Genomic DNA, 130,662 nt, shown 5'->3' with positions numbered 1-130,662 from the left:
TACAGCTGATGGACAAGCAAAGCTTTATTTCTGTTGCTCTATTTCCTGGTTCCAGAGAGCACCAAGTGCTAAATGTTAGGATAGTATCAATATGAAATGCTCTGGTATTTTGAAGCGGGTATTGTCTAATTTTATTGATTTAACGTATATTGACCCAGTCCTGACGTTTGTTACAAGAAAAAAAAATTAATATTATTTGAAAAATATCAAATGAAAAAAAAAAGCACTTGGTTCGGTCTGGCTCAACGAGATCTTGGAAAAAAAGTGATGTGCCCATTGAAACGAAATTCGGCTCTATAAAAACCACCTGGCTGTTTATTTCTCTAATTCTGATGACAGTCGCATTACAAGCTGTCCGAAGCGGAGAATTCAGTTACTGATTAAAATAAAGCGCAAAGTTAACTTTTAAATCACAAACAATTGCTTTATTTAGATACCATGTCTGTGTTTATGGTTCACTCTGGTCGAACGCAATTTCGTTCTTTTTACAAAGTGCAACAGAGATTTTTTATTATAACACGATTATGAACTGTTCAAATGATTTCATTCTTTAATGGAACATAGATCATCAGTTTGCACATCCACTGGTACTAATAACTAAATTTTTATGAAAATGGCGCTTGGCTCGGTCTGGTCGCACGCCGACCATATATCCCGCCATCCGCGCGGATTGAACAGAGGCATCTCACTGGTATAGCAGAGTTATTTCCCGCTCCTTTTTTGATATTGGGAGATTTAATTTCTCATTGTTCGCTATGGGGGTCGCTGTACGACGACAACCGATCTTCTTCAATCTGTAACTTAATCGACGACTTCAATATGACACTTTTGGAAGCGACACGTGTACCTAATCCTCCAGCACGAGAAAGCGTGCTTGACCTATCCCTTTGCTCGACATCACTAGCGTTAGATTGTCGGTGGAAAGTAATCAACGATCCCCACGGTAGTGATCACCTACCAATCGTTATCTCAATTGCTAATGGGTCAACTCCAACGGATCCAGTCAATATTGCGTATGACCTCACACGTAATATTGATTGGAAGTCTTATAAGACGATTATTGTGGAATCCATCGAGTCCTACGAGAAACTTCCTCCGGAGGAAGAATACGCGCTCCTTTCTGGCTTGATCATCGACGCCGCGACTCAAGCTCAGATGAAACCGATACCCGGGGTAACGATTAGACGGCACCCTCCCTCTAAGTGGTGGGACAAAGAGTGCTCAGACCTGTACGCGCGAAGGTCCTCGATGTATTTGGCTTTCCGAGAATAAGGCACTAAAGGGTGTCCACGATGAAATTGCCACACACAAAATTGATTCGCAAAATTCGAGATTTCATCCGATTGCCATCAAATTTTCAGGGATTGAAAAATAACTATTAAACTTCATTTTACCATTTTACTCGTATTTTATTTACAGTCCATACGCAAATGCCCGCATCTTGGCCTTGACCCCGGCCATAAGATTGTGCACAACCTGTGAATCAACCGTTTTTTGCATGTAAACCCATACTGCTTCATAATCGCCCAGTACTTTTCGATAGGGCGGAGCTCCGGAGTGTTGGGAGGTTTGAACATTTTCAGCACGAAATTGAACTTATTGTCCGCATACCACTTCAGCACGTCCTTGGAGTAGTGGCATGAGGCCAAAGCCGGCCAGAAGATTGTTGGGACGTTGTGGACCTTCAGGAGAGGAAGCAGCCGCTTCTGGAGGCACTCTTTCATGTACACCTGCCCGTTCATCGTGTCCTGGGTCACAAAAGGTGCACTTCGCTTCCCGCACGTGCATATGGCTTGCCAAACCAGGAATTTCTTCGCAAATTTGGACATCTTCTGAGTGCGTACATGCTCCGGAACGCTGAACTTATCCTTGGCCATGAAAAACAGGTCTCAAACACTTCGACTTAGGTGCAGCTTTTTAGCCACATCCCGAACGGAGGCGTTCGGGTTTCGGTTGAAGGCCCCAACTACGCGGTTGTGATTTTTGGTAATGTACGGAATACTTTTTCCTTCACTTCTGGGCTTCCGATCGGTGGTCAATCGTTCCTCGAACCGCTTAATCACTCGCGACACCGTGGAATTCACGATTCCCAACGTTTTAGTGATGGAACGATGCGAGAGATCCTTGTTCTCGTGATATATGCGCAAGATTTTATCACGCACGAGCTGTTCTTTTGACTCCATTTTCGCGAGTTTTGATCACAGGACTTTAAAACTTGCAGGATGTAAATAATGCACTATAAACTAAATCCACCCAAATTTTCATTAAATTCTACCCAACGGTTAAAAAGTTAGAGCAATTTCATGGTGTGGCAATTTCATCGTGGACACCCTTTATCGACTTGCTCCGAAAGTACGATTTACTGGATAGACAGATGAAGAGCTTGATAAAAGCAAAAAAAACGCGGATACTGGCGGCGGTTTGTAAACGCGTTGTCGAGGGAAACAGCGATGAGCACTCTTTGGGATACTGCCAGACGCATGCGGAATCGTAACGTTTCGAATGAGTCCGAGGAGTATTCAGATCGCTGGATACTCGATTTCGAATAAGACCCAAAAAGATGAACTAACGAACTTTGTGAAAAAGCTACGAAAATTACAAAACATTTCTTTCGCGATAACCCAGACGTGCTCGCCATCCAATCGAATAAAGGTAATAAAACAGTCATAATGCCAACAGAAGAATACAAACAGAAGATGCTTAATATGCCCACCGACGACAAAACATATCTCCCAATACCACACGATCCAACATCACGATACCAAAGAACAAACAATGAATTTGCTAAACGATTGCTCAACCTAAACCTTATCGACAAACAGACCGCAACAAGACTAACTACATATAATGCCCTATGCCCCAGAATATACGGACAGCCCAAAGCGCAAAAACCTAATCTACCATTAGGACCAGTAGTGCCAAACATGACCGCTCCCGCTTACAACCTGTCGAAATATATAGGCAAAATTATACAAAACTCCATCGAGAGCCGATACAACATAAAGGATTCATTTATGTTCTGCAAATTCATCAACACAGTTACATTGCCACCTGACTACATCTTAATTTCCCTTGACGTTACATCGCTGTTCACATAAATCCCCAAAACATTAGTCACACACAACATAATAAAACAATGGGAGAAAATCAAAAAGCATACGAACATAAACCTAGATTTGTTTATCGAAATAGTTGAGTTCTGCATAGAATCAAGCTACTGTAAATACAACAGACAACATTTCCAACAGGTCTTTGTAACCGCAATGGGGAATCCCATCTCGCCCACACTAGCAGATTTAGTTATGGAAACACTTCTGGACACAGTGATACCGTTACTAACATTTAAACCCCCATTCCTGAAAAAATATGTAGATGATCTTCTATTAGCAATGCCCGAGAACCAACTAAATCACGTTTTAGACACTTTCAACAGTTACAACGAACATAGCCAATTTACCTACGAAATGGAAAACAATAGACGACTACCGTTCCTAGACATGACACTAATAAGACAAGAAAATCAAAGCATTAAAACAGAATGGTATATGAAACCAATAGCCAGTGGCAGATTTTTGGACTACTACTCGTTTCACCCACTCCATTACAAAACTAACATGGCTAAAAATTTCATCAGACGAGTCGACAAGTTATCCACAAATCTACAGAACGATGATAAAGCTCGTATCATTCACAAACAATTGAGCCTAAACAACTACCCAAAAGCACTAAGGAACAGATTAATAAGGCGAATGCAGGAAAACATCACCGCACCGAGAGAAAAACCTGAGGAAAACCTAGAATATACTTACCGTTCAATACCATATATACCATACCTGTCGAACCGAATCGACATGCACCTGGAAAACGAGTACAAACACATACGACTTGCACACCGCAACATCAAAACAGTTAGACAGTTGTTCACAAATGTTAAGAACCCCATTCCCCATGAACACCAGAACATCGTCATCTACAACATACCGTGCAAAGACTGCAGCGCCTGCTATGTTGGAATGACAACAAACATGCTCAAAACAAGAATTAGTGGACACCGGACACACTATAACACCTGGGACAAACTACTGCAACAAGGTTACAACGAAACAGATACCCAAATTAGTTCACTTAAGGAAAAAACAGCACTAATGCATCACAGTATCACACAGAATCACCGGTTTGATTTTAACCAAACAAAAATTGTAGACAGACACAATAAACCACAAGCACTCCCGTTTTTAGAAATTTGCCATATTGCCAACACAGAAAATAGCATAAACGAACGCACAGACATTTAGGGACTAAACACCATATACGCTGGCATTATACACTCGATAAAGAACATCAATCAAAACTAAACAGACAACCATGACAGCCAATCTACTACCACCACAACTCAAAGCTGTACAAACTCTCAAACACACCCTTATCAAACCGTCAAGAATTAGTAGACTACAGAGGAAAACGCAAAATCAACAGCTCAGAATATTTTATTACCCGATCAAAGTGAAATTGCCATAAAAGTGCTAGAAAAAAGTAAGTGCTAGAAAAAGCTTCAGGAGCTTATACAGTGTAACAAACAAAAATAGGTACACATTAGAGTGGCCATTTTTGCAACATCATGCGATTTCGATGAGCGCCGGGCGGAAAAAGTTTCCTTTTTGCTCCAAAAATAATCCATGAAAATTTGAAGTTGATCCGAGTTCATTTAATGGACCCACAAAACGCTAATATTTAAAAAATTAGATACTCATAAGAATTGCTGTTTTTTATCCCTTTGAGAAGTTTTTTGCCTTAGCTTCTGAAAGTAGTTGTATATTTTGCGTCGAAATACTCTTTATTCATAAAACCATATCATTAGGGACATTCACATGTTACGTAACGCTCGATTTTAGCAATACCTTCCATCCCTGAATAACACAATTTTGCATGGGGGCCTCGCACAATGGAACTCTTCATTGAATATCCCCTTCTTCTGAGTACGTTACGTAATAAATGAATGATCTCTTGTATTCGTTAGAGGATTTGAAGCTACCATTCAGTGATTGTATCTCTAGTGAACCGTTAATATCGGATTGGTGAAGCAAAATTATTTAAGTTATTAAGAGCTCTTTGTATGGATTCAATGTTAGTTTTAGTAGTATTATTATTATTTTTTTCTATGAAACAGTGCTAAATGCTTTTTTTCTATAACTAGTGCTAAAGTTATCTAAATTCACTAGGACGGTGATTTTTTTTTCAAATAAAGTCGGTAGATCTCATGTTGATCGAATTGCAATTCTTATGAGTTACGATGGAACAGAAAAGTTCTTAGGCGAGCTTAAAATTGATTCAAGCTCCGGTAAAAATATCGCCTAAGAGATTACGCTAGTGGAATATTTCGGAGAAGTTTCGAAAACTAACCAATATTGCTTGTCCTTCATATCATATCTATGAACTTTTATGCAAAATATATTACATGACAAAAGCATCGGACTTTAAACACCATTCTTCAACCATTTTACAAGAGCATCAAACGAAATTATTCACAGCTTCAATGATCCAAAAGCTCGCTCGAAATGGTTCGATGAAGATTGCAATCGAATCAAGCAATTTTATGCAATCTAGTTCGCGGCGATTATGAAGTGCTCTTGGAGTTAGCATTTACTTTTCTTGGTTGTAAAGCGACCCTTTTTCACTTATCACACGCAAGACTCATGGTAAGAAAAAATGTATTGCCTGAGGATATATTTGCTCTGATCATTGACGATAAATTGCATTCGAGACATGTCCCTATTGTCCCTATTTATAATCAAACTTTACATTCAGGTGTTTTTCAGGTGTAATAATTATTCAATTTATGAATTTTCAAGTTATGAATTTTCTACGTGTTTCTTTCGCAAATTTCGAAATTGATAGTCGTTTCAGTCGTTGTGACTGAAAAGATGAAAAATCGCTTGTGGTATTTAAGCGCAGAATAAGTTGGATTGGCTTGATATCCCGCTTGAAATTAAAAAAAATGATCAGGCGATTAAAAGCGAATAATCCTTAAGGTGAAACGATATTGAAGCCACAAACAGCCAATTTCGAGCCACCACTTCGAATTTTCAGAAGTACAAGACTCGGGAATAGATAATGCATTCCCTGTGAAAACGCTATTTTATGTTTGCTTCACCGCAGCAAACAAGAAACAGCGTTTTCACAGATGACGCATTACCTGTTACCGAGTCATGTGCCTTTGAAAATTCAAAGTGGTGGCTCGGAGTCGACCATTTTTGGTTTCAATACCGTTTGGCCTCAAATAGCTGATGTCGAATGTCGCAAGCATTAAAATCCTGAACAGTTACTAGTATGTAATTTATCCCATCTTGTTTTATATAAAACCAATGCTTTCTTTTCGAGTTTTGAACTAAATATTGATTTTTTCAACCGTGACCCAGCCGAATAGAAAAAAAATGAGGAATAGCAAACTTCTGTTAAAAGTTATTCGCTATAAAGACGCCACAGAACATGGTGTTAAATTCATGAAAAATTCTAACCGTTTTCCAACACATAATGAAGACGAACTTTGGTTTATATTGCATGTTGTTGATTCATATCGTAAAAATACCCACCTCTTTCAAATTTCGAACTTTTTAACAAACACAAAAGTTTTAGCTTTTTTTAAACTTAAATGAGGATCAAAATATAACGATTTTATAACAATACAAGTGTATTTAAATACGTTTATCGAGAGATATAAGTTAAAAAAAGAAAAACTCCGTACGATTTTCATGTAAATCGATTTCTAAAATACAAGCGCTTTGTGGGTCCATTAAATAAACTCCGATCAACTTAAAATTTTTGTGGTTTATTGTAGAGGTCACAAGGAAACTTTTCCAGCCCGTCGCTCATTAAGATCGATAGTTTCAAAAACGGCCATATAAAATATGGCCACTCTAGTACACATGCAGTAAGTACAGTCTAGCGAGAAAAGTTACAGATCTGTTTCAAGCGAACAATATCTTTTCACACATAGCCAAAGTGGGACGCCATTCGTAATAGACACCAGACAACCGATGTTGGACACCAACACACTCAACAATAGAACGAGAATCCTTTCTGTAAGTAAGCAAACACAGACATAAAACATAAACCAGTAACGAAAGAGGAAAACTACACACAATGTATATTTTCAGACTCCTTGAAAAAGGTGGAATAAAGTCACCGAAGCTGTCGGAATAAGAAAAAACAAATCGTTTTTGCTAATATACACGGACTGATTAAGCCGATAAACCCGTTAAATTAACTGTTTCAGTCGTTATATAAACAAAATAAAATAGTTAAAAACGAAATTGTAACTCCCCTCCTCTCACCTTAAATTTCCACTAGCTCGTAGTCGGCCGCGAGAGATAAAAAATGTGCCTCCTCTTTTCCCTGCTAATTTAGAATTAAAAAAAATGTACTTGGCTCAGTTAAACATAAATTGTATCGTGCCGTGTCAAATAAACTATTTTAAAACAACTATAAGCCCAATTTTTTCATTTTCAGATGCCATAAACTGCGAAAACTTTACGGCACAAGGATGTCCTCTTCAAATCAACTATTTCTACTCTTAAAATCGATGATGATCTAGAATATGATTAGTCCGAAATTTTTCCACACATGGTTCTAAATATTTTAAATATGAATGGGAGTGGGCTCCTATAGACCCATAGACCTGGTGGTCCCATATTTTGGATTTTAATATTTCAAGGATGTTTTCCAATAAATTGTATTGTTGAACGATGGTTTTCAGAATAGTGGTTTAGCTCTTGACAATGGTATGATTATGCAGTCATTTATGTTGAAAAATCGTATTTTTTTTTTCAATAAATTTTACAGTCACTTCCGAAAAGTAGTTGAAAGTACCCCGTTACCCTAGTTACCTAACGTTCTGTTTCATACGCAATCGAGAAATATCTATGTATCTGAGTTATATTCTCCTGGCAGATTGACAGGTTTTGATCTCTCATGGTGATAGAGAAACGACTCGGGTTGCAGCTGTATACCTTGTAGTATTTCTTTTCAAAATTTCTTCATAATTGAGAAATAATTTTGTTTTCTTTAATGTTCTAATGTTCTTTTGATTTCGTTTTGAAATATTTCCCATGGTCGAAGCTCTGATTATATTTCGTTTCATTTTGTTACGATACCAAAATGTTTACTTTTACACAGCTTTAGTATGCGTATGTATTTTACCCTCGAATTCAAACGATCTTTATTGTTTAAGAAATTGCAATCTTGAAGCGGTTCAAACAATTATTATTTGGTTGTTATTGCTTCTTCTACTGAAAACTTATGATAAATTTGCGGTTTATGTGTGTTTGTACTGCAAAGTTCTGCAATGTAAAATAACGTACTCAACTAGCTAATGCTACCTGACTTCACTACACCAACAAAAATTCATTAACAACCCCTTCATCTGTTCACGAAGACTCATCCATTCAAAAAGACTCCCTAGTGCCTCTATGAAAACCGTACTCCATCCTGCTGGAATGCATCCGAGTTTTAACTCTGACTAGAACAAGTAACTATTACAGGTACGCACTTCTTAAAAGACCAACTTATGTACATACAGCGAAGCACAGATTAGTGCACTTACCGGTTTGTGGGTTCTAAACAGCCACCCAAATTCACAACAAACTAGTGCATTACACATGCACATATTCAAAAGCGTGCATTTCAGCTGCTAAACGAATGTTTGAAAGGCTTTCTGATGATTTGAAAAGTGCTGGCAGGTAAAATGTAATGTTGGCCAACGAAACAGACGTACCTGCGTAATTTAGACTATGCGATAATCTCATCTAAAAGGTTCAGACTTTACTGACAAAGCTATTCTGAATCGCAAAACAGGTAGAGTTTATTCCGATTATATTGCGAGTGTTTGCGGATTTAGCCGCATGTTCAAACTATTGTACAAACTACGAACAAACACCGTATTCACAACTTCATTGAACAAATTCAATCATCCACCATTGCAAGTCGGCTTTTTGAATAACGGGTTGAATTCTGTAATTATTTCATTGATGCAACATCCATTCTCGTTTCCCCGGAAGGCCTTTGGCGACCGGTAATATGTTGTGGTTAGCTGATCCCCTTTGTGCGAAATTTTCCTTTGAAAGGTTGAAAACCGACACTGAGCCGGAGATAGGAAAGAGCCTCACCGAATTGCGGGGCGGTTCTTGTTGCATTGATGCATGCTGCTATTCGTGCGTGTATTCAACCCTTTTCCCAAAAGCAGCATCAGCAGCAGAATTCGATTTACCCACGCTCCATTAGTCTAGCACTAATTAAGCTCCGAAATAAACACTGCGGTGTACTTTACAATAATTCAATATGGGCTCTCCTGCCAGCATGCAAATTTGTAATTGCTGTGTGTACTTTGGGAGGGACGCTTTCAGGTTATTTTTTACGTCAAGTTATTTTATTTAATTGGTGTAGCTATATGCATACGAAAATTAATCGACATAAGCGGAAGAATAATCAGATTTGCAGCGTTTATTTGTGCACTTTTAAAAATGTTGAACAGAGCTTAAGTTCTCGTTTTAATCAGCAATAAATAACGGTTAAATGTAGTATATTATAAACATAAAACAAACGGAAGAAAATCATACCACTTAATTGGTTTCCACTTACCACTTACAACCAATCATATTCTTCCACATATTATACAGATTAACTTTTGATGTTATTTCGGAAGCAGCCTCATAAATTTCACAAGAAAATTTCGTTAATTTTAAACACCATAAATTCTAATAATCACGTAAAGCTGTCAACCCTTCCTACAAGGATTGAAATGGATGCAGTCGTCTGTACGCAAACGGCCGCTAGGCCGCCGGATTCGGTCGAGCCATGTAATTTATGCACTGTAACCTCTTCCCTTTCCCTTCCCTTACCCTTCCACCCTGAACGGGTCCCAAAAACGAATACTGATCGCTGCAGACGGACGACGGAATGTCCGGCAAATTCATTGCATTTGTCGCCAATTTGAAATTGGCAGCTTGGCACAGCCCGGCGTTGACGGTTGCCAGCTTTTGGCAGTTTCAATTCTGGGACCCAAAAGCAATCCTCGATGGATTGCAGAAACCGGACACTACTAGGCTAGTGTTTCTATTGTTGTTGTTCTTCATCATGACTAAATGGATTGGCATGGAACCTAATGGAACGGGCCTCGTACTCGATTGCATTACTTCAACCGCTTTGTGTGTGGTGATTTGCTGTATCATGAACTTTGCTTTAGCTGTTCGAAAATTTGTTGGGGTTGAGATTTTAATTAAATTGATATTTATCGCCGTGGCAATGAGAGAGTGACAGAAACATGCTGATGACGAAGAAAATTGGCCAGCTATTGCTGTACACATAGATGGCTAAATTTGACTATTATTTTCAGTAGTTGAAAAATAGCACTGCTATGGTGTGTTTTGTTTCACGAAGAACAACTCATTTAAAAAGTGCCAAAGTTTGTTTCCGACAGTCACATTCTGGCGGCGCCATTTTTTTTTCTGTGTGGGCACATCACTGCGACCAGAGATTAGATCTATTGTGATATTGCCCAAGTGTTTTCTGTACTCCGCACTTCATATTAGTGGCAGTATCACTATTGAAGTAAGTGATACGCTTATCATTCATATCCGTGCTTGTGTGTAAAGCTTTACCTTTCCGTTTCTAGCTTACTGCTCTACTATACCGAGCCTCTGTCCCTCCTAACAATATCGCCTAGTTACAATTCTCTGAAGAGAACTTTCATACGTCACTCACACCAGTTTTATTATAACAGGGACTTATTTTTGCCAAAAGGAGAGTCAACAGAGGTATTTTAGAATTCAGATTGAAGAAAAGGCACTTGGTGGGAAGCCTGAGAATAAACCCATGCTAAAGTCCTTTGGTAACCAAATGGCCTGATTCTACTAAGATTCGAACCCACGACCATCCGCTTACCAAGGCGGAGCTCCCCCTGGCGGCGCCACCTGCGTGTCTTTTTTTATACTCCGTATTATAAATGTACTCCCAAGAACATTATTTTATTTAGATTTTTTATTGTTAAAATGCTTTTAACTGAGCGTTTCCATGCCAAAAGATCCTGAAATACGAATAAAGCAATATTCGAATTCCTGCTGATCACATCCAATCGAATGCTCACCAAATTTTCCCCTGTTTAGGATCGAAGTAAAAATCGTACCTCACTAGAGCAGAATAGAGAAATTCCCAATGAACGAATCACGAATCATGACAACGGAATTTATTTTCGACACCATTTCGTTCCACATCATGTATACTATAGTGTAGAGCAAGATGTTTATTCAAGAACGGAGCTACGGAACCGGTAGGTTCCAGCGGAGGTTGTCTATTGTCTGTCTGATGTGTTGTTGTACGGATACGGATGAATAGTAAATCCTTTAGTTTTCGTCGAATGCGGTTCCGTACAGGACTTATTAATTAACTTTTTCGCTTTCTAGGCTATGCCATGTACGAGTATTGAAGCGATGCAGCCTTCTCTGTAGTACTCGAAAGCGAGATGGAAACTGCACACTGTGATGCATCATCATCACACATAACGTTTCGATATGACTGCAGTGCAAAGAAGAATAGAATGGACCAAAGCGTTTGGATTTCATCTTCACGGAGAAGGGTAGTTATGAAATTTAAATTAAAAATCTCGTTTTGGCTTTCGAATGTTGGGTGAGTGAACAACAAAACGGTGCTTCATAATCCTGTTGCGGGTGGAAGCGGCGTTTCGGTGATATTGAATAACTGTCTGTCGGAATGGCTTTCGCGTTTAGGAAGTTTGTCGGACAGTCGAGTGCTTTGCCATACATATTGAATGCGCCTGAGAGTTATGCTGACCGAGATACATTAAAGCTTTGCTTCTATCTACGCGGCAGGAGTAACAGTTTATTCAAGGAAATCCGAAACGAGTACAGAGGAAGGATGTAGTTTAGTAATTCCACGTCAGACTCTGACTGAGATTAATGAGATTGCAAAATTTAAATAAAATGATAATTATATATAGTGCAGTTGTGCGCGTAGAAGCTTTTATCTTCGCCATGTCTACACACATATTTCAAACAAGCGCGGCAGTTCATCAACACAACATCCCTCTTCGCTGCTCCGAGCGCGGTGTCTTATCGCAAGCTGACTGAGCTGATCAAACGGGACAAAGTCGGCCTCTTGTCGTCACACTTGTTTGATTTGGGTCTTATCTCAGAAATTCCCCAACCGTCCCAGCCTAGAATTCCTCCAGCTCGGTCCGATCTGCCCGATCGGGCGGTCCATGCGTATCATCATCTCCCTCCCACTTGTCTAGGTTTGCGGCGGAGCTGGTGTTGGTGGATGGATAACATTTAATGTCCGCCCGAAAGGCTGCTGGCGCTTTTTCGCACGTAATAGCAGTTCGCGTATGGTTGGAAAAGTGGGTGCTGAAGAATTTTGCATTCCCAAAAATAATTTGTGACTGGTAATTAGCTTAGTGTGCCCAGCAAGACAGTCAGTGTGGTGTAGTTTCCGGAAACAGTGCGAATCTGTCTTCCTCAACCAAATTCGTGAAACATGGATTACGGTGAAGGTAGGTGAACTTATAGTTATCAAAGATATCAAAAAGATTTTGTCTGTATAACCAAGAAAACTATTGCATAAGAAGCTTTGAGAATTGTTGTATTTGAAGACCGTGTTCAGCCACAGTAAAATATGCCTACACATCTACAGAAATGACATCATTAGTACTGATTTGCCTTAAAAATTCTCAAATTAATGTCGAATAGATTTCTTTTATACTTGAATCATACATTCATATATGAACAACGGTGTAAAAGAGTACCAATCTCTTCAATTTATTCTGATAATTAAGTTATTTACTCAAACGTGAAATAAAAGTAAAACTACTATTTGGAATGACGAAAAGTACGCAATTACCCTGTTTTTAGAAAGAATTCGAACCGTACATAACTGATTTCAAGTCCTTAAACTCATATTTAGCTATGCTATAGGTTTAAAGGCATTATCGAATGTAAATTGTTCAGCAACTTTTGGAACCCATTATCTTATCATAATTTTATTACATTTTGTGGTTATTCGTTATCAGTAGAGAATTTTATATTTCAAAACCCCAGTCATACTATGCGTACACTATCGACAACCTGAAAAATGTAACGAAAATGTGTCCTGCTGGAATACTTTTAATCTTGCTATCACAGAACGGATTTTTCATAACCAATGTTTTTTTTTTTTTTGAATAGGTGAAGTTTGTCCCAAACTCGTAATGTAATAATTGGTACAGTGCTTTTTCGATTTTATCAACAGTCGTTTTTATCACTACTCGCCAAATTCACGCTCGATTTTCTCACACTTTTTTGCCTTCCTCCTAGAAAGGTATAGCAATCACTGCAAAAACTAAGGAGCAAGATCGCGCCGAATGACCTATGGTCGAATATCGACCATTTTTGATTTGAATGAAACTTTGCACACGTATTTTGCTTAGCAAACTGAGCATTTTCCACAGATGGAGAGATTTTTTACACCCATGAGTTACATTCTGAAAGGGCGTATGCCTTTTGGCATAGGTTTTATTCAAAGCATTGTAGCCCAGAAACCGTTGGTTGTATAGAAAAACTGTCTGAGAATGAGTTGTAGGGAATTAAAAATGCATCATAAAAAAATATACACTGTACAAAAAAAATTTTTTTTGACAAAAAAAATTAAAAATTAACATTAAATTTCAATTTAAAAAATAAGAGTTGAATTTTTGTTTTATTTTTTTTAAGAAACTTGACGTTAATACGCAACTTTTAAAAGAAAGTCCAGGATGGAGAAATGAAGAATAATTTTTTTATGGTAGATTAATTTTTTATAAAAATTCTAATTTAAACATTTTTCAAAATATTTATATTCTGATGATTTTAAAAGATGCAGAGAGTCATTTTGAATCAAAAAGCTCTTGGTAGTAAACATTCTAAAGGCATCGGTTTTCGAGTTATTTTTAATTTAAGCTCGAAAAATTATTAATATTTCGGAAAATACACGTTTTTCTTAATTTGTCCATAGTTCTTCAGCAAAAACCATACGTTCATTGGAATGCTTGATCAAAAATATTCAATTCATTCTTTGACAACAAAACGATTGGATAAATAACCTACACGTTCCCTCTACCGAATGTTTTATAAAAAAATATGTTTGTCGTGCAACACTACCTACTTGTTTACTAATAATAACTGTTTGTAAAGCACGCAACCAATAACTACTGGGTTACCCATAATATCTGTTTTCGTATATAAAAACAGTTTGCATTTTGTGAAGATGAATAAAGTGAAAATGGAATACACCAAGCCCAAATGCTGTAAATTCTTTCCTGATCATCGGTGCTCATCAAGCCTACGCAAATTAAACGAAAACGTTATTGCAAAATTAAAAATACTGAACAGTCAAGATCATTTTAATACGTCTTTATCAATTTGTGATTCGTGTAGTTATTGGAATGATAGTCAAGCCACCATTCATCCCTTCGTTTTTTACTATTCAGAATCTGGAACACTTAAGAATATCAGCTTCATCATAATATCGGAAGTACTCCATCATGATACTGTTGCGGTTCAGGTGTTCATTGCCAAATTAATGAGTTTTTTAAAAACAACAATAGAGTTGAAAAAAGCGATATTAATGTCTGATGGAGTTGCCTCACAATTTAAAAATAGAAAAAACTTTGCAAGTTCAAAACAAAATATAACGTCGATGCAGAGTGGCATTTTTTTGCGACTTCTCATGTTAAAGGCCCATGCGATGCAATTGGTGGCATATTAAAACGAATGGCAAGAAATGCAAGATTAGCTAAAGAACATGAACATCCCATTACAAGGGCAAAAGAATTGTATGATTGGTCTAATCAGAAAAATAATAAAAATTCATCAAACATGCCATTTAGTTGGGTATCATATGAATAATATGAACAAGGAGTAACCGAATGGAGCAATATTTTCAAAAAATCTATAATAATAGCTGCCACACAAAAGTATTACTCTTTTGTTCCGATTTCAGAAAATAAGATACAAACGAAGCTGTTTTCAAAAGATGACGAATCATTTACTAATGATGTATATAAAATATAAGGTGAAACTAGTTCTGTAAAGTATCTATGTCATAAAAAAATATGTTCCTAAGATAATAAAACTCGAAAATAAATATTTGATTCTTGTATATATTTATATCACTTAGAACATTTAACTCTTTTCTTGAGAACCGTTCGCCCAATCGTTTTGTTGTCAAAGAATGAATTGTATATTTTTAATCAAGCATTCCAATGAACGTATGGGTTTTGCTGAAGAACCATGGACAAATTAAGAAAAACGTGTTTTTTCCTAAATAATTATAATTTTTACGAGCTTAAATTAGAAATAACTCGAAAACCGATGCCTTTAGAATGTTTACTACCAATAGCTTTTTGATTCAAAATGACTCTCTGCATCTTTCAAAATCATCAGAGTACAAATATTTTGAAAAATGTTTAAATTAGAATTTTCATGAAAAAATCAAACTACCATAAAAAAATTATTCTTCATTTCTCCATCCTGGACTTTCTTTTAAAAGTTGCGTATTAACGTCAAATTTCTCGAAAAAAAATTCAACTGTTTGTTTCAAATTGAAATTTAATGTTAATTTTTAATTTATTTTAATCAAAAAAATTTTTTTTTGCACAGTGTATATTTTTTATGGTGCATTTTTAATTCCCTACAACTCATTCTTAGACAGTTTTTCTATACAACCAATGGTTTCTGGGCTATAACGCTTCGAATAAAACCTATGCCAAAAGACATACGCCCTTTTAGAATGTAACTCATGGGTGTAAAAAATCTCTCCACCTGTGAAAAATGCTCGTGTGTGTGTGTGTGTGCGTGAGTGTGTGTAAGTGTGTGTGTAAGTGTGTGTGTGTATGTGTGTGTGTGTATGTGTGTGTGTGTATGTGTGTGTGTAACGCTCTCCCAATCTCACTCGATTTTCTCAGAGATGGCTGAACCGATTTCAATGAAATAAACTGCAAATGAAAGGTCTAGTTGCCCCATAAGACCCTATTGAATTTTATTGTAATCGGATTTCTAGTTTAGAGGTTATGTATCAAAATGTAAAAATCACGAAACATCAATCAAGCAAGGTACTTTTATCGCTGTGGTGAGTGACGGATTTTTACACTTTTACCCTTTCCTCTACGCTTTACTACTCTTTTCTATCGAACCGCGATAGTTACTTCTGCCATTCTGCCATCGGTAATTATAATTGTCTGGAAGATTGTATTTAAATTTATGGAGTTTTGTGTAGATATCTTTCAATTTAGCGTTAGAGGAGGGTCAAAGGGGAGATGGGGGGATGAAGGGAGCCTAAGAAAAATGTGGTATAACTTATAAGTTATATTATAAGTTATAATATAACAGTTGCAAACACCCGGGCAAGATCATAATTGGCACAACTTTGTAGATTTATTGCAATTGCTGTTAAATGTTGCATTTTGAAGAAAAAATCACAAGAAGGTTGTATGCAAAGCCACGACCGCAAGGTTGAAGTAGAATACTTTTACAAGAAAGATAACCCGGCTGCTTGCGTGTCAGTTGGCAGTATTGTAATTTCTTTTTGTCTGATATTTTTAATGAAGTTCATTGAATATTTTTAAATTTTGTGCAAATGAGACGTTGAAGTGCTGCCGAATTGTAATATGCACATTTAATACGACATCATTAAACGGGAACGGAACAAAGGCTACGGTTATGCAGAACGCGAATGCCGGCGCGATGCGATTCGCCTTACCGTGGTGAAATGTACAGCTCTTTTTAAGGCGAAGTAGAGCTATACATTTCAACAGATTTCGTCTTGCCGAATCGCATCGCGCCGTTATTTGCGTTCTGCATGACCGTAGCCAAACACTAAGCGACGCAAACACGCAATAATAATCAGAGTATGCATGTAGATGAAGATAATTAACTTTGGATTATAGCGCAAAACGAGAAAATATTAACTCTTCAAATAATCATTTGTGTTCTTTAAATTTCAGTTGTTCAATTTAATATCCGATAAAATGTTTGTTTATCATCTGATGAAGCTCTTATATAGGCCAAATGATGCATTCCCAATTTACTAGGTCCATAACTCTGCCGACCGTGCTTGGGAAAGCGCGGTATAACGACCAATCAGAGGTCGAATTTTGTGTTTTGACAAGGCTTAAGAGTTTTCAATAATACAATAGTTCGAATGATAAAATTGCAATTTCATGCATTTGGTAGGAATCTTAGAAGATTTTCTAATCGATTGCTGCAAAAACGAAGGAAATCCATCGAAAACTAACCGATTTATTAGCATTTGAAATTTTTCTCACTTTTTTCAGTTTTAGATTTTCATTTCACATCCCTATGTCGCCGAACTTCCTGCGAACTTTCTAAGCATAACCCGAACTGTTTCGCCGTGCTGCTCCCATTAACCTTTTCATCGGCCTCAGGGAAGTACCGGCTGCATCTGCATCTACCGCTGAGGCTGTCACTATACTGCTATTGGTACCAAAACCTATTAACTCTTCAAATAAGTGTTTTATTTGTTCTCAAAAGAACAATTGTTCAATTCAAAATCGGATTTACGCAATCGCATCTCTGTAATATTACCGACAATAATATTCTTCTGAACAAACTGATACAACTTTTCCATTAGGCCTCTGCCATAATAGACACGAACCGATTCGCTCAGCTGTAGGTTAATGTACAGCCATCAGTAGAGCTGTACATCAACCTACGGCCGAGCGAATCGGTTCGCGCCGCTTTTCGCGTCTACTATGGCAGAGGCCTTAGAGAAAGTTGGTGGCTGATGTATTCACTCCATGCAAGCCTGCTGCTGATGCTTCCCGCTTCCACGCTGAAACAGCATTTTAGTGGCTATGCATAGCCATGCCACAGTTGTGGCCGCTATACGCTGGCCCAACTGCTGAGCAACTGCAACGCTATCCGCAGCCATGCCACAGTTGTGGCCGCTATCCGCTATCGATGGTACCCACTGCTCGCTCCCGCTGCTGCTAAGGGAGGACTGCTGTCGTCGCTGTTCAGAACTATTTTAAGCGGCTTCGACTAAAACAGGCTCTTATATAGGGATGAAAATAGGAATGAATTATTTTACGTACGTGGTGGAATGATATAACTTGAAAAATATGTGTGACTTCATTCCGGCTCAGAGCGATCATTTGATAAGCTCCACCTCTTTTTTCAGTTTCTAAAGTTTTTCCTCAGTTTCGTAACACGGATGCACAAAAATGATTTCTTGTCGAGCCGGACCGATAGCACTCTCATGTTTTGTAACATGTTTTGTGTCGTGTTGTGCAGCTTGGTTGAAGAAAATGTTCCCGTCCCCGTGTCGCATGTAAGCAGATTATTGCGTTCAGTAGACAGTAGATAGTGTATCCAGCGAATAAACACCGATGGTGCTCTCACACACGCAACGGTTTTAACCCGTATCTTATTGCGGTTTGTATCATCAAGCGATTTCGTTTGCTCGCTGTTGCGTGTTGCATCATGTTGCAACTTGGCAGCTGGGAGACGACGAAATTCTGTTTATGCTGATTGATTGAATCGACTACATATCAGCTCTGCATAGTCGAACTAACTGCTTTTGTGAATGCGTACTAACAGGGCAGTTAATTATTCAATTTCGGTTATGCTGATCGCAGCCTTTGCGCTGCCCCTACAGTGGGGGGTTTACTAAATAAAGTGAAAGTAAAAATTAGACAACTACAACAGAATTTGATTGCATCCCGCACAGAATGTCTGCTTGTGTTGATGCCAGAAAATTATTAACCTTCAATTATTTTTTATTTGCCTTGAAAAAAGCATGTTGCGGTTAAAAATCGGTTGCTAATTACAACCTTTGAGCTGCCCTAACATTGGGGGAATTAAGATACACGGACAACATGCACTGTGGAAGCTATTTCACATTCAGTAAATTAGACGGGTGCGACAAATTTGAATTGCTAGGATGCAACACAGAATGCTTGCTTGCGTTGACAAGAATTATTAACTTTCAATGACTTGTTTATTTGCCTTAAAAAAGGCATTTTGATTTCCGAAATTGGATTTCCTGATGGCAATCATCATGCTGCCCCAACACGCGGGGAATAATGGCTGTCTGGCGACACACGCTGAGAAAAACCGCGCTGCTCCTGAGACGTGGTGACCAACCACAGGGCTAGTGCTAGTCGCTGTCTAGAACTATTATGAGCGGCTCCGGCTGAAGCAGGCTTTTATATAGGCCAAATAGCATGTTTTCAATTGCAAGGTATATGATCCTGTCGACCGTGCTTGGGAAGCAAGCATATAACGACCAATCAGAGGTCGAATTTTTCGTTTTGACGAGGCTTGACTATTTTCAATAGTACAATAGTGTGAATAATAAAATTACAATTATCTTATTTTGTGAAGAATCTTAGAAGATTTTCCAATCTATTGCTGCAAGAACGAAGGAAATCCATTGAATACTAACCGATTTATTAGCATTTGAAATTGGACATATTTTTCGGTTTTAGATTTTCATTTCACATCCCTATGTAGCCGAACTTCCTGAGAGAAGTATTCTACTTCAAAAAATATAATTTGAAATGGTGCTCCGAGCACCTTTGAGCATAGAAGGGACCTTTCTAGCGAGACACGAAAAATGTTTTTGTTCAATATATAAATATTTAAAGTATTTATTTAAAAAAAATTGAAAAAGAAACAAAATGTTTTTTTTTCAGGAAAATCTATGTTTATGACCATTTCATGAATTATTTTTATGGAATACAGAAAAAAACAATTTCTCTCTTTCATTATGTAAAGGAGAACATTGCACTTCAATCACCGTGAATGCGTGAATCGATCATAATGATAACCTACATTGAACACGTACCTGTGTGAAGCCAAATGTTGGCCAATATGTTAAATTATTGTAAGGGATATCTAGAGCAGGTACACGTTGTATTTTTTGTCTCCTGTGTGTCCATTGGTACTCTGAGGCACCATATGAAAAAATGAAACAATTGGAAAAAATGCTAATTTAATGGATCGTTCCACTTATTAAACAATAGATCTACGTAAATTAATTTTTGTTTCGAAATTTAATGATGAACGTTATTAAAAAACGGTTGTCAAAAACGTACATTATTTATTTATCATAAAATCCAGACTTTCTTCTGCATTTTTTTAAACAATTCGAATTCGACTGTCATTTGATATGCGGAGTTGAAAGTTCGTTTGTAAAAATGCAACATTTTGTAGAAAAAAAAGTATAAGCAAAATATTTTCTATCAAGATATGGTCATTACAATTCTTGGTGCTCTAGAGTTACCATGAGTGGAAAATGGTTAAAAACAAAACAAAAAAAAAATATTCCCAACATGAGGACTAAAAAACGATTTAGCTCTGAAAAATATTTCTTGTGTCTACCAGAGTCATTTGCATACATGAAAAAGCTCGTTCAACGTGCTGATAACAAACATTTGACGATTTTCGTTATCCTTTCGTAGAATTACTACTCTATCTGAAGTGTGCTCGAAAATCTCAAGTTCATCAAGATTACCTATGTGGGAAACAAATATATAAAAGTGTGAAAAATATGTTTTCCGGAAATTCACCAAAACAACCCAAATTCCCTGGCCAGCTCACATTACGTGCCACCCCTGTAAATCACTAACCTGTCACATGACAGTGGCGGGTTATTGTTTTGCTTCGCAAAATGATTGTTTAAAGTATAACTAGAACCGCCTGTCTCATCCTCATCTCGTGACCTACATAACTGGTAACTTACTTGGCAAGACCGGTTCGTTGAACGTGTGCAGCGCTATCTGCTCCAGTGGCTTGACATTGTTTAGATTTCTAACTATTTGACGAGCGCAAAGAATGTCGGAAGTGTGGCGTCGTGGTTTAGTATGATATCTATCGTTCGCTGGTTAGGACGCGACTCATGGTGAAAGTTGCTGAAGTTCCTTATTCCCATGTGACTTGACACTCATCAATGAAACAAGATTGAAAATATGAAAGAAACAATGTTAAATTCCGATAGCAGCAGTAATCGTTAGATTATTTTCGTTCAGTTATTTATCTGATTTCAACAGTATTCACTCACTTGGTTGATAAAGCTATATCTAGCAAGAAGATTTATCACCTAACCTATGATGCGGTATGGCGTGGTACGTCTGCCTCGTTCATTGCGATACGGTATGAACGAGCGACTGCAATCACGATTTATTGCAGCTAACTTATCCGTGCAATCTGGATACGTGCCCCGTTAGATCCCACTATTTCCGCAGGTCAGAGAAATGCAATATTTACCTCACTGACGTTTCGCATGAATTCCACCGAGAAAGGTGAGAAAGCACAGTATAATCTTATCGAACAGGGAAGGAAATCTGCATTTGAATCCAAGTCACATCCGCCCAACGTCTGAAGTAAAAGTGCAAATACTTTTCTCCAGCATTCATGGCGAAATTCCGATAAATTTCGCTCTAACCTATTTCTCCCGTTTTTAATTAACTTACTTAAATAAACTACCGAATTGAAAAGCTAGCAGAGCGGCATGAGAAAGAAGCCCACCTTCACACCCATCCACTATCCAGGCATCAAGCAAGCGATTGGCTTCGTCTTCAACACCAGCAACACCGCCCGGTTAGGTAGTACTGCTATCGCGCGACGATGGCTGTGGGAAAATTGAATAAAACATTGCCAAATCCGATGACGTCTTCCGAACCGAAGCTCTCGAAACTCTAGCTGAGCGTAGATTATGTATGAGTACGAACGGGTTAAATGGCAGAAATATTACCATGATCCATTTCAAACGGATGGAGAAATTGCACCTTGGAGAAAATTAGGCTAGAATGTGAGAACAAAAATGACGGGAATTTCCGCCTAATTGAAGCACCCAGTAATCAGCATTTTCGAATGTCTCGAAACTGTGGCGTGGAATGTGTTCGCCCGAGTCTGTTGTTAGGTAAAGTTATTTGTTAAGTTGGAAGGTCGCTCGAAACGTTCACTAGTTGGTTTATTATAAGTTTATCGACCAATATTTGTAGTAACGCTTCACAACATGGGGACAGAATATTTGTAAACACATACCTTCAGTGGTAAAATTATTTACAATCCTTTTATCCATGGCTGTGCGCAGGATTTTTATTCGAAGGGAAAGTGGATTCAGTAAATGAATCTTTGGACCTGCAGGTGATTAGAGAATTATTTTCGTTGTTTACCGGTTCATTTCACCAACTATCGCAGTAGACGCTTTATTTTTTATCAAAATTTTACGAAATTTTAAATGTTCCTACCGTCTTAGCTATAGTTTCTATATTTTTTTGAAGGTACACTTACAATTTATCAATGAAATTTATGTCCTGAAGTTTCCGAACTACAATGTTGCATCATTTGCTAGTTTTTACTTTGAAAAATTAAATAATAGGCATCTGAATTATCGTGGAAGCACACACATTTATTATGAGTAGTCATAGAATCTGTTTAGTGTTTTTCCAACTCTCTCATCAAATACATTCATTTCCTCCATCTCTCTGTATGGTTGGTGGGGCGGTGGGGGGGGATAGTAGTCGCGGCTGTGATTTCGACATTACACTGCATTAAAACATTATACATCGCCCTTCACACCTATTTTACTTCAATCATACAGATTATTCTCATCAAACGTATATTCGGTAAACAAACAGATCGACTGTGAGCGCGTTATCAACCGATCTATTCGTCGCACCCCGAGTCGATCCTATGTCGATCAGCTGAGCGGTGCTTGCGATCGAAAATCTATGGCCGGCTTTGCGCAGCGCACTCGGGTTCATCGTCTTCTCTCGTACCTACTTGCTTGACCGCGACAGGGTTTGATCGACCGGCCGGCCGCTAGTCTCGTTCGTCGTCCCGCTTGTGGCCGGCATCTGGCCGGTGAGAAAGAAAAGTAAACATTAATGGACAAGCACGGAAAATAGTACGAACTGAACTGGTTATATTATATAGGAGGGAAATTGAGTCTTCCACCTAAAAGTTCGCATGCCGACAGTTGAGATCTCGGTTCGGCTTTGCAGTGTTTGCTCAACGGGAACAACAGACGAGTTGCATTATCATTGCGGAGAGCGTTTTATATATGTGACGACGTTTGCCGAGTACGGAGGCGTTTACTGTGGAAGGCTGGCGATATTGTGGCAGAAAATAGAACAAAATTTATTTCATTATTAATCGAAAAGTGTACGAAAGTTTGAAAAAAAAAAAAACAGTGAACGGTTAAGTGTAGAATGCAAACTGTCGGTAACTTGGCCAGTGTTTGCTTCACTAAGTCCCACCATCACTTCACAGAAGTTACCAGTTTGCGGTGAATTTAGAAGAATAAGTTTAGAAAATATCCAGTGAAATCACTTGATTTGATTTGACAACACAATAAATCACAGCACGAAAACCACCGCCAGGATGGATAACATGAGTAAGTGATACACATTTACGATACCGACAGAATTGAAGATGAAAAGTATCTACGTTGAGCAGGTCCGTAAGTAGATAACAAGTACGCGTCTTCTTCGTCTCGAGTAAACATCGCAATTGTAGACGAAACATGACGCTGGTAATTTTGACAAAGCGCATAAAAATGTCCCAGAAATGCTCGGCTGCCTGTTGCCAAGTGCACAACCTTCGAAGGATCTATTGTTAATTATCTTCGCTTGCTTTGCATGCCTTCGAAGGGGTGTCTTCTCACGCTACAAGCATCTAGAACGGGGGTTTATTTTGTGAAAAAATAAACAAATCTGTGTTTCTATTTTTATTTCCTAGCTGCCATTTATAATATCAAAATTAAACATCGCAAAAATCATCTAGTTATTTTGATACAATCATATTATCGTATCATTCTATATTCTTTTGAAAATATTTGAAATGGCAGGGGTTTCTTCGGTAAAACGCATCAGTTTACGGAAGCAGAGTATATTCTTGTTGAAACTGAGATCAGTGCTGATAAAAGTCATTTGCCCCAGCAAAATTCTTCGAAAATTACAGCCAATCATTTTCAATTTTTACTTCCAATGATCGCAGCACTCTTTCAGATACACTAGATTTTCGTCCTAGTAACGTGCTGTTATACTCAGATGAAATAGATCACGCGCATCGTTCACGGTTACGGAATAAAATTTGACGACAAACCCAACCAAATGATCTTCACTTCAAAGCGAAAAAGAAAAACAAACAGTCCACTCAACCACAATGAACCTCACCGAAACACCTTTTCACTGACACTGACCGATGCCTTGACAATCTTCGTTAACTGATAAACTGATTTTGTTGTCTTGCTTCCATCGCATGAAATATAATAAGGTATTTAGACAGTTCACTTACATGCAAAAAGCGGAAAGGAGAACTCTGAAAGGATTGTAAAAAAATAACGTTTATGGATGCGTTTTTTCACGTTCACTCAAGAGTGTCAACAAATATCAACCCTGGCTGAGACATTAAACCAATATTATATAATACTCAAAATATAAAAAGCTTCATTCATTTGTTCAAACTAGCATCGGATGCTGAAACATTATAGAAAATGCATAGCACCCTTGTTGAGGTAAAATGCACCGTAACAAAGAGGCAAGAAGGGAGATGCGTAGCCGCAAGGTTACAGAGTCCGTTTTGTCAAGCGGATGGTCGTGGGTTCGAATCTTAGTAGAATCAGGCCATTCGGTGTCAAAAAGGACTTTAAGTATCAGTTTATTCTCAGGCTCCACACCACTTACCCTTCTTTTACGCTGAATTCTATAATAATACCTTTGCGTAACTTCCTCTTAACAAAAAATAAGTCCCTCTTATCATTAAAACTGGCCAGAAGGACGCACGACGAAACTTCTCCAGAGAATTATAATCGGCGATATTTGGCAGGAAGGAGGCTCGGTATAGAAGAACAGTAAGCGTGTAAAACGAGGGAAAGTACATTACATACAAGCACTGATCAAAAATAATAATAAGCATGCCACTGCTCAATAGCGGTACTGCTAATAATTGAAGTGCGGGATACAGCAGACACCCGGCATATCTCACAATAGATCAACGATTCTGGTCGCAGTGAGGAAGTCCATACAGGAAGAAAAAGAGGCAAGAAGCACCATGCAAATACGATAAAACGCACCCCATCAATGAGGCAGAATGCACTGCAATATTGGGGCGATACGGCTCATTTTGTTATCTAATAAATAAAGGGAAAATGGTTTTCTTTCGAATTCCATACACTCGAGTGGCCTGGGTTTTTGATCCTTAAATTGCATCTAGCACCGATCGTATACATGAGCACCGATCAACGATACACGAGCGCCGATTGGACTTCCGGATATTGCAGGAAACGAATTGTTTACAAAGAGTCCTTTTGCTCCGAGCTACGGGAAGCGTTGTGCCCCGAACGTAACAACAGAATGTTTCTGTTTAGTAAATCGGGCAATGTATGTAGTTTCGCGGGAATGCGATGATGAACGGGAATAAAAAGTGTGACTAGACTTAGAAAAAATTTCCCGCGTCCAGACGGGACTCGAACCCGCAATCTCAGTTGTCACCGGCAAGGTGTTTTGGCCAATTAAACTACTGGGTAAGGTTAACTCTTCCTAAGACCAATGTCGAATCACCCTCTACTATTGTGTTCCCGCATATCATCACGCCGCGATGAAACTGCACACACTGCCCTGTGGGAGTTTATTTCTATAACTGAGAGAGTGGTCTCTTTACGCACACTATGTAGATTGACTCATTATATCTACAGCGACGCAAGCGATAAGACACTTCAGTTGGTGTCCAACTCCCATGGAAGGCGTATCACGGAAGAGCTCCGTTGTGCTTATTTTACTTTACGAACTAATTGCATTTTTTGTCATAATTGACTTACATTTTAAGTTTAGTAAAGCGGGCAATGTATGTAGCATTAGCATTGAGAATCAGCCAAAAAGAATTGTTTGGAGTTTTTGGAAAATCCACAAAAGTTCAATACTAAACGATCAATATTCGAGCCACGAGGCGAAGAGACTGATTGAGGTAACGAACAGGGCTTATTACGAATTGCGTGGCTAGCTTAGATCCCGCAGCTCACAGATCCGCACGGTATTTGCGCTCTACAGAACGCTGATCCTCTCGGTGGCGTTCGTGGACGTGAAAGGAAGCCGATCTGCAAGTGCTGGGGGTCTTTAAGAATAGATTTTTCGATTAACTCTGGGTATTTCCAAAATCGGAATGATGCACAGAGGTTAGAGAATTGACCTCAGATGCCATTTTGCACTCTGGTTTTTCGAAGACAGAATTAATTTTCCGATTACCGCCAAAAATAGATGTTCTCAGAATCAGAATGATGCCTAGAGTCCGAGAATTGACCCCAGACGGCATTTTGAAGTTCTAGATGGTGACATCCGGTTCTTGGAAAATAGCATAAATACCATCTGATAGGCGAACAACTGGAATCGAGATGACGCTCACTGGCCGGAAATCGACTCAGATGTCTTTTTTAAATGAGAAATTCCACAAAAAAAAAAACGGGCAACCAATTTGATCGACCATTTTTGATTTGGCTGTAACTTTGCATAGACGTTTCTATAGGCAAAAGATACCATTTTGTGCTATTGGTTTAATTTTTTGGAACGCGACTCACTTTTGAGAAGCTATTGAAAAATGCTATTTTGGGATGGTATTGATGATTACAAATATTTTTAGGGCCAAAACGGTTTGTTCGATCGGTGTGACGTCTTCGGCAAAAAATGTAGTGAATAATGTTGTCTTTCCAAAAAATATATACTCTGAGAAAAATTATTTATTTTGAGAAAAAGGGTTTGAGAAAAATAAAAATTATTATCTTACAAAGCTCATTTTTTGATATCATTTTTTTACAAAAACTACCAAAGATTTTCTAAACAATGCAACTGTTCCGATCATGGAGAAATCAAGAAAAAAAGTTATGATTTTTAGAAAGAAAATTTCTTTTCAATTTATTTTTCGAGTGGTATTTTTTTTTGTTTTTTATCGGAAGGAAACAATCATTCTCACCGTTTTGACTGTAGATATCTTTTAAATTTTCAATAGAGCATTCTATGAGGAATAAAAAATTATTTTACAGTCAAAACGGTTTATTTTATTGGCATAGTCTCTTTGGCAAAGTTGTAGATAATTATTTTGTCCTTCCATAAAAATGAACCCTGTATTTTTTTTTTCAAAAAATCAAAAATTTTTCTCTCCTAAATTCTCCATGATCAAACCGATTGCATTGCTTAGGTAATCTTTCGTAGTTTTTATAGAAAAATAAATAGATTGAAAAAAAATTAGCGTTTAAGAAAAATATTTTCAAATTTTTCTTTTAACTTTTTTTCAAAAAATAAATTTTTTTTTAAAGTGTCTATTTTTTCAGAAAGACAACATAAATTTCTACATTTTTGCGAAGTTGTCACAACGATCAAACAAACCGTTTTGGCCCTAAAAATATTTGCAATCATCAATACCTTCCCAAAATAGCATTTTTCAATTGCTTCTCAAAATCGAGTTGTTTTCCAAAAAATTAAACCAGTAGCAAAAAATGGCATCTTTTGCATATTGGAACGTCTACGCAAAGTTTCAGCCAAATTAAAAATGATAATTTAAAAAAATATTTAAACTGGGACATTTTTTGTGGAACTGCTTAAATTCAAGATGGTGACTTAAGGTTACTGGAAGACAGCATAAAATGGCCGAATATCATCGTAAATCGACTCCACAGGTTATATTTAATCTTCTTCGGCCTTTGTCTATTTTGTTTATCACAATACATTTTTTGTGTTATCTACTAATAACTTAAAAACTAATTAACTTAATTCCTAAAGGCATCTGAAGTAAACAAGAGCTCAAAGTACATTGCTAAAGTAAATAATTAAATCTTGTTTGAATGTTTTTAACGAACAAGCTAATTTGAATCTATTAAATATCCGATTCCTGTTAACCATTCTTTTTTGGCAAAAATTGATTGGTCATAATAAAAATATTTGGGATCAAAAAGCTCATAGTTCGGTTATGCCTTAATGGGATTACTTTGTCACATAGATATTCGTGACAAGCGATGGAAAAAAATCCCTCCAGTGATTTTGAACACATATGACCTAAGCCTAAGAAGCGTGGACATCGTCGGCAGTATGAGTGTAAATAAGTATTTGGCATCGAAAAAAAGTTCCGATTTTTTCAATTTTATATACTCCCTCCTTGCCTTGATTTGACTATCCTGACTGATAGTTGTCATTCGTCATCTCCCACTCGCTGCTTCGCCGATTTCAAGGCATTGAAAACCATATTTTCCGATTTTCCGATGATTTTAGCAATGTCTCGCTGCGAATAGCTTTGTTTCATTCTATTTATTTCGATTGTCTAACGATAACGTTCCTTTTAGCTCCCGTATAACGTGCTGGATTATTTACTATCAGACTTTAGGTAAAAATGAAAAGATATAGGGTTACTAAAGCTCCTTTCCTATCTCTTAGCCACCTACCTTCAATTTGATCCTATTTTTAAGTTCAAAGGATTTAAAATATGCTCAACGATTGATTATTGCTGGAGCATATGACACAATATTTTTTGTCTATTAAACAATATACAAAAACGTCACACTAGTACCAGTGTTTGATGTGTAGTAGCACTTTGCTGTTTTTTTAATGGCATTCGAAGACAGGTATTTGAACTTAGTGTTAAAGTGGTCCTATTGTTTTATCAGTCACTGTATCCAAAATATTGTAATGAAATTGAAACAACATCGATGCATTTCCATTTCTGTGGCAATCGTTTTTGGGACTACATAATGCTGAGATTTAATATCTCCCAGCTGGCCCCTGAAGTGGGTGCTTTCCAGCAACTTTTGAAGTTTTGTGCGATTCATTCTTGAGAAGCACTATAAAACGTCCAATCAGCTTTTTTACCCGCACAACTAAATATAATAATAGTTTGATAGTGGAGATACGTCAAAAAATTTTCTATAACTGAGCTATTACTAAACAAGATAAAACCTTCTGAAATCTATGTATATTGTATATAGAAGTGTAAGTTTATTTTATGACATCATCCTCACTTCGGAACAGCTAGACCTGTCTTTACCAAACTAGAACCTGATTGGCAAAATAGTCACTTGAATTATCAATTTTCGAACTCATAAATAAGACCTCAGTAACTTCTCAGCCTCCGTAACAGCAAAAGGTGACACTGAAACTTTAGTGAGATCGGGTACTCAGCTAGTAGTAGAATAGTTCCGTTTCGGTTTTTCATCCAAACACATTTACATACGTAGGGTAAAACTATCTTGTGATGGACCACGTCGTTTAGTCGATCACCGCTTAGATTAAAGAAATTTATGCAAAAACTCCATAGATTTCCAGAAAACTTCCATCGAGAAACATCTTATCCAGTTTATCTGCACCAGAAACAAGATAAACATTTGTGAGTTCCAATATACACGGTGCCCCGCTGGATCATTATTATAAAAAAAAAATTGTCCATCAAATCCAAGTTTAGGGGTCATTTCTTGAGGTAATTTTACACCTCTGGTTAAATTTAAAAAAAAAATCCACCGACTAGATCTAGAGAAATCTCAATTTTAGTGTGTTAGTTAATAAATTTCAAAATAATTCTTATTCGATTCATGCAATATCATCGAAATTTATCCAAAAACTTGCCCAAGTCATTTTATACCAAAATATATATGTTGGTGTTGTTACAATTATGATAATTCACCACTGACTTAACTCTCCAAATTGATTTAAGTATGTTATTTGTATGGCTTAGTAGGTCTAGTTTAATTTAAATGTTACTCACTGTGAAGTGAATGTGGAAAACTGAATCATTGTATTTTATTACAAATTACACAAACACACACATAAATATTGATTCGTTGTTTTGCTTTCGTCTCGATTAGACGCAAATTGTTTATCTCCGTTTGAGTTCGCAAAATAACAATACACGAGTTATCGTACGGGTGTTTTTTTGTCGATTAGTTCTTGTGTTGCGCGATAACAATAGCCTGTTGTATATCGGCAGAAACATCTGCACACTGGTAGGGGCAGGCTACCCCGCCAGTGATTCGATACGCAGCTGATATATCAGCAAGAATAATTCTCCCGCACCGCTGTTACCCCGCTAGCAGCACGGACCACCATACGATCGAGCGAGTGGAAGTCAACTACAAGTGGCATCTACAAGGTCGCGTGTAAGATACGGTCACTGTGTCACAACACGAAGCTGGATCGTCATTGTTTGTTCTGCGGAGACACTCGATTAATCCAACTATCAGCCGTGAGGTCGTGACTTAGACGTTCGGTGAAGTATTACATTTAGAATTTTTACTATAATTATCAATATTATTACTATGTTATAATATTATTATTAATATTATTATTGATATTATTATTATTGTTATTATTATTATTATTACTACAATTATTATTATTATTACTATTGTTATTAGTATTAGTATTACTGTCTTTTTTTTATTTGATCCATTGTAGATTGAAAAATTGTTTTTAAAATTTAATATCAACTACTTGAACCCCCCCCCCCCCCCCCCCCCATATTCGAATATTTATCGTTTGTTTGCGGTAGAGCGTAACGCTCCCGCAAAATGGACGACATGTAGGTGCAACTTTTCCTGGATGTGGAAACAAGCGGGGAAGAAATTGAAATTTCTCCCATCAGCTCACCCCTACCTTCCCCTGTGCCCTCCCCTTTACCAAGTCCTGTACCAAGAGTACCGGAAGTACGGGTAAAAGCTTACCCAGATGCCGCTGGCGGTCCCTACGTTGTTTTTTTCCGGCCCATAAAGAAGCCATTGAATATTATTCAAATTGGCAAAGACCTGGCAAAACATTTTTCGGCCGTAACCGAGATTACGAAGGTGAGGCCGAACAAACTGCGAGTTGTCGTGAGTAGCTTGAAGCAAGCAAACGAAATTGCTGGCTACGAGCTCTTCACGAGAGAGTATCACGTGTACATCCCTGCCAAGGATGTAGAAATCGACGGTGTGGTTACCGAGGGGAATCTCACTGTCGATGACATTTTGCGTCATGGAGTTGGCTGTTTTAAAAACCCCTTGATGCAAAGTGTAAAGATACTGGATTGCAAGCAATTGCATTCAGTATCCATCGAAGAAGGGAAGAAGAAATTCCTCCCTTCGGATTCCTTCCGAGTAACATTCGCCGGATCCGCGCTGCCGAACTACGTCCGCTTGGACAGGGTTCGTCTACCTGTACGCCTGTTCGTACCGCGGGTCATGCATTGCCAAAACTGTAAGCAGTTAGGTCACACAGCCACCTACTGCTGCAACAAGGCACGCTGTAGCAAGTGCGGAGGCAATCATGCTGAGAACGCTTGCAATGGGGATACTGAAAAGTGTCTTTATTGCGAGGGAACTCGGCATGACCTTCCGGCATGTCCCGCGTACAAACAGCGCGAGGAAAAAATTAAGCGTTCCCTTAAGGAACGATCAAAGCGCTCTTTTGCAGAAATGCTTAAGAGGGCTGAGCCACCCTTGACAGGAAACATCTTTTCCTTCTTGCCAACTGATGAGGGTACATCTGACGATCCCGTCGAAATGTGTTCCTATGCCTTGCCAGAGGGATCTAGGAAGAGGAGAATGCTCAACTCTCCTAATCTTTCTCGCAAAGGTCGTAAGATAACCCCTAGCGGAATGACCAATAAGACAACACAAAAAGGAAGCGGTGAAGAAAAACCGAAGCAAGTACCCCCCGGTTTTAATTTCAAATCAAACCAGGAGTACCCACCGCTTCCTGGGGCACCAAAAACCCCTCGTGCACCCATTTCTCGATCGGAAGATAAAAAAGAAACAGGGTTCATAAAATTCTCTGATATTGTGGACTGGATACTCAAAACATTCAACATACCAGATCCCCTACAAAATATTCTTCTTGCCCTTCTTCCTACAGTGAAAACCTTTTCGTAGCAACTAGCAGCAACTTGGCCCCTCATTTCAGCTATTATATCTTTCGATGACTAATACGGCGAAAGAGGTTAGGAATTTTTTCACTGTATTACAGTGGAATTGCAGAAGTATCATCCCCAAATTCGATTTATTTTCTCATTTGATGAATACATACAATTGTGACGCATTCGCGCTCTGTGGAACCTTTCTCAATTCGAACGATCAACTCAATTTCCACGATTTTAACATTATTCGTCGAGATCGAGACTCAACGGTGGAGGGGTACTTTTAGGGATCAAAAAGTGCTATTCTTTTTCCAGAATCGACCTCCCCTCGATCTTGAATATTGAAGTTGTTGCCATTCAAACGAATTTGAATGGAAAAGACCTTTGCCTTGTTTCGTTATATATTCCCCCATCCGCGCGGATTGAACAGAAGCAACTCCTTGATATAGCAGAATTGCTTCCCGCACCTTTTTTGATTTTGGGAGATTTTAACTCTCACTGTTCGCTATGGGGGTCGCTGTACGACGACAACCGATCTTCTTTAATTTGTAACTTGATCCACGACTTCAATATGACACTTTCGAATACTGGGGAAGCGACACGTGTGCCTAATCCTCCAGCACGTGAAAGCGTGCTTGACCTATCCCTCTGCTCGACATCACTAGCGTTAGATTGCCAGTGGAAAGTAATCAACGATCCCCACGGTAGTGATCATCTTCCAATCGTTATATCAATTGCTAATGGTTCAACTCCCCCGAACCCAATCAATATTTCCTACGACCTTACACGTAACATTGATTGGAAGCGTTATGAGTCTATTATAGCGGAATCTATCGAGACTCACGAGGAACTTCCTCCGGAGGAAGAATACGCGTTCTTAGCTGGCTTGATAATCGACGCCGCGACTCAAGCTCAGACGAAACCGATACCCGGGGTAACGATTAGACAGCGCCCTCCCAACAAATGGTGGGACAAAGAGTGCTCTGAGCTGTACGCGCGAAGGTCCGCGGCGTATAAGGACTACCGGGAGTACGGCACTGTCAACCTGCTTCGAAAGTACGAGGCACTGGGCAGGCAGATGAAGAGCTTAGTAAAGGCGAAAAAACGCGGGTACTGGCGGCGGTTCGTAAACGCGTTGTCGAGGGAAACAGCGATGAGCACTCTTTGGGATACCGCCAGGCGCATGCGGAACCGTGACGTTTCTAATGAGAGTGAGGAGTATTCAGATCGCTGGATACTCGATTTTGCCAAAAAGGTCTGTCCGGACTCTGTACCGGAACAGGAAACCTTTCGCGACGCGTTTATAGTAACTATGGAAGAGCCTCCATTTTCGATGTTGGAATTTTCAATGGCTCTCCTGTCGTGCAACAATAAGGCTCCAGGATTAGATAGAATAAAATTCAACCTGTTGAAGAATCTACCCGACTCTGCAAGTAGACGGGGAGGTAAAAGTCATTGCTATTGGGAAACCCGGGAAACCTGCCTCTGATCACAATTCATACAGGCCGATTGCGATGCTCTCTTGCCTCCGGAAATTAATGGAGAAAATGATCCTCTTACGGTTAGACAAATGGGTCGAAACAAACGGTTTACTTTCAGATACTCAATTTGGCTTTCGCCGGGGCAAAGGGACGAACGATTGCCTAGCGTTGCTTTCTACTGAAATTCAAGTCGCATTTGCTCGGAAAAAGCAAATGGCTTCTGCGTTCTTGGATATTAAGAGGGCTTTTGACTCTGTCCCTGTAGAAGTTTCAAGCGCGAAACTTCATTCGCAGGGACTTTCACCAAATTTGAATAACTTTTTGCTCAACTTGTTGTCAGAAAAGCATATGTATTTCTCACATGGCAATTCGACAACTTCCCGAATTAGTTACATGGGCCTTCCCCAGGGCTCATGTTTAAGTCCTCTCTTATATAATTTTTACGTCAATGACATCGATGAATGTCTTGCAAATTCATGCACGCTAAGGCAACTTGCAGACGATAGCGTTGTATCCATTACTGGTAGCGAGGCTAGCGATCTGCAAGGACCATTGCAAGATACCTTAGACAATTTGTCTGAATGGGCTCTTAAGCTGGGTATCGAATTCTCTCCGGAGAAAACTGAGTTGGTCGTTTTTTCTAGGAAGCATAACCCAGCTCAGCTGCAGCTCGTACTAACGGGTAAAACGATCTCTCAGGTTTTAGTCGCTAAATATCTCGCGGTCTGGTTCGACTCTAAATGCACCTGGGCTTGTCATATTAGGTATCTGACACGAAAATGCCAACAGAGGATTAATTTTCTTCGTACGATTACCGGAACCTGGTGGGGAGCCCACCCAGGAGACTTTCTGAGGTTATACCAAACAACAATACTGTCAGTTCTTGAGTACGGTTGTTTCTGCTTTCGCTCCGCTGCGAACACGCATATTTTGAAACTAGAAAGAATATAATATCGTTGTTTGCGTATTGCCTTGGGTTGCATGCAGTCGACCCATACGATGAGTCTTGAAGTGCTAGCGGGTATTCTTCCGTTGAAACATCGTTTTTGGAATCTCTCTTACCGGTTGCTAATTCGATGCACAGTTATGAACCCATTAGTAATAGAGAATTTCGAGAGGTTGGTCGACCTTCAATCTCAATCCAGATTTATGACTTTATATTTTGACTATATGGCTCAAGATATTAATCCTTCTTCATACGATTCCTCCAATGTCGCACTTTTAGATACTTCTAATAACGCTATATTCTTCGACACCACCATGAAACAAGACATTTCTGGTATCCCGGATCAATTGCGACCCCAAGAGATCCCTAAGATTTTTTCCAATAAGTTTAAACATGTTAGTTATGATAAAAGGTTTTACACTGACGGATCTAATCTAGATGAGTCCACTGGCTTCGGTGTTTTCCACGAAAATTTTACCGCCTCCTACAAACTCGATGCTCCTGCTTCCGTGTACGTCGCAGAACTTGCTGCTATTCAGTACTCTCTTGGAATCATCGAAACCCTACCCATAGACCACTACTTCATCTTCACAGATAGTCTCAGTGCCATTGAGGCTCTGCGATCGATGAAGCCTGTGAAGCACACCCCGTATTTCCTGGGGAAAATACGGCGGTTTTTAAGTGCATTAACAGATAAAAATTACCGGGTTACCTTGGCGTGGGTCCCTTCTCATTGCTCGATTCCGGGTAATGAAAAGGCTGACTCTTTAGCTAAGGTGGGTGCTATTGATGGCGATATTTATGAAAGACCAATTGCTTATGATGAATTTTATAGCATTTTGCGTCAGAGAACACTCAACAGTTGGCAATCATCATGGAACTCAGATGAACTGGGACGGTGGCTACATTCCATTTTTCCTAAGGTATCGACGAAAGCATGGTTCAAGGTGTTGGATGTAGGTCGGGACTTCACTCGCGTGATGTCCAGACTTATGTCCAATCACTACACGTTAAACACGCATCTCTTTCGTATAGGGCTTGTAGACAGTAATCACTGCGTTTGTGGCGATGGCTACCATGATATCGAGCATGTTGTTTAGTCGTGTGCCGAATTCTGTGATGTTAGGTCCGATTCCCTCCGGGCCCGAGGAAAACAACCGAACGTACCCATTAGAGACATTCTGGGAAGCGGTGATCTTCAGTACATGACACAACTGTACTGTTATTTGAAAAAGACTGACATTAAAATTTAATATTCTTTTGTCTATTTGTCAGAATACCCGTATACGACGCTGGAGACACGAACACGAAGAGCCTAAATCTATGTTTAAAAAACAAAAAAGAACACCAGTCGAAACACAAATAGATCGTATATCTTAATTAGTTTTAAGCAAGAATTGTATTTCCCTCCTCTCACCTTAAATCCCCACTAGCTCGTAGTCGGCCGCGAGAATAAATAAAAGGCCTCCCTCTTTTCCCTGCTAAAGTAGAATTAATGCGAATTGTACTTGGCTCAGTAAAACAGAAAATGTATCGTGCCGTGTCAAATAAACTAATTTTGAACCTAAACACATAAATATTTACACACGTATACATACAAAATTTGAGTGTTTAATTTTGAAAATTATGTATCATATTTTCTCTATTGGAAAGACAAGCGCTGCTAAATGTTTGGCTTCTACTACTCTATCAAGTTTTTAATTATTAGTGCGATTTCAAGGTTCTGGATAGTGAGAGAACAGTGTATAATAAATGGTTTTCTTTTTGTCTTGAGCATGGGTTCAAAGAGACAATTTCTGATTTTGCCAGCAGCTGAGAAAAGCTACAACTTCCGTTCTTTTCAAAATACCACATCACTTACCCTAGAAAGATAGTCTGCGTCAATTTGACTCCTCGCTTTAGTGACATTACCCTCTTCGTTTTCAAATAGTGCAAATATGTTTTTCAAAAAACTGGACTCTGGTATTTGTTATGTATTGATGTGTTACCACCATAACGATCACTCAATATTAAATTTTAAACAAAAACTTGCATTTTAAATAATTTGAAATTTACGCATCAATTTCACGTCAAAATAAGATTATCTTTCCAGGGCTAAGTAAGTACCCTGTACCAGAGTTCTGCAGAGACACTGGAAGAGGTCTTGGCCATCACAATAAACAAGCTTCCGAGCCTGTTAATTTCAACGTGATTTGGCAACTGAACAAAACTCCAGATTTACAACGATCGCTTATTAAGTGCCTTGATTGAGTATAACAGTAATCACATGTGTCAGCCTATACTGCCTTTCTTGCATGGTTGATGTAGAAGCCAATATGTCCAAAATGCACTTTTTTTTTTATTCGACTTTCTCGTTCTAAAATAAATCAAATAATACACACTAAAAGAAACTTTTTTGTTCTGAAACATTCGAGAAATATTAAAAATGCGTAACTACCAATTGGTTTTACTCCGTGCGAAATGCAATTGTTTAAAAATATCGTGTTATTCGATACACAAGCTAGGAAAAGGAGGCTAAATTCTCTTATTGTATATATATATATTTTTTTAATCACTCTTTCTAATTAGAAAAATATAATACAAAATTTCCAAAATTTGTGTGTAATATATATGTATACGTGTGTGAATGTGAGTGCGTGTTTGTGTGTGTTTGTGAGTGGGTTTGTATGAAACACAACAAGTTTAAATTATTTTTTTCCCATTCAATTCACAGTGAGTAACATTTAAATTAAACTAGCCATACAAATAACACACTTAAGTCAATTTGGAGAGTTAAGTCACTGGTGAATTATCATAATTGTAGCAACACCAACAAGTATATTTTGGCCTAAAATGATTTGGGCAAGTTTTTGGATGAATTTCGATGATATTGCATGAATCGAATACGAATTATTTTGAAATTTATTAACTAACACGCTAGAATCGAGATTTCTCGAGATCCGGTCGATAGATTTTTTTAAAATTTTAACCAGAGGTGACCTCAAGATTTGACCCTCATACTTGGATTTAATGGACAATTTTTTTTATAATAATGGTCCAGAGGGGCACCGTGATATATTTTTTTAGGTTTAAGTTTGGTTTATTGGAAGTTCCAATTTTTACCAAGATGCAGTTTTTCGTCAGTGTGGTCCACTGAAAGAAGTTGTCCATCCACGTAGTTCTTCTCTAAATATATCAGATGTTGATTGTTGAGGGCTTAATGTGCTAATATAGGGTAAATTAACCTATAATGAACCCCTTTCCTATAGTGAACCATCAGCTAGATTAGCTTAATTTATGCGAAATCTTCTGGGATTTTAAGGAATCTTCGATCGGGACACCTTTCATCTAGTCAATATGCAACAGAATCACGAGGAACATTTATAGGGTAAATTAAGCTATAGTGGGCTCGTTTTCTACAGTGGACCCCTCGATTAACTTAATTTAGTCTTTCTGTTTAATTCGAGCGACTGGAAGAATTGCGGTGTTGACTACGTTTTTATCAAGATCGACATTCACAAAGAGATCACTCCTATGGAGTCGGTTTAGAATGAATTCCTTGCTGCTGCTGCTGATCCGGATGAGATCTCTTGAATTGCCAAGGAATCTGTCTTGGAACCGTAGTTATCGTCTTCACTACGATAGATCTGCAGCAATTTAGGAGCAGATGTTTTCACCCACACGAAAAAAAAATTGCTAAACCGAGTTGCGGTGAACAAATTGCTAACGCGCTGTCGAATTGTTGCTTAGATGTGCGAAAATTATATTGAATGATGGGCAAAACATCAGAAATGAAAATATATTTTTTATGATTGTTTTGTTACGAAATATTTGCTTTTACATCTCTGTAAGTAGCGTTAGTACAGAAATATTTAATTGATAAAAAATGCATTTCCAAAATAACACGTGTCTATCTGGTTTCTGACATAGACTAATTCTATGCAGTAAGGTAAAAATTGCTTGCGACTTAAGTAGGCATTACACGAAGTAAACGTTTACTATTTTTAGTACGAATTTTATTCGCACAAAATAAAATTCGTACCAAAAATAGCAAATATTTGCTCCGTCTAATACATGCTTCACTCTGGAAGAGCTCAAACAAAGACCTACAGAATGATCAACTGGAAGGTGAAATTGATTATTTACAGGCTCTGATAAATAAACGATAACGTAGTCTTATCAGTAACTAGTATATTGTAGGAGATTACGAAAAAATAGCATCCCAAAGCAAGAAGTTATGAAACTCAATCAAGAAAACTAACTGGTACTGTTTCGTATATTTTGCACTATTTGAAACATGATAATAAGAAAAGAGAAATTCAATGCATCATAAGTTAGCTCTATGGAAGCACAAGATGTAATAAAATGAATCAGTTTTAATAGCAATGCCATTGATTTAAATAAATAAGCTAATATGCGTTCTTGGCAAAGAAAATATTCCCAAAACTTGATGATATCATTGGGTACGTATTGTGATAAATAGAAAAATATTTACATATCGTTTTTTGTTGTATCTGTAATGCGACGCGCAACAGGAGAAAAACAAGCCTCAGTGTCAACACTATAAATAAACACGTTTCTGTCAGAGAAACATCAGTGGGGAATTTCGAAAACATATTTGCTGTGTTTTTCCAGAACAGATTCCACGTGTGTAGTTTTTTTTATTATTTACGATGATATAGCTAGCATACTTTCGCTGTCGCGTCTGACGTATCTTACATACTTATTTGATTTTCAGTCAGCAAAAAAGTTATTGACTTTAAAAGAGTATCACCATTTTTTCCGAAGTTTTTTTGTTTACACAAGCCAGAAAGACGAGAAAATTCTGAAAGTTAAAAAAATTGTTTTGTTGTTTGAATGATGGCACTAAGTTTCAATTTGTTTTTTTTTTTTTTTTTAACATGCTAACTGAAATCAAAATCCTGTCGCATACTAAGCTAGCTAATAGTGATTTGATTCAAAACATCAATTACCATTCATCCCACTTTTTCCGATGAATGAAAACGAAATTGACAACAACTGCTGGTGTTGTTTTCTTTCTGTTGTGCTGAGTTTTATTGAAATTCGCTCGTGCGCAAATCTGATTCGCCTCCATAGCAGAAACAAGCACGAAAACAAGTTTACTGCTAAGCCTGATCCGAAAATTAGGAATTCGTAATGAGCTTGAGAGGCGACGTTACCGGCTCGCCGGCCGGCCAGTTGATGTATGCTAAAGATTGCATTGATCGTTGAATACAATTAATGCCAAATGTGTAACAAATAAACAAACAAAATGCAAACTAGCAGCTCTACCACCATGTGACGTTTCCGTCATTCAAAATAATCACTCATGATAGGCGATGATGGGCGCAAACAACCCGTGAAACGTGCTAGATTGAGTTGTTTTAGATACAATGTATGATGGAAGTTCCAGGAAACTTATGTTAAGCATCAGTTGATTTTGTTGTTAAACATAACATTAATCCATTGTTCACAATCATAGCTGTGCGCTGCGCACTGGAGGGGTTTTGCGGTTCAAAGCCTTCTCCACCAGAGGTGGAAGAAAACGAACGCTTTTAGTGATCCCTAACAAAATTTTCAGTTAGTTGAAATTGATTAAAGGTAAAATATTATAATCATTTTACAGTTCGCAAACAAGTGGGAATATCTTGTAACTCGCGTTATTGTTTTTCATACTGTCATATAGGCATACTGGGCTCAATCATAGTATAGCGCACGTCGTCTAGTAATAAATTACTCACTGTAATTATTCAATAAAAATTAATGTAGAAATTCATAAATTTTAAAAAAGCATCAATAATCAGAAGAATAATTAACTTTTAGTGAGTCTGCCCCATTGTTAAAATATCATTTTGATAATCAGTAAGTAAAGCGCTGTAATGACACCATTCGTATACATTTATCAGCCTATTCTATTGTCTAGAAATTTGTTTTTTTTTCCGTGTTGGGTATTTTATCACTGCGACCAATTTTTTTTCTATCTACATTTTGCTACAAAAAAGCTTCTATCTACATTTTGCTACAAAAGCTTTTCTATCTACATTTTGGATATAAAATAAAAATGTTTATTAATCGATATTTATTTTTACAGCGCTGTGTGTTGTATGATTTTGATAAAATTTATGGATAGGTTTCCCGCATTTTCATCCTTCATTCTGTTCATCCGAAATAGACAATCATAAATTTTGCACATCTTGTTCGAATGATTTTTCTCGTTCCTCCCACTCGAGTGCAACAGCAAAAAAAAAAATCCTATAGATTCGAAGAACGAAAACCATGACCACGGACACTCACTCGGAGCCGTACCGTACTCGACATTCCTTTCCGTTTGCTTTGCCGTGCACTCGGTTGAACTTTTCCGGTGTGTGATTTCAACATACATATTTTTATAGTAAATGGGTTATATTTACAAACGTTCGCCACTTACCCGGGCACACTGTTCATTTTTCTCCCGCAGCGCAACGGCAAATCTTCGCGATCGACTGTTTACAGAAGCTAATTAATTGAAATTGCTCGTCGACCGGAGAACCCTCGAGCGGAGCCGAGTGGCTTCTTGGCTCGCTTATTGACCTTTCGTTCAACGCAGGGCAAACCGTGTGCGGTCAAGCGGAACTTGCTGCCATAAGTAGTAGGAACACAATGTCAGAGTATTTCAAAAGGGTGAACCATCGGTCATCTATTGATGTTTAATTTGCTGTAAATTAGTCAGCGGTGAAGAATAAAACACACAGCCAAGCGAATGTTTCGTAAAGTGGCGCCGTTTAACGACGTTTTATGTGGGCGGGAACCGCCTAATCCCTACGGGTGCTGTTTTGTAGCATATATAAACGTCACGGAAATAAACCGACCCTCAGTGACAGGGTTATCGTTTCAATTTGTCCAAACTACTGATTAGCTATCGAGCGTTGATTTCTTCCTTATTGGCCGGGCACGTGTTATTGATAAACAAAAACGCGTTCGACAGGTTTTCGAGTGTCACTCACATTCAGTATAGTACCGCATAGGTTATGGTTTCGAGAGGCAGTGTTTTATCTCTTGTACAAATTGCCGGAACGACCTTTGAGGTCGCCCAAATTCCGAAGTTGTTTACTCATTTGTGGACAGGGGATTCAAGCTGCAGCTAAAACGGCAGTTCCAGTTAGTGGAAAAAAATATTTACAATTCCTGACAACGCTCAAACATCTGGCGCAGACTGTGCAGCGAGCTGCTCAGACTAAACAAAATCAAACGCCAAGGATCAGGTGTGTCTTTGGGGACGTGGTTCTAGGTCGACTATCTTGCGCGGTGCGGTTGCATGCTAGCGAGAGCCGGAATTAGAATGTCATTCACATCACAAATCATCGGTCGGTCGGGGTAGGAAGGTGTGAGCTAACGGAAAAAAATCGATCGGGCTCCGTGATTCCGCTGCTCTCAGTTAGCACCTTCTGAGTTGACAGCTCACACATTCAGCCAGCGCCAATGTCCGTTCAGCTGGTCGTAAATTAAAGTATCATTCGCTGAAATAGCATAGGTAAATGTATGCAAGAAACGGGTTTTTTTCGGCGCTACCTTCGGTGACCTTGGTTCGCTGCTCGGATGAACCTTTCAAGAGCCATCGATCGTTAGATAAGGCGAGGTGACGATGAGACGTTCGGTTCGAGATTTATAATCTTCGAAGGTTGACTTTCGCTGGTAGACCTTTTTTGGGCAATGGGACATTCTCTTTCAAATGAGCTTTGAGCCAATTCGATCTTCTTCGATTCGAATGGAACTTTCAATAAATCTTCAGTGTAAGAGGCGGAATGTTCCATAAGTGTTTTCATTATGTCCTATAAATTTTTGAATGTAAAAACAATAAAAAATAAAAACAATTTATTAAAAAATATGGTTTCTTTGTGTTGATTGACTGTCTACAATGTTTTCTCATTTTATAATGACAGTTCTGGAGATCGCAGATTATTCGGATGAAGTTTGTGTTTGAGTCATTATCATTTTCAAAATGTTAACTACGTTTCCGACCATCTCGCTCGTTTATTTCTAATTAAATTCATTTCCCATTAATATTATAGTAATAGAGTTTTCGTAAGATTTGGTTTATTTTTGCTTCAACATTTTTCTATCTATTTCAGTGATATTATACTGAATGTTCAAGCTAACTAAAGTGTCTTCGGATAGTGACGTAGATTTCCAAATCCAATTTACGACTTCTCGTTTCTTTAAAGCTGTGTTAAAAAAAAAATAATAATGATATTTCTGTATTAGAAATTCTGCTTGAAAATCTATGTCCGATTTCCAGTATTTGGAAAGTTAAAAACCTTCAAATATCAGTATTTTCGCAAGCACGGTGATGATTATTCGGCGTGCTGCATACAAAATCAACCAAAGTTGCATCTATCGTTTACTAAAATAGTAATTAATAATAATTGGGCTGTTTAGAATTATCTAAAACAGGTCTGCATAGAGTTGATGCCAAATAGTGACGTAGCTATTTGGGTTTACCATTGAGTTCGTCTAGTTGTTTCCTCCATTTGAAGCATTTATTAATGCACTCAGGTCGCTTTTTACGTGGTTTTTTTACGCGGTTTCCGGAATTTACGCGTTTTTCTACGCGGCACGTATCCCCCGCGTAATAAGCGACTTTAGTGTACTAAAAAAATGCACTTCCCCCCTCACCTCTTTTTATGCTTATTGGTAACCAATTTTGGTAGAAGTCGGCGCAGGTATTCCAGAGTGATGATACATAGAAAGATTTTCACACTCTGCTTGACCGATCCTTTTCTTTAACTCGCCTCGACTTATAAACACGTTTCTTGATATATTTAGAACAATGATGAATGAAGTGTTGACAAAATAAAATTTCGATAAAAAAAAATCGACAAAGTACTAATTTTGTTTAAAGTGGTAATCAAACTTCTAAGAAAATAGAGGTCAGCCTGTTATAAATACAACTTTCAAACTAAAGGTCGGTGGATTGTAAAATTAAACAGTATAATAGACTAATTATAAGAGTTCTATCATCTCTTTCTAGGTAAAGTAAAAAGAAATAGTAAGCATAATCATAGCAACTAATACAAACTTAATTGAGTGTGTTTTTCATGCTTAATTCAATGCACAATGTTAAAAAGTCATCAAGAAGTTGGGATGCATGCATGATTTTCGATTTTCAAAAAAAAAAATTGAACATTCGGAATTAGTCAAAATTTTACACAATTATAAAACGCGTGTTGACGCGACACTATCAGTAAAATATTCGTGAAAGGCGCTCTCTATGATCTATCTAATTCTGGATTCGATCTGAAAAATTCGTTACACTTCATACAAAATATTAAAACTCTTAACAAAGGCGGTTGCTCGTCGTCCACAAATTACTTAATTTAGAAAAAAAAATAGATTTCAGACCCCTCCCCCTCTATGTAACGATAGCATAATATACCGTTGCATGGCTGAGAGTGCTGTACTTCCATCCGACAAAAGAAGAATTATATAACCCTCCTTTTAAACTAGCAACATGATAATACAAAGTTTTATTTTTTTTTTTGCGTGGCTGAGCGCTCCACTCGCCGGGTTCCATGGGTTGTCGATTCTGATGACAAACGATGCTGAATACTATTGGGTTTGATCTCACAAAACCGCGTTTCGAAATTTTGAAAAGTCTAGTTGTAAGTAGATGTAGCATTAATACAAAAAATGGGGTTGGTACAACTTGCCCAAAATACGCTTTAAAATTTGAAGCTTCCACGGAAATGAAATACATAGTAGGAAGTTGTATCCAAGACACGACCGCATAACTACACTGGATTCTTTTTTTACGCGATTGATGCGTCCACGCAAAAAAAGAATCTCATAAAAAAGTCACGTAATTTTCAACAATTCGTGTGAAAAAGGATCACGTCGTTTTGTTAAAATTACCGGCAAGTGTAAAAAAAATTGAGTAAAATAAAATTACGTAAAAAACAATCGCCTAAAAAAAGAATCCAGTGTAATGTAGAATACGTACGCTTCCCGACAAACAATTTTATTGATTTATAGTTTGTAAAGCTGCTCTTAAACGTATTTCGGCTGAACTACATCCTTATAAGTTATTATATAACACAATTGTTTGTTGGGTCAATATTACCAATTCCTTTATTGAGAGTGTTTCATTAATAGGTCATAAAGTCTACTATTATTTGTTCTAATCAAGTAACTCTTCATTAAAAAGTCCACATGAATTTTGATTTATGAAACTCGAAATTGTTGAACAACGCAACTCATGCAAAATTTTTTTATGAAAAAAAATCACTAATAAAGGGTTCCATATTATTAACGCGTTTTGGTTGGTATTCTAAGTTTTCTCCTATTTGCATCCAGACACATTCGCTCGAAAAGTTAATAAACTCACTCAAAGAATTGATCGCAAGCTGTATATTCATTATTGTGCCTTAAAGATACGTATTATTGATGCTTTCGCAAGCCTTTTTTAGGTTTGGCCAATTCAAGTTTTGCGTTGATTTTTGCTGTTTGTTAGTAAACTCACGTGTACACTTTATAGTACTGAGATGTGGAAAATTCGTGAACTGCTCCAATAGAAAGCAAGTAATCGTCCCTAAAAGAACGGTTGAGTGATTTTCTACGAACCTGGGAATCAATCTAATAGTACCATTTTGCCTGTTTCCTTCGAAGGCAGAACACTAGTGACACCGGATAGAAGCAGGATAATTCTTGTTCTATTTTCTGTAGCAGCGTTCCCGCCGCCAACTGCAACACTTCCGCAGCAAGGTAAACTGCACTTACGGTCTTACGATTTTTAGGAGAATTTTTCTCAAGAAAATTTTCTACAAATATCATGTATATTTTAAGGAAGCAACTAGACATCCCTGGAGAATAAGCTTTTAATAAGTACATTTTTTTTATATGAAATTGTATGAAAATTTAAAAAAATCGGGCGTAAAAATATAGTTCCACCGATCAATCTGAAAAGTTACACAGTTGTTATAGGACCCATAAGAAACACGAGAAGTGCATGAGAACTAACATTCATTTTTAATCCCACCCTACTGGCTATGCGTCTTCTTCTATGTTTACCACCCACATAGTAGAAACATAATAACATGAAACACGAAGAATAGCGCCGATTTTGAAATATACACCCAAAACCCGCGAAAGTCAATGAACGAATGAATGATGATGTGATGAAATAAACCCGTGAGTTTGTCTTTAATACCTACGGAGAGGAGTAACGCGAAAAGTGGGCGGGGTCTCGCACACAGTTTTATGGTAGAGAGTGAAAAAAAGGTGTGGCTGCGCATCATGTTGCCTTTTCAGGTATTAAAAAGCAACGTTACACGCAAAGTGCTTTATTTTTTCGTCAACTGATAAACCGTCAACAATCTCTTCATTGAAAAGACATCGAGGACATAAGCGGGTCACGGAGTCAGAGTAGCCAAGTTTAGCCTCCCGTACTATTGAGAGCTAGCTCAGCACGCTGGGTCCGAAGCTCAAGCTATTACGAAATACATTAGCTCTAAGTGAATTCATTCTTTCCTCCTGCCAAGTACAAATTACAATTGACCTTCCTCAAACAAACATGTTCTTGAAGCAGTGCTGAATTCTCTTACCTTGTGAATTATGATATATGCAGTTCTGCATTTATTTCAAGCGGTTAAAAAGGGACACCAAAATTGTTTTTCATTAAATGTGATCGTGTTTTAACTATGAGCTAGTTTGAAATTTATTTACTGTTGTTTTTGAAACGTTTAGTATGTATAACAGCTAGACTAACTCAACTACTCAACTCGGCAAAACCATTTGGAAACATCCATAAATGACCTAGATTTTTTTTAAGATTTTTTGACCCCCTCCTCCCCCATCGTAGCATTTCGTCACAAAGTCAGGACCCCCCTCTAGATAATTACGTAGCTTTATAACAACCCCCCCCCCACATATTTTTTTTGAGTCATTAATGAACAAGAAAAGACAAGGAAGGAATAAAAATGACCCAAAGCAGACAAAACGGTGATAAAAAAGAGCAATTAGAAAAAATCCAATTTTTTTCTTAGTTTCATGTTTGCTACGTAGCTTGGCTTGAACCCCCACCCTCCCCCTCATCACATTTCGTCACAAAACTGCAAACCCCCCCCCCTCCCCCCTCAAATGCTACGTCATTTATGAATGTTCTCTTTGATAAATAAGTTAAAAAATTGCCATGGGCCTGTCACAATATAAGGGTAATATAAACACAGTATAAAGATAAAGACGAGGAAATGGTGGAAAAATAAAACCATTTTCGATCGTAGCTTTTGCCGTCTGCGGTCATGAAATGAACACTAAGAAGAAAAGCAAGATTTGAAATTTGTATCACTATTAGTAACGTTTTGGCGAGTGGCAGTAAAATAATAACTAATTCAACTGAATGAAATTTGCAAATGCACTAATCAGCCTTTTCAAGCTTATTATACATATATTGGAGACATTGGAGAATAATTTTTATCAAATAGTAACTATGATCAAAATTAATAGTTTATTGATCACCACAACTCGATGATACTGTACATTATCGGCGGTATAAGCAAAAACTACTTCGATTTCAACAAAAATTCCGCAAATTCTGCTGACAATGCAGATTACTTTTCAGAAAATCCGTTGCCTTCAGTCAAAATGTTGGAACATCTTCTGAAAAACGGTTAATTCGACCTCACAGCAGCATTTTGAACTTCATTACCATATGTGCTACCGGTCAACGTCAACGAATATAACTTTGTTGTCTCCCAGCCGCACAGCTGCAGTGTGCAACACGCAACATCGTACGCAACATCTTGCGTGGTTGACAAACCCCAACACGATACTACATGTTATTTTGTTGGGTGACTAAGAGCCTCATTTGTCCGGTCCTCCTGTTCATTTACATGAAACAAGATATCTGCTTTCGTGCGTTCGTATTACATACGGAATTGCGTCTTGTGAAACGTGTGGAAATGACATACCAAAAAAGGCGGAGCCAATTACAAACATGGGTCTAAAATAAACATCGCGAACAGAAACACAGCTCGTAATTGATTAACCGTTACTATTTCAATCAATATTTAGTTCGTATTTTCACTAATTTTTAATTGAATAGACATCGCAATTATTATACCAAAGGTTTTATATCATCTCGCTCTTAGCTATAGACGCAAGCTAGTGATTGTTTGAGCACTGCGAAATTAAAACAAAATTGATTGATTTTCAACTCAATTTTTCTTCAAATTACTATTCAGAAAATGTGCAGAAAAATTAACTTTGGCGTTTAAAATCTGATCAGTGGTAGAACATACAGACAGTTCCAAAAATTATGAATACACTTCTATTCTTGAATAAAACAAATATGTCCGGGGTTTTAGAACATTATAATATCAAATATGCTTAATAATGATGTTTTCGCTCCAATCTGAATTTAATTTGTAATATTTTTGGTAAGATACGCGAGTTACCTAAGTTTTTGCCTTTCTCCTAGAAAGGTATAGCAATCACTGGAAATACCAAAGGTATAAAAGTGGTTCCAATGGCCGAATGTCATATAGCACTCGACCCCTTTCGACGAACTGAGCATTTTCTGTATGTATGTATGTATATGTGTATGTGTGTATGTGTGTGTGTATGTGCAACTTTTTTTTCTCACTCACTTTTCTCAGAGACGGCTGGACCGATTTTCATAAAATTAAATGCAAATGAAAGGTCTAGTTGCGCCATAGGTTGCTATTGAAGTTCATTGCAATCGGATTTTTAGTTAAGAGGTTATGTATCAAAATGTAAAAATCATGAAACATCAATATCTCAAAAACCACACAAGCGATTTCAATAAAACTGGTTTCAAATGATCGGGCTGTCTCCAGAACCCTTAACTTTTAAATTTCGTTATGATAGAACATATGGTTCAAAAGTTATGTAAAGAAAAATTATCCAGAGGTTGTTTAAACTCACTCATTTTTCTCAGAGATGGCTGAACCGATTTTCACAAAATTAGTGTCAAATGAAAAGTCTAGTTGCCCCATAGGTTGCTATTGAATTTCATGGAAATCGGATTGTAACTGTGTCCGTTGTTCATAAAAATGTGAAATCACATAATGAAAGTATGTGTATTGACTTTCTCCTAACGATCACTGGCTAATTAAAAGGTAGAAAAGTAATCTAAATGGCCGAATGTCATATACTACTCGACTCAGTTCGACGAATCGAGCATTTTTTGCATATATGTATGTATAGGTGTATATGTTTGTGTGTGAGTGTGTACGTGTGTATGTGCACCTTTTTTTCGCACTCACTTTTATCAGAGATGGTCTGACCGATTCTTCCTATCTTGATGTCAAATGAAGAGTCTATTTGCCACTTATGTTGCTATTGAATTTTATTGTAATCAAACTTTTAGTTTTGGCGCTGCGTCAGAATGTGAAAAACGCTCTTATATCTCAGAAGCTATGAACATTGTACTATTTTAATGTTTGCGGCCTTGCTCGGGATTGAAGTTGAAATTAAAAGTCATTTTTCTTTCATTTTTCAGTCACCTCCTAGAAAGGTATAGCAATCACTGCAAAAACTAAAGGTATAAAGTGCTCAAAAGGGCCGAATGTCGTTTACCACTCGACTCAGTTCTACGAGCTGAGCATTTTCTGCATGTGTGTGTATGTGTGTGTAACGCTCTCCCAATCTCACTCGATTTTCTCAGAGATGGCTGGACCGATTTCAATGAAATTAATTCCAAATGAAAGGTCTAGTTGCCCTATAAGACCCTATTGAATTTTCTTGTAATCTGATTTCTAGTTTAGAGGTTATGTATCAAAATGTAAAAATCACGAAACATCAATATTCCAGAAACTACACAACCGATTTGAACAAAATTGGTTTCAAATATACGGGCTATCTAAAAACCCCCTAACTTTTGAATTTTGTGAAGATTGAGCAAGTGGTTCAGAAGTTATGGAAAGAAACGTGTTCTGGAAACTATTTAATCTCACTCATGTTTCTCAGAGATGGCTGGACCGATTTCCATAAAATCAGTGTCATATGGAAGGTCTTGTTGTCCCATTAGGCCCTAATGATTTTTTTGCAAACGGATTATTACTTTGCCTGTTATGTTTAAAAATGAGAAATCCAGCTATGAAAAGAAACAGTTATTCCGAAGACAACTTAGACTCACTCACTTTTCTCAGAGATGGTTGACCCGATTTCCACAGAATTAGTATCAAATGAAAGGTCTAGCTGCCTCATAACACCCTATTGAATTTTGCTGTAATCGGAATGTAACTTCGTCTGTAATATATCGAAATGTGAAAATCACGAAACTTCATTATCTTAGAAACTACACAACAGATTTGAGCAATATTGATATCGAATGAACGGGATAGTTAAGGGTTAACTGATGAATTATGATTGAACACGTGGTTTCAAAGTTTGGCTGCCCTATACGTTACCTTTTCATTTCATTGTAATCAAACTTAAGCAACCGTTATGTTTTAATTTGTAAAACAACGAAAGTCTATTATCTCAATTGTTACACGACTTATTTGAACATAACTAGTGTCATACAAACGAGTCATCTCTCAAACTTACAAATAACAAACTTCATAACAATTTGATATGCTGTTCAAAAGTTTTGGAAAGAAAAGAAATTCAAAGACTATTCAACACTATACCTGCTTAAATCAATATATATGGCCTCAACATGATTTAAAGGTGGTATCGTACTATATGAACGTTCCCGGTATCGCTCGTGATTAAATTGTTCGAAATTAAGAGTCATTTCTTTTATTTCGCTATTTCTTAAGCACTAACATTACGTCAAATTTCATATTTTATACTTTAATTACAACATCAATATTTTAGAACCCAAAGAGTGAATATACGTTTATTGGATTTAAGCATCCATGTAAATCTATTTTTACAAATAATAAGTTTGAATGAGAAAGGCTGAGTCTGACCGCTAGGTGGATTAAATTAGGTTTTTTTTCTTAACACCACTCATTAGCTTCTGCACAGTGCTTCCTCCGTCCATTTTTACCACTCTTTGCCAATATCTCTTGATTTTTTTTCAAACATTGTCCGCTGATTTCATACGTTTACTAAGCTTCGCCTTCGTCAAAACCCAGAAAGTTTCGATTGGGAGATATTCAGGGCAGTTTGGTGATGGAGAGACATCGTTTTCCTTCACTGCCATATAAAATTGCGGTTCTGACAGAGTCTAATAGTCTTATTTTATGTGGGTTTGGTTATCCATAGTAGCACACCCAGATTTCTTGGTCAGAAGTTTACCATAAAGTTCTCAAGTCCTCGGTTCCACAAATTCAGGCCGAGTCTGGAGGCCCATCCTTTTATTGGCATACACAACGTTAGTCGATGAGGATCCCGCTTCTAGTAATCTTTTATCTTCCTGCCCATTGTGAAGTCAACAAGTTCGGGTTTCCTACCACGTCTCAAGGCAAACGAATACTCTTCACCCAATTGCTGAAATGCAGTTTTAACTGCCCCGACACTCACACCTTCTTCATTGGCTAATTTTCTGATCGCAATACCACTCACGCTCCCATTTATGCACAATTCGCTTTTCTTTTGTTAGGAAAAAGGCCACGTATTTTCAAACTTCCGCTTAAAACGTTAAAAAAATGATAACAGGATGCACCTAAAGTTTGGCTGAATACTGCACGTTATTTGAAATGGCGGTTAACCGTATTGTATTTATAACTATCGGAACAGTCTATAATATGCATTTTAAGAGCGCACATTTTCGTTATTTTTTCTACTCTACTAAATTATGACATAGTCCTACTTCAAACAATAATTAAAACCTTGGGTTGACATGCTATTAACAGATTAAAATTAGTGCAATTTTATATATAACAATTTGTACGGTTAGGTTACGATGGAAATCCGCATTGTTTATTAAGTAAAATTAGCTAGATTTATCCTGAATTTTGTAAAACAAACCATTTTTCACAACGCTTCCATATCCATCTCAAAACTTGAATCACTGCTCAATTATTCAACTCACGACGCCCCCATATTCATCACACTGTTAATCATGAATGAATCACATTATCATGAATGAACGTAGCCGCAGCCCGACGTAGTAGGTTACCTAGATATCCGCTGTAGTTGTTTACGTGCAAAACTGGTAACCTAGGTAACCACTACAGTGCTGTAGATTTATGTCAAATATGTCGGAATAATTCAATATTTTCAGGATGATTTTTTCGTATTAACAGAAAGTGATTTGGCAACTTTTGCTTTTCTTCAACGCAGTGCAAACAGATAAATATACATGCAGTTGAAATTTAGGAATGGTAGAAATTCATCTCATATATTTCTGCTAATTCAAGCTTGTTTTAGGAAATTTGAGGTGATAATTTCAAAGATTATAGTATTCTTAGTGTAGTGAGTGATTTGGTTTAGTGATTTAGCTTTCATCTAAAGAACAATTTCTATCATTTGAAAAGTACGATGGGTTTATACCTTTTTAACTATTTCTGTGAGTTTTGGAGCCCCTAGTTTATGCAGAAGTGCGTCAAAGTGCGTCAGAGTGTCGCATAGTAATTGCTCGTCGGGTTCGTCGCTTTAACGTTATGTTTACGAGAAAACTCATTTAAGTCTCTGAAAAAGTTACCTGTTCTAGGGGCACCAAAATTCACAGGAATGGCTAAAAAGCTATAATCTTTTCTTCTTTTCCCAGTATGAGCTCCAAACTCCTTCTCTTTCGAAATAATTGATAGTATATCAATGAATGGCAAACCTTGGAGAAGTATATCTATTAAACGTGAAAATTTCGAACATTTTCAGTTCGTTAAAACCTTTTCCCCCTTCCTTTCGATTATTTGATCCCATTATTTGAACAAAAGTGTAGCAATAAAATATTAGGTCAACATTTTTAGTGCCACAAAGGAAACCGCATTTTGTTACATTTTTAAATCGCTTTCGTATCTCCAAGCCAAACTGAAAACAAAATTATGGGAAAATTCCCAGGCTTATATTTTTAGCTTATCGATACACACCTCTACATGATATGATAAACAAACAACAAGCAACTCAACTGTTTGTAACTAAGGTAAAATAGGGCTACCTAAAGTTTAGAAAATCTTTCACTGGTTGCGAACCAGCCTGTGGCTGAAAACCACCCTAATAAAGCAATAAAAAAAAATTTCACAAATTTTTGATTTGGCGAAACAAATAATCGAACCAATAGCTCCACCATGGTGATTCACTAAACCACCAACAGCTCGTTCTCGCAGTGTAACACGGGGTTGTCTTTATGGCGTGCGCTATTTGGCATTGACCTGTAATCACATCGCGTACCCTAATTAGATATATTGTGTGATAGCAGAGCCAGCGAACGAAGTCCAAAATTAGAACGTTCGATCCATTGATTGCTCTTTGCCAATATGTGATAATTATTCTAACAAGTTCAGTTGACCACGGTAGCAAATTGGGTTGGTGCAACATTCGGCAGAGTATGATCGATAACTTCGATTTCTATTACTTTGGGTAGTTATTTTTGTTGACACTCATTGTTTACAGTTCGGTGTCAAAACTATCGTTTAACATTGAGGCGAGCGCTCACGTACTCGCGCTCATCCGAAATGGGTAGTGAGAATTACATAAAAACTTCGATATCGACAACGTTAAACAGAAATAATTTTTCTACAGCATTTGAAAAATTTATTTTGCTCGTAAAGTCAGCATTTCAAATCGTTTGGTAGAACTGAGAAAAAAATCAGTATTCACAACTCGTTTCCATCAGCATACGAGACCAACTGGACGGTGGCGGTTTTTGTTCCTATCCAATCCACGGCACTGACTGTCGCCGGCTAACGCGCACAGATGGTCTCCAAACCCTCGGTTTAGCAGTGCATTGAAACCTTTACGACGCCCTTTGCGCGCGAAGCTACCAAACCGCAAAAATAAACATCCACCTTTCTCGGTCACGATCAGCAGTCAAGTCTCGGCCAAATGATAAATTCAAACAGAACTAAAGAATGCCAACAGGGGTTGTGGATGGATGCCGGCCAACAGCGCTAGAGCGAAGATGCTTCATCACTATATGCAAATGTTGTTGGGCAGTGTCGTGCGCAGGATTTTCATTTGGGTTTACTCGAATGAGTTTTTACATCTTCAGATGATAAATACATATAAGTCGTTTTATAAAAGAGACAAAAAAGCACTTTCACAGTACGAATATTGTCATTTGGTGTATCTGCCTACTGACCCGTACGGTTGTGTACGGCCTGCTTAGGAAGATTTGTTTGTTATCTCGTGTACCGAAGAGTTCATTTTTGTTCACTTAAAATTTATTTGATACGAACTGAAGAGTTAATTTGCTGTCACCATCATGATGCGAAAAGTAAATCAAGTCCGGTAAAACTGCGTAAAACGCGTTCAAATTGTACAAATTTTCTTTGTAGTAAATTTTTTATGCTATCCTGTGCACTAGTGTGTAAATTTGTGATGTCCTCATAGTGTTGAGTTGTGTTGTTAATTGGAGCGCGAATGTCAGAAAGAGTTGAAATTTTGTGTCCTACCGTGCTGATAAAAGTCATTTTCTCCAGCAAAATTCTTCGAAAATTACAGCCAATCATTTTCAATTTTCACTACCAATGATCACAGCACTCTTTCAGATACACTAGATTTTCGTCCTAGTAACGTGCTGTTATACTCAGATGAAATAGATCACGCGCATCGTTCACGGTTATGGAATAAAATTTGACGACAAATCCAACTAAATGATCTTCACTTCAAAGCGAAAAAGAAAAACAAACAGTCCACTCAACCAAAATGAACCTCACCGAAACACTTTTCAACTGACACTGACCGATGCCTTGACAATCTTCGTTAACTGATAAACTGATTTTGTTGTCTTGCTTCCATCGCATGAAATATAATGAGGTGTTTTGACAGTTCACTTCCATGCAAAAAGCGGGAAGGGAGAACTCTAAAAGGATTGTAAAAAAATAACGTTTATGGATGCTTTTTTTCACTTTCACTCAAGAGTGTCAACAAACATTAACCCTGGTGTTCTATAATTTCTTCTATGTTCTATCATTAAAGTTCATTTATCTTTAACAAGGATAAGTTAAGCAGAGTTTCGTAATTTCTAGCGCCTTGAGGACACTCTATTAAAACTCAATTTTAATCCGTACCGATGCTTCAGCTTTTTCAATTTCATGACAAAAACCATCCCCGTGGGCACGGCTATGCTATTAGGAAATCGCTGGCGGTAAACTGGCAGAGTATATTTTTCAAATTTGAGCGTATCCGTCATTTTTTTTTTTGTTTAACCTCTAAAACCTCACCAACACACCTGAGCCACCGCAAAATACGACGTGATTTAAGCAGCGACGTTAGAGCGCGCGATCATTCACTCGCAGAAACACACCCGCCACCGCGAGGCAGAATCGCGTCATCTCTTAGCGTGTTTACAAACTCACCTACGCGTATGGATGGCTGGCTACATACCTACATCAAACAGAGGCGGAACAGAAACAACCGTTCATCGTTAGCTGTTTGGCCGTTCGGTAAACCGACTGCTGCTGCTGCTGCTGTATGGGATTCTAGCAGCGGTGGGCGCTATCGATTCGAGCTGAAGCGTGGCGCAAATTGCCGGTCGAAATCAGTCGGTCGCAGATCGCAAACGTATCGAATAGTGTGCTCTAGTCCTACTACACAGTGCGAGCGATTGTTTGACGCGCGATGCTTTGAGATTTTGTTTCGTCGAAGGTTCGGTCAATGCTAGTAGCCACACGTGTTCTACCGTCGTTATGGTCCTTCGATTGTTATCATAGTCGAGCGGAGTGAGTCAGGGCTGTGGATAAAAGTAAAAAAAAAAACACGAAAAACCACCCCGGAAGAGTGCATAGACCTGGTGGATATGAGGAGGGGTTGAGTGCGATTCCGTTGAATGACAGCTAACGGTTGTTAATCTAGCGCTAATGTTAATCTAACTGCCATTTCGAAGCAAAAGTGCATTTGCTCAATTAGTTTTCAAGTGCGAGACGAGACGGAGCGCAATAAATATCAACAAGCGGGTGAAGGGCTAGGAAAAATCTAGTGCAAATTTCGTAATACTAGCGGAGTCTGGTGTGTATATAAAAATAAACGCAGCATTCAACAGCAACACGGCATCATTAAAGTGAGTGTAAACTGAATTTATTAGTGGTCCAGCATGTGTTGTTGTGTGCTTGGGTGTGCTATTTGTTTGTAGCGCTGGCGAGTGCCGCGTATTTTTAACACCTCCACGTACACTTCGGGGTTCAGCCAAGGTTGATTCTTGCATTCAGCCAAGGTTGTCGATTTCAAATCGATCCGAAGGGATGCTTTACAAATGTCATAACACAGTTAGAATGGTTTGGATTCTTATTTATACTGACTAGTCTGTGTATACACATGTGGTAAAATTCATACGTCAGCTGTTTTTTCTTCATCGTTTGTAAACAACGATTCGGTTTAGCTACTGATGTGGGTGATCGATATTGAGGTTTTATCTCAACTCTCAACACACACAGCGTCAGGAGATCAATTTGGGTTGAATGCAAGCAAATGTCTGCTGAAATCAAGAACTTGCTGAATGTCATCCGATCCAAAGTGCGAACACACATGCTAATGAATAACAACCATAACATCGTGTTGAAACGGGATGAATGACTTTAAGCTTTTTCAGCATGTTCTGGAGTGAATAATGACTTTATTTTGCTACCAATTATTTCGATTCTTATTTCTATTATACTCACAGTAATTCGCTGCACCAAAAACCTTGATTGACGTCAGCGCTCGGGTAACTCTAGCCTGGCTATGTGAACTTTAGATTGAACAATATGATACGTGATATGAAAAATGATACCAAATGGCATCGGATCGGATTGCTAATTGGAACATAGTGTGCTTTCCAAGAATTTTTGTACCACTCATGTATTAATTTCACCCTATTCAAAATTATGCATTGTTGTCTTAAGCGTTAATGAATTAGAGTAGTAGGTACTACATATTTTTTTGTTTATTCGATAGATTTGCTTCTCTGCTTTTACCTTATTTAGAAATCTAGTTCCGTACTGCATTAAATTTCAAACACTTAAGTTATGATGTAACTTCTTGCAGTGAAAAATCAACGAAAAATGAATTTTCTCGTCGATCTTAAGGGTTTAACATGTTGGTTGTTCAATTGTTGTTGCAATTAAGCGCTATTTATATAGATTCAGACATGGTTTGTTTATGAAATTAAGCAAAATTCAGAACTCGGCTTTGATTCGAATTCCGAAGCAGAGTTCCGATTAGTTCGCCTTAAAGTGAGAAATGAATTTTACTTTTCTCTCTTTTGCATGCAAAGTTAACTTTGTTCGGCAAGGTATGGCAAATTTTATAATCATCAGCTTTGTCGAAGACAATTTACTTCTATTTGCCTGAACATGAACTTTTACGGACTTTTTTTTATTGGATTTTATTTTATATGTTTACAAGGTTCTTTGCTATAACAAAAAAAAAAATCCCCCGAAGAAACTTTTTTATCTCATGTATATTTTCGGATTTTGAAAAATACACTAATTTACTAACAGATATTCACAGAATCTGCGAATATCTGCAGACCAAAGCATTTTTATATCGAAGCATAAATTAAACAGTAATCTATCCAGGCCAGGCATTCAAAAAGTACAGCATTGTTTACTATCTCTCAGAATACTTTTTCTGTTGCTGTGTGTTTGCGATAGCTACCCGCGCCAGTACTCGGGTAATCACATTGAGGACGCATTGGCAGCAGACCCTCACAAAAGAAAACGAAAAATGCACTTCGGCATTAATTTAAAGATGTCTTTGGAATAGCGAATCCACCGGAGACATTTTCCTTCCTTTTTTATTTGGCTATGACGAATGTCGTGTTCCGTCTGTTAAAAGAGGCTGTAGGAAAACTAAACGTAAGGCATAACTGGTCGGTTCCTTAACAGCCTTCAAAATTCTATTCGATAATCATTTTGTTTGTAGGCTGTCTTTATTTTGCCAATACCAATACAGTTATAAAAGAACACTCTCGAATGTCAACAGCAAACCCTTGGTACATATTTTTCCCCTGATATAGACATAATCTTTTGTTTACGAGCACATCAAATCAATAAATATGTTATGGTCGCTCAATTCTATTTTTAGTTAGCCAGGCTTATTGTTCTCCTCAATAAGTGAAAAGAGCGGAATTCAAATTCACCGCGCACTTTTTCTTTGGTATGAGCGTTGCGTTAGGGAATTTTTTACACCACACTTCTTTTTTTTGCTTGGTGCTATGCTTCTGCCGCTCGCAGAGAAAAAATTAACTCACTTGCTGCTTATACCACAGCACAGTGATCCAATAAGGCAAAAAGTGGAACTTTATTCCATAGCGGCTATCACCTTTATCCTAGTTCAAAAGTGTCTTCGGAACAATTGTTTGTATGAATGACTCGCATAATCGCAAAAGTGTGAAAAGTTTACTATACTAAAAATAAAAAAATTAACTTTTTTGTGTTCGGAGATCGAAGAATAGCTTTTTCAGCAAAGTTGTTGTAGATTCAAAAATATGAATTTTTATTGAACAAATGAAAATCCTATCTTTTTTCGGTACAAAGTTATAAAGTATATTACATGGAAGTTACTCAAAAGTTAGTTTTTTGTACTTAACATTTGTTAGTTGCATTTTACACGAAAGTATTGTTCGGAGGAATTGTAAGGGCACACAAAACACACATTTTTGCCAAAAGTCATATGTCTCCAGGACTTTCCTTTACAAAGTTATATCTTTTGATATAACAAATATGCTGAAATGTGCTATAACTTTGTAAGGAAAAGTCCTTGATTCTGTAACTCTGTACCCACTGAAGATAGGACATAGAAGTACACCGCAGTGCACACTGCTGAGATAATACAACAGAAACAACTTGAGCTTTCTCGTAAAAAATGTGATGCGGAGTGGCGCTTTTATTATATTTTTCGAGATGTAAAACAAACTCGACAAAAAACGCCATCTACATTTCTGCCCAGATTCTTCCCTTATTATATATATTCTCAAAAGACTCACTATATAAGCACTACAGTGAGTTCTGTTGTTTAGTTATCGTGCTGAATATCCTTTCGTTTAAGAAAGCTCACCTTACTTTATTATCTCTCAGGATAGATATATCAGATTTCACCATTTTTTGCAAGCTTACACGCGATTTGCTATTCTCTTCAAGCTCATGCATCAATTTGTGCAGTGAAAGTTATTCTCCTACACGCTGCACCCAAAATAAACGAAGCAGATTTTATTAGTTTTGAGCAACATTTTATTACTTTTTGTGTCTCAGGACCACGCATTAGACACAAGATAGCTCTCGGAAGAAGCGCAGGAAGTATTGAACAAAATATTACGGGACACACGTGAACATCAAAATATGTCTATTTTCAGCAAAAAACTAGAAATATCTTTACAACAAATTAAAATATCGAACCAATATATTCTACAAAAATGCAACGTTAAACAGATGAACAAAATCTTAGAACATCTTGAATTGTTTCGACGATTACAGAAAAAGTTATGGACAAGAAACTCATTTTGAGGGGTGTTTCCCTTTCATTCAGTACTCGGTTGGATACAACTAGTAACAGTTGAACTCTTTTGAGTAATGCAGTTCTTTTGACAAACTTTCAAATGCATGCAGTCTGTTTTGCTACTATCTGCAACCTTCGGAGAAATATTGACTCAAAATATGGCTATTTTCAGCAAAAAACTAGAAATCTCTTTACAACAAATAAAAATATCAAAGCAACATGTTCTACAAAAGTGCGAGGTTTAGCAGAATGAACAAAATCTTAGAACATCTTGAATTCTTTCGACGATTACAGAAAAAGTTATGGACGAAAAAATAATTTTGAGAAGTGTTCCTCGTAAAACTCTATTTCGTCATATCAGACGTACAGATGGAAGATTACAGTGTTCATCAATTCTTTTTCTTATAGATTTTCCTACAACTTTGCTGGAGAAAGCAATTTAGTATTTTGAAAATTAGAAAAAATAGTTTTTATATCTAACTACTAGGGGGATTGATCAAAAAACCGAAAACGCCAAAAGAAAGGCCTTGTTATATGGAATAAACTTGCTGAAGACACTGGATACATGAAATCAATGTTTCGCAGTCAAATCTAAAACGATCATGATTTTTCGAGTTTAGACCACTGTGCCACGGTCGACTTGGCAATGAAAAATGACCAAAGTTGCCAGAGATGCGAATATGGGATTTCTAGATGGGTACGAGTTTTATATCGTCGAACAGATCTAATAACAGATGTGAGTATTTTCAACCTGGCTTGCATAAGCTAGCTAGAAAGCGTGTTTTTCTCAAACGAAGTTTACAAATCGTAGAAGAGCTGCTCCATTATTCATCTCAGCCCATATATTCATCTCATACAACATGAAAACTCAATTGCAAACAGGAAAAACACATATTTTCTTTTTAAACCAATCTGATAATCCATGGAATGGATTCTGCTTAGTTCATTTCAGATTCCTCATAAAGTAGAATTCTCTAAAACTCACTTAAAAGCTCTGAATTAGATATTATAGTCAGGCGCCTGCACTCGAAAACTCATTTAATTCAATCACTTACCTCAGAAAACAAAATCCGCGCGTTGTTCTTTACGGCTACAACGGGACTCGTTCAGCAGCCAACCAAAGTTTTTTCATCACTAGCGGACCACTTTTTATTTTAATCACTAAACAAAATCACTCACTACACTAAGAATACTATAATCTTTGAAATTATCACCTCAAATTTCCTAAAACAAGCTTGAATTAGCAGAAATATATGAGATGAATTTCTACGACTCCTAAATTTCAACTGTATGTATTTTCATCTGTTTTCACTGCGTTGAAAAAAAAATCAAAAGTTGCCAAATCAGTTTCTGTAAATACGAAAAAATCTTACTGAAAATGTTAAATTATTCCGACGTACCTTATTGACATAAATCGACAGCACTGCAGTGGTTACCTAGGTTACCAATTTTGCACGTAAACAACTACAACGGATAACTAGGTATCCTACTACGACGAGCTACGGCTACGTTCATTCGTGATAATGTGATCCATTCATGATTAACAGTGTGATGAATATGGGGGCATCGTGAGATGAATAATTGAGCAGTGATTCAAGTTTTGATATGGATATGGAAGCGTTAGTAATAAAATGCGTTGAGTAATAAATAGAATACGAAGAGGAGAATTTTCGGTTATTGTTTTCAAAGGAACAAAAGAAGATTTCGCGTGTGGTGTAACGACCATAGTCATGATTTTGTATCATGTGCAAAACTCATCTCAGTAAGTGTTGTTACTTCACTGGAGAAGAATGTTATTACTTTTTAAGTAAAAAAAAATTTACAAACCGAAGAATTTTTGGTTATTGCTTTTGAAGTAACAAGGAAAAATCCTCCGTCTAGTGATCGAGAAACGACAGGCCTGACATCAACTGGTTGGTACTGTAAATTGGGCAGCACAGACTGTACACTTTTTCCAAAGCTGCAAGAATGTGATCGAAAATATTCTGACCCAGAAAATTGATTTAACAGCCGGAGTGTCTTCAGCAAAGTTCTTTCATAATTTATTTTCCATTTTGTAGAAGTTTCAAGTTTGTGATTATTCTGCCTAAAAGTGTGGAATAAATTTTTCTAAATTTTGAATATAAAAATCCACTTTGTTCGGTAAAGTTGTGGTACATTTCCTAAGAAACAACATTGTCGAAGACACTACACCCTTTTATATTTTATAGAATCTTTTTTAACGATTTTCTACAATTTTCCCATGTTCTACAATGTAGCTCACTGTAAAAAAAAAACACTGAATTTCAACAAAAAAGGTTATTTTTATCTCTTAAAAAACTTCTATAGAATAGAGAATAGTTAATGGAAAAACTTTGATGAAGAGAGTGTGTGGTGGTCCTCCATGGTCTTGAGATGACTATATTGCTGACAGAGGAACTGAACGCCCTTAGAGTTGACCACCAGCTAGTCAAAGCGGACCCTCTAACCTTGCGGCTACGCTCCTCTTAATGTTCAGCCGTTTCTTTCTTTGCCATTGATGAAGAAACTAAATATTTACGAGAACAGAAATGGATCGGTAAATGATAGAATTAAAAAGGCAACTTTTTACAATTGAGTTTTGAAGCTCAGTTTAATGCTTTTCAATTTCATTGACGAAGTCAAACAGAAACGTATGATAAACATAGAACAGTGAATTTCAAGGGTAATGATTTGAATTAAACCAATACCTTTTCTAGATTTTTTTAGGATGACCATTACTGCGCCAATGAGATGTATGAGAATGCATGAAACGTCGAGACGTGTTATTTAAAAAACAGGAAAAATTTCGGATAAAACCGGCCTTCTTCGACTTGAAATATTTGAGAAAAGGAAGTTTCAAAGCTCAAAAATCGCTAAGTCTCAGAAAGTCTATTTTCTCCTAGAAAACATCAGAATCTCGACCCTTCATGCCTTTCGAAGACATTTGGCATAAAAAAAATTTACAGCAAAAAGTTCATTTTATTCATCGGTCAAAAAGTTGAAACTTTTACCGCTTTGAGGCAATATCCGAAAATGATTGTACAGAGGTGGTAATTGCTACATGCTACATGATTTCTTTGCGTATCTAGTGAAACGTGCAACGTTTCAAGATAGAGCAGAAGCTCCTTTCTGAATATGTTGTTAATATGAATGAAGAAATCTATTAGTAAAAGAATGTCGAAATACCGAAAGTTGTAATAATTATCCCAGTTTTTTTACCAGTGCACATAAGCACTAAGGAAGACTATATGTCACAGTCGAAATATATATTTGCGCGGACTGAAATTCAATATTTATTTCCAAAAAAAATTTTCTTGTAGAGTATAACGGAAACCGATAACTATTTCTTTGATTTCTTAAATCACTCAAATTTCAATTCATTCCAGAGGATACACCAGAAATTGCAGGTCATTAAATATTTCTATCAAATATATATGAAATTTCGTACCTCTAAGTGCTAATTACAGAGAAGTAACCGGAAATAAGTCGATTTGACTTCTCCAGATCTGGTTTGGAATACTAAAACACTAGGGATGGAGATTCATGATAATGAGATTTTCGTGCCTATTTTTGTTGATAAAGTTCCTACATTTCGATTTTCGTGCTCCGATGTTTTTTTCAATAGGGTAATTCCTTGAGCAAATATGAACATAATCACAGTTCTTAATGATATATTCTACAGTCCCCAAATAGATCAATATTTGTATGCGATTTTCTTTTAAGCATAAAGACATGGTGATATCCTTGTGTTTGCTAAATATATAGCAAGTAGAGAGAAATTGCTTAAAATTACTAATTTTTTAATTTCGGATTCTAAAAAAACCACCTTGCTCGAGTAATATCAGAAAGTTTGTAAACAAAGCATTTTTAAATTCAATGATAGCGCCTTTCATGATAACTCAAAATAGCTCTACTGTAAAGGGTACCATATAATGTGATGATAATTGCAATTGCCGTTATGAAAATTTACAATCACGATTTGGCAGCACTCAAGCAATTATATAGCCAACAGGTATGTCTAACTTGAGTTGTCAGATGATTATCTGCTAGAAAAATTGGCTATCAATTATACTATAACAAATGCATACTTGTTAATACCGACTCAACAAATGTCAATTTTGTTACAAAGCTGTTGGATCTTAAGATGATAAACTTTCAAAAGCTTATTTTGGTAGTGGAACTGTTAGGGAAATATTAGCACGTGAGTAACGAGCGCTCACAAGTATCGTCCCATGACTAATTCACTATCGCAAAACTAGCACCGCATGTACTTTCACGTCACTTCGAAGAAGCGCTCGATCGAATGACTCAACCTTCTGCAGATTACTGTATGGTACAGCAAATTTCCTGTAATTATTTCTTACAATCGTTGACTCATTTTGCTTTTGTCCCCCGAGAGCATTGGAAAACCTGAAGGAAGCTGCTGCCAACGCGACACAGTGCAAAGTGGGCTCACCTTTAATACTCACAGCGTAGTAGCTAAACTGGAAATTTAAGTCTAGTTCTTACCTGCTGTGCTCTTAGAGCGGGTTCTTGAATGTAGCACAAACTTGATCAGATGACTCGCTGCGAGACCGATCTTTGATCTGAACATTGTTGTTTGTCTGTGAGTTAGCGAACCACGTTAGAACCGGATCAGCAACCGGTGGTAGCAACCCGTAACCGGTGCCGATGTTGTGTTTTTTTTTCTGTTACTGCTGCTAAGTAGGAAGTGTTTTGCTTCTAAGTCTAGTTTTTTTTGTTAGTGTTAGACGCGGAGAGCTGCGAACGAAATATTGTCGCCAAATGTTTCCAAAGTCCAAGCCTAATTGCGTCGCCCCGTCTTCTAGAGGTGGGTCTTCTAGAGGGTTGGCCAAATCTGTTTGATTGCGGCAGAAAGTGAAATCGGTTTCGCTTCTAGAAGCGTTTTTGTTTGGAGGACCAAAAATTTGGTTAATGATGAAATATTGACACCGGCGAACCTTGTTCGGGGTAAATGTCACCAAGCGGTTTCATCGCTTTTGGGAGAGACTAACGCAGAAGAATATAGACAGAAGTGCTAAATGTTCGCTTTCGTGACATTATTAAAAACTTTAAAAGGATGTTAATTAAAATTGTGTGCCAATCGCGATCTTTTCGGATATTTTTGAACAACTCTTACAGATGCAATCGAGCGCCATCATAACACTTCATTAACTGTAACTTATCGCAAAAATTGCCCCCCTCTCACCTCGCACATTTTGTCCAACTTTCACTCTTATCTGGCCAAAGATCTATCGAACATACACGGTAGCGTAATTGATTTCCAACTTGTGCCGGCTCCGGATCGCGGCAGTTCCGTTAGCCTACCGCTTGCGATGGAAGAAATAATTTCCCTCCCTCCGCGCTGATGGCTGGTGGCAGATGCTTTTTCAAGCGAAAACTCATTTTCCTGATGGATGTTTGATCAATGAAACAATGCTCTTACCCATTTCATAAGTTTTTTTTAATTTGCTTCGTATCTTCAACTCTAGTGGCCAACTCGGATGCACTTTAACCGAGAAGGTGGAGATTTTTTGATTGGTCAAATGTTATGACCAGACCAATGATAATGATAAAAACTCAAAACAACCCTTGAGACGTACTTTTGCCCCATTTGTGAGGGGCAGACTTTTCATATTTATACTTTTATGCGTAAAGTATTGATAAAAAAAAGTTTTTTCAACCTTCACCTTTTTTTATACGTCTAAGCAACGTTAAAAAACTTCTTGCGTTTACCGAATGTCTCCAACAGCTCTGTGCTTACTCTTTCAGTTTCAACTTTTCCTTGTATGGTGTGCTTGTTAAAACTTCGAATCGTTGGCTTTTCTTCCGTCGTTGCTGGGACTCGCTCGTTTTGGAAGAGGTTTGATCTTCACAAATGTTACTGGTTCCGACAGCTCGGAGGATGATATTTGTATTTTTTCAACAATGCTCTGAGCAAGCTCCAAAGCAAAGGGAAGACAAGAGCGGTTTTACCTCTTACAGTTGCCGGATCTACGTTTTCTTTACTCGAATGATTAATATTCTGGGAAGAACAGGTTGAGCCACTTGGAATGCAGTAAAGGCTCTTTCAAGATTGATAGCAAGCCAAACACGCTCTAGCTATTTGGTTTTGGGGGCCTGGAAGCAGCGACTTTGTGACCACTATGTGGAGGACAAGATAGACTGATGTGTCCTATGGTAGTTAAAAATAAACAGGACTGGGTTCTCCTTCGAAGCTTCTGAAAATGCTGCAACCATTCAGAGAACAGGTCAGAGTTTGAGTTTCCTGTGTTGAAAACAAACTTTGCCATTCCATTCAGTAGGAGGCTTTTTCTCCATTGAAAAGACGACGTTCGGTACGTTATTGGGACCGTGATCATTCCAGACTCAACCATATTGTAAGTCCTATCAGGTGGGAATTCGTATTTTGTGGCGCATTCCCTTATGTTGTCAAAAATTTGTCCATTAGCACGCGATGGAAACCCCTATTATCTTAGCCAGAACTGTTTTTTAAGGAGTTTGTAGAGACAATTTGTGTTCAGTCGTTTTCAGCCAGCTCCGATTCTGGATGGAATCCATGTGAAAACTTGTTTGCTTTGGCGTATTTTGAAATACAGCTCTTAGGAGGTTCATTGACGATAATCCATGGAAAGAGTCATCGAGGCTCCTACAACTAGCCGGAGTTCTTCATCCTGCTGTTTGCTGTTTGTAAACCGATCTAATCTCCAAGTTTTTGTGCCCCGTAGCCCTACAACCATAGGTATAGCCGGAATTAACCAGGATTTGATTTAGGGAGAGAGGGAGTTAGCAAAATTTTCATATTTCTGGGAGCAAAATTTTTTTTGGTACTTTAAAAACGGATATAAAAAATATTTGATTGAAAAAATGACAGGATTCTAAGATAAATCACTAACATTCTACGCTAATGTAAAGAGTTAGAGGGGGGTCGTTGCCCTTGCTTGGCCTTTTTGGCTACGTCTATACCTAGACCACACCAGTTTAATACATATTACCGAAATTTGGTTTGAAATATTCATCATTTTTATTGTTCTCTGTGATTCCGAAATAAAGTTTATGAATTTTGAAAACATGGAAGAGAGAGACAATTTGAAAACATGGAAGAGAGTATCCCAAATCCATGACTATCATGTAGAAAAATGGCATTAAATCTGGTTTGGGAAGTACGTTGTAGCAGGATATGAGTGCGGGAGATTATTAAAAAGAGAGTATAGGAGAGAACAACGTGAAAGATCAATTGTTTTCCTGCTATCATTAGTGATACCACTTACCGTGCAACGCACGTGGTGTTTAAAGAATCCGTAGTTCGGAAACAACATTCGAACTATTGTTCATCTCATGACATGAGATGTAGAGTGCCATTAGAAATTGGGTTTTCGAATTTCGTTTTCTTGAAAAAAAATAGTTCACTCATCGTGTCCAGCTCAATAGTACTTCCGAAAGTCGTATCTCAAAGCGGTCGAAGATTCACTTTTTGGACCAGAAGAAAAAAGAATGATAGAGGCGGGGCCCTAGCGTAGTTGGTATCATCTTTGCCAACCACGCTCGACGTCTGGGTTAGAATCCCAACGCCTACAAATGTACGCCTGTCGATGGTTGTGGGGTGGCGTGATCCACTTACAACCAACCCAACTCCATCGCATGAGGAAGTGAAGCCGTTGGCGCCGGTCCGTTAATCAACAGGTCCTGGGTGGAGTCGCCTCCCCGGGCTTCTGTGATTGGCACAACAACAGTGGCGGAACTAGACCGACGGAAAATTAGCGGGAATAAAAAAAGATAGCATGAAATGCATGAATCGTCGGAATCTGGTGTTGATTTATTTAGATCGACTTTCTGGGAGACAAAAAGTTTTCGAACTTTCCCAGACAGAAGATTTTGTTCAAAAAAACAACACTAGACTTCGGAGTCTTATGCAAGGTCTAAGATATTTAATTTGAAAAAAAAACCTAAATTAATCCACCTAGCGGTCAGACCCAGCCTCTCTCATTCAAACTTATTATTTGTAAAAATAGATATACATGCCAATAAATGTATATTCACTTTTAAGGTTCTAAAAAATTGATGTTGTAATCTATACATATAAAAATTCAGTCCGGTCTGTCTGTCTGTCTGATCCATATAGGCTCGAAAACTACCGAACCGATCGACGTGAAAATTTGTATGTAGGGGTTTATGGTGCCGATAAAGGTTCCTATGATAGTTTGAGACCCCTCCTTTTTCTGGGAGGGAGGGGTTCCATACAAATGAAACACAAATTTCTGCACATCTCGAGAATCAACTTAATTGAACTAAATTTGGGAGGTAAATGTTTTTAGTGGTAAAAAATATGTTCATAATGTTTTGACACCCCTCCTTCTTTTGTAAGGGAAGAATGCCATACAAATGAAACACAGATTTCTGCACATCCTGAGAACTAACCAACTGAATGGAACCAAATTCGGCAGGTGAATATTTTTAGAGGTAACAAATATGTGCATAATGGTTTGACACCCCTCCCTTTTCTATGAGGGAGAGGTACCATACAAATAAAACACAATTTTCGCACAGCTCAAGAACCAATCAAAAAATACAACCAAATTTGGTATGAGAATGTTTTGAGAGGTAACAAATATGTCCCTCTTCTGGAAGCACATGTTTCTGCACAAATTTCTGCACATCTCGCGAACTAGTCAGCTAAATGGAACCATATTTGGTGATTGAAAGTTTTCAGTGGTAACAAATATGTTCCATAATTGACCTCAGGTAACATTTTGGATGTAAGATGGCAACATACGGTTTCTGGAAAAACAGCCAAAAATGGTCGATTTCTACCCAATATAATAATATCCGCATCTAGAATGATACACAGGAGCTCAAATCGACCACAGATACCATTTTGAATTCTAAGATGGCGACTTCCGGTTTCTGGAAAACAGCTGAAAATGACCAAATACCACCCAATATGAGTATCTCCGGAGCCAGAATGTTGCAAGAAGCTAAAAATTGACTTCAGACACCATTTTGAATTCTAAGATGGCAACTTATGGTTTCTGGAAAACAGCCAAAAATGGCCGATTTCCGCCAAACATGAGTATCTCCGGAACTAGAATGATACACAGCAGCTGAAATCGACCACAGACCCCATTTTGGATTCTAGGTTGGCGACTTCCGGTTCCTGGGAAACAGCCGAAAATGATCGAATAACACTCAATATGGGTGTTTCTTCAATCAGAATGACGCTCAGATGCCAGAAATTATCTTAAATACCATTGTGAAATCCAAGACGGCGACTTCCGGTTTGTGAAAAACATCTTAAAATAACCAATCAGGCACCATTTTGAATTGCTTAATGGCAACTTATGGGAAACAGTCGAAAATGACCGGATATCGAGATGATGCATAGAAACCAAACATTGACCCTGGACACCATTTTGAATTTAAAGACGACCACTTTTAGTTTCTGGAAAACAACCAAAATAACTAAATACCTCCCAATACGGGTATTTCCGGTGTCAGATTGATGCCAGAAAATCTGCTGAAAATGACCGAATACCACCCAATATGAATATATTCAGAATTAAGGCGATGTACAGAGGCCAAAAGTCGAGAATGTTGTCATTTCGATAAAACAAATCATTTCAAACGATTTGTTATTTGACTTTGAACATATCCTATGGCCGATTCTCCGTGCATTTGTAGACTTTAAACACATCGCAAGGAATCAACGAATTTGGAACGTTCAAATAGTACGATACCACATTTAAATTATATAAAAACAATATCGCACGCTAGCCTTGGGGGCTAATGCGGTCTCGATCAACTAGATTAGTTGAGAGAATTCGTTATCGATATTGTTTTCGGCACATTATGCATGTGTAGGATAAGTACAACGATACACCGTGCCCCAGTGCTGAGTCGAGAAAATTTTCAGCTCGAAAAGATCCTCGACATGATCGGGAATCGAACCCGATATCACAACCGTGTGGGAGAGCTAGCCGACCGACATCGCTAACCACAGAACCACGGGGACTACTTTAAATTATATTGAGGACACAAATATCGGTCGAAGCAGGTATCGTTTTAAATAGTCTTTGAATTTCTTTTGTATCCATAACTTTTGACCCACATATCAAATTGTTATGAAATTTGTTATTTGTAAGTTTGATAGATGACTCGTTCGTATGACACTAGTTATGTTCAAATAAGTCATGTAATATGTGAGATAATAGGCTTTCGTTGTTTTATTAACAATATAATAACGATTACTTAAATTCGATTATAATCAAATAAAATGGGAACGTATAGGGCAGCCAAACTTTGAAACCACGTGTTCAATCATAATTCATCAGTTAACGCTTAACTAGTCCGCTCGTCTGATAATAATGTTGATCAATTCGGTTGTGTAGTTTCAGAGATAATGAAGTTTCGTGATTTTCACATTTCGGTACATTACAGACGAAGTTACAATCCGATTACAGTAAAATTCAATAGGGTGTTATGAGGCAGCTAGACTTATCAATTGACACTAATTTTGTGGAAATCGGTTCAGCCATCTCTGAGAAAAGTGAGTGAGTCCAAGTAGTCGTCGGAATATGTTCCTTTTCATAGCTGGATTTCACATTTTTAAACATAACAGTCAAAGTAATAGTCCGATTGCAAAACAAATCAATTTGGTTTTATGGGGCAACAAGACCTTCCATTTGACACTAATTTTTTGAAAATCGGTACAGCCATCTCTGAGCAACATGAGTGAGATTAAACAGTCTTCAGAACACGTTTCTTTTCGTAACTTTTGAATCACATGTTCAATCTTTAAAAAATTCAAAAGTTAAGAGTTTTTCAGGGAGCCCGTTCATTTGAAACCAATTTTGTTCAAATCGGTTGTGTGGTTTTAGAGATAATGATGTTTCATGATTTTCACATTTTGATACATATCCTCTAAACTATATATCCGATTACAATAAAATTCAATAGAGTCTTATGGGACAACAAGACCTCTCATTTGCAATTAATTTCATGAAAATCGGTCCAGCCATCTCTGAGAAAAGTGAGTGAGAATAAAAATTTGCAAATACACACACACACATACACACACACACACACACACATACAGAAAATGCTCAGCTCGTCGAGCTGAGTCGAGTGATATATGCCATTCGGCCCATCGGAGCACTTTTATATCTTCGGTTTTGCAAGTGATTGCTATACCTTTCTAGGAGAAAGGCAAAAACAATCGGTTTCGACGACAATATCATGAAACACTAATCTGTGCATCTTTTCATCGGTGAAAATAATGAAACTTTGACCGCCTTGAGGTTCCACATCCCTAAGTTAGATTTAGCTGATACTTTGCACGGAAACTTTTTTCGAAAAGACGAAGCTCTAGAGCCTTACTGCTAAACTAAATCCGAAGTTTGTTTTTTTTTTCATACATTCCATTGCAATACAGAACCCTAATATAAAAAAATAAGCTCAAAGGCTTTTGGAGTGGTTTTCACTGAATTGATCTGTTAGTTCGAAATCAAGCAATAGTTTGCACTTCAATGGGTGCTATACTTAGTTGATATAATTTTAACGTAACTATTTTGAATTGCTAATAATCATCGTGATTCGATCAGTAAGATAATCAATACAAAATAATAAATATAAATTAATAGATTACAGTAGTCAGTTAGTATATCGTTTTGATGTCTGTATTGCGTAATGCGTATGAAGGTTTCAAGGGTTAAACAAAAGGGACATTTCAAAGCATGCTTTCTTACAATTCTCAACTCAATTTCCATAGTTTAAAAAAAAATATAAACCGATATAAACCTTTGATTTTTTATTATTTGAGGGATATAAAGATTATCAATTATACTAATTCCATAAACAAAAAGACGTACCACCCCATACAAATTTAAATAAAAGTGATTCCGAATAACTAGTGCGGCACCCACTGGTCATATTCCGGAAAAGATAAACTTCCAGCATTGCTGGCAATAATATCCTGTATTAGCTATTTCTGGCAGCACGGCATGCGACAACGGTCAATTGAATTCTAAGGAAAAAGCACATCAGCACCACCACTACTATCCATGAAAAGATGTTGTGGTATGTCTGTTTGTTTGTGCTAACTCCACCACGTGTTCAGACCTATTTTGTTTTATTCCCAAGGAATATATTTTATATCTACTCCTTGAAAAGGGTGAAATAAAGTCATCGAAAATGACGGATTAAAAAACAAAAAATCGTTTTTGCTTCTGTCTGATTAAGCCGATAAATCTACAAAATTAACCGCTACAGCCGACAAATAAACAAGTATATTTTTTTATTGAAAACGCGTCAAATGTGCATTGCATAGTGGTGCAGAACGACAACTTAGGCGGAAATAGAGTTAACGATATTTTTTGTAATTTTAAAGTTATACTCTCTACAAAGAAGTTGCTTCTTATAAGCAGGTCTACATTTAAACTGAAGTGGAAATTAAAGTGGTCCTAAAAGCAAGGAAATAAAACAATTTAAATTTTGTTTTGTTTTGTTATTTCGGTCAAGTTATAGATTAAGCTATATTAAGCAACTGTGCAGTTGACTACTTTATTGTAGCTCTTGAATTGGCTCAATTAGAGTAATTTCGTTTAGAATGGCTCTGAAATAATAGTTTTTCGCAGACCCGTTCCGGGGGGCTAGGGGGAGCTTAGCTCCCCACGTCTTTGCATTGCCCCATTCTTTTTTCTACCCATGACACCATGACTTACAGCTGGATTCGAAGTTATGGTTTCTCAAGTTAAAGGTTGAAATGCGTTGGACATATATGAAAATTTTGAAAACAACAAACGGCTTCCACTTGTAAATAATATGTTACTGTACAGTTAGGTCTTTTTTATACGAGGGATGCGTTCCAAATTTGTATGGGATCGCGTGAAAAAGACTTTTTTGAGTTCCAAATATAACGAAGAAAACCGTTTTCAAATGTTTGAACCTCGTTTGAATATGATAGTGGTCATTCTAGAGACCAAAATTCAAAATTTAAATTTTCAGTATTTACACCAAAAATTGTGAATTTTTTTTTGAAAACGGATATATGATTACCTGTGGCCTAATACGGAAAACGTTATTGAAATGAGGTCGATTACTTGTACCGTTTTTGAGTAATTAAGAAAAGCAACCCGCATAAAAAAAACGTGTAAAAAAACCTTTACTTTTATTGTTTATTAGGCATAGACTGTCAACCTAGGTTAGGGCCTCTTGAAATTAGATACAATTCATTTTTACGTTTTAAGTTGATTGTTATTTCTTTTTTATAATTTGAGTCTACTTCGAATCACTTCTGGAGTCATGTTCATAGAGTTTACGTCCTGGAATTCGTTGAACTCGTCTATAAATCTGCTTGTAGGTTCGTGCTGTGTGTATTTCCTTGTTCTCAAAGGAGGATCAAAAATTCTCCGGCGACGAAGAGAAACCGGGCTTTCGTTGAAATTTTGACGATCTAACAGGTAGCGACATTTAATCCGTCCACTGAGTATATTGCAGAGAAATACCATATCTGCGATCTTAGTCTGTTAAAAATAATTTCAAGGTTTTCTATACCGCAAAAAGTTTCGGACATGTAGTCAAATAATATCGGTCGAACTCTTCTGGTGTACATTATGACAGAGCATTTACTCGCATTTACACTAAATCCATTTCTATCAACGAAACTTCCAAAATTATTTAGATCCTTTTGAAGCAGTTTGTAATATTTGGCAATTTTAATTGATAGGAAAATTTTTACATGATTTGCGTAAATTAGTACTATTGCCCGATAATGAAAGTTGGCGATTCATTTATAAACATTACAAATAACAATGGACCCACGTGGCTACCCTGTGGGACACCTTACTGAATACCAAAAAAACTGGAAGGTTTGTTGAATACTTTGGTGTTTTGCATTCTGTTCTAAAGATATGTCTGTATTTTAGTAAAGTATTTCCATATCTTAGAAATAATTAAGAACTTTTTCTTTGGTTGTAAAATTCATTTTCATTTTTGATTTGTTTTTACTTTTGATGCGTTTTTAGGATATTTGTTTTTTCGCCTTGGCCTCTTTTCAGTCACTCAAGGTTATCTTCAAGATTATTTTCTTTTCGACTTCTTCTGGATTTGAAGGATGTTTTTGAGATTAATTTGAGATGGGATTTTGATAGTAACTATCGACCTTTAAGATTTTTCTTTTTAAAAATATGTTCACGAGGAGATAGGGGTAGTGTGGGAAGGTAGCTTTGTCATTGTCCATGGTTGTCCACGAGGGGGGACAGAAGGAGGAGGTATAAAATGACGATTTTTCTATCCACGTAAAATGTGGACGTCCCTTTTGGAAAATATTTGAAATTCCTTGATTATTGGGAAACAATCGATCTGTGTATGCTATAAGAAATAAATGGAGCGAATTTATTTTTGCTATCATCCGGGACTGTTCACAACAATAGAATACATAATGTTTTTAACTGAAAACCAAACTCTTTCATACAACTTCAATCTAAACTCAAATTAACATAAATATTGCCAGTCCATGTGGGTTTGTTCTTTGCCACGCAGTTTCAAAGCTCTATCGCGAAAGATCATCTTGTGTTTGTGTCTCGAGTGAAGCCAAAGAGCCCAGCAAGAAAACTTGACAAAGTCACGTCACCCATCATTTGCTGCGGCGAAGGCGGCGGCATGCAGCAGCAGGTGATAAGCCTTCAGATATATGGTGCAGTGTATTAGTAGCAGCGAGGTTTGCCATTCGCCACAACGAACGTCGACATCCGTGCGATTCGCAACAATGTCAAACTATTGCGAGAGTGATAAGCGTTTGCCGGGTCATACGTCGATTGCTGCAACAAGTGATGCTCTCAGTTTAGAGTGAATGGGAAAACTTTGAAAAGAGCATAAAATTCTTATTAGACCACGAATGACAAGCTTTTTTTCGTTCTCCTCCCCTGTGCGATGGACCTGACATCGTGTGCTAAGTTTTATCGCTGACAAACGATCTTATTTGGTTAGCTCTCCACTTAGCTGTTATCAACAAAAATGGCTTCGCTCTGTCAGCACTGGCGTCGAAGAATGAAACAAACCAGATCTGTTGTTTGCAGCACATAGACCAACTCATGTGACGGGCTGTCGTTTCATGGGTAGAAGATGCGCAACAAATATTCTGATATAATCTTGGTTTAATTTAATGTGATGCAAAAAAAAAGGAAAACGGGTTAAAACGAAACAGGTCTTGCAGAACGCTGGAAAAACGATAAATTATTAATGACTATTTCTTTTCACGGCACCACACCGCTCGTCCAGAGCATTTGTTCAAACTTGTGTGGATGGGAATAGGAGAGCTAAACAAAATGCAGACGTTGTACAGCATATTGGTGGAACTGGGGGTGGGTCGCCACGCAGACCCAGAGAAAGCCGGGCGCAATGCAAACACACCGCCGTCAAGTGCAATAGAATTGTGTGACGATGGAACGGGATCTTCAAGTTTGGAGAGGGATAATAAACATCCGCCGTCTAATCGGGCACGTACCGTTGCGAAAATTATTCGATGAAATGTGCTGAAAGAAGCGATTACAACTATGATTTAGTGGGACAGAGACTAACTAGTTTGCGGTGGATTGCAGTTTGATTGCATTACAACTTGGTTTGCTATGGCATTGTTATTTTCTGATAACAGTACCAACACTCTTCACTTTGTTGGTGATTCTTTAAAATATGGAGTCTTTATAAATGTGTCTTCTTGTAAATAACAAAAGGTGACTACAGGCTCAGATTCAAATTGTACAAAATAATATTGTCTCCTAATTAAAAACTACTATTACTGGAAAAATCTTAACCCTACCAATTTCTGGCAAAGTGTAAAAAGGTTACAACTTTATTCAATGAAAGCTTACTAAGCGATGTATACCGAGAAAAGACAAAACAAATAACCTTCACATTCATTGGGAAAGTTAAACCGATTTTGTTCTATGTTGAATCAGTAGAAGCCACCTGGAAGCAAATTAACAGTTAAGACTATTGAAAAGATACTTAATTTTTATCTAAGTAAACCAAGGTAGGTTTAGCTTGCAATATCATCGTTTTCGTTGCATGTCACCGTGTACTCATTTGGGTGTGATTAACCGCTGCATTGCATTGCGAATGAACAACCCATCTTGGAGTTATACAACAACTGAACCATTTTTGCAATTTTCGCCATTTTCCAGCAAGCAACTGCTTATCTGCGCCCACCAGTACAGTGCCACATGCTTGGGCGCGTACGGTTATTGCGCATCAAACGACAAACCTGTAGATCACTCAGGCAGGAGCGAGTGTTGCATCCAACACCAGCGAACGACGGCTGGCTACTCGAAGTGTTAGAAACGCCGTGTGCCGTGTGAGATAAAAACTACTGAACAGCCGGCGCGCAGAGAAGCATTCGGTGGCGCACCAGATTTCTGAGGAACGTTTGTTTTTCTCTCTCTTCAGACTGCGCCAATTCCACCACACTTGCTAGATAACTGGCTGGAGTCGCAAACATCGTGCACAGTATTTCGAGCAATTATTATGAACGGCTGTGATTTCGCTGATCGGTCGCGTTATCTCTCGAGTATCGGATATTGACACTGTCAGCGGATAGACGGACACATCGTTAACAGTAACGGTTAGCTACAACTAAGTGCGTTGTGTGATCAAGAAATCTAGGTAAATTAATATACTGTATTGTGCCGGTTTGCCGGGAGGCCATGAACCAGCGGTTTACTGGATCTGAAGCGTGAACAAAATTACACCGTTAAAAGTAGTGTTCTTCCTGTTGCTAACTAAAAGTCGTAGCTGTTGTTCGATCGTTTTGGGCTAACGGAAACATTCACTGAACGGAAAAGTTAGTGCTTTTGATTCGTTTGTTGAACCTTGAATCACTGCGTCATCATTGTGCTACCGAGAGCTAACCATTTGATCAACATGTCCATGATGGGCGATATGGTTCAAAGAACTAGAACACTGTACGCGAGCAACAATCCACCGGTTGTGCCAACAGGTGAGCACTAATCTTTGAAACGATCGTTGGTCGAAATGGATGGGGAGGAGAAGAGGAGTTATGCAGATCGAGTTCAAGGTCGTTGTAGATTTAAATTGCGCTGGCGGTGACAGGCGGGTTTGTTTTTGTTCTGATTTATAGCTAAAGACTAATCTTAGACGAATTCAAGGCAAAGAGGTAAGATAGATAAACAGAGCAAGACATTAAGAGAATGAAGTTGGCTTCTGCACAAGGAGAACAAAACCAAAGTGTAAGATATCGTTGCTTTTCTAACAAGAGCATTGCAATAGATGATAAACAAAATGTTGTGCCTTTAACATGTTGCGAAGTATTTCAGATTTGTCAAATTTGTTGTAATACACATAGCTGAGATACTCATCCATAAGATATAGCCTATCAAATTAATTAGTATGAAGAACAAAATCTACAAACTTGGATAACCTTACTCATTGTTTTGATTTTTTCACCTCATTATGAAAGCTCCCTTTAATGTAATGATTTTTTTCTTCACGAAACGATGCTTATGAGAACTTTTTCAAACAGGGCCGGATTCGGGGGGGCCAGGGCAGATATTTTCGCGGGGCCCTCTTTTCTTAATAAAACTACAGGTAAGAAAATATTATGTATTGAAATGTATTGAAAAGGAAGGTGATGAGTAAAAAAAGGCCTCCTCTTAATCTTAACGTCTGGCCCAGGACTAGGGGGCTCCTCGTGTCGGGAGGCCCGGGGCCTTTTTTTTCTTTGCCCCCGCTTAATTTCAAGCCTGGGTTCAAAATTGTCATGTTTGTTTGAATAGCAGCTCATATTATTGTTTGCTAAGTGTCATAGGGGAACTGTTCCATTATTAATCTTAGCCAAGGATGGGAAAAATCGTTCAAGTGATAATTAATCAGTAGTCCAAACTGATTCTCTATCGCTTTCGATTGCCTTATAGTTTGGAGGTTTCAACCAAGAAATACATTAGAGAATTATCGAGTGACTAGTTGGATACTTTCTATGCTTTATATTTTATTAGTCCAATTATACATCATTGTGAGACAAATATTTAGAGTATGGCATCATTTAATTTCGTTGATTTAAAATTGATTTAAAATTTCGTTGATTAAAAATTGCAGGAACTATTGAACTGAAAAAAAAATCGGTGAGAGAATTTTCGTCTTCAGGAAACGAAAATTTTCAGTATTGATTCTCCTGAAATTATCACTAACGATTCTTTTTAATTTTTGTAACTAAGCAGCCGTATCATTGTTGATAAATGAAAATCAACAAAACGATTCCATGCGATAAAATATCGGAAGTGATTCTTCGAGTGAGTGATTTTTTCCGTCCTTGATCTCAGCCCATATATTCATCTTATACAACATAAAAACACTATTGAAAACTAGAAAAAAAAACGCATGTTTTCTAACTAAGCTAATCAACTAATCCATGGAATGGATTCTTCTTAGTTCACCAACCAAAGTTTTTTTCATCACTAGCGGATCAATTTTTATTTCAATCACTCAACAAAATCACTCACTATACTAAAAATACTTTAATCTTCAAAATGTTCACCTCAAATTTCCAAGAATAAGCTTTAATTAGCAGAAATCTATGAGATGAGTTTTAACAAATTCTTAATTTCAACTGTATGTATTTTTATCTGTTTTCACTGCGTTGGAGAAAATGAAAAGTTGCCATATCAGCTTCTGTTAATACGAAGAATTCACACTGAAATTGTTGAATTATTCCGACATAATTGACATAAATCGACAGCACTGCAGAGGTTACCTAGATTACCAATTTTGCACGTAAACAACTACAGCGGATACCAAGGTAACCTACTACGGCGGTTCGTGGCTACGTTCACTCTTGAAAGTGATTCATTCATGATTAACAGTGTGAAGACAATAGGGGCGTCATTGGATGAATAACTGAGCAGTGATTTAGGTTTTGATCTGAATATGGGAACGTTGTGAAAAATGGTTTGTTTTACATAATTCAGGATAAATCTAGCTAAGTTCAGTGAATTTCCAATGCTGGGCGATTCCATAAAAGCATGTAAGCGTATTTTGTTTATTTGTTCAATGATTTCGTGAAAGTTCGGTGTTTAATCTGGGAATTCTTCGTGAATATCGGCTTAATGAGATGAATAATGGAACCATTACCCTATATGATCTCTCCAAACCCATTTTTAAGAAGAACAAATTTTTTATTGAAGATTTGAAGTCATTCTCGGTGTATTTTCGTACCGTGTCATTGAACATGACAGTTTAATTCTATTGCTGTGTAGCATTTTATTCCGAAGCAAGGCGTATTTAGTTTTAAGTACCTTTGTTGTGTACGCCTTCGCTATCTTTACAACGATTCACGCGCATTTTTCATTGTTAGAAAAAGTGCTAAAAGTCCTATCATTTGACACAGTTTCAACGAACTGAAATCTTGTTCTTTTTATTGCACGTTTGATCTAGGGGAATAAATAAAGTCACATGGTGATAGGTCAAGTAAATAAGACGGATGATCTAGAACAATTTGGCAAGAAACGTCTTGACAGACGATTCAATGTGAGCCGGAGTGTTGTCTTAATGGAGAACTCGACTTTTTCTTCCACAATTCGGGTCATTTTTTCACTCTTTCATGGAGTTGTGTAAGCATGTTCAATAATAATTTAACCTGAAGTACTCAAATTTGGATTTTGATTCAATATAATTTATGTTCACGCCGTTTCAATGGTTTATCAGTTTAAGCACAAAACATTTTTATAATTATTAATTTTCATGCCAAATAAAGAAATTTTGGTTTGAATTTGTCATTGCCGGGATAAGACACACTGTTGTTCATTATCGTTTGTTGGGAAAAATCAAGATGTTATTAACTTTTCTTTCTATCGCAGTTTTTCATTTCTCTATCACCAATTCTTCCAACTTGCATCAAAATTAAATGAACAATAAATTTTGAGAAATCCAAAATAAACATCCAAAATAAACGAGATCGTTGAACCTTTGCACAGGTTAACAAAAACGGAAAAATTCTGCCCTAGTGCTCAAATTGAAAAAATATGAAAGATTGTAGGTTTCCAACTGTTTCTGTGAATTTTGGTGCCACTAGCATGCTCGAAAGTACTTCGAAAGGCTACAGAGTAATTGCTCGACGGGTTTGATACTTCTTCGTTTGAGGACTTTTCACACTTCTGACTTTGCTAGAAGAATGAAAATGGTTGAGAATCAATAATCTTTGATTTTACTCAGTGTAGATGAGATCTAGGACCTAGAACGACGTAGTATCATCCAAATTGTCCACTATCAAATGCTATAAAGCCGCGTTTCACGGATTTCCTTCATTCTCACAGCAATTGATTGAAAAATAGTATCACGCCCAAGTTTTCACCTCTTTTTTCCATGGAAATAATTTCCGGGTATACCACTGCATCATAGAGTGATATAATAAGAGAAATAAAAATTGTTTCTTGTTCGTTGATTGCAAATTTCATCTAAAATCATCATCTAAAAATATCCATGTTATGTGGTATTCGGCCATTTTATTCTGGTTTCCATGAGTCGGAAGTTGCAATCATGGATTTTAAAAACTGCGCCTAAGGTCGATTACAGGCCCTTTGGAATTATTCCGTTTCCATAAACCCTCTAGTGCCCAATGCCGCCTTTAGACGGTCCTCAGTCGAACCTCCAAAAAGCTTCAATAAGAAATAAAAAAAATGTTTATAAAGCTTCATAGTGATTTTTTCGGAGTCCGTCTAAAAACTAATTTGGACACTAGAGGGTTAATTTCAAAATACCGTCTGCAGTAGAGTTCCGGTCACTGGACATCATCGCGTTTCCGGAAATATGCATATTGGGTGGTTTTCTGCCATTTTAGGCTGTTTTCTTTAAACTAAAAGTCCCCATCTTGGAATTTAAAATGACGTTTATGGTTGATTTCCGGCCTCTGGATATCATCCAGGTTTCGAAAATATCTATGTTGGAGCGTATTTGGCCTTACAGATTTGTCGAAATTTGTGTTCAAAACAAGACTCTGCATTTTTCAATAGTACAATAGTGAGCATCATTAACTCACCATTTTTCGCATTTTCGTGGACGGTTTGATAACTCTTCAATTGACTGATGCAAGAATAATGGAAATCCGTTAAAATCTGGCTGAGTTACAGGCATTTAAAAACGAGCAATTTTCGTGATACTTCCGATGCTTCTGGTGTTTCAATTTGCACTCCTATTCCAGAATGCTACCGATAGACGTAGTTTTACGTCAAAAGCATACCATACTATTTTGTATTTACGCATCTGTTTGAACAACAACCCTCATTGTTCATAAATTGCTCTGATGCTCTGCCCACCAAAGACTTTTTCGTTTTGAACAAATGAACCAACAAGAGATATGCCTTCTGTTTCTGTCAAACCAACAAGAAAAAAAGCGTAGTAACGAAAATCTATGGCTTTGTCTTCAATTTTGAGAAATCCACAATCTCCATAAGATTTAAAAATTTCCAAAAAAGAACGATTTAATATGTTTAAAAATAAAAATATTCTTGTCATTTATCCCGCAAAATTTGATACAGTGTACGTGATTAAAATACATAAGAATTGAAGTAATTTCAATGAAATGCTAAGATTTATTACCTTCTAGGCGAATCACATACTGCCAATTGAAAGTCCTACCCGCTTAATTATTAACCATAAACGGATTATAATTCATATGGTTTAACGATACCCCATACAGTCGGGATTATATCCCGGACTAGTTGTTAGGCACGTTTTATGGTTATTGATTATGCGGGTAATTGTTGAAAGTTTGCAAGAATGTTATCGAAAAAAATTCATAAAATGTCAGATACGTAACTTTCTTTTAAAAAATATTGGCGCTTAACCTTGCAATCACCAGAAAACCTTAAAAAAGATAAGTGCGAGAAGAATGCAAAAGTGACAAGCTACCTTTTCAGTCAAGGACTGCAGAATTAGATTGACCTTGGTTTACTGTTTATCAAATCGTTGCACAGTGAATATTTTCTCACCTCGTATTTGTCGCCATAACGGATTTTGCGTGATGACAGATCGTTGCTGCATACGGAAAGCAGGAGTAAATTCACATATTCACGGAACTATCCAACCTGACCCTGTTTAGTTGAACTACCTGTCCGATGGGTGTATGCGTAAGGTGCGAGAATTGTCATTGTGCAAAAATTACACGGCGCTCTATTTTGGTACGAAATCACACAACAGTTAATAATTGAATTTGGGGTTCACACATTCGGAAAGTGAGCAAAATTATTCGCTATTCACATTTCATTCTTACTATATCGCGTTACCCGCATACAGTATTATTCTACGACAAGACAGGTGAACTGAGAATAGACGACTGATGAAGACGCCGCATTTTTCGCTTTAGCCAAGTATTCGCTGCTCGTATCAACAAAAAAATTAACAATGTTACGGCGCGCGCCATTCCCATGCCACCCAGCGGAATTGAAGCAGCGTTTTACAATTTGACTTATGTTTACTCGAGTTTTGGTGCTAAAACGTTTTCAATTCTCGCAGCGCCGCCACTTAACAGCGGACAATACGAAATTTCTTGTTCTGGGATGTTTTTGAAATTCTACGACATAAGGTAGCAAATATTGCATCAGAATAACAACAACAATAATAATTATTGTGTTGCACCGAACATGTGGGTGGAACCAAAACGGTGTATTGGAATTATTGAACTTTAACAAGCGTCACAACATAATACTATAGACTTCCAAGCATGAATATTAATTCAGTACAACTGGGGAGGTCCATTACGCCAAACAAAGTTCTACCTATCTATTTCATAATATTACGACACACACCACTATTGTCGCGCCAATACAGTCCACGCTCCGGTTACGCTAATGACGTAGCACTTGCGTCGGAATATTCGATCGTTAATTTTTTTCCATTTAACAGCTATTACGGCTATCGGTGGACAGGGAACGGCCGGCGCCCACTTCGGCCTTCCAATCACCTGTTGCGCTTATCGGTTCGTCGCTCGTTCAGGATAATGACGAAGCTGCCGCGCGCACAGCAGCGGTGACGTTTTCCTCTGCCTATCGGTTAGCTTATGTATAATGTCGGTTGTAAACCCCCGGCAGCATTCAGTCGTTGGCGAGGTTCGAAGCTTGTACACCAGATTTACTTTGTTTATTATTCCTTCGCCGGTTTTGAGTTTCCACGGGGTGTATCGCTAAGTGCCGATTAAGTAAAAATAAGCAGTTTGATTGATCAATTAGACACATTTTTTTTCTCTTGCGTTGAATCCGTTGAAGATTTCGGAAGACCGCAGTGACTCCGATTGAACTGCGGTACGTGTTTGTGTGTGATGTGTGCAACTCACCTTGACAGTGACCCTGATTTTTTGGGTCAGAAGAGTAATCTGTCGGTAGCTGATGATGGTTTTGTTTTCTTGTTGCTTCACAGTCATGTCCTTGGAGGAATCCCGCCGGACGCAGCGGCCCTACCGGTATGGAATGATACTGCTGTGCGTGGGCGCTCTGGTCAACTGGCTCGGACTTGCAGAGAACTATTCGGAACCGATCCGGTATACGGGAGTGGCGTGTATTCTTGGTAGGGTTGAGAGGTTGATTGATTGATTTAAAACGATGACATAATTGAGTTATTTTTTCTCTTCTTTTTGTATCAACAGCAGGAGCGTGTTTGATTTGTACGGCCATGTGCTGCTGGCTGCATGCACCGAACCGTAGCGGGTCTTCAAATGAGGTGAGCTTGATTTTTGGTGTTTTTTTTTGTGTGGTGGTTGAAATTTATCTTATATTCAAAAATCAGCAGTGTAAATACCAGTGGTGGATAGAGTTGGTGACCTTGATTCGTTGATTTGTTCAAGATTTTTTTTTTGCCAAAGAAGTAAAAATTATATTCATTTTGGTACTTTTGAATTGTATGTAAGTGCCGATGTTATAAAACGGTTCAATATTGAAATTGATGGAGTGCTCACAGATAGACCTTTAAAAATTTACTAGAACTCTTAGGTGAATGCTTTGTTAGCTCGAGCCGTAAATACAAAAACACCATAATACTTTCACAGGAAAAAATCGTCTAATTGACCGTAGTCAGCATGAAATTCAAAACAATGAACTTAGAAATAGAATAGGTTAGAAATAGAATAAAGATCAGGATATTTAGTACATGGAATGCTTGAGAATAAGGCAAAAAATTTAATAAAAATATTTAGCCGATGTTTAATGCGTGATATCAGGAGGCATCATCCGGAAGTTTAATTTCAATTACTTTGTATAGATTGCACATTGCACAGTTAAGAACCATACTACCACTTTAAGTGCTTAGAAAATAGATTGAAATACAGCTGTGTAACTCGTTACCTACAAGCTGCTTAGCATTATTGGCGTAGCCAATATTTTCTCCTGGGGGCTTTTTTCTTTATGTGAATTTTGTGAATATTGTAGAGAGAGGAAGGTTGAGAGAGAGAGTAACCTGAATCAATGACATGATAATGTAGCCAGCAGGACAGTGGTTTGGCGTGCTCACGTCATTCTCTCTCAATACGGGTTGCGTCATAGAAGGGATATGAGTGCAGGAAAATATTAAAGGGAGAAAGTACGAGAGAACAACGTAAGAGATAAAGTGTTTTCTTGCTCGCATTAATGATACGGCTTACCGTGAAACGGTAAGGTGCTGTGTAAATAAACCGTTGCTTAGTTTAGTCAATGATCAACTTCGAGACCAACATTCGAATTGTTGTTAATCGCATGACATAACCAATGGGGTACCAGGGGAAATTGATTTTTCAAATTTCGTTTCGTTCAAAACTTTGCTTTTTTTTCTCGTTTCTATAAAGCAATCAGGCTGCGTATAAAACGCGGTTTGCATCCGCTTGTAAAAAATTAAATGTTTATGTTTTGCCTTAACGCATAGAGTTTACAGATCGTAATGTGATTTCAAGGAGCATATGAAGGTTTAAAATCATCTATATTTGCATCATGCATGGTGGTTAAAAAAATATACCTGGCAGACCTTGACACGTGTGTTCTCTATTCATTTTATTTACCACGAACAAACTAATACACGAGAGAAACTAGTAACAAGTGCCAAATACACAACCGTATGTGTTGTTACTTGACTGGAGATGGGAGTAATAATATTTTCAGTAGCAAATTTGTTACTAAAGGGGGAATTTTTCGTTCCAGTTCTAAAGTTACAAGTTGAAATTTTGTCTGAAATTTTTCTCACTTGTCGATGACGAACTTTGCTTTTAATCATAGCAAAGTTACATGCATTTGAAGCATTAGGAATTCAAAAATGCAGTTATATATATATATATATATATATATATATATATATATATATATATATATATATATATATATATATATATACAGATATATATATATATATATTTATATATATATATATATATATATATATATATATATATATATATATATATATATATATATATATATATATATATATATATATATATAAACAAACATAACGGGTGAAAACTACAATCTTGATTTTTTTCTCTGTTGCTATCAAATGAGGGGAACCTAATGAAGAACTGACACATTCTATATCAACGAAAACAATGAAAATTTGGGAAAGGTCCGTAATGGGCTTTTCGACGAAACCTTTTAATGATGCCGGAACAAAACAGTTTACGGGCTTCATGTCGACTTTTCGAATGCATCTTTTGATTTTACCAATCAACCGTTTGCAGTTTGTTGCTCTCCAGTTATTTTTGTGCACCAAGGAGGTCGAGATCCCAAAGATATCTTCGATTGGGCGATACTGAACACATCTTGAATGATAGCCAAACCACTGGGAAGAACCATAGTTCAGACAAGAAGAAAGTCCTTTCCTTAGCCGATCTTCCACTACAATCTTTGCGAATTGTTGTTGAGGTTTGCAGAAAATTATACACATTAGAAACCGGAACATTTTCACTTTTTTAATGGTTGGTAACTTTAGAGCCAGACTTTTGAGCAGTTCAGTTAGAACTGTACTATGCGTTTGCGCAAAGCGTCTTGTTTCGACGCTATTCCGATCAAAACTACATGAACAGAACGAAAAATACTGATATAACAAGGGAAAAGAGGGCTTATATAAGTTACGATATATAAGGTACGTTTTAAACTAAATTAAAGCTTAAAGTGACCACATAGTTGAAGCTCCAATGCGGGACACACCTATTAAATTGTGCGTCAGACGAAGAGGAGGGGGGGCGATAAGGGTTGGGTAGTTACCTTGAAACGGTAAAAATCACAAAATTCAAAAGACGGCGAAACACTTTTTTATACCAAAATATTTGGAGCAGCATATTTTTAACGTTTGATGCAATTTATGCACGCATAAGCAACTTACAATTTTTGTAAATAGTTTTTCTACCGCTTCTTCGTAAATATAGCAAATTAACGATTTAACATCCTCTACAGAAAAAAGTTGAGAATTGAGACAATTTAGTTGCTTAAAGCTTTTGTGAACTTTTCAAAATAGGCACTATTAAGGAATATATTTTTGACGTAGAATTACGTCTTACGGCAACATATATGGGGGTATAAATTGAAAAATGGAAATAATCGAGAACGTCACTTTTAAATGTTTAAAACTCAGTCAGTTTCCCGTCGATTTCCTTCATTTTATAGTTATCGATCGGGAAATCATGTATGCACTCGCCCAAATGCAGAAAATTGTAATTTGTTGATTTGAACTATTGTGCTATAAAAAATGGCAAGCCTTGTTGAAATACAGATTTCAATCTCTGTTAGGTCACTCAATGCTTGCTTTTCCCAACAAAGTCAACCGCATTCTTTGAGCTATATACAAGCTTGCTTCTGCTCAAACCAATTATTTTACTAATGGATGGTGGTAAGAACAATCTTAGTAGCAGCTGATAGCAGCAGCGGTTAGCACTATCGGTAATTGCAGCGACTACGGTACATTCGATCACTGTTGCAAGAGGATGATTTGCAGCAAGCAGGGCTACAGCAGGTGGCGATTTCAAATATCTTCTTTCCATAGCAAACGGACCAACAGAGTAAATAGCACCCTCGGCAGCGCTAGATTTTAGATCACTCTTTTATGTGGGAAGCACCGTTTTCATACAGGCATGTCCCCAGTTTTGTGAAAACTAAAACCATCTGTCCTTCCAGGGACGACCAGATATTGTCAATTCGAGTAGTAAAAATAAGTTTTTCACATCTGAGCACTACAGTAATCAGAATTTCACTATGAACAAACGGAGTGCTATTTAATCTAAGGAATTGTAAGCGTCTTAGTAAGAAAATACAAGGTGTTCAGCCCTAGGATTGTATGAAATGGTGACGTGGGACTAAACACTGTAATTAGGGGATTTTTTGTTTCAAAACATACAGAGTCCGCAGACAGAACCAATGTGTTTGCTCGGTGACTTACGTACTATTATTTTCAGCCTTCCCTGGAAATCTATTTTAAAAAATATATTCAACAACACACGGAAAAATATCGTTTATATATGGCGATATTATGCCTGTAGAATTTTTTGTGCAAACAACATGTATTAACATGTAACATGTAATAAACGGGTCGTGAGTTAGGGTCCTGGGTGTGGAGTCGCCTCCCTGGGCGTCGGTGATTGGCCACAACAGTGGCGGAACTAGACCGACGGAAAATAAGCGAGAATAAAAAAAACATGTATTTGACAAAGCACAAGCTTATCGTTCTTGTTGAAGAAGCACCAAGAATTTCTCGTAATGCGTCAAAGTCAGTATTAACTCTATATCCTCAAAAACCAAATTCAATAATGCTTCTGTTATCAATTTTTTACGTTATCATAATGAATGGTTTTATCTTATTAAACTCTGTTGAAATCAAATCTTACTTTCAAAATAATATGGGAGCCCTTACGAAAGTTCATCAGTTAGCAAACATAAGAAGATATATTAAACAAAATTAACAACAAGTTCCATAAAAAAATGGTAGCAATCAACAAATTCATTTTTGTTTTTTGCTTGAGAATTTTTTTTATTTGCCCAAAATTATAATCGCTGTATTACGAAGACAGCTAATAAACGTTTATTATGGTTAAGTTTAAAATAATAAAATATCATCTAACAATTTTAAAATGTAAGAAAAAAATAAAATAAATAAAAAAAATAAAAATAAAAAAATGTAAGAATGAATCTTAGTAAATGGACCAAAACTTCACAAGCATTCACCGGCTCTTACTCTTCTATAAATTTGTATATTTCGGAATTCAATCTTCTGCTACTATCCGGTCATGATTCTTTAGTGAATATCGTATATAAAATTTAATAAATACAACTTATAACCGTTGCAAAAATGTACAATTCTTGTTGAGTAATTTATGGTAATTATATTTATGAGATAAACTTTCAATCACCATCAGCAGTAGCATTGCAATTTTTCCTCGATTGCACACGAATAGAAATGTACGAACAGAATTGTGCCACTGCAATACGAATTGTTCCGCGCGCTGCAGTACGAATGAAGTGTACCGCTGAAATATACGATTAGAAGAGTACCGCTACAATCATAGACGACGAGAGACCTGCGGCTCTCTGCTCCACTGGTACTGTTGCTTATACCAGCATGTTTTCTTTCAAGACATCAGTTTTTATTACGTTCTGACAACAGGTTTAGGAATCGTTCAAGAATAGGGATTGTTTCAAACTTTTCGGAAAACTTTTACCTTCGAGACATCATATTAGTCTAAGCTCATGCAAGCAAAAATAAATGGACCTATTGGGACGGGGAGACGCTGTCAATTTTCTTTTCGATATTGATACAGAGAATATCACAGGGAACGGTTGGTGTCCATTCACGTCGTCTGTGCTAGGAATGCTTGCATGTAATTGGTTCATTGTTCGCGTAAATTTGTCATTGAAACTTATCAATTTTATCGCTTAGCAATGAAATTAGGGTGATAACTAGCATATAACAAAATTGTTCTAGATTTTATCTATCCAACAACACTTTGGTTATTGCTGTCCATCATGTAGTTATACTCTTATTAACGTTTGAAATCTGACGCAACACTTGCCAGTTTCATATACAGTTTCACAGAATGCATCTCAGTATAGTAAACAAAGACGTAGTCCCACGTCAATATAGCATTCGTCTATAGGGGTTTATCAATATTATAACTTTCGAAGACACGTAAGTGGTAAACTATTAACCATGCAAAAGGAAGATTAAAATCAAATTTCAATACATCCGAATGAATAATATCCTTTTGTAGTACTGTAGCTAAAATTGAGTTTCACCACTATCTGCAATATTTTGGCGAGTGGTAGAAAAAATTTACCCATGCACGCACAATCAAATAACTATGGGGGGCTTAGAAACTATTTTCTCTTGAATACAGATTGCCATTTGCATGACGTGTGAGATAATTCTCTTATTGTTGTTATCTCGGTAGCATTTATACCATTTACTTCTGAGGTTGTCCAGAACAGTTAGAAGACAGACACTAGAGTATAATAATACACGCGAGTGGCAGAAAAATCATGACTAGCTTACAAACAAATGACTTCAATCTGTGTTACACAATTACTTTTCATCTTTCTTTCAACAGGGTCAACATAAGAACATATTTGCAAACCTATTGCGAAAAATTCTGTTGCTGTCGTAACTCTACGTTAAACTTGCGGCCGTGTCTTATAAACAAGCTCTTTAACTATTTTCTGATACGGAGTTGTTTCGATTTGATCATTGTAAAAAAAATTTGCGCAGTAGATCTAGCGAGACTGTGGATTTGGTGTAATGTTAAAGATTTGTGTTTTTTGTTCAATAGTATTTAAATCTAACAAAAATACGGATTTCAATCAATTCAGCAAGTCCACAGTTCTGTTAATTTCACGAAAGTATTCTTGACCAAAGTAGAATCGAAACAGCTTTGTGATTACTATTTTCTTCTACCGTGTGTTGGACATGAAAAAGTTTTTTAAAAAAATTAACTTCTATAAGGGGTGAGATTGTGTATTATTTTATTTTATGAATTACATTACCAGTTGTACTCTCTTTTACTTTTTATTTAGTATGCATCAGTTGAACATTGCTGTAGAATTGATACATAATGTCAAAACACCCCAGTTTTTGTGCAAATTTTGGAATTGTTCCAGAGTGTTGGTTGAATTTCCAAAATCAAATTCATGATTTTATTATTCACAGATTTAACAAGGTTATTTTTTCTGTTTTTCATCTCGATACTTGCGAAAATATCTAGCATCAAAAATTATTTTTTTGCAAGCCGATTTTTTTACGATGATTCCATAATCCTTGCAGTTTCGGATTTTACCTCTTTTGCGCAACGCATATTTCTTCCATGAGAATAACTCCTGTTTTTGGTACTTATTTCATTGAGGTTTTAACTAAGAATTCATTTCAAAATTCACCCCAAAATGACTCCAGTTGATTGTGCAGTAGGGTGTCCCAAAATTGCACAAGCCTGGGGCTCACCCTCCAGATGGTAGAACATGGTGTTACGAACAAACTTTTGTTCGGTGGCAGCTCTAGGAAATGATGTTTTCAACTGGCCCCGATGACTTTTTAAAAAAAAATCGGGTTTTCTTATGTTAAATCCAAAAAACATGTCCAGTTATTTAATTTTCCATGAAACCTAATCCTATTATATTTTTTACAGGTTCCTTAGGGTCTGAACTGTAAGGAAAAATTCGTTTCGGATTGATTAACGTCAATTTATTTTCCTAAAAAAAAACTATCGTTTGGAAAAGAAATTTTTCAAGTATACTTTGACATTCAATCAATAGAAGTGGGTATTAAACCTAATGCTCTCACCAACTGAATACCATTAAAAGTTGGAAAATTTTATGGGTTAGAACATTGCCAAAGACTACATGGCTCTGAAATAACTTGATTTTGAGTTATTCGTGATTAACTGTGGAATAAAAAGTTACATTTTGATGTTTTCCAATACTAAAAGGTTCATTTGCCTAAATTTCAACTAAATCTCCTGCTACTCAAAAGGCACGTTCTGCAGGGTCATTGATAACAGTTAAGCTTCAACATTTCGATTTGGCATGAAGATAATAGTTTCTTTCTATCCAGGCCTTGGGATCTTCCTGAATAAAAAAAAATTGATATCAAGCCGCAGTCTATCGAAAAAACTTTAGTGACTTCTTTGTGATTCCACTAAGTTTTTTACAGACGAAAATTTTTTCACTCTTGAATTGTCGTTTTCACTGCTCACCTTTTTCAAGTTTTGTACCACCTTCCTCTTCGAGTCATCATTAACATTTTTATCGAAAAATACCAGGCTAATATTGACTTTCTGAAGATACCACAAGTGCAGTCTGCAGACTCGGCACCGTGCCGAAGTCACTGAAGATTGCGGGTCCGAGTCCTCACAGTAAATCACGAATAACTCAAAATCGAGTAATTTCAGAGCCATGTAGTCTTTGGCAATGTTCTTCCCCATAAAATTTCCCAATTTTTAATGGTATTCAGTTGGTGAGAGCATTAGGTTAAATACCCACTTTTATTGATTGAATGTCAAAGTAAACTTGAAAAATCTCTTTTCCAAACGATAGTTTTTTTTTTAAACGAAACGAATTTTTCTCTTACACTTTGGACCCTAAGGAACATGTAAAAAATATAAAAGGATTAGGTTTCATGGAAAATTGAATAACTAGACATGTTTTTGGGATTTAACATAAGAAAAGCCGATTTTTTCAAATAAGTCATCGGGGCCAGTTAAAAACACCATTTTCTAGAGCTGCCGCCGAACAAAAGTTTGTTCGTAACACCATGTTCTATCATTTGGAGGGTGAGCCTCAGACTTGTGCAATTTTGGGACACCCTATTGTGCAGTAATTATTCTAAAGTACTCAACATTTTTCTCTATCATAGAAGAAATAAATTCGTATGAACTGGTAGTAAATACAGAGTCGGTTCGATTTTGATACTCGAATGTTGATTTCTTGATACTTGATTTCGGTTCAATGATAAAATAAGCACCTTGAGAGTACACAGGACTGGTCCGTATGCTGCTTACCACCTAGATACATAATATTATCACCAATGAACTAGTTTCTTTTAATCCCGAGTAATTGGAGGTGTCACATGATGGGCATAGTATTTGATTATGACCATAGTCTTAGCGAAACATACTATGATCATATATCTAGAACCGGTTAACCGATTCTGGCCATTCTCATTAGCAACATGAAAACCATAATACCTTTCTTTTGGTGCCAAAATCGAACGGGGTTTGTAGGATTGAATATGGAAAATCATCTCATTTTTTCTATAGGGAATAACATGGATTTCATTTTATATCCAAAGGCAAAACTAACAATTTTCTGTTGATTTCCATATGAATGCGCTTGTGTGAATACAATTTATGTGAAATTGAAGAAACGGGATTGTTATCGTTAATAAACCTTTGTCAATAAATTACCATTTCTTCTGAAATTTACCTGTCTTTTTCACTTGGTAATTGCGTTTGAGTTTAATAAACAATAAAGATTGATTTAGAGCTGTAAAAATCATTATGTTTTAAAATAATTGCACAGCTATGGCTAAATTAAAAATCAATACTATGCTGCTGATAGCTGAACAGTATATTTCATGGAAAGATTTGAAAAAAGGGGTCCGACAGTTATTACGTCTTTACTACTCGTCAAATCAATTCAAATCCAATGAGTGTGATAAGCGGCTCCCCAACAGCTGATAACAGAGGATTACTCTATCTAAGATAAGAGTCATTAAATAGCGATGAAAAGTGTATTCGGTATAAACACTGTTTACAGCCAATGATGCACGATTTCACAACTATCAGAGAAATTACCTATCTATCGGTATCACCTGAGTAAACAAATCGTAACTTATGATAGCAATTCACTGTAACATCGTGTTTGCTAAATGTCACACCTTTCTCCTAAACAGCCAAGGCCGGGTACCAGTCTGTAGCCTGTATTAACTGTACCTGAAGAATTATAATTTCGTATAAACGGTTTCCATTCTATGTAAACTAATCATCCATTTCGTTTATTTGTATGTATTTTCAGAACGACGATCCGGTGCACGTAATAAGTTCAGCAGAAGAACGTCGATGCGAGAAACCTCCGGATTACGACACCGTAGCGGTGGCGCCTCCCAGTTACGACGACGCCATCAAGCTAGATCCGTCCGCCCTGTTGCACCTCTCGCTGGTGGCTACAGTGGAGCCTAACCATAGTACCTCATCCTCCTCAAATAGCAATACGACAAATAGCGACTTAACTACTACTACTACTACTACTACTACTGCTACTATTACTACTACTGCTGTCGATACTAGCGGTGCGACCACCGCTAGCCCTACGTCATCCACGACGATCAACTTCCCGAGCGTTCATACTCGCTCCAGGGATAGCCATAGTACTGCTGTTGAAGTTGGTCAAGCCAGCTTCTACACCGAGAATGAAAAACAACGGGAAAGTCCACCCAAGTATGAAGTAATCGGCCAACATTCTGCTGCTCACTCTTCACATGCACCGCCACCACCTATATTGGTTGCCGCAATTCCTGCCGTGGTGAACTCAACAAACGGGGTTCCCCCATAAAATGACTGACGTGTATTTTTTTTTTCGATTAAGTGATCCCGCAAAAAAGAAGGTCGTGAGTAAACTGATCGAAGTTTCTATTATTTTTTCTGTTATTTTTATATATATATGACGTTTCGATAACGATTAGTAGATAAGTTCGAAGCTGAATCCACTTGTGCCAAAGTGGGTACCAGCGATCGCAAGGCTGTGCTCAACTTGTGTAATATTTGTACTTACGTTGTAAGATGAAGTTAAAGAAAAAAAAAAATCCCAAGTCATTTGTAGTGATTACAAAATCAGAAGCAATGGTGAAACAAAAGAAAAACGATATTTTGATAGTGGGTAGTGAGTCCGCTCGTGCGTGCAAACAAGTATTAAGCAATGAGAGAGAAAAAAAAAACAACAACTAAGATTGCGCGCGCGCGTAGGAATAAAAACAAACGACAGCAAACGTCAAATCCCGCTTCGAGCTCGTTCGAACCGAATGAAACCGAACGCAAGGAGGTGCTGAATAAGCGGTATCTCGATGTTAATCGTTTTGTCACGAGTTTGCCAAATTGTTAATCCTAAACGAAAATTTATGACTCGATCAGAAAGCAAATATGTTACAAGCAAGTGTTAATCTCAATGCAGGGTTTAATTGAGTGAACTGAACAAACCCACAGTCGGTTGTTTAACATGTTTCATCTCATAGATTATTGTACCAGCAGTGCGCAGCGCACACGGGTAACGCGCAAGTGTTTTAGCTAGCTAGAACGAATGAAGTCATTTGAGCTAGGGTAAGCTTAGGAGGTATGAAACCATTCGAAATAATTGTGTAAAAAAAACAATAAATAACTTATTCACAGAAAAATCGTTTAGATTCGCAAAATATCACAAACTCTTTTTGGATAATTGGCTGTAGTATAAATTCTATCCAATGCAAAGCAATTAGTCTAACTTTTAATAATTTTATATTTCTTCATATTTTATCACAGTGTTTGAAAAAAAACTTTAAATTATGCCACGGATAACCCAAATTCAACTGTGAGCATTCGCACGAGTAGATCCACGTCTTCATCCTGGCTGGCCAACTGTTCCCAAAATGCTATATGAAGCGCAAGCTCAGCTCGATCACAAGAATGTCCTATATTCTCTGCAAAAAATACGTTGTTCATTGAATAGGTTACATAAAAAAATCGTCTCTTACCAGCAACCACCTTTCGTGTGCTCAAATCGGATTTGTAACGTGCCAAAATCGTTCGAAGCGACCCAAGCACTTTACCAAGGTGCCAGCTTCTACCAACCAGTTCATCTTTCATAGCGGCGCGCAAGACCTCCATCTGTTCGATCAACGTCTCTAGCTCATCTGCAACATCCTGCAGAATACCACACAGAACCGACAAATTGTTGCAGTACACACTCAGGTTAGCCGGATAGGGATTTTTATCTTCTGTCTGTGCCTCGAATATACCCATTTTTAGTGACTCGATTCCGCTGCAGTATTGCATTCCTTTGCGAATCGTGATCTGCCATTTCTTGTGCAGGTCGCAACATTTTTCCACTGCATCACGAACCCTCGAGGCACCAACTGTGACACCGGCCGGCGAAAGGGGCGTACGAGGCGACTGAAGACGGTGCTTTGAGAGGTTCGAACGTTCCGGTGTTACGTTTGCTGACATGTTCTGTGGACGGGTTGATTCAACTTCACGGGAAAAGGGACAAAATAGTCAGAAATTTAAACCAACTTGTTTATGTTTTGGTAAAATTTTTATTTAACAGGTTTAAAACGAAATAAATAGTTATAATAAGTTAAATTATCGGTCGAATTAACGAGCAATCTTCTACTCACCGGTTATAAATGTTTACCAACTACAAAGTTTGACAGCCACGGCGTCGGGCGTCGGTAATGCAGAGCACGCATGTGCTATTCCACTGAACTGAAATCCATCACATCTGATCTGACGTTGAGTGTGTGCAACCAACGATAGAGAAAAGGGGTTAACTATATATCACGTAATAATAGTGTTTGTCGTTTTTAAAACACTTGCTGTCTTATGTAAACCTATGTTACGGGCAGTGTTCACTATTCTAACACTACACAAAACACTGTCATTGCTGTAATTGTGTTACGTGATACATGTCCGATCCCTAATGTCATGCTATATGAGCATGTCATCTAGTACTGCAATCCATGTGAAGTTTGAAATGACAGTTGATTTGTTAAGCAATGAATTGGTGAGATCTGTAGTAGTTATTGTTATTCACAGCACACTCATGTTTTTATTTATCTGATATTTTAGCTAAAGTCGAAATAAAACATTTTATTTATAAATGGAAGAAACTTCACCGATAGGTAAGCCCTAATAAATGTGAGAGATTAAATTACCGAGAATAGAAGTTTCAATCAATTTAAATTATTGTTAAGAAAAAAATTTTAATTGTTTTTTTTTTCATTTTACCGATAAATCTGTATTGATCGACGTCTCGAACACAGTACTACTGTTCAGTAATGGAAATATGGATTTTTTCATATAAATGTTTTTGAAGTAGGGACTATGAACAAGAATAATTTCATATATTTTTAGTTTAAAACGAGTGGAAATGTTGGTCTCATAATGGTTTTTGCAAACAAATAATCACTGCTCTTCAAGCAAAAAAAAAACAAATTATATTGAAATTGAATTGCTTTTGTAGTCCATAAGAAACCAAAAAAAAAATATAATCACAAATTAGACTTTAAATGATTAACCCTAGAAAGATAGTCTACGTCAATTTGACTCCTCGATATTACTGACTTTCCCCTTTTGTTTTTTAAATAGTACGAATCCGTTCTCGTTTTTCAAAAATCTGAAGTATGGTATTTATTTTGTAATGATCGCTCATTATTTGATTCCCAAATCAAATTGACCGTAATGATCACTCATTATTTGATTTCAAACAAAAACTTGCATTCAACATGATTTAAAAGTTCTGCATCAATTTAACATCAAAATAAGATTAACTTTCCAGGGTTAAAAACACTTTGAAACCCGAGAAAAACATCACGATAGACTCCAGAATAGGGTGTCCCAGAAAAAAATCTATGTTGAAAAAGTCAAGGTGTTCAGCCCTAAATTGAAAGATTATGTTATTTATAGCATTTTTGTAGAACATTTCGACTTTCTAAAAGGTCGTTTTCAGGTTGCCCAAACGTGATTTATGAAAAAAATATTTTTTTTAGGCTACAAACCCACTTTTTTTGCTACTTGAGTTGTTAACAGATCTTTTTTCTCAACTGCTCTAATAATACGTAATTTTTGCTTCAAAGTCAATGAAATACGTATTTCACGGTTCATTTTTCTCAAAATTATGACACAAATTATTTGTAACAGATATGACACTTAGTTGCCTCAGAAAATTGATCAAACAAATTGAGTTCATAAAACTATATACATGCAAGGACACAAGACACAAGTGAAAATGATGTTTCGAACGCATTTTCTACAACTGGAAGTATTTTATTCTTGATTTAAAGTTTTTTTTTTAAAAAGCGTGATAAAACCGTGAGAAAATCGAGCGTGAATTTGGCGAATAGTGATCAAAACGACTGTTGAGTATGTAATAATTGAGTATGTGGAAATTTGTGTTGCAAATCATTTTTTCTGCCAACACTGCCAGTGTACCGGCGTCAGTCAGATTTCCATCAAGTGACCTCAGAAACACGTTGTAGATTCTTTCTACGCCTAGAATATTGACCTAAATTTGTTTACTCGATCCAGCTGAGTGTACAAACTCGTAACGACAGGTTACTTCTGATGGGAATCGTACTGACGCTGATACATTGGTAATGTTGGCAGAAAACAAGATTTTCTGCATTTATATCGACATACTCAACTTTGAACAGCAATAGCTCTTCTTATGGACATCCCAGCTCATCAGTGTCTTCGGCAAAGTTGTTAGGCATCTAAAGTACCAAACTTTTACATAATGTAGTGCATTATCAGAGTATTATTAAGCTCTCTAGAAAGGTAAATGCAAAAAAGAAGGTTTTCCCATATAAATTTCCATACAAATTTGAAATGCAATGCGCCAAGCGAAGACAAAACCAATCGATTTCCGGTAAGTTTAGGGTTGTTTGGGGCCCCAAAAGGAACCAAAAAAGTTTGGTTCTGGAAAATCGATAATTTTTCCCCACCCTAATATATAAACATTGTAATACCGTACTTAAAATGGGTTTTTATGCCGATTTGAGAATGGTTATGATGTTGTCATCTCAAGTCAGCTTTTCCCATTTTAACTTCATTGAGACAGTCTGTTGAAGTTAAATAAATAAATAAATATATCTATATATATATATATATATATATATATATATATATATATATATATATATATATATATATATATATATATATATATATATATATATATATATATATATATATATATATATATATATATATATATATATATATATATATATATATATATATATATATATATATATATATATATATATATATATATATATATATATATATATATATATATATATATATATATATATATATATATATATATATATATATATATATATATATATATATATATATATATATATATATATATATATATATATATATATATATATATATATATATATATATATATATATATATATATATATATATATATATATATATATATATATATATATATATATATATATATATATATATATATATATATATATATATATATATATATATATATATATATATATATATATATATATATATATTTATTTATATATAAACATATGAAAATGCAGCTCTGTCTGTCTGTCTGATTCATATAGGCCTGGAAACTACCGAACCGATCGGCGTGAAATTTTGTATAGGGGTTTTAGGGCCGGAAAAGGTGACTAAGATAGTTTGAGACCCCTCCCGCTTCTGTAAGGGAGGGGTCCCATACAAATGAAACACAAATTTCTGCACATCTCGAAAACTAACCAGGCAAATGGAACCAAATTTGGCATGTGGATGTTTTTAGGAGTAACAAATATGTCCATGTTGATTTGACACCCTTCCCTCTTTTGGAAGGGAGGGGTCCCATACAAATGAAATACAAACTTCTGCACATCTCGAAAACTAATCAAGCAAATGGAACCGAATTTGGCAAGTGGGTGTTTTTAGGAGTAACAAATATGTCCATGTTAGTTCGACACCCTTCCCTCTTCTGGAAGGGAGGGGTCCCATACAAATGAAACACAGACTTCTGCACATCTCGAAAACTAACCAAGTAAATAGAACCAAATTTGGTAGGTACATGTTTTTAGGGGTAACAAATATATCCATAATGGTTTGACACCCCTCCCTCTTCTACAAGGGAGGGGTCCCATACAAATGAAATACGAATTTCGCACAGCTCGAGAACCAATCAACCAAATACAACCAAATTTGGCATGTGAATGTTTTTAGAGGTAACAAGTATGTCCATAGTGGTTCGACTCCCCTCCCTCTTCTGTGTGGGTGGAGTTCAAAACAAATGAAACACAAATCTCTGCTTATCTCGAGAACTAACCAACTAACTGGAATCAAATTTGGCAGGTGATTGTTTTTAGGGGTAACAAACATGTCCATAATGTTTCGACACCCTTCCTTCTTCTGGCATGTCTCCAAATACCATTTCAAATTCCAAGATGGCGACTTCCGATTTCTGAAAAACAGCGGCAAATGACCAAATACCACCCAATGTGGGTATTTTCGGGATTGTTATGATGCACTGAAGCCACAAATCGACCTTAGACAACATTTTGAATTGTAAGATGGCGATTTCCGGTGTCTGGAAAACAGCCGAAAATGACCAAATAACACCCAATATGGGTGTTTCTTCAACCAGAATGACGCTCAAAGGCCAAAAATTGTCTCCTAATGCCAATGTGAGATCCAAGATGGCGACTTCCGATTTCTGAAAATCAGCGGCAAATGACCAAATACCACCCAATATGGGTATTTCCGGGATTGTTATGATGCACTGAAGCCACAAATCGACCTTAGACAACATTTTGAATTGTAAGATGGCGATTTCCGGTGTCTGGAAAACAGCCGAAAATGACCAAATAACACCCAATATGAGTGTTTCTTCAACCAGAATAACGCTCAGAGGCCAAAAATTGTCTCCTAATGCCAATGTGAAATCCACGATGGCTACTTCCGGTTTCTGAAAATCAGCGGCAAATGACCAAATACCACCCAATATGGGTATTTCCGGGAATGTTATGATGCGCTGAAGCCACAAATCGACCTCAGACAACATTTTGAATTGTAAGATGGCGACTTCCGGTTTCCGAAAAACAGCGGCAAATGACCAAATACCACCTAATATGGGTATTTCCGGAATTGTTATGACGCACTGAAGCCACAAATCGACCTTAGACAACATTTTGAATTGTAAGATGGCGATTTCCGGTGTCTGGAAAACAGCCGAAAATGACCAAATAACACCCAATATGAGTGTTTCTTCAACCAGAATGACGCTCAGAGGCCAAAAATTGTCTCCTAATGCCAATGTGAAATCCACGATGGCTACTTCCGGTTTCTGAAAATCAGCGGCAAATGACCAAATACCACCCAATATGGGTATTTCCGGGATTGTTATGATGCGCTGAAGCCACAAATCAACCTCAGACAACATTTTGAATTGTAAGATGGCGACTTCCAGTTTCCGAAAAACAGCGGCAAATGACCAAATACCACCTAATATGGGTATTTCCGGAATTGTTATTGTTCCCTCTTTTGGAAGGGAGGGGTCCCATAAAAATGAAATACAAACTTCTGCACATCTCGAAAACTAATCAAGCAAATGGAACCGAATTTGGCAAGTGGGTGTTTTTAGGAGTAACAAATATGTCCATGTTAGTTCGACACCCTTCCCTCTTCTGGAAGGGAGGGGTCCCATACAAATGAAACACAGACTTCTGCACATCTCGAAAACTAACCAAGTAAATAGAACCAAATTTGGTAGGTACATGTTTTTAGGGGTAACAAATATATCCATAATGGTTTGACACCCCTCCCTCTTCTACAAGGGAGGGGTCCCATACAAATGAAATACGAATTTCGCACAGCTCGAGAACCAATCAACCAAATACAACCAAATTTGGCATGTGAATGTTTTTAGAGGTAACAAGTATGTCCATAGTGGTTCGACTCCCCTCCCTCTTCTGTGTGGGTGGAGTTCAAAACAAATGAAACACAAATCTCTGCTTATCTCGAGAACTAACCAACTAACTGGAATCAAATTTGGCAGGTGATTGTTTTTAGGGGTAACAAACATGTCCATAATGTTTCGACACCCTTCCTTGTTCTGGCATGTCTCCAAATACCATTTCAAATTCCAAGATGGCGACTTCCGATTTCTGAAAAACAGCGGCAAATGACCAAATACCACCCAATGTGGGTATTTTCGGGATTGTTATGATGCACTGAAGCCACAAATCGACCTTAGACAACATTTTGAATTGTAAGATGGCGATTTCCGGTGTCTGGAAAACAGCCGAAAATGACCAAATAACACCCAATATGGGTGTTTCTTCAACCAGAATAACGCTCAGAGGCCAAAAATTGTCTCCTAATGCCAATGTGAAATCCACGATTGCTACTTCCGGTTTCTGAAAATCAGCGGCAAATGACCAAATACCACCCAATATGGGTATTTCCGGGATTGTTATGATGCGCTGAAGCCACAAATCGACCTTAGACAACATTTTGTATTGTAAGATGGCGACTTCCGGTGTCTGAAAAACAGCCGAAAAAACAACCAAATACCACCCAATATGAGTGTTTCTTCAACCAGAATGACGCTCAGAGGCCAAAAATTGTCTCCTAATGCCAATGTGAAATCCAAGATGGTGACTTCCGATTTCTGAAAATCAGCGGCAAATGACCAAATACCACCCAATATGGGTATTTCCGGGAATGTTATGATGCGCTGAAGCCACAAATCGACCTCAGACAACATTTTGAATTGTAAGATGGCGACTTCCGGTTTCCGAAAAACAGCGGCAAATGACCAAATACCACCTAATATGGGTATTTCCGGAATTGTTATGACGCACTGAAGCCACAAATCGACCTTAGACAACATTTTGAATTGTAAGATGGCGATTTCCGGTGTCTGGAAAACAGCCGAAAATGACCAAATAACACCCAATATGAGTGTTTCTTCAACCAGAATGACGCTCAGAGGCCAAAAATTGTCTCCTAATGCCAATGTGAAATCCAAGATGGTGACTTCCGATTTCTGAAAATCAGCGGCAAATGACCAAATACCACCCAATATGGGTATTTCCGGGAATGTTATGATGCGCTGAAGCCACAAATCGACCTCAGACAACATTTTGAATTGTAAGATGGCGACTTCCGGTTTCCGAAAAACAGCGGCAAATGACCAAATACCACCGAATATGGGTATTTCCGGAATTGTTATGACGCACTGAAGCCACAAATCGACCTCAGACAACATTTTGAATTGTAAGATGGCGATTTCCGGTGTCTGGAAAACAGCCGAAAATGATCAAATACCACTTAATATGAGCGTTTCTTTAATCAGATTGACGCACGGAGGCCAGAAATTGTTCCCAAATGCCATTTTGAAATCCAAGATGGCGACTTCCGGTTCCCGAAAAACAGCGGCAAATGACCAAATACCACCCAATATGGGTATTTCCGGGATTGCTATAATGCACTGAAACCACAAATCGACCACTGAAGCCAAAAATCGACCTCAGACAATATTTTGGTTTGTAAGATGACGACTTCCGGTGTCTGGAAAACAGCCAAAAATGATCAAATACCAGACAATATGAGCGTTTCTTCAAGCAGATTGACCGCACGGAGGGCCGAAATTGTTTTGAAATCCAAGATGGCGATTTCCGGTGTCCGGAAAACAGCCTAAAGTGACCAAATACCACCCAATACGAGTATCTCTGGAACGAGAATTAAGCTAAAAATTGACATCAGACACCATTATTAATTGTAAGATGGCTACTTCCGGTTTCTGAAAAACAACCAAAAATGGCCGATTTCCATACAAAATGAGTATCTTCGGAACCAGAATGATACACAGGAGCCAGAATCGACCAAAGACACCCTTTTGAATTCGAATATGGTGACATCCGGTTTCTGGAAAACAGCTGAAAATGACCAAATAACACCCAATATGGGTGTTTCTCAAACCAGAATGACGCTCAGGGGCCAGAAATTGTCTCCAAATGCTATTTTTAAATCCAAAATGGCGACTTACGGTTCCGGATCACCGGATCAAAAATGATGCAAGAAGCTATAAATTGACCTTAGACACCAGTTCGAATTGTTAAATGGCAACTTCTGGAAAACATCCGCAAATAACCGAATACTACTACATATGGATAAGTCCGTAATCGAAATGATGTAAAGAAGCCATGCATTGACCCTGGACACCATTTTGAATCAGAAGATGACCACTTTTAGTTTCTGGAAAACAACGAAAATAACTGAAATGCACCCAATATATATCCGGAATAGAGGTCATGTACAAAAGCCAAAAGTTGAGGATGTTGCCATTCCGATGAAACCAACTATTTTTAAACGATATAATCCAATCGCAAGGAATCAATAAATTTGAAATGTTTAAAATTATTAAATTAAACACTAAAATAGGCGGGACGAAGTTTGCCGGGTCAGCTAGTTTCTTATAAATGTCTTTGGTCTACCGAGTGTAATTATTAAATTGTATTTTAACATCATAGTTTTGTTGAATGTCAATTATTAGAAACACAATCACTTTGCAGATTTGTTCTCTAATAGAGGCTGGACGTATTGATTGTCAGCATTAACAATAATAATGTATTGCTATAGCAACAACTGGCAATTTATTTATTTATTAATTTGTTCACTCACTTTAAATCTAACAAACTAGAATAATCTTCGGTTACACAAATGACACCTCCACAGCTAAGATTAAGGTCAATTCAATGGCTCACAGTACTAAAAATTTTACACATAGCAGTAACCGGTACGTTTTGACCGTATAAGTCTGATGGAAAGAGATTCTGAGAAAGTTAGTTGTCCGAAAAATTCTGGAGAACGCGTTTACTATGATATTGGCTAGAATTCATAGGGCATCTATTGATCCACAAAGCACTTTTCCAAGAAATACAGCACACTTATAATCTCTTCTTTTCTCTAATGCGTTTATATCCAGCAATCTGTACCTGTCTATATATGGAGGAAGCTCCATAGGATTCGTCCAAGTGCGCATTTGATGAGCCTTTTCTGTACCGACTCAATTCGTGAAGTCTAAAGCCCAGTAGGAGGACTCCTAACAACTGCCACCGTTTCAAGGGTAGAGTGTACAAGTGCATAGTACATTGCTCTCAAGCAGTACGAATTCCGGAGCTCGTTAGTAATTTTCATTATGAATCGCAGGGCCTTGTTTGCTTTGGAAATGATACTGCTGTAATGATCATGGAATGTGAATTCGGCATCCAATAGAACACCAAGACCTTTTACAACTGTTACTCGTTAAATATCCTGACCGATGATGGAGTAGCTGTATTTGATTGGGAATTTTTTCGACTGAAGTTTATTATGGAATACTTGGCAACAATGATACAAAGACGACCATTTATGGAATATGTGAATCAGTTTCTTAAATACAATATAATCAGTACCTGAGTGAACTACATAGTAGATTTTGAGGTCATCAGCGTACACGGTTCTACATCCTGGAAGAAGTGGCAAGCAGACATCGTTGTAATACAGCGAGAACAGCAAAGACCCGACATTGCTACCTTGTGGGAGTGAAGTACTTCGGAAACCGCGGGAGTTAGCGGTTTTCAAGGAACGATTTCAACCATCGGATGAAAGTAGCAGAAGCACCAAGATGCTTCAATTTGGCTATTGTGTGATCAACGCGGTCGACCGTTGCTTTAATGTCAGTACACACTTCGTCAACTTTTGCATTGTTTTGACCACTAAATAAAAAAAATATTATCTAACTGTTAGGTGGATTGATCGAAAAACCAAAAACGCCAAAAGTAACGCCTTGTTCTTTGAAACAGTTTTGCTGAAGACATTGAGTACATAAAATCAATTTTTCATAGTCAAATCTAGATCGATCACGATTTTTCGAATTTAGACCACTGTGCACTGTGGGATTTTCAAATAAATCTTTCCGCCAATTGTAAATGTCTTGAAATATAATACTTGGAGTGTAGAAACTATTTTGGAAGTTGTTTCATAAAATTATGGCTGAAAAACGTGCTTTACATTGAGTATTTCGTCGTTTTAATATCACTTTTTTGTACTTTACGACCTTCAAAAGGGCATTACTCAAAAATGTACCGTACGATGATTTTGAAATTTTGACCAGAGATTCTGGACGTCATAACGAATCGAATGGCGTACTCAGATTCTTTGTTGCATTTTTTTTTATAATAACGGTCTGTGGGAGCACCGTGCCATACCTATATTACAGACAAAAAAGAACTAGATTCTTGTTGATTGAGCGACCGGGAAAAAAGCTATGCTGATCTGTGGGAGTGTATTGCGTAACACATCTTTGCAACGAGCCACCGATCAAAGGACACAGGGAAAATATGAGATTTTTTCTAGTATTCAGGGAATGTTTTCTAATGAAGCGACAGGTTAATAACTTTCCATAGTAGCAGAATTTCAATTGTTAAGAATATGTGAAAACTGTTTAAATATTTAAGTAGAAAAAACACCCTTAGAAAAATTCCATATTATTCCACAAATAAACTCAACGCCAAAAAATCCTATTTCAGACCTGTGGCCAATATACACATTCTAAAACAATGACTATCGTTAGACGCTCGCCGATTCCATTTGTGGCCACCCCACTGTGTTGTATATGTTTTTTCCATGTCGTCCAACGAGCATATTATAGATGAAAAAAATCACGATCAAACGACAGCTGTTTGACGTCGATCAAGTGATTCATGAATGCACACTTGACACTCGCACGTAATTTGTCAAAAAAAAGTTTTTAGAATATTCACGATATCTAAAAAAAAAAACGAAAAAAACATGGTCCAAATTGGCACAAATTCATCTTCGTTTGCCGATCCATCAACAAAGTTTCCACCTTCGAGTTGACCATGATCATCGCGCGCGGTTCGCTTTTTGCCGGTACCTCTACTTTGAGCGGGATCCTTTTGCTCTCATCGACTCATGCCCTGCCCATCGCCGGATTGCCTTGCCACGTAAAATCTATCGTTATAATGGGGGAAAACTTAGAATTTCGATCTATTTTTAACACACGTGCATTCATAACTCTCGGCTTCTTGGTCATAGATATCGTCGCTGGTGTGGTGACTCGGTCCGGAACCACCCGCGGCTAGTGCGAAGTGGTTACAGATTGAATGGGATTTGGCGGTTTTGAATGAAAATTTCGGAGCTTGTTATGTTGTACTGAGAGAGAGGAATCCAGTGTGTTGGTGACTTCTGACTACAAGTAGTAGTACTCAGTCGTCAACACAGTGGAATAATTTTCAAACATCAATTCGAATTTCTCAGCCAAACGCATTAACTTCTCCGTTGGAACAAAATGTTACTGCGGCTGCTGTACACTCTCGATGATTTAAATATCACAAACCATTCATTCAGTGCCTAGGGGTGAGTGATATCGAACGTGTGTGACAATGACGCTGCCAGTGATATCTTGGTAAGATTCGGGAATGTCTATAAACTGTCGATTTACCAGCGCTTGGTGTTACAGGTTACTGATGATCTTCATAGTTTCAGCGGAGACTGTCCTCGACTATCACTGTCTAGAGTCGTCTACAAAGTACCGATGTGTGATGGAGCAAGTCAGCTACCATCCCGGGCAACGAATCAGTTTTCCAAGAGGATATCAGCACTTTCGCATTGGTACGGCGAATGTTTCCACTTCGGTTGAGTCAAACATCACGACGCTGGATGAAGCTTTGTATGTAGCAATGGATTGCCCTGCCGTCATCGAAATGGAGTTCGTTAAAATGTGGCGCTTGGTTTTACCCCCGGATCTGGCATTCGGTAACTTTGCCAACAACGGAATACACATTATTGTCATCAATCCCACCAGAAGTTACCGAATCACTTATCTAGACCTGCATTCCAATTTGATTTCCAACATCGGTAACCTCAGTGCGCTCGAGAAACTAGAGACGCTACGCCTAGATCGGAACTACATCGAAGTGATTGACCCGAGCTCCTTTAGTTCGCTTACCAAACTGAAACGGTTGAACCTCAGAGGCAATCATTTGCGTTCCTTTCCTTGGCACTCGCTGGCCAGCAGTGTAGTTCACATAGATATTTCCAAAAATAAGCTCGAATCAGTAAACTTAACGGATTTGTTGTTTCCGGCTCTAGTGTATATGAATCTAGCAAAAAACGACATAAAAGCGCTAAACGTAACGGATATTTTGCGAGCAGCCCCGAACCTGCGGGAGGCGTATCTATTCAACCATGAGATCCCTATAGATGAAATGGGCGATATTGCGGGGGCCCTCCGCGAACGGGGTATTATTTACACCGAAGTTGATGAACAATATTGCTGGCCCAACGAGGATTACGTCGACGGTCGCTGTGTCAAGCGGCTGCTGCCGCGAAAGCCGAAGTACACATGGAAAACGGCCGTGGTTGCGGTGTGCGTTCTGACGGGATTAGGTTTGCTAGGTTATATCATATATTTGGCCTATTTACGAGTGATTCGTTAATTAAAGTGTGTGTGATTCGCCCCTGTGACGTTAATCATGATTGGCTGTAATTTAAGTCTGAACCCCGTGAATAGTTTTAATTCGTAATGAGTTTTTGAATTTAGGGCATATTTTGCTTCGAAAAAAACAGTTGATGGTTAATTTGTTGATGGCCTGGGAGCAAAAGTGAAAAGTGATCTGAACGGTATACAAATTGGGAATTTGTGCTGTTAATGTTAATGTTGCTCACAATCATGCTTATCAAGCTATTGAGCTTGAACGAACTAGCCTAGCTTTCCAAAATGAAACGAAATCATTTAATTACTATGTTTTTTTGTAAAAGATGACTTTCAACGACCCGTACTCGAAAAAAAATCACCGAAATTGCCGGTACCCAACCAGCACCCGACCCGTCCTGAATTTTTTATTCTATTTTTTTCTTTTCAAAATACCTGATTACCTTGCACATTTCATGCACTGATTGTAACATGTAACATTTCCCGAGATGATGGTCGGAGTTAGGCTGGGCTTGACCATTTTTATCGCGCTGCAAAATATCTATTCATAACTGTGTACGGAGCATTTGGGTTCCATTTTTCGTGTTAGTTACCTCATATTCAAATTGATCAAAAACTTCAATTATTTATTATGTATGCATACGTATAATTCATATGAATTGCTGGAATTTTTTATTTTCTTTTCGAGAGATTAATAAAAATTCAATAGATTTTTTTTTAAATTCACACTAATTTTATTATGAACCAGATCAAAACAACAAGAAGAATAGGGTAAATTAACCTATAGTGGACCCCTTTATTTAATTATCTTATATTTTTGATACAGACTGGCTGGACAAGATTTTTCTCGATGAAAGTTTTCTGAAAATCATTCGAGTTTTCACATAAAATGAATTAATTTCCTGGGAAGGGGTCCACTATATGGTAATTTACCCTACTAGAACATCATGGAGAATGGTGAAAAATGCATGTCTGGTAGAGTTTAAAATAAACGACATGTTTTATGTGCACATCGCAGGAACCTGACATCTAAAATTCGGTGTAAAACAGATATTTCTGTACATACGGCATCCCTGGTCACAGTGCAAACCAAGACCTGGGCGGGAGAAACGAAAACTACACTCAAAATTTGTCGAAACAGATGACACACACATTCGTCGTTTTTTGATAGCGTGTAACTTCCTGCTGTAACCCGAGCATGACTCGAACAAAGTTTTTAGTAACATCAGGAATACTAAATGTGAAAATTTGTCTGTAAAACATAGATTTTTCGAGTCAGTTTCTTCAGATTTTTTTGTGTATATAAGTTAAGTTCGACACCACCGAAACTCCAACAGTTGACAACAGTCCCGTCCCAGTTCAACGCATAGGCACCCGCACGGAAAAATTGAAGTCAGCAATACCGGTGCCAGGTAGCAACGGACGCACGGCAACATCGATCATCGGAATCGGCGCGGACAACGTCACCAACGGCTCATCGATTAGTGCGAGATCAGCAGTTTTAGGGACAAAGCCAGGGCAAGTGTATATTTGGAATTGACAATTAAATCATTCTCAGTTAGACCTACAAACGGTTCAGTACTAGTTTTAACTTTTCAAATACACTCCTAAACTTCATGAAAACTTAAGTGGCGCAGTCGGCGCGGATGTGATAAGTGTTTTCGATCGCAATCGTGCATTCACGAACGAATATCGTGTGACTATAGTCCTGTTCTATCCGCAGAACTCAAGTGAAATTAAAAATAGCAGTAATTTAAAAATCATAGTTGTAAAAACGAACGAATATCGTCAATTTAAACATATAAGGCCAATGAATTTTAGAACGTTAAATAATAATATTATCAAATATAAGTGAATATTGCTAAAAGAAAAATTTTGAACTAAGTGTAGTGAAAAAATATTTTGTAGAAAAATAGCGTAATATAAAACATCAGCAGGGACCAACAAACGTCTTAAGAAAATACGGAACAAATAATAAGCGGAGAAAAATGGAACCATCCTTTCGGACTCACCATCTCCATCCTACCATCCATTCATACACATCCCACCATCCAAATACACGACATTACTAACAACGCAGGAGCGTTGATCCTTTGAAGGGGGGAAGGAAAAATAATTGACGGACATGGTAGACTTTTACATGTGATAGATTTTGCCCAATTCGAAATATCCTTGAAAATAATTGAACATTGTAAACAAAATTAAAAACACACCAACAGATTGTTCAGAAATTATTCAACTCACGCTTAAAGATCTCAAATTTATTTTCGATACTTTGATCAGCAAACCAAGTAGAGATAGACGAGCTATAGATTTTTTAGGAAGCACAATCAAATTTATAACAGGGAATCAAGTGAGAGTTTCTGCTTTATTTACATATTGTTTCAAACATTCGCAAGTGATATATTTGTTGATATTCCGAATATTCAATATCTTTCGGAATAGCGTTATCCTCGAATGCAAGCAGAGAGTGTTGGCGAGCTCGAAGAAGCATGTCTGTCATGCATTATCCGGTTACCAAAAGAGTAAGCCACCGGTGTGAACGGCCCCAAGTTTATTAGTTTGACACAGCAAATGGAAACTTTCTTCTTACTTTTTTCAAGAGCGTATCTTATCAGTTATTAACACAGGATCTCTCGCTGAAGGATGAGGGCTTTGATTTTGAACAGGAGGTTGCCTGTAAAAATGAGCTGATTCGAAAGCGCTACGTTGCTTTTGGACCAGCAAACTCATAGCGATAATCGTAACACTTCAGACTGCTTGAACCCGATTTCAAATAAGAAGTTAAAGTTTAGGTAAAATTGATATACTCTAGAGAGATTCGGCTAGTTTCGATGTAGAAACAAATAAAAATGTTCCAAAAAAATTCTTTTTCCCTTTGTGTGCCTATATAAGTCATGTACAGATCACAGATCACGGATGGGTTTCTTTTGCCGTTTGTGATGCTACCCGTTCAGCACGAAGTCCAGCTGCACCCTGCTATTACCAATATTTGTTTTCTTCTGCTCCAAATCTATGGACAGTGGGCATCATAATAAGAGTTGAGGAATTTTCGATTCGAAGATTTGAAGCTGTTTCGTAGTTAACTATGATTTATTGTTGGTGAGAGGAGCTCTGCGATTAACGGTCGACGATGTATTACAGTGAGCGATGTTTGTCATAGAGGCTTGGAATTCCTCTCGAATGACGAGTCTGAATACAGTCTGGTTCAACTAGAGTGGGGTGCAGTGGTTGGTCTCGCGCCAAACAATCTTTTGATCTAGAACTGGCAACGATTTATTTTAGCTACGATAAGCCGACCCTCTGTCCTGACGTATCCGAGGGAGCCTTGAAAGAACAGCAGCAGCGGCTCCAATGATCTTTCCGCTCAATTTGCGCCAATTTTGATCTATATCAACATCTGCCGTTCCAATCATAGTAGTCCCATATTCTACACAAATCTTATGCAAGCTGGGACAGCTATGCTTGGAACGGCAGTGTAGCTACAATGTTTGCCAATTGTCTGTGATATCTCTCGCGCACTACTTCATTCCGCAACATATTGGCATCAATGTCCATGGTAGCTCAGAAACCTAGCTTCTGCTTACCTTCAATCGCTTTCGATTTGCGGTTTTCGACGATATTACAAAGCGAGACTTTATGGTCAGAAGAGATAGACCACGGCACCTTATTATTACCCTTTTATAAATTTATCGTTCGCATCCCGACTGGACGATTATGAACACTTTGCCTAGTTTTATGCCCTAGTTTTGTGATTTTTCTAGCTTTTGGACAAATATTGAAATACATTTTTAATTTACTTATGTTGAAATCTCGTCGGTGAGCATGGCAAAAAAAAATTGTATGCGATTGTTTAGGCATTTCAGTAATCAACTTAGTAATGTGTCTTGCTCGATATGCATATTTGCATATTTATAATTTTTAAGCTATGAATGCATGAAACTTTGCCAGTTTTTATACTCAGTAGGTATCTTTGCTTTATTATCCGAGAAATAAGTAGTAACCGGCCCGAAGCACCGTGTCTCTGCGCGCATGCGTCGGTAAAGGGAATAGAGTGGTCGTGCGTCCTCTATAGATTTTCGGTGTATGGTGACTTCCGTTATGTACTTAATCATTTATATCAAGACTGCCCGCCCGTTGGTTTTATTCCAGCACGTTGCAATTCAGAGTAGGTTTCGTTCGTTATCGTAATAAATTTATTAATAGCGAAAAATGGAATCAATCGCGACAAAATATCGTAATGATTCGCAATATATATAAGGATTATACGCGATGTGTACCTTTTCAAGAGCCGCATCCAGTTGACTGCGTTTACATTCTTACAGGTATTCGGGTTTTTAATATAATAACGTGGTTCCCTGTGCAACTTCTTTAGCCCAGACTCCTCACAGAGGAGCAACTACGAAATGTGCGGTCGTTCAAGCTCAAACTCAGTAGGTATCCTAGTTTATTTATTCGTAAAGTAAAAAATAATCGGCGCCAAACACCGTGTCCCTGTGCGTATGCGTCGGTGAGACGAAATAGAGCGATCGCGCATAATGCTCCGGTGCAAACGCGTCTTCGGCCCTGATGAACTTTGCTCATCTATGGTTTTTCGGTGTCTTGTGACTTCCGAGGTGTACTAAATCAGTTATTTGAAGTCTAGTTGTTATTTACCAGTGAAAAGAAAGATCACCAGGAATTGCACACTGAAAATGGCTTGCTACTCCTAGGCACCATTTTGACGGTTTTTTGTGCAATTTCAGCTGATTCTGGTCAATCGCGGGCAACACACGGGCGATCAAATATGCTATGCTATGCTATGCTATGCTAGCACAATCAAATTTATAACAGGCAACTTCGACTCAGAAAACTTGAAGATGATCAATTCAAAATTAGACGAACTTAGAAAAAACGGCAATGTTTTAGTGAAACAATATAATAAGCAAATTAAAATCAATTCAAAATTTGAGAATAGATAAAACCTTATAAATAACCAGATCAAAGAACACCAAAATATTTTGAATAAAATCGCCGAACAGAAAAATGTACTTATATCTGAAAATCAAAAATTCAAATTTCCAATTCCAGTCCACATAAGTACTGAGGAAGACTATATGTCACAGTCGAAATATATATTTGCGCGGACTGAATTTCAATATTTATTTCCAAAAAAAATTCCTAGTGGAGTATAACGGAAACCGATAACTATTTCTTCGATTTCAAAAATTCAAACTTGTATTGCAATTAGACTCATTTTTAGAAAATTTAAAATCAAAAGAATATGCCGTTATGCTAGCGAAATTGAACATTATAAACAATTTAATCTTAACACCTAGAGAGCAAGAATCTTTCATTCAGGAAATCTCAAAGCAGGGCTTAGAAATCAAACACGTAGACGACAACAGTACTCCGCCGAAGATCATCACTCATCATATGCGTCAACATCCCCAGGCTCACCCAAACAGTTTACAGAAGAACTACCATCGAACCCCTGCCACGGTTGAACCACACCGTTCAGATACATAACAAGGAAGTATTCATCAACTCAGAGCGAATCTTTGCCATCCCATCGCCATGCCGAGAAAACAGAGAAAAGTTACAATTTGCGAAAGAAAACAGTGAATAGAGATCAGCAACAATCCTTGCGAAGCACCACCCTTGAGAGGACAACAAGAACAATGCAAGATAATAGAAAAACCTCCAGCCTTGTTGATGAAAGCCGTTCACCAAGACGTAGTCATCAACGGTACCAGCGTCACAGGAATCCACCTGGTAACATTTCAAAATTGCTCACTATACGTAAAACACGTGCTATTTGAAAATTATGAACTTTAGTTTGATCACCCAACAATAATTCCAATACAACCACCGGAAACCAGAACATTACACACAGAACGACACGTTAACATTTCGGTGTTGCTCATTCTGTGCCGACCACGCATCAGTATCGGACGAGTGATCGGTGATCGCTCCGATAGAATATAAAACAAAAGACGTGTGAACAAGTGTTGGCATTGTTTGCCTGGTTGAGTGAAATAAATCCGGGTTCAAGGTCGCGCCTTTGTGCAACTGTTTCGCATCGTGACTACCAGCTGGCGCGTAAGCCGATTTGGCTGCTGGCTGAATTGTGCTACAGCAGTGGACGAGACACAAAAGAGGAAAAAGAAGAAGCCATCAGTTGACAGTGAGTTGTATCGCTGTGTGGAGTGATCTCACACCTGGCTCGCTGCTGGTGGCTGTTTGGTGCTACTGTATTGGTGCTGCTGGCTGTAACGGCTGCAACTTTGAACGATCGGACAACCAACCTTACTGGAAGGGAGAAGTAAAAAGGTACGTGCTCTTGTCGGCGCTAGTGCGCTAGACTTAGCGGGATGGATGTAGATCCCTCGCCTCCCGCGCCACCATCCCCGAACCCCTCTGACCCTGACCCTTCTGTTACCCCCTCCCCTGTTCATTCTTCAGTCCCCCCTCGCCCCAGGCTTTACCCAGACGGAGCCAAGGGCAGCTATACTGTCCATTTTCGGCCAAAGGCGCGACCGAAATCGAAACAGTTGAACCTCTTGCAGATTTCTAAAGACCTGACGAAGGAGTACAAGGGCGTGACCGAAATTTCCAAGGTCCGGCCTAACAAGCTCCGTGTCGTGGTCAGTAACCTGAAAGAGGCCAACGATATAGCTTGCTCTGAGCTCTTCACACGCGAGTATCGCGTTTACATACCCGCACGAGACGTGGAGATCGACGGTGTCATAACCGATTCGAGTCTGTCCGTCGAGTGTATACTGAAAAGTGCCAAAGAGTGCTTTAAGAACAAAACCTGTCCCGATGTAAAGGTGCTCGACTGCAAGCAATTGCGGTCAGCATCGATCATCGGTGGCAAAACAGTATACACTCCGTCAGACTCGTTTCGAGTTACGTTCGCCGGGTCAGCGCTACAAAGCCACGTCTCGATCCACCGGGTTCGTCTCCCTGTGCGATTATATGTGCCTCGCGTCATGAACTGCCTGAATTGTAAGCAGTTAGGCCACACCGCCGCCTACTGCTGCAATAAGGCACGTTGTGGCAAGTGTGGGGAGAATCATGCGGATGATTCCTGCAGTAAAAATGCTGAGAAATGCATTCACTGTGGGGAGAGTCAGCATGAGCTCTCGACATGTGCGGTGTACATGCAGCGCAGGGGTAAAACAAAGAGGTCTCTCAAAGAGCGTTCGAAGCGTTCTTACGCTGAGATGCTGCAGAAGACCGTTACCACTTCTCCCATTACATCAAACCCTTATGATCTGTTGTCCTCTGATGAAACCGATTCTGACGATTCACCAGCGGGAACATCTTACGCCAATCCTGGGGAGTCTAGAAAGAGGAAAAATATTTCCTCTCCTAAACTTCCCAGAAAAGGTCCTAAGATTTCTCAAAGTGAAATGAAAGTTACAAGCAAACCAAACAGTGCTGCGGAAAAACCGAAGCAAACTCCTCCTGGGCTTGCAAATTTAAAGTCCCAGAAAGAGTTACCAGCACTGCCAGGAACATCTAAAACCCCAGTTGTTCCTTTTGCACATCCAGTTGATGAAACAAACTCTGGATTAGTGAAATTTTCTAACATTGTGGACTGGATTTTTGAAACTTTCAATGTACCCGATCCAATTAAAATTTTTCTTACAGCATTTCTCCCAACAGTTAGATCATTTTTGAAGCAGTTGACTGCCCAATGGCCCCTCCTTGCAGCGATTGTATCCTTCGATGCCTAATTCACTGCGTATATGAAGGATTCTATCTCTGTCTTACAGTGGTATTGTAGAAGTATTTCACCAAAAATTGATTCGTTTAAAGTTTTGATAAATAAAAACAAATGCGATACATTTTCCCTTTGTGAAACTTGGCTTACTTCAAATATTGATCTCAACTTCCATGATTTCAATATTATTCGCCTTGATCGAGACACCCCATATGGAGGAGTACTTTTAGGGATTAAAAAGTGCTATTCTTTCTATCGTATTAACCTCCCCTCGATTCCAGGCATCGAAGTTGTCGTATGTCAAATGACAATACAAGGTAAAGAGCTTTGTATTGCCTCAATATATATTCCTCCCAGAGCACAGGTTGGGCAACGGCTGCTCTTTGATTTAATAGAACTTCTTCCCTCGCCACGTTTGATTTTGGGAGACTTCAACTCTCATGGCGTGGCTTGGGGTTCCCCTTACAATGATAACCGCTCCTCTTTAATCTATAACCTTTGCGATGACTTCGACATGACTATTTTAAACAACGGCGAAATGACACGTATCCCGAAACCTCCAACGCGCCCAAGCGCTTTGGATCTATCCTTATGTTCGACGTCGCTACGGTTGGATTGCACATGGAAGGTAAACCTTGATCCTCACGGTAGCGACCATTTGCCTATTCTTATTTCAATTAATAACGGGTCAACTCGCATGCGACCAATTGTCATTCCGTATGACCTCACACGGAATGTCGATTGGAAGTTAAACGAGGAAATGATTTCAAAAGCGGTCGATTCGATTCAACATCATCCACCACTTGAAGAATACAACCTCCTCGCGGGCTTGATTCTCGACGCCGCGTTGCAAGCCCAAACGAAGAAATATCCCGGCGTAACGATTAAAGAACGGCCTCCCACTCCGTGCTGGGACCAAGAGTGCTCCGATGTCTACACGCAAAGATCCGACGCGTTTTTGGCCTACCAGAAGGGAGGTATACCTGGCGACTATTTACGGTATTCGGAGCTTGAAACCAAGCTTAAAAGCTTGGCTAAAGCAAAGAAACGCGGATATTGGCGTCGGTTCGTGAACGAGACGTCGAGGGAGACATCGATGAGCACTCTTTGGAACACAGCCCGAAGAATGCGGAATCGCGTAACGGTCAACGAAAGCGAGGAGTCTTCAAGTAGGTGGATATTTGATTTTGCCAGGAAAGTATGTCCGGACTCTGTTCCTGAGCAAAATATTGTTCGTGATGCGTCTCCGGGCCACGACGCGATAGAATCACCTTTTACGATGGCAGAATTTTCAGTTGCCCTCCTGTCCTGTAACAATAACGCGCCTGGGTTAGATAGAATCAAATTCAACTTGTTGAAGAATCTACCCGGCAATGCCAAGAGGCGCTTGTTGAACTTGTTCAATAAGTTCCTGGAGCAAAACATTGTACCGCAGGATTGGAGGCAAGTGAAGGTGATCGCCATCCAAAAACCAGGGAAACCAGCTTCTGATCACAACTCTTATAGGCCGATTGCAATGCTATCCTGTATCCGGAAATTGATGGAAAAATGATACTCCGTCGTTTAGACCACTGGGTCGAATCAAATGGCCTACTATCGGATACTCAATTTGGCTTCCGCCGTGCCAAAGGGACGAATGATTGTCTTGCGCTGCTTTCAACAGATATTCAGCTGGCGTATGCTCGCAAAGAACAAATGGCGTCTGCGTTCTTGGACATGAAGGGGGCTTTTGATTCCGTTTCTATTGACATTCTTTCGGGCAAACTTCACCGACAAGGATTTTCTCCAATTTCAAACAATTTTTTGCACAATTTGTTGTCCGAAAAGCACATGCATTTTACGCACGGCGATTTGGCAACTTTTCGCATTAGCTACATGGGTCTTCCCCAGAGCTCATGTTTAAGCCCCCTTCTTTACAACTTTATGTAAATGACATCGACGAATGTCTGGCAAATTCATGCACGATAAGACAACTTGCAGACGACAGTGTAATCTCTGTTACAGGAGCCAAAGCTGCCGATTTGCAAGGACCATTGCAAGATACCTTGGACAATTTGTCTGCTTGGGCTTTACAGCTAGGTATCGAATTCTCCCGGAGAAGACTGAGATAGTAGTTTTTTCTAGGAAGCATGAACCTGCTCAGCTTCAAACACAATTAATGGGTAAAACGATTTCTCAGGTTTTGGTACACAAATATCTTGGTATCTGGTTCGACTCTAAAGGCACCTGGGGTTGTCACGTGAGGTATCTGATGAAAAAATGTCAACAAAGAGTGAATTTTCTTCGTACAATAACCGGACAATGGTGGGGAGCCCATCCAAGAGACCTTATAAGGCTTTACCAAACAACGATAATGTCTGTTATTGAATACGGGTGTTTCTGCTTCCGCTCCGCAGCAAACACACATTTGATCAAACTGGAGCGAATACAATATCGTTGTTTGCATATCGCCTCAGGTTGCATGCAGTCGACCCATACGATGAGTTTGGAGGTCTTAGCTGGAGTACCACCATTGAAAAACCGCTTCTGGAGCCTGACTTCTCGTATTCTTATCAAATGTGAGGTCTTGAACCGTCCCGTGATTGAAAATTTTGAAAGGTTAATCGAACTTAATTCTCAAACCCGTTTTATGACATTGTATTTCCATCACATGTCCCAAAATATTAACCCTTCTTCGAATATTCCAAATCGTGTCGACTTATCAAATACTTCTGATTCTACTGTGTTTTTCGACACATCCATGATAGAAGAAACTCGTGGAATCGCGGATCATTTACGCGTGCAGCAGATCCCCAAAATTTTTTCCAATAAATATCGAAACATCAACTGCAACAATATGTTCAACACTGACGGATCACTCCTTGATGGGTCCACTGGCTTCGGTATTTTCAATAACAATTTAACCGTCTCCCATAAGCTCGATCCTGCTCCTGTTTACGTCGCAGAATTGGCTGCAATTAAGTACACCCTAGGGATTATCTAAAAAAATGCCCACGGACCATTATTTCATCTTTACGGACAGTCTCAGTTCCATTGAGGCTCTCCGATCGATGAAAGATGTTAAGCACTGTCCGTATTTCCTGGGGAAAATACGGAAATATCTGAGTGCTTTATCCGAAAAATCGTTTCAGATTACCTTAGCGTGGGTCCCTTCTCACTGCTCGATACCGGGCAATGAGAAAGCGGACTCTTTGGCTAAGGTGGGCGCAACAAACGGTGATATTTATGAAAGACCAATTGATTTTAATGAATTTTTCGCACTTGTACGTCAGAATACGATCATCAGTTGGCAAAATGCTTGGACCAGAGGGGAATTGGGAAGGTGGTTACATTCCATAATCCCCAAAGTATCGACGAACCCGTGGTTCAAGGGGTTGGATGTAGGTCGGGATTTCATTTGCGTGATGTCCCGGCTTATGTCCAATCACTATAGATTTGACGCGCATCTCCGTCGTGTTGGGCTCGGGGAAAGTGGTATCTGTGCCTGTGGTGAGGGTTATCACGACGTAGAGCATGTGGTTTGGTCATGCCCTGTACACCGTGACGCCAGGACTAGATTAATAGCTTCCCTGCAGGCCGAAAGTAGGCAGCCGGCTGTTCCTGTTCGTGAAGTCTTGGCGAGCCGTGACCTATCCTACATGTCCCTTATATACGTTTTCCTGAAATCCATCCACGCCCCAGTTTAATCCTATTCCCTTCCGCCTACATCCAACCAAACGACAAGAACACGTTAAGACCCCGGATCCGGAAACAGCAACTAGACCCGCACGATACTCTCAGGTCCCGAGGGAGACAACCCAATATGCCAGTCCGTAATATCTTGGCCCAGCAGCGGAACATATTCAATATGCTGCTTACCTATGGCGATGGAAAACCATCAAACAACAAATCAGTGCTTTTAATGCAAAACATTCTAGCTTTAAGTTAGATTTAGTTTCAGCTCGTAGTCGGCAGCGAGGATAAAAAATTTGCTTTTAGTTATTAAGATACTTTAGAAAGTAAGCTACCAGTTATAATTGGCGCCGTTAAACATTAAATTGTATTTGTGCCGTGTCAAATAAATTATTGATGAGGAAAAAAAATTTCGGTGTTGCATGAGCTCCATTTGAAAAACAGACAGCAGTTGGAAACAATGAAATTCCATTACAAAGCCGCATTAATAATTACCAGCACCATTAACATGTCAGCACTTCTAGCTTTCGTAATCATCAAACATCGGCTTATAGCGAAGACAAGAAATTGCTCGAGACGAACAATACTTAAGGGGGACGATTTAAGTTCGACACCACCGAAACTCCAACAGTTGATAACAGACCCGTCCCAGTTCAACGCATAGGCACCTGCACGGAAACATCGAAGTCCGCAATACCGGTGCCAGGTAGCAACGGACGCACGGAAACATCGATCATCGGAATCGGCGCGGACAGCGCGCAGACTTTTTGAAAAAGGCAGATTTTTCGCGATTAGAAGCAGTTGCGATAATTTTACAATTTAATACCTCACTATGGTTGGCGAATGGTTGGACACGTGTCACTTGAGATCCTATTGTGGTCATTCACCTCTGTCCAGCAACTCCTATCCCAACCTCCACGTGGTGCCGACCGGGATACGAGTAACCTTAGCGGAGATCGGATAACCAACACCGGTGGAAACTTTGGTCCAGTGGCGGAGCTATGGTTTGGTGGGCCTGGTGCGGTAACAAATATGTGGGCCTCCAATGAAAATGACTGGGCAGTTTTTTCTTCCTTAAAAGGAATTGAGACAAACAAAAAACTTAGAATTTTCTACTTATTTATTCCGTTGACCGCAAAATTAATAATTGGGTATTTAGATACTCACTTTCCGGTCCGTTTGGTTGGCAAAATCAGAAATTACAGATTCAAAATCAATGGAATCAGTGATTTCACGTTCGATTGATAAAAAGGTTTGTTGATCTCAAGTTACTCATCGTTGACCCCAAATAGTTCTTGATCAACTTAAAATTAGAGAAACCTGATTAACTTTAACTCAAAGCCAACTGTTTTCGGGTGCATATAGTCTCGCGTTAACGCGCTCTGTTTCATGTTTCCAAGTTAGCTACAGCACAGCAACACAGACAGACAGCGTTTTCCAGACTTGGTAAAAGCAACGCTCCGAGCCGCTCGGTGACATCGCCATATTATAAACACCAAGCACCACGAGCGTGTTACCGTCTTATGTGACATTCGTAGCAAGCACCAGCTCGGCGCGAGAGCTAGAAAAGCTACGAATGCAGTGCGATAATCTTGTGTTCGTCACCTGGAGGCACGTTGAGCGTTTTTTTCTTTTTCGTTTTGTTTTGATCCGTGAAGAGATATTTGCTGCGTGATGCTTTTCTTAATTTGTTGCGCACCAAGCTGCAGACCGAAGCACCTAGCCCGAGTGCGTGTGGGTTATGGAGTTAGAGCTACAATCAAGCTCTGCTTGAAATGCTGTGCGTACTTTACCAAGTTTGATTAGGAATTTTGTAATATTTTTTAAAATTTAAACTCTTTTTTTGAATAAAGATTGATGATAATGCTTCCTGAAACGACAGAAAGTATCAAAATAGTGTCTTGATTCCACTGTATTTTCTGGCTGAAGGCAAAAAAATATAAAGCAATTTAAACCTCATATTACAGAAAAAATTTACCGAAACGCATGCTTTCTTTAAACAAAACAAACAAATCCAAGTAATTGCAATTGTTGTAAGTAAAAAATTTTTACAGCATGTTCTTTTGAAACTATTAAACAGAGCAATATTTTGCTGCTTCATTACATAAAATTTCATTTCATTGAATTCATGACATTTAATTTCAAAAACAACACAAATATATAGTCACCCACTCACCCGCATACGTCGTCAGCGCTCACCTTCTGCACTTGCTGTAACGTGTAATATACATAGCAATAAGAAGCAAAGTACAAGCAGACGGAGATGCCACGAAGCAAAACAGCAAGCAAAATGATTCGGGGCTAAACCGTGCGCTCTCTGTAACTTTAGAAAAATACCAACGAAGAGGTATCCGCTCTGTGGTGGTATTCAAAGCACCCAGCTCAAGTGCAAGATACCTAGCAAGCAATAGCTCAATTTTTGTTCCGCTTCTAGTGCGGTGCGTGCTTTGCCAAGTCTGGTTTTCAGCATTGCAAAAAATAGCTCCTTCGTTGCGAGTTTCCACGTTGCATCGAATGTTTTCTGCGATCGCAAAACATTCAACTTCGGTGTCAGTCGAATCACGAATTACGTGGTGTCTCGCCAGCTATATCAAAGACGGCAGCCCCGTCGCGAGACTAGGTATCGCAGCCCTAGTAAGGCAGCATACTGAATATTAAATACTATGAAAAATCCAGATATGAATACAGAACGGAATAATCGGCATGGACCTAGGCGAACGAAAAAGGACAACGATTATTGGAAACTCGGTACTTGGAATGTAAGGACTCTACTCGAACCGGCACGCGCAAGTATCCTGGCTAGAGAGCTGCGAAAGGTGAATGTGGAGGTTGCAGCTATCCAAGAGGTGCGGTGGCCAAAATCGGGAGAACGCGAATTTCGAGCAGTAGATCCTATTGCGGACACTTCATTTAAGTACCACATCTACTATAGCGGCGGCGTGAAAGCAGAAAGAGGAGTCGGTTTCGTGCTAATTGGAAAACAGATGAAGCGTGTCATTAGATGGAGGCCGATCAGTGACCGTATATGCGTGTTGAGAATCAAGGGCAAATTCTTCAACTACAGCCTAATAAATGTGTACGCACCGACCAACGAGGAACCCTATTACGAAAAGGAGGAGTTCTATGAGCTCCTGGAAAAGACATACAATGAGTGCCCAGGACACGATATAAAGATTGTCATCGGAGATGCAAATGCACAGGTCGGGCAGGAAGACTTCTTCCGCCCCGTAACTGATAGGGAAAGCTTCCACTCTACTACGAACGACAACGGCCTGAGGCTTGTTAATTTCGCTGCAGCTAGGGGGATGGCTATCTGTAGCACTTATTTTGCACGCCGGAACATACATAAGCACACCTGAATGTACCGGAATGGAGAGCTTTGCTCTCAAATTGACCACGTTCTGATTGATGGACGGCACTTTTCAGACGTTACAGACGTGAGGTCGTGCAGAGGACCGAACGTTAACTCGGATCACTATCTCGTAGTAGCCAAAATCCGCGCCCGGCTGTCCAACGTGCTGAAATCCAAGGCAACGAGGAGGATGCAGTTGAACATCTAGCGGCTATCAACTGAAGTAGTGGCTGTAGAGTACTCGCAGAAAGTTGATGAACGGATTGAGGAAAGAGTTGAAGGGAACCTGAATGAACAGTGGAGGCACATCCACAGTTCGATCAGCACTACAGCGCGAGAAGTGTTGGGTACAACTGCGGCAGCTGCGCCCAATGAGTGGTTTGACGCTGAGTGCCAGCGAGTAACGGAGGAGAAGAACCGCGCCAGGGGTCACATGTTAGCCACGGCTGTGACTCGTCAGAGCATGGGTAGATATCGAGATGCAAGAGCCGCTGAAAAGAGACTCCATCGCCGGAAGAAACGACAGCATTGGGAGCGTATTCTTGCGGAGGCGGAAAGTTGCTTCTCCAGGCACGGATCGAGGAGCTTCTACAAGAAGGTTAACGGCATCAGGAATCGAAACGTGTCAGCCCCTGTCATGTGCAACGATAGGGAGGGGAACCTGATAACCGATAAAACAGAGGTAGCCAGGCGTTGGAATGAACACTTCAGTGTGCTGTTGAACGGTGAGGGAAACAGTGGAGTCGAAAGGAGCAGGATGACTATTGAGAATAATGGTCAAGCTGTGGATCCACCATCCATGGACGAGGTGAAGAAAGCAGTGAAAGAGCTGAGAAACTGCAAGGCAGCCGGGAAGGACGGCATTCCCGCCGAACTCTTCAAAGTCGGGAGCGAACAGCTGTATTGGGCCATCCATCGGATCATGCTGAGAGTGTGGTCTGATGAAGAATTGCCCTCGGACTGGTTGGAGGGTCTCATATGCCCGATCTACAAAAAATGCCATCGCCTGGACTGTAGCAATTATCGGGGCATAACTCTTCTCAATACCGTGTACAAAATTCTCTCCCGCATCCTGTTCCACAGACTGAGGCCATTGCAGGAGACCTTTGTTGGCGAGGACCAATGCGGTTTTCGAGGGGGACGCTCCACGACGGACCAAATGTTTACCTTGCGACAAATCCTCGATAAATTTCGAGAATACAACTTGCAGACGCACCATCTGTTCATAGGCTTCAGGGCAGCGTACGATTCAGTCAAGAGAAATGAGTTATGGCAGATTATGATTGAACATGGCTTCACAACAAAGCTGATTAGGCTGATTCGTGCCACCCTTGAAGGTTCTACATCAAGCGGCAGGATAGCCGGTGAGATATCGGACTCGTTCGTGACGTTAGATGGTTTGAAGCAGGGTGACGGGCTGTCAAACTTATTGTTCAACATCGCATTGGAAGGTGCTATACGGAAAGCTGGTGTGCAGAGAAGCGGCACCATCATTACGAAGTCGTACATGCTTCTCGGTTTTGCGGACGATATCGACATCATTGGTATCAACCGTAGAGCTGTGGAAGAGGCCTTCGGACCTCTCAGGAGGGAAGCTGCGAGATTAGGGCTCGTTATAAACTCTACCAAAACGAAATACATGGTGGCTGGCAGAGTGCGTGGTAGTCCGTCGGAGGTTGGTGCTGCGGTGGTGCTAGATGGGGAAACATTTGAAGTAGTCGACGAATTTATTTACCTGAGAACATTAGTGACATGTGACAACGCGGTTAGCCGTGAGATAAAGAGGCGGATAGCAGCCGCAAACAGGGCCTTTTACGGACTACATAACCAGCTAAGGTCCCGCAGTCTGCAAATCCGTACTAAACTTGCACTCTATAAAACACTGATTCTTCCGGTGGCTCTCTACGGCCATGAATCATGGACGCTGAAAGAGGCTGATCGGCGAGCTTTTGGTGTTTTTGAGCGTAAGATTTTGCGTTCAATCCTTGGCGGCAAACTAGAAAATGGTGTTTGGCGCAGACGCATGAACCATGAAGTGTACCAGGCATACAAATCGGCGGATATAGTCAAGCGGATAAAACACGGCAGGCTTCAGTGGGCTGGGCATGTAGCGAGAATGCCGGATGAGCGTCAAGCGAAGGATATATTTAGCAGGAATCCCGATAGAGGTCGTCGACTTCGGGGTAGACCCCGCACTCGTTGGATGTGTGCTGTCGACGAGGATGCACGCGAAATAGATGTTAGGGGCGATTGGAGGATAGCAGCCCAAGACCGAGGGACATGGCGACGTATTCTGGATTCGGCACTGGATCGATATTCGGTCTGTCGCCTTAAAAGTAAAAGTAAAAGTAAAGTAAAGTAATACCTCACTATTTTAGGAAACGAAAATCAACATTCAACCGTGAAGTGTAAAGTTCGAAATTGTTACCAAACGACAATTTTTTCGTAATAATTACGTAGGAGGTATTCCGGAAAGAGTTTACTTGCTTACACGTTTGAACAACGAAAATGCCTTTAAAAAAATTGGTAAACTTTCAAAACTCGTACCAAAGGACAAAAATTTTATGTTTCAAAAAATGTTGTAAAATTCATTGCGTGTACGGATTTTATCATAATGAGTATTTTGCGTATAAGTCCACGGTCAAGAAAAATGCAATCTTCGACAAAAATCACTGATCCAGAAAGCGCAAGTTTAATAACACAGTGCTACAATTTTTTTGCCTTGGCTTCATGTATGATTTTTTGATGAAGTTTGACGCGAAAATAAATGCTTCTTCTGTCTTGAGCAGCCGTTCTCCAGTCTCCTCGTACACCAGCAGATCGTGCATCTTCTTCCACCGCTCACATCCACCGCGTGCGAGGCTTACCACGGAGTCGACGGCTTCTTCCTGGATTTCTTCTGGAGATAGTTTGGTCAGCTCTCTCGTCAGGTATTCTGGTTACATGTCCAGCCCATCGAAGCATGCCCCGCTGTTTGTATACCTGGTACAACTCGTGATTCATGCGTCTGCACCACACTTCATCTTCCAATTTACCGCCGAGTATCGACCGCAGAACTTTACGCTCAAAAACTCCGAACACTCGTCGATCAGCTTCCTTCAGTGTCCATGCTTCATGTCCATAAAGAGCCACCGGAGGTATAAGCGTCCTATACAGCGCTAGTTTTGTGTGGGTTTGCAAACTACGGGACCTTAGCTGGTAACGTATTCCGTCCGTTAATATTTAAGAACATTACTAAGAAATCGCGTTACATTATTAACATATACTCTTCTACGTAAAATCTCTCCGATTACACAAACGCCTGCTAGGATACCATTACGATTGTAGCATTCTATGCAGAAACGTTTTCATGTGTACGTACAAATTCCTAAATCTTGCAAATTTGAGAATGCTGTATCTCCGAAACGCTACATTTTGTTTTTTGCTGATAAGTGATTTCTATGTAAAATCGTCTGCTAAACACATTGGCGTGGTCAAAATCAAAATCGAAGGGGGGGTATTTCGAGAAAATTGCAAATTAAGTTTAATGTTGAAAAAATCGCAATGTTGGCAACACTGCAGAAAAAAATAAACCACGTAGTTCGATTCTACATCTAAAACCCTTCAAAATGATATGTCAATATCACCTGTAGCTTTCCAGGATCCCGAGATATCCGCAAATTAAAAAAAGTGTTTTGCTAAATTGGCAAAAAGTGAAGGCAGTCCCATTGGCCGAGGGGTCCACCAATCGGTACAACACTCTGTATTTATTAGTTCCGGCCCATAGTACACCGACTCACAAATTTCAGTCGAAACCGGAGATGGTCGATGCATTTCCTCGGACACTTGACATGAAATGACCCGTATAGGACAATTGCGAGGCTAGCACTACGATCCTACTGACACTTATAGTCCTCTCAGGGGCTGAGACTAGAACCTACGATGACTTGCTTGTTAGGCCAGCATTGTACCTTGAGACCATCTGGGAGAGCTCTTTTTGAATAGACAACAGTATTTAACCCGTAAAGACCCGGGACGAAACTTGTTTTTTGAAAATGCTCGTTCTCAGCACTGGAACGGCCGATTTGGGAAAACTTGGAATTTTATTCAAAGGGAATAGTAGCTCTAAGTTTTGGTAAAGGTGCCACCCCTCTGGACACCTCCCCGTTTTTGTAAGACGCAAATATGTCTGTGTTTTTTTTTTCTCATTTTTCAAACAGATTGAGCAAAGACTGGGAATTTTCATACGTATCAATTGCTCCATGTATCAAATCATGTCAGGTGGATGAGATATGGTATGTAAGAGTGAATTTTGGAGTTTCCAAATCATTTCAGTACAAAATCACGAGACTACGTATTTTTATAACAATTCAAACAACAAAACCGTTGTTCAAATTTTAAGGTCTACATTTTTGCGGTAAGGTCTCCTGAATCCATACGCGATGAAATATTTATTTTAGCAAGCAAACATTTTGAGAAAAACCCGTTTGAATTCACCAAAGTACGTATTTTCATGGAAACCTGATTTTCTCAGTCTCCCACGGTAGGTTTCAACTTAGCTCTTCAATTTTCAAGCTCTATTTTTTTAGAGTAACGTCTTCTGAGTCCAAAGATGGTGAAAGATTTTTTCTAGCATGCACAGATTTGGAGAAAATCAAGTTTTCATAAGAACTCGTACTTTAGTGAATTCAAACTCGTTTTTCTCTAAATCTGTGCATGCTAGAATAAATCTTTCAGCATCTTTGGATCCAGAAGACGTTACTCTAGAAATATAGAGCTTGAAAGTTGAAGAGCTGAGTTGAAACCTACTGTGGGAAACTGAGAAAATCAGGTCTCCATGTAAATACGTACGTTAGAGAATTTAAACTCGTTTTTCTCAAAATATTTGCATGATAAAATAAATATTTCATCGCGTATTGATTCAAGAGACTTTACCGCAAAAATGTAGAGCTTAAAATTTGAAGAACGATTTTCTTATTCGAATTTTAATGAAAATACGTAGTTTTGTGATTTTGTACTGAAATAATTTAAAAACTCCAAAATTCACTCTCAAATACCATATCTCATCCACCTGACATTATTTGATACATAGAGCAATTGACACGTATGAAAATTCCCAGTTGTTGCTCAATCTGTTTGAAAAATTAGAGAGAAAAAACACAGACATATTTGCATCTCGTTTGAGGAGGGGTCCAGAGGGGTGGCACCTTTACCAAAACTTAGAGCTACTTTTCCCCTTGAATAAAATTCCAAGTTTTCCCAAATCGGCCGTTCCAGTGCTGAGAACGAGCATTTTCAAAAAACAAGTTCCGTCCCGGGTCTTTACGGGTTTAAAAGATCTGTTATTATCGATCTATCATAGGCTTCTTGTCGAAAAAGTTGAGAAAGATAAAAAATAAAATGTAGTATGGAAATATTTCTTGGTAGCGAGCACCCTAACATTTAATATGCGGTATTTTATTACAGCAGCACACTTTTTTATTTCGGGTGGTTCTTTAAGTTGAAGAATGAAGAAAAATAGTCTTGTTCATAGAGAACCACTTTTTGTCGAAAAATAGGTACAAAATCTAAAAGTTGAAGAGGTTGTACATGAGACACGGCCGTAAGTGTAACGTTGAATTGTAAAAGTACGACAACCTGTCAATGTTTTTTTGCAATTGATTAGGGAATACATTCGATGGGGGTAATCAATTTGATGGTCTGAAGTGGTAACTTTAAATAATAATGCTCTTTCAACTCTCTCATTTAACAACTGGGCCAGAAATGGAATCTAGCGGAACGAAATCAATAGCGCTCTCAGGGTTTGACCAATCGGTTTCCGATCTTCTACAAAGTCTCTTGGTGTAGTTAGGGCTTCATTTTGGATGTTTGAATCAGTTCGGAATTAAGCCGCAAAGATGGCGTTGCGATACCAACTTCTTTCCCTTACACGCTAGAGCTTTGCGGTATTCGACAAAGTTGTAGATCACTAAATTCCATGAAACTTTACAGAATATACAAAATTTTTAACTCTTCAAGTTTCAGAGATCTACGAGTTTTTATAAATTTTGTCTGAATTTCACGTTTTATTGTGATAATTTTATGAGTTCACTCGAATTAATTTCTTACAATTTTTTTCTCGGTAGAAATTGAATAATTACGTCGTTTTCTTCCGTGTACAGAAGTTTTTGAAGTACTTAAGTGAAAATATTACACAAAATTTGGAAAAAAACATAATTTTGTGAAGTAGATATCTCGGCGGGCAGCAAGTATTAGCAAACCATGATTTTTTCTAAAAATTGTCCATCAAAAAATCTTCATTTTCTGAAATTTTGAAAGATGTGTTTTTTGTGTTTTTGTGATATTTCAGTTTGAATATAACCATAGGTTTCTTGTAAAAATACAATTGCTAGTAATTATTGCATGGAATACACGGTCCAGTACTTTGATACTCTATTCAACCTATGTGCAGTCTTCAGCAAAGTTTCCCAGTGTAATAAGAACTTCAACTTGACACTCAATTTAGTTCGCAATTTGGTCGCAGAGATGGCGCTTCGACACCAACTTTTTATTATATTATATTATATTATATATTTATAACACTCATACAAAAACAGGTTAGACTGTACTACTAACAACCAGCTTTACGGGTAAAACCTGGCACGAGATGACCGGTACTATTTTGTCTTTCTTTTTTTCAACGGCCAGCACCTAGCGTCCGTATGTCAGTGGTACGGTTTTAAAATGATGGATGGGGTGAAATGCTCAAATAGTACCTTATATAGCGAGGTTTCGTCAGTTGTTTGGAAAGAAGGAGGAAGAAGAATAGGGAATGGTAAGGAAAGTAAAAAAGCATCGGAAACAGAAAGTGAACTTGAGTATAACAACAACAACAAATCACTTAATAAGTCAGATGGGTTGTATCCGTTAGTGTCGGCTGTGCTTGGAAGAGAGATAGTAGGTTGTTTTTGTTACATAAATTTAATCGTAAAAGAATTTTTTATCGATTGCTACCAAAACCTCGATAACCTGATTATAAATGACTGAAATATAAGCGCTCAAAACCTGACCACTTTTTCAGGTTTTCCCTGGTTGAATAACTAGATTTTCAAATTCAGGTACCTACCTTCCAGATAGACGTAGTCCTACGTAAATATATATATATATATATATATATATATATATATATATATATATATATATATATATATATATATATATATATATATATATATATATATATATATATATATATATATATATATATATATATATATATATATATATATATATATATATATATATATATCTACTATATAAAAATGGAATTCCGTAACGCTTGGTCTTATTGATATTATTCCCTCAGTCTCTGAGGTGTACAGTAATCATAATTATTTTGAATCGTTCTAAACCAAAAATAATAAGCGGTGACATGTAGGTTTTTTTACATGAAAATGTTCGCTGATGTTCAGATAAGATATTTGAGAAAAATAATAAGTATCTGATCACTAAAACTTGAAATATTAGTCACAAAACTACGTAAAACATGCAAAATTTTGACTTTCTGTGCTAAATTTGCCTCTAAATCAAAATTCAAAGCGATGACATATGATTCTTTTTTCACTAAAATGTTTGTTAATGTTCAGGAAAGACATTGGAGGAAAAATAATAAGTATCTGATCACTAAAACTTGAAATATTATTCACAAAACCACGTGAAACATGCAAAATAATGACTTTTTATAATTAATTCGTCTCCAAATCAAAATTCAAAGCGATGACATGTGATTCTTTTTTCATTAAAATGTTAGTTGATGTTCAAGAAATACATTTGAGATAAAATAATAGGAATCTAATTACTAAAACTTGAGATATTATTCACAAAACTACGTAAAACATGTAAAATTTTAACTTTCTGTGCTGAATTTGCCTCTAAATCAAAATTCAAAGCGATGACATATGGTTCTTTTTTGAATAAAATGTTTGTTAATGTTTAGAAAAGACATTTGAGGAAAAATAATTAGTATCTGATCACAAAAACTTGACAAATGATTCACAAAACTACGTAAAACATGCAAAATTATGACTTTTTATACTTAATTCGTCTCCAAATCAAAATTCTAAGCGATGACATGTGATTGTTTTTTCATTAAAATGTTCGTTGATGTTTAAAAAAGACATTTGAGAAAAAATAACAGGTATCTGATTACTTAAACTCGAGATATTATAAAATAATAGGTATCTAATTACTAAAACTTGAGATATTATTCACAAAACTACGTGAAACATGTAAAATCATGACTTTTATGCTGAATTTGCTTCTAAATCAAAACTCGAAGCTGTGATCAGTGATTTTTACTATAATAAAATGTTCGTTGTGTTTAGGAAATATTAGGTTCTGAATATTTTAAATTTAAATATTTTCCACAAAACCACATGAAAAATGCAAAACCATAACTTTTTACGCTCAATTTGGATCTAAATCAGAATTCAAAGCGATGACACGTGATTTTTTTTTTTTCAATAAAACATTCGTTGATATTTAGGAATGACAATCGAGAAGAAATAATAGTTATCTGATAACTGAAAATAGGGATATTATTCACAAAACTAAGTAAAACATGAATATTTTAGCTAAATTTGACTCTAAATCCAAATTCAAAGCTATGATATATATTTTTTTTGCATTAAAATGTTTTTTAATGTTCAGGAAAGACTTTTGAGTAAAAATAAAAGATTTTTGATAACTGAAAATTGAGATATTATTCACAACACTACGTTAAACAAGCAAATCATGAATATTTGAACTCAATTTGCCTCTAAATCGAAATTCAAAGCTATGATATGTAATTGTTCTTCATTAAAATGTGTGTTAATGTTCAGGAAAGACATTTGAGGAAAAATAATAGGTATCTTATCGCTAAAAGTTGAGATATTACGTTAAAAACTACGTATGTTTGAAGATGATTTTTTGCATACAGGAAAACACATTAAATTACTCTTTTTTAAATTTATATATATTATACATATAATACATGCAAAATTTTGACTTTTTGAGCATGAGCTCAATTCGCCTGTAAATTAAATGTTTTTTCAATAAAATGTTCGTTGTTCCTTCAACATGTGAAAATATTTTTTTGCAGAAGAATTTATGTTTTAATTTGGTGCGAGTCGAGCAGATAAAAATTACATTTCTGATGTTTTCGTAGTTTTGTGAATAGTAACACATTACGGGATTCGAAATACTTTTTTTACTTTTACCAAAACTAGATCTTGGGACATTTGGCTGGAGGAAAGGCCGCATTTCATTGGTTTAATCTTTTTTTTTTTAATTTCTAGGTAGCTATGTGGATTAAAACGTTAACTTCTTCTCAGACGTGTTCCTTGGACACAAACAAACATTTTCGTTATAAAAATTCACATGTTATCTCTTTAGATATGATTATAGAGGTGAACTAAGAATGAATGGTCACGCTAAATTTTTCTTACTTTGATTTCTTTCTTCTAAAAGTTGCATAAAAAGAGGTTTTACTGTGAACGATTGACGAATATCCGGTTATCACCCGAGTGTGGTATATTCGGAACTGGGATGACCCCACATAACATTTTCCAAAATAACGACTTCTGGTTTCAGGAAAATAATCTAAAGTGGTATTTGGCCAACCATTTTAATACTTCCGAAACTTCTGAACTTCATACGTCATTTTGAAATCCGAAATGGCGACTTCCAGTTTCTGTAAAACATCCCCAAATCCCAAAATGCAATCCAATATGGGTATTTCCGTTCTGTGCGTTCTCAGAATGTTAAAGTACTTAAAGTGATGATGGGCGTATAAGATGTGAAATATTTTTGAAGTGAGTTGTGCTAATATTGCAATGAGTTTTAAAAAATGATTCC

The 130,662-nt window shown here is 37.9% G+C and overlaps 3 protein-coding genes across 8 annotated transcripts; 2 read left to right on the top strand and 1 right to left on the bottom strand.

Moving 5' to 3' along the window:
- The first annotated feature begins 12,402 nt into the window (after positions 1-12,402).
- Positions 12,403-93,196, top strand: LOC129726431 (uncharacterized). 5 transcript variants are annotated; one of them, XM_055683113.1, is made up of 5 exons: positions 54,712-55,422; positions 75,011-75,822; positions 82,248-82,394; positions 82,474-82,547; positions 91,835-93,196. In XM_055683113.1, exons 2-5 carry the CDS (start codon positions 75,747-75,749, stop codon positions 92,369-92,371), a joined length of 834 nt encoding a protein of 277 aa, XP_055539088.1. In that variant the 5' UTR covers positions 54,712-55,422; positions 75,011-75,746; the 3' UTR covers positions 92,372-93,196. The 5 variants fall into 5 exon arrangements, with proteins under 5 accessions (XP_055539090.1, XP_055539091.1, XP_055539088.1 ...); XM_055683115.1 differs by lacking the exons at positions 54,712-55,422; positions 75,011-75,822 and adding an exon at positions 12,403-12,559; XM_055683116.1 differs by lacking the exons at positions 54,712-55,422; positions 75,011-75,822 and adding an exon at positions 23,010-23,442.
- A 126-nt stretch (positions 93,197-93,322) lies between these two features.
- LOC129730909 (uncharacterized) lies at positions 93,323-94,268 on the bottom strand. The gene is made up of 3 exons (XM_055690512.1): positions 94,185-94,268; positions 93,543-94,037; positions 93,323-93,488 (listed from the first exon to the last, which is right to left on the bottom strand). Exons 2-3 carry the CDS (start codon positions 94,012-94,014, stop codon positions 93,352-93,354), a joined length of 609 nt encoding a protein of 202 aa, XP_055546487.1. The 5' UTR covers positions 94,015-94,037; positions 94,185-94,268; the 3' UTR covers positions 93,323-93,351.
- A 10,643-nt stretch (positions 94,269-104,911) lies between these two features.
- LOC129729703 (uncharacterized) lies at positions 104,912-108,893 on the top strand. Of its 2 annotated transcripts, none has more exons than XM_055688468.1 (2): positions 104,912-105,043; positions 105,118-108,893. In XM_055688468.1, exon 2 carries the CDS (start codon positions 105,180-105,182, stop codon positions 106,074-106,076), a length of 897 nt encoding a protein of 298 aa, XP_055544443.1. In that variant the 5' UTR covers positions 104,912-105,043; positions 105,118-105,179; the 3' UTR covers positions 106,077-108,893. The 2 variants fall into 2 exon arrangements, with proteins under 2 accessions (XP_055544443.1, XP_055544442.1); XM_055688467.1 differs by having other exon boundaries at positions 104,925-105,043; positions 105,098-108,893.
- Positions 108,894-130,662: the final 21,769 nt, after the last annotated feature.

This window comes from Wyeomyia smithii, chromosome 3 (assembly GCF_029784165.1).
Source record: "Wyeomyia smithii strain HCP4-BCI-WySm-NY-G18 chromosome 3, ASM2978416v1, whole genome shotgun sequence".
In the NCBI taxonomy this organism is placed as follows: Eukaryota; Metazoa; Arthropoda; class Insecta; order Diptera; family Culicidae; genus Wyeomyia; species Wyeomyia smithii.
The sequence above is the reverse complement of the archived record's forward strand: the minus strand, read 5'-3'. Positions and strand labels throughout refer to the sequence as shown.

Coding starts and splice junctions, on each gene's coding strand:
- LOC129729703 (XM_055688467.1), top strand. CDS start 105,021: ATGACGCTGCCAGTGATATCTTG. Junction 105,044..105,097: donor ACGCTGCCAGTGATATCTTG/GTAAGATTCGGG, acceptor TTGGTGTTACAG/GTTACTGATGATCTTCATAG.
- LOC129730909 (XM_055690512.1), bottom strand. CDS start 94,014: ATGTCAGCAAACGTAACACCGGAACGTTCGAACCTCTCAAAGCACCGT. Junction 93,489..93,542: donor CACACGAAAGGTGGTTGCTG/GTAAGAGACGAT, acceptor TATTTTTTGCAG/AGAATATAGGACATTCTTGT.
- LOC129726431 (XM_055683113.1), top strand. CDS start 75,747: ATGTCCATGATGGGCGATATGGTTCAAAGAACTAGAACACTGTACGCG. Junction 82,395..82,473: donor GGGAGTGGCGTGTATTCTTG/GTAGGGTTGAGA, acceptor TTGTATCAACAG/CAGGAGCGTGTTTGATTTGT. Junction 82,548..91,834: donor GTAGCGGGTCTTCAAATGAG/GTGAGCTTGATT, acceptor ATGTATTTTCAG/AACGACGATCCGGTGCACGT.